This window comes from Oncorhynchus mykiss, chromosome 6 (genome assembly GCF_057628025.1).
Source record: "Oncorhynchus mykiss isolate SJ-2025 chromosome 6, ASM5762802v1, whole genome shotgun sequence".
Classification (NCBI taxonomy): domain Eukaryota; kingdom Metazoa; phylum Chordata; class Actinopteri; order Salmoniformes; family Salmonidae; genus Oncorhynchus; species Oncorhynchus mykiss.
In genome coordinates, this window is record NC_143027.1 from 76,181,637 (window position 1) to 76,325,815 (window position 144,179).

At 41.6% G+C, this 144,179-nt stretch overlaps 1 protein-coding gene across 1 annotated transcript; it reads right to left on the minus strand.

Moving 5' to 3' along the window:
- Window positions 1-53,950: 53,950 nt before the first annotated feature.
- LOC110526602 (TOX high mobility group box family member 3-like) lies at window positions 53,951-118,467 on the minus strand. Its single transcript, XM_021607704.3, has 7 exons — window positions 117,641-118,467; window positions 80,421-80,474; window positions 68,282-68,524; window positions 59,881-60,141; window positions 59,191-59,421; window positions 58,465-58,545; window positions 53,951-56,407 (listed from the first exon to the last, which is right to left on the minus strand). The coding sequence occupies exons 1-7, from the start codon at window positions 117,740-117,742 to the stop codon at window positions 55,556-55,558; spliced, it is 1,824 nt and encodes a 607-aa protein (XP_021463379.1). The 5' UTR covers window positions 117,743-118,467; the 3' UTR covers window positions 53,951-55,555.
- Window positions 118,468-144,179: the final 25,712 nt, after the last annotated feature.

The window sequence follows — 144,179 nt, forward strand, 5'->3', positions numbered from 1 at the left end:
GCTTAGGCATGGAAGCCCGACGATCCGGCTGAGGCAAGATGCCTGTCGATTCCGCTGCAGAGAGGGAGCCCAAAGATCCGGTGGAGTGTGACAGAAACCCGCCGAGCCAACCGAGGCGAGGAAACCTCTCAAGCCAGCCAGGTCGTGGAAACCTGACGTGCTGGCTTAGGCACCCCCAGTTCCATCGGCGGCAGAATCCACCCCGACGTCACCAACAACAACAACAAAAAACTCCTGGACCGGCTGGGCGAACAAGACAAAATACAAAAATGAACGTAAAGCTACATGCAGTGCAGAAAGCAACTACACACAAACAAGATCCCACAAACTAAAGGTGGAAAAAAGGCTGCCTAAGTATGATCCCCAATCAGAGACAATGATAGACAGCTGCCTCTGATTGGGAACCATACCCGGCCAACAAAGAAATAGAAAAACTATAATGCCCACCCAAATCACACCCGACCTAACCAAATAGAGAAATAAAAAGGCTCTCTAAAGTCAGGGCGTGACAAGTAGAATATTGTGGACAAATCTGATTATCCATCAGAGAAAAGGGAAACATTCTTGGACAAGGTTCCAGAAGGCAACTACAAATGTGGCCAATGTGCCCAATGCAGTTTCACGTACAAATGTGACTCATTTACCCATCCCGCGCAGGACAAAGATTTAAGATCAAATGCCTGATTACCTCCATGACACCAATGTTGATTACATGGTGAAATGTTTCTGTGGTCTGTCTTACGTAGGGAAAACCTGTAGAATCCTTAAGACCTAGATCAGTGAGCACCTCTGCAATATACGGGCAGGTGAGACATTTTGTACAAGCTGGACATCCTATTAGTTCTCTGAGATCCATTGGAATAGAAATGGTCAAGATGGGACATTGAGAGGAAACTTCTTCAAAGGGAATCTTTCTGGATCCACCGGCTCAACACTTGGGCTCCCGAGTGGTGCAGTGGTGTAAGGCACTCAGTGTTAGAGGCATCATTACAGACAGTGGATCAATTCCAGACTGTATGACAACCAGCAGTGATTGGGAGTCCTGTAGGGTTTTGCTGGGGTAGGCTGTCATTGTAAATAAGAACTTGTTCTTAACTGATTTTCCTAGATTAAAAAAAGGTTAAATAAAACACACTGTCTTCGCTTGGCCTTAACGAGGAGTTCGACATAGAACTGTTTTTATACTTCCAAAATGTACAAATTTTGTTTTTTTATCCTAATTTAAAAGTGTGTATATACAGTACCAGTCCAAAGTTTGGACACACCTACTCATTCAAGGGTTTTTCGCTATTACTACTATTTTCTACATTGTAGAAAAACTATGAAATAACACATATAGAATCATGTAGTGATCAAAAAAGTGTTAAATCAAAATATATTTTATGTTTGAGCTTCTTAAAATAGCCACCCTTTGACTTGATGACAGCTTTGCACACTCTTGGCATTCTCTCAACCAGCTACATGAGATAGTCACCTGGAATGCTTATCAATGCACTTGTTAAAAGTTAATTTGTGGAATTTCTTTCCTTCTTAATGAGTTTGAGCCAATCAGTTGTGTTGTGACAAGGTAGGGAGGGTATACATAAGATAACCCTATTTGGTAAAAGACCAAGTCCATATTATGGCAAGAACAGCTCAATTCATTATACCTTTATTTCAACAAGGAACACTGACTGAGACCAAGGTCTCTTTTACAAATCAGCAACTAGAAAAGACAATCCATCATTACTTTAAGACACGAAGGTCAGACAATGTGGAAAATGTCAAGAACTTCGAAAACCATCAAGCGCTATGATGAAACTGGCTCTCTTGAGGACCGCCACAGGAAAGGAAGACCCAGCGTTTCCTCTGCTGCAGAGGATAAGTTAATTAGAGTTACCAGCCTCAGAAATTGCAGTCCAAATAAATGCTTCACAGAGTTCAAGTGACAGACACATCTCAACATCAACTGTTCAGAGGAGACTGTGTGAATCAGGCCTTCGTGGCCGAATTGCTGCAAAGAAACCACTACTAAAGGACACTAATAAGAAGAAGAGACTTGCTTGGTTCAAGAAACATGAACAACAGACATTAGACCGGTGGAAATCAGTCCTTTGGTCTGATGAGTCCAAATTTGAGATTTTTGGTTCCAACCGCCATGTCTTTGTGAGACTCAAGAGTAGGTTTACATATGATCTCCACATGCGTGATTCCCACCGTGAAGCATGGAGGAGGAAGTGTGATGGGGTGGGTGTGATTTGCTGGTGACACGGTCAGTGATTTATTTAGAATTCAAGGTACACTTAACCAGCATGGCTACCACAGCATTCTGCAGTGAAATGCCATACCATCTGGTTTGTGCTCAGTAGGGCTATCATTTGTTTTTCAACAGGACAATGACGTAACACACATCCAGGCTATGTAAGGGGCTATTTGACCAAGAAGGAGAGTGATGGAGTACTGCATCAGATGACCTGGCCTCCACAATCACCCGACCTCAACCCAATTGAGATGTTTTGGGATGAGTTGGACTGGAGAAGGAAGGAAAAACAGCCAACAAGTGCTCAGCATATGTGGGAACTCTATCAAGACTTTTGGAAAAGCATTCCGATGAAGCTGGTTGAGAGAGTGCAAAGAGTGTGCGAAGCTGTCATCATGGCAAAGGGTGGCTACTTTGAAGAATCTAAAACATCAAATATATTTGTATTTGTTTAACACTTCTTTGTTTACTACATGATTCCATGTGTGTTACTCATAGTTTTGATGTCTTCACTATTATTCTACAGTGTAGAAAATAGTCTAAATAAATAAAATCCCTTGAATGAGTAGGTGTGTCAAAAAGATTGACTGGTACTGTATATTACTGTAAATATTTATCACTTTCCTTGTGTATGGTCATATATTTTTTATATATACATTGATTGTTGATATTGTGAACCTATGTTATAACTTTTTACCTCCTGTTTCAGGAAGTGATGTCAGTGAAAACTGCCCCTACATATTGGACCTTCCAGCCTCACCTGGGATATGGATGCCTAACGTTGTTAACATAAAATCACCTGGGAGCATGAGCAGCAGTGTACAGTGCTTTCCTTTTTTTCCATTAATTCACCTAGAACTCCAGCACCTGCAAGAAGTACCAAGATGTGCGTACTGTATGTTCTTCAGCTTTTGTACATGTTTAGTTAATGAAATTGGAAGTTGTCAATTGTGATCATGGTCACAGTTCATTCCCAATTGTAGATCAGCTGTTGTTACATTGTATTAGATTGAAGGTAACAGTCAGTCAGATTAGGCTGCAGGTTATTAAAACAAAAACACTGGCTGTTGTTGACAAGAATAGACCTATTCAGGTCATACCCATAATTGAATATTTGATTCAGTGATTGAAACTACGACCCCATCCTCAGTAGCTTATTCCAGCAGGCTATTGGGCAATGGAAGCGCTTCTTACCTCGAAATCACCTCGCTGTTCATGTTGAATAAATGAGTCTATCAATTTGAACTAAGCAAGTTGTTAAATTGTTCATCTTACATCTTGCCTAGACTACTGTAGGCTATCTGACATTAGATGTAGGCCTATCAGGGGCAATAGGATACCTGCATCTAGCTAACCAAACCATGGTAAAGTTGAATTACAATCATAAACCCAGATTGTAGTCAGTAGGCCTAGCCTATGGCTATTGAAATGACAAGTCAATCTCGCAAATAGGCCATTTACAACAGCTTGTAGTCTTAACATCTGGCACATAATAACAGCACAATCGCCAGAAAATAGCCTAACATTGGTTTTTTGAAGTTTAATAAGGGTGAATTATCTTTTCTCTTGCGACATATTCAAATTCCTTTATTAGTCACATTATCTCGCAATAATTGTTCATTTGAAATTTTGTTTCTTAGGTCGTTAGAAGTTACATTGAGATTCCTTTTTAATTTGCTCGTTAACATTATGGAAAACGGGTTTATTGGATAAATGTGGCAACTGCTGTGGAAAAAAATTGGGGCTAATTTTCAGGCCTTGAGGGCTGGTTTTGAGTAGTCATTGGGCTGTACATTTTAGCTAGACGTGGCAACCATGGCAAGATAGAGATGAGAGAGAGAGGGGGAGAAAATGAGGGGGGAAGAGAGAGAGGGAGGAGTAAGAGAGGTAGCGGGAGGGAGAGAGAGAGAGCAAGTAAAATACAAGTGGTCCTGTATGGCTCAGTTGGTAGAGCACAGTGTTTGCACCGCTAGAGTTGTGGGTTTGATTCCAGGGGCCACACAAATGCATACATGACTGTAAGTCGCTTTGGATGAAAGTGATGGTTAAATGGAATACAATAATAGGAATCTACTGAGGCAATGAATTTATTGGCTAAGTGACCTTTCCCTCCACAGAGACTAGCTGCTATGCAGTATTATATAACATCTTTGACATGGCATGAATTATTGAATTTTACAGATCACGTTTTCTTTTATAGTTGGAAACCAATGGATGCATTGAATTACTGAAATGGTTTGGACAAAACTGCACTGATCACTGAAACTGGCCTGGTAAATTGATTCTAACCTTATAGTGTACTTTTAAATGTAACAAAAAGTTTTGAATCTAACATCCAGCAGGCACTTGAAACTGAAATTCCACCGAAGGTTCATCAACTTGATGTTTACGGTTCACTTCCACAAGAGGTCTTGAAGTCCAGGAACAGATATATTATTTATTACCCTGAAACATTCTTCAAAGCATTTTGAAATGCCAAGCTACTTTATTCAATGTGACAGCAACACACACTAGGCTACAGATGTATATCTAATAGAAAGGAAGGGAGACATGATTTCAAGGAGCATTTCCAACCTTCTCTTGTTGCTCTCAAGCAAAAACAGTATCCATATATTTACTTTACAATTATGTGTATGATACAAAAGATATTACCAACACACATTTTCTCTTGATCTTTTCCTCACTCAATTATGTTGAGGTTATACCAAGGACAAAAACTTAAATTGACCGTCTTACGTCAAACGTACAGTATGCATGCCGTTATGATGTAGGGCTGTGCAGTATACTGTATTTTACTATATACCCGGAATTGATGCGCGGTTTGGTTTGTTAAATGTGATAAGCAACACTGGCGAGTGTAATGTCCATTTTTGTAGTTTACTCTGTCTGCTACTTGCAAGTCGTCTATCTATAATTCCTCCCTGGCTCATTCATTTGTTGTCATGTCAAACAACAATGTATTCAAAATGCTGCCCACTATATTCCAAGTATTGAATTACAATAATCATAAAATGTCCATGATTTCAACAGTTCACCAATAAACTACTGTAGGTAGGGTGATAGGTGATGCAACACACAATGAATGCTATGGGAGAATTAAAAAAAAACTGCAGTAAACAAATCCGTTTTCACTAAATGTCAATAATGTGGTTGTCAAAATACATAATCAATTATTTGAAAACATTAATGTGGCAGTTGTTACCCATGTCTTAAAACCGCAATACTGGACGTTATAATATTTATGCAATTAGAGCACAACTGTAAAGCATGTTCAAAACGGGACAGCCCGTTTTGTGAAACCTGCAAAATCCGTGTTAATATTTGCTCTTTGCGATGGGTATTTCTCAACCTAAAAGAGAAAAAGATGGCACTAGAGTGGATAGTTGCGGTCTTACGGGCTCCTGACCAATTCTGCTATTTTGTGTGGACTTTTTACACTGATCTGAACATTTTTTGTCGATAACATTTCCGCTATCATTTCATATCACCGAAAACAGCTTCTGGACATCAGAACAGCAATCACTAACCTCAATTTGAACAATAATTTCTACTTCAACGAGTCGGCAGCTGTGGATGTATGTACTGCTCACTCCGGATCAAGGCCTACTCCCCAGGATTCGAAAGAAACGGAGCAAGAGAGGCAAATGAGTAGGCTCCCTGATGAGACTACGTTGGCGAGTAAATAAACCGCCTCTACCCTCCGTTCTATTGGCGAACATACAATCACTAGAGAATAAACTGGACAAGCTCTGTTTGAGACTATCCCATCAACGGGACCTGAATAACTGTAATATCCCACGTTTCTCGGTGTCATGGCTGAACATGGACAATATACTGTACATCTAGCTGGTTTTTCTATGCATTGTCAAAACTGAACGGCAACTTTGGGTAAGGTCAAGGGGGAGGTGTGTGTCTTTTTTTTAACAACAGCTTGTGCGCGATCTCTAACATTAAGGAAGTCTCTAGGTTTTGCTCACCCGAGTTAGAATGCGTCATGAAAAGCTCCAAACCATACTATTTACACCAATAGTTTTCATCTATATTTTTTGTAGCTGTCTATTTACCACCACAAACCGAGCTGGCACTAAGACCACACTCAACGAGGTGTATAGGGCCATATGCAAAGTCACCGGTTTCATTAATAAGTACATCGGCGACATTGTCCCCACAGTGACCGTACATACATATCCCAACCAGAAGCCATGGATTACAAGCAACATCGGCACTGAGCTAAAGGTTAGAGCTGCTGCTTCAAGGAGCGGGACACTAATCCAGACGCTTATAAGAAATTTCTACTATGCCGGCTCTGACGCTTGTCCAATGTGGCAGGGCTTGCAAACTTTCACAGATTATAAAGGGAAACCCAGCTGCAAGCTGCCCAGTGACGCGAGCCTACCAGATGAGCTAAATTCCTTCTATGCTTGCTTCAAGGCAAGTAACACTGAACCATGCATGAAAGCACAAGCTGTTCCGGACGACTGTGTAATCTCGATATCCGTAGCCGATGTGAGTAAAACCTTTCACCAGGTTAACATTCACAAGACGGATTACCATACTCAGAGCCTGCGCTGACCAGCTGGCATTTTAAACCTCTCCCTGACCCAGTCTAATATCTACATGTGTCAAGCAGAACGCCATAGTCCCGGTGCCCAAGAACGCCAAGGTGACCTGTCTAAATGACTATCGTCCTGTAGCACTCGCATCTGTAGCCATGAAATGCTTAAAAAGGCTCGTCATGGCTCACATTAACACCATCATCCCAGCCACCCAGTCCCACTCCAATTCGAATACCGCCCCAACAGATCCAAAGATGACGCAATATCTATTGCACTCCACACTGCCTGCTCCCACTTGGACAAAAGGAACACCTACGTGAAAATGCTGTTCATTGACTATAGCTCAACATTCAACACCATAGTGCCCTCCAAGCTCATCACTAAGCTCAAGACCCTGGGACTGAACACTTCCCTCTGAAACTGGATCCTGGACTTCCTGACGGAAAGTTTTGGCCCATTCATCCATGCAGATCTCCTCTAGAGCCGTGATGTTTTGGGGCTGTTGCTGGGCAAAACACAAACGTTCAACTCCCTCCAAAGATGTTCTATGGGGTTGAGATCTGGAGACTGGCTAGGCCACTCCAGGACCTTGAAATGCTTCTTATTAAGAAGCCACTCCTTCCTTGGCCGGTCAGTGTGTTTGGGATCATTGTCATGCTGAAAGACCCAGCCACGTTTCATCTTCAATGCCCTTGCTGATGGAAGGAGATTTTCACTCAAAAGCTCACGATACATGGCCCAATTCATTATTTCCTTTACACGGATCAGTCGTCCTGGTGCCTTTGCAGAAAAACAGCCCCAAAGCATGAGGTTTCCACCCACATGCTTCACAGTAGGTATGGTGTTCTTTGGATGCAACTCAGCATTCTTTGGTCCTCCAAACACGACGAGTTGAGTTTTTACCAAAAAGTTATATTTTGGTTTCATCTGACCATATGACATTCTCCCAATCTTCTTCTGGATCATCCAAATGCTCTTTAGCAAACTACAGACGGGCCTGGACATGTACTGGCTTAGGCAGGGGGACACGTCTGGCACTGCAGGATTTGAGTCCCTGGTGGCGTAGTGTGTTACTGATGGTAGGCATTGTTACTTTGGTCCCAGCTCTCTGCAGGTCATTCACTAGGTCCCCCCATGTGGTTCTGGGATTTTTGCTCACCGTTCTTGTGATCATTTTGACCTTGCGTGGAGCCCCAGATCGAGGGAGATTATCAGTGGTCTTTTATGTCTTCCATTTCCTAATAATTGCTCCCACAGTTGATTTCTTCAAACCAAGCTGCTTACCTATTGCAGATTCAGTCTTCCCAGCCTGGTGCAGGTCTACAATTTTGTTTGCCTTAGTGGAGTTTGGAGTGTGACTGTTTGAGGTTGTGGATAAGTGTCTTTTATACTGATAACAACTTCAAACGGGTGCCATTAATACAGGTAACGAGTGGAGGATAGAGGAGCCTCAAAGAAGAAGTTACAGGTCTGTGAGAGTCAGAAATCTTGCTTGTTTGTAGGTGAACAAATACTTATTTTCCACCATAATTTGCAAATAAATTCATTAAAAATCCTACAATTTGATTTTCTGGATTTTTTTCATCTCATTTTGCCTGTCATAGTTGAAGTGTACCTATGATAAAAATTACAGGCCTCTCTCATCTTTTTAAGTGGGAGAACTTGCACAATTGGTGGCTGACAATACTTTTTTGCCCCACTGTATATACCATGAAATATGTGCTGCTTCCATGCTATGTTGTCATCTTAGGTCTCTCTTTATGTAGTGTCTCTTGTAGTGATGTGTGTTTTGTCCTATATTTTTATTGAATTTATTTTCAATCCCAGTCCCCATCCCCGCAGGAGGCCTTTTGCCTTTTGGTATGCCGTCATTGTAAATAAGAATGTGTTCTTTACTGACTTGCCTAGTTAAATAAAAGTTACATTAAAAAAATGATAATATACATATCTACCTCAATTACCTTGTATTCCTCCACATCGACTCAGTACTGGTAGCCTGTGTATATAGCCATGTTATCGTTACACATTGTGCCTGTTATTTCTCTTTTTATTTCTCTTTGCCTTTGCTCTCTGCATTATTGGGAAGGGACCCGTAAGTAAGCATTTTAATGTTTTAAATTATTATTTTTTAAATTTTACCCCTTTTTCTCCCCAATTTCGTGGTATCCAATTGTTGTAGTAGCTACTATCTTGTCTCATTGCTACAATTCCCGTACGGGCTCGGGAGAGACGAAGGTTGAATGTCATGCGTCCTCCGATACACAACCCAACCAGCCATACTGCTTCTTAACACAGCGCTCATCCAACCCGGAAGCCAGCCGCACCAATGTGTCGGAGGCTACACCGTGCACCTGGCAACCTTGGCTAGCGCGCACTGCGCCGGGCCCGCCACAGGAGTCACTGGTGCGCGATGAGACAAGGAGATCCCTACCGACCAATCCCTCCCTAACCCGGACGACGCTAGACCAATTGTGCGTCGCCCCACAGACCTCCCGGTCGCGGCCGGTTACGACAGAGCCTGGGCGCGAACCCAGGGACTCTGATGGCACAGCTGGCGCTGCAGTACAGCGCCCTTAATCACTGCTCCACCCGGGAGGCCCTAGCATTTTAATGTTAGTCTACAGAGCAAGTGACAAGTAAAATGTTATGTGGCATTGTATTACCAAGAACTTTGGAAAAGTCCTGAGCTTGTTTCACGATCACTGGACGTCTTTTGACTAAAATATAAGGTAAAACATTTATCCTTTACTTCTGTCATTCAGATGCTTTCAGAGACACGAAAAAACAACAGGTTACAAAGTAGAGCTTCATAACTACGTTCTGATGTACTGGTCCAAATCGACTGGTCCAAATTCACGTTTCGCCACTCCCATTTTCATGACGAGAACTAGCTTGCTACTGTACCTGTGTGGTAGTGCCTGATGCCGTTGGCTGAGGCAACGAGCCGGGCGAATGGCAGCTGTGCGCGGCATTGGCTGTATTGTGCCAGCTTTTATTCTTTCAAGCAAAAACTGCCAGAATTTAGTGGCTGTAGCCATACAATCGATTAAAACTAGGGATGCACCGCTATGACATTTTTGGCCGATAATAATAATAATTTTTGCTTTAACTGCTTGAAAAAATGACTGTCTCTAGGCTGTCAAAAACTGCTATAAATGGCACAACTTAAAATGTGCTCAACTAACTTAACTAGTAAAATGAGAGCAAATTTACAACACATCTCATCTTTCATTTAGGAATGTTTTTTTTTATTTTTTTAAACACAACTGCTTTGTTATAAATTAAATTAAAATCTTAACCTAAACCAGCCATGAATGAACAACAGAAAAGCCATTGGGCTTAGTAAACATTTTTCCAGTGCCTCGAGATTGCTGGGTAACAATATGACTGCCCATTTACAATTTTAACACCTGGGGGAGGTTTTTCATCACAAAGAGGACCTGCTCGGCTTTGTCACAAGAGAGTGTTTCTTATTTCGTCTACAATGTGTGAAGATGCACTGAAAAGGCGCTCACTGTCCACACTAGTACAGGGAGCACCAAGATACTTGCGCGCAGCTTTAGCTAGGATGGGGAAACGGTGCTTGTTACTTCTCCAGTATCCAAGTGCATCTTCATTCCTGGGAATAGTAGGTTCTGTCAGGTATCCTAGTATCTGCAAAAAATGGGAAAGGGGTAGGGGGGGGGGGGGGGGTAGAACATTTAATACAACATATTATTCTTGCATTCCAAAGGATCATTAGGCATAGATCAACATTGGCAAATGTTGGCCGATTTAGTAATAGAAAATGAAAATACAATGAGTCTCTCTCTCTCTCTCACACACACACACACACACACACCAAAAAGTAATTTTGTTTGGCATTTACCAGTAAAACAATCATAACCAATTTCTTTCACTTACTTGCTGTGCTGTTTCATTGTTCATTTGTTCAGTCATTTCAATCTCAACTAGGATTTCATCATACCTGTCAAGCAGTAAAGTTTCAGCCCTGTCTGTCCATGGCCTCTTCTTTCGTGGGTCCTCTTCTTCGGATTTTCACTTTCACTGCGTGGGTTTCCATCATGTCCAGCTGTGTCTAACATTCCATGCAAACCCTGTTTCTTGTCTGCATTGAAGTAGAGGTCCTTGTACCTAACCATCGAGCATGGTGACGACACAGTAAAGAGTAGAGATCGACCTATTAATCGGCATGGGCGATTAATTAGGGACAATTTCAAGTTTTCATAACAATCGGTAGTCTGCATTTTTGGAAACCGATTATATTGCAATCCACGAGGAGACTGCGTGGCAGGCTGACCACCTGTTATGCGAGTGCAGCAAGGAGTCAAGGTAAGTTGCTAGGTAGCATTAAACTTATCTTATAAAAAACAATCAATCTTAACAATCACTAGTTAACTACAAGTTTGATGATATTACTAGTTCAACTAGCTTGTCCTGCGCTGCATATAATCAATGCAGTGCCTGTTAATTTATCATCAAATCACAGCCTACGTCGCCAAACGGGTGATGATTTAACAAAGGTGCTATCATGAAAAAAGCACAATGTACAATGTACAAAGCACCAATGTATCTAACCATGATCTAACCTTTCTTAAAATCAATATACAAGTATATATTTTTAAACCTGCATATTTAGTTTAAATAAATTAATGTTAGCAGGCAATATTAACTAGGGGAATTGTGTCATTTCTCTTGCGTTCAGCGTAAGCAGAGTCAGGGTATATGCAGCAGTTTGGGCCGCCTGGCTCGTTGCGAACTGTGTGAAGACAATTGCTTCTTAACAAAGACCGTAATTAATTTGCCAGAATTTTACATAAGTATGACATATCATTGAAGGTTGTGCAATGTATCAGCAATATTTAGACTTAGGGATGCCACCCGTTCGATAAAATACAGAACCGTTCCATATTTCACTGAAAGAATAAACTTTTTGTTTTCGAAATGATAATTTGGCCATATTAACGACCGAAGGCTCGTATTTCTGTGTTTTTATTATATTATAAAGTCTATGATTTGATATTCGATAGAGCAGTGTGACTGAGCAGTGGTAGTCAACAGCAGGCTCGTAAGCATTCATTCAAACAGCACTTTCCTGCATTTGCCAGCAGCTCTTCGCAATGCTTGAAGGTCAGCGCTGTTTATGACTTCAAGCCTATCAACTCCTGAGATTAGGCTGGCAATACTATAGTGCCTATAAGAATATCCAATAGTCAAAGGTATATGAAATACAAATGGTATAGAGAGAAATAGTCCTATAAATTCCTATAATAACTACAACCTAAAACCCCTTAACTGGGATTATTGAAGAATCCTGTTTAAAGGAACCACCAGCTTCATATGTTCTCATGTTCTGAGCAAGGAACTTAAATGTAGATTTTTTACACGGCACATATTGCACTTTTACTTTCTTCTCCAACACTGTGTTTTTGCATTATTTAAACTAAATTGAACGTTTCAATATTTATTTGAGACGAAATGTATTTTATTTATGTATTATATTAAGTTAAAATAAAAGTGTTAATTCAGTATTGTTGTAATTGTCATTATTACAAATATATATATATATATATATAAATCGTCCGATAGATTGGTATCGGCTTTTTTGGTCCTCCAATAACCGGTATCGGCATCGGCATTGAAAAATCATAATCGGTCGACCTCTAGTAAAGAGGCTCAGAGAGAATGCCACCGTATCGCTTGTACACAGCGTCTAGTAGAGTACTTTTGCAAGTTTTAACCCCACTGTTAGGTGCCTCATAAGAAGAGGTAGGTGCAGGAGTCAGGAGCATGAGAGCAAGAAATTCCAGTTTGCACAGTCGTTTATTATAAGTCCCAACCCACCAACAACAGGCGGGGAAAATCACGAAACACACGGAGGAGAAACCTCTACGCCTAACACAGTACCAACGGTACAACGACGTGGAGGGAAAAAACCCTGTGGCGCAAACACGCACCCCTAACAGAGCTAACACAGCAAAATAATCCCGCACAAAGACTAGCAGGCAGCGGAGGTTAATAAACCCACCGAAATTAACTAATCAGACACAGGTGATAACAACAGACAGACACAAGCGAAAAATGGATCGGTGGCAACTAGTAGGCCGGCGAGCACCGCCCGAACAGGGAGAGGAGCCACCTTTGGAGGAAGTGACAGTCCCCCCTCCTGACGTGCGGCTCCCGCAGCACGCCGACGCCGGCCTCGAGGCAACGAGGCGCAGGGCGATCCAGATGGAGGCGGTGAAACTCACTCAGCAGAGATGGATCCAAGACGTCCTCCACCGGCACCCAGCATCTCTCCTCCGGACCGTACCCCTCCCAATCCACGAGGTTCTGCAGGCCCCTTACCCGATGCCTGGAATCCAGTATGGATCGCACTGCGTACGCCGGAGCTCCCTCAATGTCCAGGGGGGACGGAGGGACCTCCCGTACCTTAGCTTCTTGAAGCGGACCAGCTTCCACCGGCCTGAGGAGAGACACATGAAACGAGGGGTTAATACGGTGATAAGGGGGAGCTGTAACCTATAACACACCTCGTTTATTCTCCTCAGGACTTTAAATGGCCCCACAAACTGCAGACCCAGCTTCCGGTGCGAACATCGGGGCCTCACTGCGGTGGAGGTCAGCGCTCGCTTTCTGCCACCCTTCGGCCCATTTCAGGTGCCCGTGGATGACCTCCCATTCCTCCACCGCAGGAGCCTCGGATGCCACAGTACCAGGACCGGCTAATATCCCAAAACGCACTGAAAGGGCGAAAGGTTAGTTGAAGAGTGGCGGAGTGAGTTCTGAGCCATCTCTGCCCATGGAACGTACCTCGCCCACTCCCCTGGCCGGTCCTGGCAATACGACCGCAGAAACCTACCCACATCCTAGTCTACTCTCTCCACCTGCCCATCACTCTCAGGGTGAAAACCAGAGGTCAGGCTGACCGAGACCCCCAGACGCTCCATGAATGCCCTCCAAAACCAGGACGTGAACTGGGGACCCCAGTCAGAAACGATGTCCTCAGGCACTCCGTAGTGCCGGAAGACATGTGTAAACAGGGCCTCCGCAGTCTGTAAGGCCGTAGGGAGACCGGGTAAAGGGGGGAGACGACAGGACTTAGAAAACTGATCCACCATGACCAGGATTGTGGTCTTGCCCTGAGACGGAGGAAGATCGGTCAGGAAGTCCACCGACAGGTGTGACCAAGGCCGCAGTGGAACGGGGAGAGGTTGTGACTTCCCTCTTGGCAGGTGCCTAGGAGCCTTGCACTGAGCGCACACCGAACAGGAAGAGACATAAATCCTCACGTCCTTAGCTAAAGTGGCCCACCAGTACTTCCCCCTAAGGCATCGCACCGTCCTATCGATACCCGGATGACCAGAGGACGGTAACGTGTGAGCCCACTGAATCAACCTGTTGTGAACACCAAGTGGGACGTACTTCCGTCCAGCTGGACACTGAGGTGGAGTAGGCTCTGACCGAGATGCCCGCTCGATGACTGCGTCCACCTCCCATACCAACGGTGCCACCAGACAAGAGGACGGAAGTATGGGGGTGGGATTGATTGACCGCTCCTCTGTATCATAAAGACGGGACAGTGCGCCTGCCTTAGCGTTCTGGGATCCTGGTCTATACGATATCGTAAATCTGAATCTGGTGAAAAACATGGCCCACCTTGCCTGGCGAGGGTTCAGACTCCTCGCCGCCCGGATGTACTCCAGATTGTGGTGGTCAGTCCAGATGAGGAAAGGCTGTTGAGCCCACTCAAGCCAATGTCTCCACACCTTCAGAACTTTTACGACAGCCAGCAGCCCGAGCGCTGTGAAAGCCCGGCTCCAATCCCAGCCTCGGATGCGTCCACCTCCACTATGAATGCCAAAGAGGGATCCGGATGCGCCAATACGGGAACCTCGGTAAACAGAGTCCTCAAGCGACAAAACGCTCTGTCCGCCTCAACCGACCACCGCAGACGCACCGGTCCCCCCTTCAGCAGTGAAGTAATGGGAGCAGCCACCTGCCCAAAATCCCGGATAAACCTCCGGTAGTAGTTGGCAAACCCTAAAAACCACTGCATCTCTCCCAGTCTACTGTTCCCACATGCTTCAAGAGGGCCACCATTGTTCCTGTTCCCAAGAAAGCTACGGTTACTGAGCTAAATGACTACCGCCCCATAGCACTCACTTCCGTCATCATGAAGTGCTTTGAGAGACTAGTCAAGGACCATATCACCTCCACCCTACCTGACACCCTAGACACCCTCAACACTGGGGCCCCACAAGGGTAAGTTCTGAGCCCTCTCCTGTACTCCCACGACTGTGTTGCCATGCACGCCTCCAACTCAATCATCAGGTTTGCGGACGACACTACAGTGGTAGGCTTGATTACCAATAACGATGAGACGGCCTACAGGGAGGAGGTGAGGTGAGTGTGGTGTCAGGAAAATAACCTCACACTCAACGTCAACAAAACAGATGATTGTGGACTTCAGGAAACAGCAGAGGGAGCACCCCCCTATCCACGTCGACGGGACAGTAGTGGAGAGGGTAGTAAGTTTTAAGTTCCTCGGCGTACACATCACGGACAAACTGAATTGGTCCACCCACACAGACAGCATTGTGAAGAAGGCGAAGCAGCGCCTCTTCAACCTCAGGAGGCTGAAGAAATTCGGCTCGTCACCAAAAGCACTCACAAACTTCTACAGATGCACAAATGAGAGCATCCTGTCAAGCTGTATCACCGCCTGGTACGGCAACTGCTCCGCCCACAATCGTAAGGCTCTCCAGAGGGTAGTGAGGTCTGCACAACGCATCACCGGGGGAAAACACCTACACCACCCGATGTCACAGGAAGGCCAAAAAGATCATCAAGGACAACAACCACCCAAGCCACTGCCTGTTCACCCCGCTATCATCCAGAAGGCGAGGTCAGTACAGGTGCATCAAAGCAGCGACCGAGAGACTGAAAAACAGCTTCTATCTCAAGGCCATCCGACTGTTAAACAGCCACCACTAACATTGAGTGGCTGCTGCCAACATACTGACTCAACTCCAGCTCACTTTAATAATGGAAATTTATGTAAAAAAGTATCACTAGCCACTTAATATAATGTTTACATACCCTACATTACTCATCTCATATGTATATACTCTACTGCATCTTGCCTATGCCGTTCTGTACCATCACTCATTCATATATGTTTATGTACATATTCTTTATCCCTTTACATAAGGTAGTAGTTGTGGAATTGTTAGGTTAGATTACTCGTTGGTTATTACTGCATTGTCGGAACTAGAAGCACAAGCATTTTGCTACACTCGCATTAACATCTGCTAACCATGTGTTTGTGACAAATACAATTTGATTTGATTTGCCGTAGTGGGAGTCGGCCAATTATGCACGGCTGCAATGCGGTCACACTCCATCACCAACCCTGATGTGGAAATGCGATACGGCCTGTTGGGAGAACACGCATTTCTCAGCCTTGACGTATAGGTCATGCTCCAACAGTCGCCCAAGTACTCTGCGCACCAGAGACAAATGCGCGGCGCGTGTGGGAATATATCAGAATGTCATCGATATAAGCCACCACACCCTGCCCGTGCAGGTCCCTGAGAACCTCGTCTACAAAGGATTGGAAGACGGCTGGGGCATTCTTCAACCCATGTGGCATGACGAGGTACTCATAATGGCCGGATGTGGTACTAAAAGCTGTCTTCCACTCATCTCCCTCCCAGATACGCACCAAGTTATACGCGCTCCTGACGCACTCTGCACTTCCATGGAGGAGCATGTGAAACACCTCACCACCATTCTCCACCGTCTGGGGACCGCTATGGATCAAGTGAAAAAAAAAAAAACATACAGTCAAATACTGTCATATCGTAAAAAATGTGAATGTCTTAAATGTCCTAAAATGAGCAGTTTTGTCACACAACACAAAGCTACAGATGTCTTAAGTTTTGAGGGACAGTGCAATTGGCATGCTGACTGCAGGAATATACACCAGAGCTGTTTCCAGATAAATGAACCTTAAGTTCATTTCTCTACCATAAGCCGTCTCCAACGTTGTTGAGAATTTGGCGGTACGTCCAACTGACCTCACAAGCACAGACCACGTGTAGCATCGTGCGAGCGAGCGAGCGGTTTGCTGATGTCAACACTGTGAATAGAGTGCCCCATGGTGGATATAGGATTATGGTATGGGCAGGTTGAAGCTACGGACGACGAACACAATTGCGTTTTATCGATGGCAATTTGAATGCGCAGAGATACCGTGACGAGATCCTGAGGCCCATTGTCATGCCATCCATCTGCCACCAACACCTCATGTTTCAGCATGACAATGCACAGCCCCATGTCGCAACAATCTGTACACAATTCCTTGAAGTTGAAAATGTTGCAGTTCATCCATGGCCTGCCTACTCACCAGACATGTCAACGATTGAGCAAGTTTGGGATGCTCTGGATTGACAGCATGTTCCAGTTCCCGCCGATATCCAGCAACGTCACACAGTCATTGAAGAGGAGTATGACAACATTCCACAGGCCACAATCAACAGCTTGATCAACTCTATGCGAAGGAGATGTGTAATTCAAAGCCGTTTGCAAACATTGCAAACAGCAAGTTGATGCTTAGCAAAAACAATTTCAAACCTCTTTGTGTTCTTGTTCCAAACACACACTATACTATCTTTAAAGGAGAGTTTACGCCGAATACAAAATAACATGGTTTTCCACCTACCTTGGCTGGAGTCTGATTAAAAAGAAGGCAGTTTGGGGATATTTAGCTTCTTTTCGACACTTAATAGCCATATTTCGTTACTTTTAGAACACTCAGTAACATTTAACATTAAACTGTTCTTGTACCTGTGTAATAAAACTGTAATTAACTTTGGAGCAACATTTTATTAGCATGTTGTTACATAATACTTTGGTAATTAGATTTTAATTCCATAGCAATGAGCTGTAACTACTGTACACGAGGAATAGTGACTGTTCCATATTCCACTTATGTAATAACTCCATTATTATGCAATTATAAAGCAATTTCCAAAGTCCTATGTAACAACAATGTTGCTATTGTAATAGTCACAAAGTTACTACACATGTATAGGAACTTGATGTCAAGTGTTACCTTATGTCTCAGTTATTATGAAAATATGTGTTAGTCATTCTTAAGGCGCAAAAGTGGTCTACTCTAATGTTGTGATGATTCAATGTCCTTCATGTATTTAATGTAATTCTAGCGATAGGCTATAATAATATCCATATCTAAGAGCCCTCCAAACCATGTGCTAATGATCATACAGTATATTTACATGAATTCAACTAACTATTGTAGTTTTTGGTTTTTCATTAAATATTTGGCAGCCATCAAATAAATATTTATTTTGTTTTCAAACACCTTACATATATTAAAATACCTTCAAATATTATTTGGTTTACTGAGACGTATTAAAAATAGTTTAAACTATTATTTGGGTTTCTGAGACCTGTATTGTTTATCAAAGACGATACTGTAGTTGGCTTTTAGTTGAAACTCTACATAGTCTAATATAGTTTATCTCAAGTATTTGAAAACATTTATATACAACTATTTTCTGCCCAGGTCTGCTGTCCATTAGCCTACTGACACCCCGGTGGACATATGCTGTAGCCGTGAAGTAGCCTAGTGCTAAGCTGCATACACCACTTTTTAAATCAGCATAGGAAATTACCCATTACCTGCTCAAGTGACAATTTGAATAAAATTCACATTTTGAAATTGAGTGTGCTACTGCATTTTAAACTTAAATCACGCAAAAGCTTTGCACAGCAGATGGTAATTGCTGTCTAATCAATCTTGATTTGTGTGTGAATACAAAGACACAAAAAGGATCTGCTCATTCAACAAGTGACATAATCAAAACGTTGCTTGACTCAACTTACTACAAGCCACACTAATTTGTGCACTATGTTACCATAACTAGGCCAGCAGCAGGATCTTAATTCATTCATAAGATGATATCCAAAACCAATACGGCCTAGGAAATGAAAATCAAGGGATCCAAAGAGGAGGGACAAAGACCCAAGTTCATCAGGGCTTAAATAGTCAGTTAATTTCAACACTGCAACTGTTATGGTGGACGCTTTGTTATAACCTATGGAGCACCCACAATGGCCAACCACAATGGCCAACTCTGACCTTCCCCAAACCAATGACCCTTAAACGCACCCACTGACCTCCCAAAGGAAAGAAATGTGTCAGATAGTCCTAATGTTACTAGGAAAAGGAAGACAGATGTTATGGAGCACAGCTCCTACTCATAGTGTAGCTGCAGGTCTGAGATGGTCCACTCCAAATCCTACTGTAGGTGTAGGTCCCCTCTCCTGCAATGGTGTGTGACTGCCTGTGGCACTAAGCTACAGTCTCCCGTAGGCCGGCAGGAAAGCAAGACGAAATGTTCAATGAGAATCATGTGGTAATCCAGCAATCAGGCCTAAAAGCTACCATCTTCATACTTTTGATTATAAATTGTAAAAAAAAATACTAATGATCTAGGGTTAGATTACTTCAGCACTAAATACCAAAACATGGCAATTATGCATTCCATCAAGTCAAAATATTAAACAGAATAAATGTATTATATTAAAAACATAAAAGATTTCAACCTCTAAAATAACATTTTACACATCCACAGATATTTATTTCTCAAAGACTCATTTTAATGTCTTTGACCATCTTGTTTTCCCTTTCTCCTCATTGCCTTAATACATATAGCTTTTGCTCATTTGCATTGAACATTGTTAATTGTTCACTTCCAGCATTTTAATAAATGTCTTCAATTCCTGCACTAATATGTTATAATTTACACACTGTGTCACGTTTATTTTGTCTTAGTATGCCTGTATACATAAAATATGTATAGTAGTATGCCTGTATTATAAACTCAGGTAAAAAATAAACATTCTCTCACTGTCAACTGTGTTCATTTCCAGCAAACTTAACATGTGTAAATATTTGTATGAACATAACAAGATTCAACAACTGAGACATAAACTGAACAAGTTCCACAGACATGTGACTAGCAGAAATGGAATAATGTGTCCCTGAAAAAAAGGGGGGGGGTCAAATGTAACAGCCAGTATCTGGTGTGGCCACCAGCTGCATTAAGTACTGCAGTGCGTCTGCTCCTCATGGACTGCACCAGATTTGCCAGTTCTTGCTGTGAGATGTTGCCCCACTCTTCCACCAAGGCACCTGCAAGTTCCCGGACATTTCTGGGGGGAATGGCCCAATCCAACAGGTCCCAGACGTGCACAATGGGATTGAGACCTGGGCTCTTCGCTGGCCATTGCAGAACACTGCCATTGTCATGTTGGAAGGTCATGTCAGGATGAGCCTGCAGGAAGGGCACCACATGAGGGAGGAGGATGCCTACCCTGTAACGCACAGCACAGAGATTTCCTGCAATGAAAACAAGCTCAGTCCGATGATTCTGTGACACACCGCCCCAGACCATGACGGACCCTCCACCTCCAAATCAATATCAATCCTGCTCCATTACACCGAGTACAGGCCTCGGTGTAATGATCATTCCTTCGACGATAAACGCGAATCCAACCATCACCCCTGGTGAGACAAAACCGCGACTCGTCAGTGAAGAGCATTTTTTGCCAGTCCTGTCTGGTCCAGCGAAGGTGGGTTTGTCGCCGGTAATGTCTGGTGAGGATCTGCCTTACAACAGGCCTACAAGCCCTCAGTCTAGCCTCTCTCAGCCTATTGCGGACAGTCTGAGCACTGCTGGACGGATTGTGCGTTCCTGGTGTAACTCGGGCAGTTGTTGTTGCCATCCTGTACCTGTCCCACAGGTGTGATGTTCGGATGTACTGATCCTGTGCAGGTGTTGTTACACGTGGTCTGCCACTGCGAGGATGATCAGCTCTCCATCCTGTCTCCCTGTAGGCGTCTCACAGTATGGACATTGCAATTTATTGCCCTGGCCACATCTGCAGTCCTCATGCCTCCCTGCAGCATGCCTAAGGCACGTACGTTCACACAGACGAGCAGGGACCCTGGGCATCTATCTTTTAGTGTTTTTCAGAGTTAGTAGAAAGGCCTCTTTAGTGTCCTAAGTTTTCATAACTGTGACCTTAATTGCCTACCGCCTGTAAGCTGTTAGTGTTTTAACGACCATTCCACAGGCGCATGTTCATTAACTGTTTATGGTTCATTATACCCTTTACAATGAAGATCTGTGAAGTTATTTGGATTGTTACGAATTTTATTTGAAAGACAGGGTCCTGAAAAAGGGACGTTACTTTTTTTGCTGAGTTTAGAATAATTATTCTCCTCTGACTGTGTATTTTCGGCAGTTCTTGCTTTTGCCACTGGAAGGTGATCGGCCGATTTCTGTGTCTGAACTCCCAAAGTTGTTGACTGTCTTGTGCTTGCCAGTTAGCTAGTAGTTTTCAGCTGTTAGCAGCCAATGGCAAGCAGTTTCTTACTGGTCTTACAAGTCAATACTGAATTATTTTAAGGTGCAATACGCAGAAATGCTTTGCCATTTCCAGGTTGCTAAAATTCTGAAAGTGATCCTAATTTAATTTTATGTAAGAAAACAAGCTATGTATAGTGTAGAGAATCATAGTACCATCTAAACCCCTGGGAAATATATTTCAATAACCAAAAAGATTGTATTTTCAGCCGTTTGAAGCTGGTGAACATAACCGAAATTTAAAGACACAAAAAATAAACTTTAGAACGGGAAGCAAAGAAATACCGCGCATAGAACAGATCTACCACTTCTTAGACTTGCTTTCAATGAGAATGATAGGTCTATAACTCACATTTCTATGTGAATTTGGTCGGGTCGACAAAAAAAGTTACATATCGCAGCTTTAATGTAACAAATCAATAATTAAACCTTGTAAACAATTCATGGTGATTCATGGTAACCTCGTAAACAATTAATTTAGACCTAGCGTTTATTTGAAACAGTCGTTTATGCTGAAATGTGTGACATTGCCCGGCTAATATAAGTGACAGGCTTGATTTGAGACATGGCGTTTAATTGAAGTTTTACAGAATATAGACTGACTTATACACGTTATATATAAATGCTTTAGCATTTGTGGTGCAAATCCCATTCAAGTCATGAGACCGAAATGAAAATTTTCGCCCATCATGTCCAAATCATCCGAAAATATAAAAATGTATTATTAAAGTTGCAATATGTACCTTTCTGGGAGACCAAAAAGTTAGTTACAGCTCTGTCAATCTCATTGACAGCAATTCTAAGAAGCGGTAGCTCTATTCTATGTGCGCTATTTCTATGCTTCCCGTTTTCAAGTTTCGTATTTGCGTCTTTTCCTTTTGTAAACCAGCTTCAAACAGTTGAAAATACTGTATTATTTAGTTACCCAAAATAAAAATGTGATTCACATAAAAAAAAAAAAAAAACATGTAACGCTTTTACATCATAGAGCAGTGCGCTGGTTATAAAGTGGCAAAGTATTGACACATTTGTTTTAATTGAGTGACGAGCTTAAAGTTTTCTTTACTGACCTTAATTTTCACTTGTCTGACCGCTTGCATTATGACGAGTTTCTCACACGACTGGCCTATCTGGGTGATGTTTTTTTCCTCGCCTGAATGATCTGAATCCAGGATTACAGGGACTCTCCGCAACTATATTCATTGTGCGGGACAACATGGAGGCTATGATTAAGAAGTTAGAGCTCTTCTCTGTCTGCATTAATAAAGACAACACACAGGTCTTTCCATCATTGTATGATTTTTTTGTGTGCAAATGAACTCAAGCTTACGGACAATGTCAAATGTGATATAGCGAAGCCCCTGAGTGAGTTTGGAGCGCAATTACGCAGGTACTTTCCCGAACCGGATGACACAAACAACTGGATTCGTTATCCCTGGATTGGGCTACACTCAGAGTATCTTGCCTTGGAAAATCGCACCGTTAAGACACTGATGCCCTTTGCAACCACGTACTTATGTGAGAGTGGATTCTCGGCCCTCACTAGCATAAAAACTAAATACAGGCACAGACTGTGTGGAAAATGATTTAATACTGAGACTGTCTCCAATACAACCCAACATTGCAGAGTTATGTGCATCCTTCCAAGCACACCCTTCTCATTAACCTGTGGTGAGTTATTCACCATTTTCAGTAAACAAATAAGGTTTTATATGTAAGATGGTTAAATAAAGAGTGATATTATTGATTATTATTTTATAATTATTTGTGCCCTGGTCCTATAAGAGCTCTTTGTCCCTTCCCACGAGCCGGGTTGTGACAAAAGTCACGCGCATTCTTATGCTTAATAAACGTATAGTGTGTGTGTGGCAGGCTTACAATGATGGCAAAAAACAACATTTGAGAGTGCGCTGACCCTGGTGTTAAGAGGGTGTACGCAACTGGAGGTTGAATGTTTGAAAAGGTACGGGTACTATAAAACGTTTGGGAACCACTGTTCTACGCTATACTAGCTTATTTTGTCAGAAACTGAAATTAGGCATTCTACTCAAATTTTAGCAACCAGGAAATGGGAGAGCGATTTCTGCAGAGTGCATCTTTAATGTAACAAATCAAATGTTAAACATTGTAAACAATTGATGGTAATTCATGGTAACCTCATAAACAATTCATTTAGACAAGGCATTTATTTGAAACAGGCATTTATTTGCTGAAATGTGTGACATTGCGGGGAATTAGAAGGGACAGGCGACTATTTGAGACTTGCCGTTTATTTGAAGTGTTACGGTATATAGACTTATAGACAGACTTACACCAGACATCTCAGAAACACGTGTCCTGACCTTTCCACAAAGCTCCTCCATTTATTTTTAATACAGTTTGTCTTGTGATGTGGCCTGTTCTCATAGCCACAGAAAAGGTCATAGCCAGCGCTCATGTTTGACGCACGCCCGCTGAATTAGCTGCATCACCTTTAATCTTTTCAGAATGCAGGTCTCGCCACTCTGACTCTTGGTCTCAAAGTTTTGTTTGAATGCATTTGATGCATTTTTGGGGTACTGTCTGACACTAACTAAAACACGAGGCCTCTAGGTTTATTGTACTGGTTAATAAAAATGTATTGTTGTTTTATCTAAATAATTCACAGGATGACAGCATTCAATTTCATCTGATACAGGGTAGTGAATAATCCAGTGGCGGTCAGTGCTATTTAAGATTAAGGAAAACACATTTTTCTATGATCATCATGGCCTTATTTTTATTACAGCATATTGAATGACTGTCATTCATATTCCATTCACCCAGGTCGTAACATTTCTAGGTTTAGGCTACTACATGATACTCTAATTTGCCCTTTACCCGTCATGAGGTCCCTACCACATAGCCTACAAATGAAAGTATATAACATAGGTGCACAGGTCGAGAGACAAATTGGAGTGACTGGTTACAGACAGTGACACATTCTTTACCACCTTGCACACTCTTGCCTGCATCTAGCGGATCTAGGCTGAATAATTAGCCCAAACAGTTGCAAAACAAGAGTTTCTATTGAACAAATTCAAAATCCACGTTTTGTTTTAAGAAATGTTTTGCAACAGAATCGTCAGAATGAATACACCCCTGATCACCTGTGCAGACACAATTCACTTTCATAGCAGCCATACAACATCATCATCACATCTATGCGCTCTCCTCCTCTCACATTTTCCAGCTGTCTGTGACCAAGCGAAAAAACCTCTCCAAGCCAAACCTTCATATCATAACCGCTACACAAAGCCTACATCATTGTCACCATATTGGCTAACACCATAGTCAACATAGCTACTAGAACTAATGTGTTAATAAACCGACAATCCAATCCATGTGTACAATCAGCAAGCAGTTTAGCAGTTATACCAGTGGGCCCCGGTAAATATAAATGAATACAACCGAAAGTTTACCTTGACTTGGAAGAGTTAGGAGTGTTAGATTGCCTTAGCCTGCAAGCTAACATAAACAGCTTTCCTCTCTGTTTGAGTCAGGTTGTTGAGTAGGCTAAATTAACTGCATTAGCTAGCTAAGTAAGTGAAAGTGAATGTGGAAAAATACAATTATTGTCTTTCTCTTTGAGTCAACTACTCATTACATTTTATGCACTGCAGTCCTAGCTAAATTAATTAGGCCCTCATCTATGGCTTTCACATGACTGAGCAGGGACGCAGCCATGGTGGGCCCGGGAGGCCATAGGCCCACCCACTAGGGGAGCCATGCCCAGGCAATCAGAATGAGTTTTCACCACAAAAGGGCTTTATTACAGATGGAAATACTTCTCAGTTTCATCAGCTGTCCGGGTGGATGGTCTCAGACTATCCCGCAGGTGTAGAAGCCGGATGTGGAGGTCCTTGGCTGGCGTGATTACACGGGGTTGGTGGTTGTGAGGCCGGTTGGACACACTGCCAAATTCTCTAAAACGATGTTGGAGGCAGCTTATGTTAGAGAAATTAACATTAAATTCTCTGGCAACATCTCTGGTGGGTATTCCTGCAGTCACCATGCCAATTGCACACTGCTTCACAACTTGAGACATCTGTGGCATTGTGTCGTGTGACAACAGTATTACATATCAAGATTCATTTTCAATTTGTCAAATACTTTTATGGTGCGTATTGCTTTTTTGTTTTTACATTTACATTGTGTGACAAAACATGGGACCAACAGTATAGATTCAGTATAAATTCATTCTCTGATCCTTTGATTGGATGGAAAACATGTCAGTTCATGCTGCAAGAACTCTGATAATTTGGAGGATGTCCTCCAGATGTCATTATAATTACTGTGTAAGTCTATGGAAGGGGGCTAGAACTATGATCCTCCTAGATTTTGTTTGGAAGTCAATGTACCAAGAGGGGGATGGAAAATAGCTGTCCTCCGGCTATACTTTGGTGATCCCCTACAGGGTGCTGTTGAAGATACTTTTTTGGTGACGTGAATATATTTAGTATAGTTCTATCTAAGAAGTTTAATGTTTCACTATTTTAATTTTTATGAAAATCACTGAGTAGGATGGTCCTCCACACTTTTTTTTGTTTGTTTACCCACCCTTTGCTGAAAAATGTACCGACTTGCTTTATTTACCACTACATCACTGACTATGGCAAAGCTTTACAGCTCTTACCACTCCTATCATCCCAAATACAGTAAATCATTTAATTACCCATATGCAAAGATGAGGGGGGATGGGGAATAGCAGTGCTTGTACTATTTCATTAATTAACTGTGGCAGTGCATTCTCATTTGTATTGTTAAAATGGAGTGCAATTCTGATATTAAGGACATAGTGAAAAAAAGACCCCTTATGTATGAGAACAGCTTTTGAGGGGGAGGCTTGGTTGGGGTAGGGGTCTGTCAACTTGACAGTGATAGATGATACTGCCACAGATGATAAACATAGGTCTACTGCACTAATTCTACCACCTCCCTCCCAGCCCCCACCATCACATCAAAGCCCAAGACAAATTGACTGCACCCACTGATTAAACTGGTTCCAGTCAGTAGCATGCCTAGGCTGCCTATGTTTGCATGAATCCTGGCTGTCACCCAAATCACCAAGCCTCCACTTCTCCACCCACACTGCCCAGATTCTCCAATTAGGCTACATTGGTATTGAGGGAGTGGAAGCAAGGAACATGGACATGTTCAGATGAACCCTGACCACAGTGCAGTATGGGAAGAATTGGCCATGGACTATAGCCATATTGATTCCTGAACTTAGATAGTGGCTTAAGCAACTGACCCATTGGTAGCAGTGTGAGGGCAAAATGTGCAATTAGCCTACTCATCCATATCAAAATATTGCAAGCATGCCAACTCTAATTCGTATGGTTATAGTTATTGGGCCTATTGGTAACTTGTAGGCTACACCAAAATGAACCTATTTGCGTCATATATTTGAGACTTTCCCAACATTTCTCCATAGTACATTTTCCTTGCACGAAATGGGCGTATAGGCTACTAATGTGTGAAATAGTTATAGATACTGGACTTTACTCAACATAAAATGCTCCCATTCTAGGTTCAAAACTTTAATTATGGTGTCCAAAGCCACCTACCTGGTGCACTGACGGGAATTGTATGTCTGTCTCCTGTTTATTCCCGCATCCGAAAATCACACCGGTATTGTTGACTTCAAAGGAAAATGGTGAGAGGCTCACATTGACCCGCGAAATGATTTCACTTACAAATGCGCACGGAAAAATATGCCACTGGTTAAAGCTACAACGTTTATGTCGAAAACAGGTCTGTAGTACTGGGGAAGCGCGAGGTCCTCACTTTTTTCCATTTCAAAATGCAGCGTACCTGCCTTGATGATCTTAAAAGTCCACAGACCCAACATTTGTTGTGATAATTGGGTTGTTTGCTCTATAACCTGTCAGTTCATATGCCTTGTGAACAGTGGCTGTTCTAGCTTGTATGGTTCCCTGGGCGAACCACCTCTTCAGTCCCATATGGTGACATGACATCATTGACACGACGTGCAAATGAGCGATAGAAAACCGATCGCGCAAATGTCACCATTCTAAATATTTTTGCAAATGTATTAAAAATTAAAACAGAAATATCTTATTTACAATAGTATTCAGACACTTTGCTCTGAGACTCGAAAGGGAGCTCAGGTGCATCCTGTTTCAGTTGATCATCCTTGAGATGTTTATACAACTTGATTGGAGTCCACCTGTAGTAAATTCAAATTGATTGGACATGATTTGTAAAGGCACACACCTGTCTATGTAATGTCCCACAGTTGACTGTGCATGTCAGAGCAAAAACCAAGCCATAAGGTTGAAGGAATTCCGTAGAGCTCGGAGACAGGATTGTGTCGAGGCACAGATCTGGGGAAGGGTACCAAAAACTATCTGCAGCATTGAAGGTCCCCAAGAACATAGTGGCCTCAATCATTGTTAAATGGAAGAAGTTTGGAACCACCAAGTCTATTCCTAGAGCTGGCCACCTGGCCAAACTGAGGAATCGGGGGAGAAGGGCCTTGGTCAGCGAGGTGACCAAGAACCTGATTTTCGCTCTGACAGATCTCCAGAGTTCCTCTGTGGAGATTGGAGAACCTTCCAGAAGAACAACCATCTCTGCAGCACTCCTCCAATCAGGCCTTCTTGGTAGAAGGGCCAGTTGGAAGCCACTCCTCAGTAAAAAGCACATGACAGCCCGGTTGGAGTTTGAAAAAAAAGGCACCTAAAGACTTTCGGACTATGAGAAACAAGAATCTCTGGTCTGATGAAACCAAGATTGAACTCTTTGGCCTGAATGCCCAGCGTCACATCTGGAGGAAACTTGGCACCATACCTACGGTAAAGCATGGTGGTGGCAGTATCATGCTGTGGGGATGTTTTTCAGCTGCAGGGACTGGGAGACTAGTCAGGATTGAGGCAAAGATGAACGGAGCAAAGTACAGAGAGATCCTTGATGAAAACCTGCTTCAGAGCCCTCAGGACCTCAGGACGATGGTTCACCTTCCAACAGGACAATGACAGCCGCAGGAGTGACTTCGGGACTAGTCTCAATGTGGCCCAGCCATTGCCCGGACTTGAACCCGGTCGAACATCTCTGGAGAGACCTGAAAATAGCTGTGCAGCGACGCTCCCCATCCAACCTGACAGAGCTTGATAGGATATGCAAAGAATAATGAGAGAAACTCCCCAAATACAGGTGTGCCAAGCTTGTAGTGTTGTACCCAAGAAGACCCGAGCCTGTAATTGCTGCCAAAGGTGCTTCAACAAAGTACTGAGTAAAGGATCTGAATACTTAAGTAAATGTGATATTTCCGTTTTTATATAAATTAGCAAAGATTTCTAAAAACACGTTTTCACTTTGTCATTATAGGGTATTGTGTGTGTAGATTAATGAGGGGGAAAATATTTATTCACTTTTAGAATAAGGCTGTAACGTAACAGAATGTGGAAAAAGTTAAGGGGTCTGAATTCTTTCCGAATACACTGTACATTTAAAAGTGCCCATCCAAGAAGGCTCAAGGTCATTGGCCACAGATAAAATGTCCAATCACGTTATATCTACTGTAGATTTGACTGATCATGTCAACATCATACTTTAAAAATCTTAGCTAGCAGTCATCATTATGAATCAAGTCTACAATCTACTGCAAATAATTTTCAATCCTTGTCATATGAAGAGATATTATGAAGAGAAATTATAGATCAAATTTATCAGTGCTCGTCGGTCATTGGACATAAACATTACACAACAAGTTGGAAATTGCAAATTCAGCAATGAGTGGTTTGGAAGGAATCAGTGGCTAACTGCAAGCATAGCAAAGCAATCACTATCCTTCTATTCAGTGGAGTGGGTGTGGGGTCCATGTCTGGGTTTAAGGGTCTCTTTTCTAAGCTTAAAAGGATAAACATTCAACAAGATGGGCAAGAAAAGGTTGAACACATTGGCCATGCTGTCAATCCAGCATGACTTCTTCTGTGTTCAAAACAACTGGAAACTCTGAACTGAGAAATGTCAGACTTCAGTGAGTTCAAGACAACTGGGAACTCTGAAAAAAATGAGCTCCGACTGGGAAAATAAGTTTTGAACGGTCATCCAACTCCGAATTCCAAGTCGGGATCTCTGGCCTCTTTCTAGAGTTCCAACCTGAAGATCACTGACTCCATGATTCAACCTTTTTTTCCCTTCCTGTTCAAGTGAGCAGAGCACAACAAAGTGAGTCCAAAGAAGTATTGAATGCTGCTGCATAAATGATGTAATATGTCAGGGAGATATGTGTACTGTAGCTAAGAAAGTAATACTAAGTGTATGTTCTGTAGTAAGCTGTTAGTAGCCCATGTGCCTCACCCTAATAATTTGGTCCCTTTCCCCCTCCTAACTTAGCCCACTGTTCTGACTTGGTGGTGCACATGTAGCCTATAGCCTGTTTTAGAGAAATGTCATCATCAAATTTTGTCTGCTTTCATTGTCAGATTATATGCCACCATTATTTATCCTACGGTTTTGACTTGATGTACAGGGAGAATACTGTAAGAATGGACCATGTTCTGAATTCTGTCGCTGTACATTTCAAAAGTGCTGAACAAATAGTTATATTGACTACATCCGTCCAAGCTCGCTCATTAATGTCTTAATCGAAATTACGCATTGCCACTTATCTGCTCTTTGTCCTCTTATGCCATAGTTTGTACATTTCAATTGTCAGTGGAAACCACATTTGTTGAAGCAAGTCAGCCATATCAGCTATGTTTTTTTAAAAGGCAGTAAATAAGTCTGAATTAACTGTTTTGTTGCCAGACAAGGCTCTGCTGATAGCCAGGTGTAGCAGTGGTAAGGATTCACTCCATGGTGTGGAAAAGATATCTCTGCTTTTGGGACAGCTTTATGTAGGCCCTAACAGTTTATGGGCACCATTTGTCACTGTTATAGTGCAATTCATGTATTGTTCAGTGTTGTGTTGTGGCTTTGCTGGCATGCATCTAAAAAATGTTTTGGCATTTACCCCACCAAGATTTACATGTTCAAATATGGCCACTGGTTTATTGAGATGCCTGAATGCACCACCCCAAAAGCTAGATTTTTTTCACTCATGAAACAGTAATTCAAGAAGATCAAAATGTGTAGGCTATTCCCATGAAACTGATTGAGATCAATCAAATAATTGGCATGCTGTTGCAATTTCACCAGTAAAATGTGAATAATAATAATTTACAATTGACAATGATGATGGCCTATTTTGAAATCAGGTATGCCTAACTTGGTGTAATCCTTATAGCCTACATGTTTTTTTTCTTTGTAAAAGCACATAGATGTGTATGAAACAGTAAGCAAAAAAAGTTGAATTTGGTCAAATGCGAAAATGTGCCTCACAGCCTTTTGAATTTTGTGTACCGTCAGTAGTCTAGTCAAGGAAGCATTATGCTTAATATATTGGCACACTCCACTTACCAAGACCATTGCCAAATAAGGCGTCCTGTCACCTGCTTCTATAGTAAGCCTTGAGGTGGCACCACTGTCGTGTCTTTGGCTATGCCGGATTAAGTGATATGACATGCTATTCTATAAAATAATTTCTCCGTAATTAATATTACCTGATTGAGCTAATCATGTAAATGTAATTAACTAGAGAGTCGGGGCACCACGAAATAATAATTATAGCTGTTATCTTCCGAATAAACTCTTAAAGACCTAGTAATATTTTACATCAATAGCAGTCAATATTAATTGTCACCTTAATTCAGTCTCATCTGAAAGTTGTAAATTCTTGGTTATCTGCACGAACCCTGGCTAACAAGTTGAATCAGCAATAAAAAATTGGGTTTCATTATTTATTTACTAAATACCTCACTAATCACACAGAATTACATATACACATCATTAATCATAACTTGATCACAAATTACGTCATAAAGGAAAACGTCCCTGGCAGGCGGAACATATATGACAGCTGGTTACACAAAAGAAAAGGTATGGGTTTGAGTGAAAGAGTGGGAAGACTGGGGGACACAGGGAGAAGCTGTGCTATCGTAAATAGAGTATCTTATGCATTCTAAATTACCGCCCATTTGGAAAAGGAAAATGCAATAAATATTTACTCTGAGCTGCGCTTCGGTGGGTTGGTGGTAGATGGAAGGCCGTGTTGCCCAACCGAGTCCTTTGTCCTTTGAAGAATGTCAACTGGATACGTTGTAGTAACGTCGTTGTGTGATAGACGGGATACTCTGTCTGTTCCTTCCTAACCCTTGTTTGCTGCGGCTGTTGCTAACTCAACGGCTAGGAGGTATCACTTCTGTAGTGAATAAGAGTTCAAAGTTCATACCATTCGCAACCAAAGCTCACGCTGATGTTGGCTTCGTTCTGTAGTTATTATCTGAACCATTCTGACATCGGACCGTCGTCCTCACATCCTCGGAACAGGAGGTTATATTGTCGTCAAGGCTTTATATAGGAAGGGAGAGAAGGGTGTGTTTGAAAAGTTTTATAGCCCATGTCCCTTCACAGGGGCGAGCCACTGATTGAGCAGAGCCCTAACCTTATGGAAACCCAAATCTCACATTTTAGAAGATAAAATCACATTTCATCCCATCACGAATAATTTCATATTCAAACATATAAATTGAACAACAATTCCATGTGAATCCGATAACTCTGATGTGTAGACTTTCCACTGTAGAGTTTATGTCATCTTATCATTGATGAGAATGTCTCAGATGACATCATATTCATTAATTAAGTACCACCACACATGATCAATTGGTCGGATTACCAGAATATAGTTCATTTCCCCCCACCTTCTGATGTTTCCAGAATCTCTATGTTAACCAAGGGTTTTGCAAATGTAACATCAGTAGGGTAAAGAGAGGAAAAAGGGTGGAAGAGGTATTTATGACTGTCATAAACCTACTCCCAGGCCAACGTCATGACACCACCCAGCACATCTCTTGAGATGAAATGCCTCTACATCACGATTTCAATAGTAGTTGAACCTCTATTTGCAAAAAGAGATTTAATACTAAAAGACCAAAATATATGACTTTTGCAATGAGCTGTCAAAATGAAGACCAGAATTGACAAGTTTCACTATAAGACATCCTAAAACCTCTTCTGGTTATCAAATAAATACAAATTTAATGAAAGTTTCTCTTTAATTAAGAGCGATTTGAGGCTACCTGGGTTTGTATTGGACCCTAAAAATGTTCATGTTGTTCATTGAATTCCAAATATTTTATTATTTTTGTTTAATTTTAACCTACCTGCTTGGTTTATGTCAGCCTAGAAGTCATACTAGGCCAAAATCTAATAATCAAATCTAAGTTTATTGGTCATTCAAGGTACACAGTTTAATATGTTATAGTGGGTGCAGTTAAATTCATATATTACTATCTCCTAACAATGCAGTAAAATGCCAAAGTACACAAATAATAATAATAATAACGCAAAATAATAATAATTTTGAAATGTTGGAACGAATCCAATTAACAACCCAAATAGCACTATAACAGTAATCCAAATGCAATCTATACCTTCTGTATATACACTGGATGAGTTTAGACATGATATACTAAGAATGATATGCACAGCATTAGCATACAGAACCTTCAGAAAATATTTACACCCCTTGACTTTTCCACATTTTGCTGTGTTTGTCACGGTTTTCTAGGTGTGAAGGAGAGTCGGACCAAAATGCGGCGTGTCTATTGCAATCCATGTTTAATGAAGAAACACACTAAACACAAACACTACCAAAACAATAAACTTAACGAAAACCGAAACAGCCTATACTTGTGTAACCTAACACAGAACAATGACATCAGGACACTAAGGACAATCACCCACAACAAACTCAAAGAATATGGCTGCCTAAATATGGTTCCCAATCAGAGACAACGATAAACACCTGCCTCTGATTGAGAACCACTTCAGACAGCCATAGACTTAGCTAGAACACCCCACTAGCTACAATCCCCATACATACCACCTACAAAAACCCATGCCACACCCTGGCCTGACCAAATAAATAAAGATAAACACAAAATACTTCGACCAGGGTGTGACAGTGTTACAAAGTAAAATTGAAATGGATTGAATTGTAATTTTTTGTCAATGATCTACATAAAATACTTCAATGTCAAAGTGGAAGAAAAAATCTAACATTTGTAAAAAAAAAAAATTAAAAAAATGTAGTGCCTTATTTGTAAACAGGATGAATGTTTTCTGCATAGGCGTCCTTTTCACAACTACAATGTTGTGGATCCATCCTCAGTTTTCTCCTATCACGGCCGTATAAACTTTAACTGTTTTAAAGTCCCCATTGGCCTCATAGTGAAATCCTAACTGAGTTAGGAAGACACGTGTCTTTGTAGTGACTGAGTGTATTGATACACCATCCAAAGTGTAATTAATAACTTCACCAAGCTCAAAGGAATATCCAATGTCTGCTTTTTGTTTTATTTTTACCCATCTACCAATAGGTGCCCTTCTTTGTGAAGTACTGTAAAACCTCCCTGGTCTTTGTGGTTGAATCTGTGTTTGAAAGTCACTGCTCGACTGAGGGACTTTACAGACAATTGTATGTGTGGGAAACAGAGATGAGGTAGTCATTCAAAAATCACGTTAAACACTATTATTGTCCATGCAACTTATGTGACTTGTTAAGCACATTTGTATCGGTGAACTTATGCTTGCCATAGCAAAGGGGTTGAATACTTATTGACTGAAGACATTTCAGCTTTCATTTTTTATTAATTTGTAAGAATCTCCAAAAACAAAATTAATCTTATGGGATCTTGGGATCTTGCCAGTGACAACAAATCTCAATTTCATCCATTTTAAATTCAGGCTGTAAAAAGTCAAGGGGTGTTAAGAATCCAGTACATAAATACATATGCAATGTATATAAACAGTGTAACTACTGTAAAATGCAATGTACAGTAGAATAAATATTTCAACGTGCTATGTCGAGAATACAGTATTTAAATACACAGTACAAAACCCCATGGCAAAATGGATAGAATTGCAGGAATGTAGCTTCCTGACCAGAGTCCGGAATATAAATATGTGAACAGTACCAATCAAAAGTTTGGACACACCTACTCATTCAAGGGTTTTTCTTTATTTGTACTATTGTCTACATTGTAGAATATTAGTGACGACAACAAAACTATGAAATAACACATATGGAATCATGTAGTAACCAAAGTGTTAAAAAAATCTAATATCTAATATTTTATATTTGAAATTCTTCAAAGTAGCCACCCTTTGCCTTGATGACATCTTTGCACACACTTGGTCCAAACTTTTGACTTGTACTGTATGTATATGTACACTATGTGAATGGTGTGTGCATAGACGGTATGGACAGTATGTCAACAGAAAAGTAGTTACAGTTGAAGTCGGAAGTTTACATGCACCATAGCCAAATATATTTAAACTCAGTTTTCACAAAATTCTCTGTCTTAGGTCAATTAGGATCACCACTTTATTTTAAGAATGTGAAATGTCAGAATAATATTAGAGAGAATGATTTATTTCAGCTTTTATTTCTTTCATTACATTCCCAGTGGGTCAGATGTTTACATACACTCAAATAGTATTTGGTAGCATTGCCTTTAAGTTGTTTATCTTGGGTCAAACGTTTCGGGTAGCCTTCCACAAGCTTCCCACAATAAGTTGGGTGAATTTTGGCCCATTCCTCCTGACAGAGCTGGTGTAACTGAGTCAGGTTTGTAGGCCTCCTTGCTCGCACACACTTTTTCAGTTCTGTCCACAAATGTTCTATAGGATTGAGGTCAGGGCTTTGTGATGGTCACTCCAATACCTTGACTTTGTTGTCCTTAAGCCATTTTGGCACAACTTTGGAAGTATGCTTGGGGTCATAGTCCATTTGGAAGACCCATTTTTGACTGATGTCTTGAGATGTTGCTTCAATATATCCACATAATTTTCCGTCCTCATGATGCCATCTATTTTGTAAAGTGCACCAGTCCCTCCTGCAGCAAAGCACCCCCACAACATGATCAGACCAGAGTACATTTCTCCAAAAAGTACGATATTTGTCCCCGTTTGCAGTTGCAAAGCGTAGTCTGGCTTTTTTTATGGCGGTTTTTGAGCAGTGGTTTTTTCTTTGCTGAGCAACCTTTCAGGTTATGTCGATATAGGACTCGTTTTACTGTGGATATAGATACTTTTGTACCAGTTTCCTCCAGCATCTTCACAAGGTCCTTTGCTGTTGTTCTGGGATAGATTTGCCCTTTTCGCACCAAAGTACGTTCACGTCTAGGAGACAGAACACGTCTCCTTCCTGAGCGGTATGACGGCTGCGTGGTACCATGGTGTTTATACTTGCGTGTTATTGTATGTACAAATGAATGTGGTGTCGTGGAAATTTCCTGTATTTACTAAATCATTGGAGCAAACCACACACAAGTCAGAGTTATCACAAAGTCCATCTTTAATTATATGAGCTCCATCACAACCCTGTGACTCTCAGATCAATTCAGTGTCTATAAATAAATTCTCTGAGTCCCTTACACATTGCAACTGAGATCCTTTATAGCAAAGACACACATAGCCAGACAGCATCGGCATAATTTATTGTTCAGCTTTGTCTCCTAAACTATGTTATTTTCTCAAACTCAGAACCTAAACAAATCCTCCATATCAACAGGCATATATCAAATCCATCCTATCTTGACAAGATCACAGAGACACATTGACTGGCACACAGACATTGTGGAGCCAAGAGATACACGCTTGACCTCTCCCCTCTCTCCGGCCCAAGCAACTTAGTCTTGACAGAGAACAGATACTGCAACCTCGCCACAGTATTATACAAAAATAAACATTCTGATGATAAATAACTTACAAACGTGATGAATATAAAACATCTTACCTATGTTACCAAATTATTCTGATTATTCCCCAACAGTGGTACCTTCAGGCGTTTGGAAATTGCTCCCAAGGATGAACCAGAGTTGTGGAGGTCAATTTTTTTTTGCTGAGGTGCTGATTTCTTTTGATTTTCCCCTGATGTCAAGCAAACAGGCACTGAGTTTGAAGGTAGGCCTTTAAAGGTAGCCCCTTTTTCCCAAAGTTACCGTGTGAATGAATAAATTCCCTGTTAACAGTAATTTTTTCTGTCTCTGTCATCCTTACCCACACCTACAGTCACATACCTCTTTCACTCCACTGGGAGTTGAGTGTAGCAGCCTGTTGCGCTCCCTCCCCCAAGAGGCGTGTGCAACAATTTTTGGGGAAAAGGGGCTGGAAGGAACCAAAGCAAAGAAATTAAAAATTAAAGAGCTACCTTACCTACCCACAATTTCCCTAACTAGCACCACCTGGCGCACTAACCGAAATACAGGGGATGGTCCATCCAGGTCTTACCTAGTGTGCATAGACACACTTGGTAAGTAGTAAGTCGTAAAGTAGTGCATACTATGGGTATATGTATGCCCGCAGGCCTCTTGCCTAAGCACTCCCAAGGTGCCTTCCCCTTCCCCCCTGGGAACAAAAACAGAATAAATACAACCGTAGTAAAAATTTCAATAATAAAAAACAGTCCTTTTGACATACACGCATGCAGGATCGGCTACAAAATACTTTACAAAACCTGCCTCTGCGCAACAACCAACACAGGACATAACAATAAGCTCACCCTGAGCAACAAACAATACTGGGGCATACCCAGAAGCTCTTTGGACTTCAGGAAGCCATTTCCTGAAATACACACAAAAACACATACAAACCCACAACACAGAAACTGGGGAACGTAACAAGACCTACACAGTAATTATGGCAACTTCCAGAGGACATCCTCCAACCTATCAGAGCTCTTGCAGCATGAACTAACATTTTGTCCACCCAATCAAAGGATCAGAGAATGAATATAGTACTGAAAGCAGAAGCTACAGCTAGCTAGCACTGCAGTGCATACAATGAAGTGAGTAGTTGAGTCAAAGAGAGAAAGATAACAGTTGAACAGTTTTCAAATTAATTTCTTTAAAAATGAAGGAGAAGCGAGAGAGAGAGATTTCAGTGTGTTTTTTTCACATTCACTTAGCTATATGCAGTTAGTTAGTTTAGCATACTCAAACACCCAGCTCAAACAGAGATGTTTATGCTATATTAGCTAGCTGGCTATGGCTATCCAACTCTGGAACTCTTCCAAGTCAAGGTAAGCTTTTGGTTTATTAATGTATTGCCACTGTGGCCCTGCGGTGTAACTGCTAAACTGCTTCCTGACTGTACTGCATGATTGTAGTGTGTTTACTAACGCGTTAGTTCTAGTAGCTATGTTGACTATGACGTTAGCTAATATGGTGAAACTATTTAGGCTGTGTGTAATGGTTAGAGGTTATGATATGAAGGTTTGGCTTGGAAATGTTTTTTGCCTGGTTACAGACAGCTGATGTGTTGTGCACTGAAGTCCACAAGCAAAGGGAAAAGGTGAGGAGGAGAATGTGTAGAGGAATGTGCTAAGGAAGTGTAAATGAGAGGTAAAGGGGGGGTAATGAGTTAGGTGATGGAGTCCAGATGTGCTTAATGATGAAGCACAGGTGAGCGTAATGATGAAAGCCAGGTGCGCTTAATAATGGTTCCCAGGACCGGTGGTTAGTAAACCTGCGATGTCGAATGCCGGAGGGGAGGAGCGGGAGTAGACATGACAAAAAGTGAAGTGTGTTTGCGTGTGATCAGGGGTGAATTCATTCCACTGATTCTGTAAAAAAAAATATTCAACAGAAGCAAACTGAATGAAATGGGGGTAAACATACCTGAATTTTTCCAAAATAACTCTTGTTTGCAACTGTTGGACTAATGATTTCACACTAGATCAGCTAGATACAGGCAAGAGTGTGCAAGGCGGTATTGAATGTGTCACTGTCTGTCACATTGATTTAAAAACTTCTTAGGGCTGCAATCCCGTTAATTAACGGGATTGATATGACAACAGCCAGTGAAAGTGCAGAGCGCCAAATTCAAACAACAGAAATCTCATAATTAAAATTCCTCAAACATACATGTATCTTATACCATTTTAAAGGTAATCTTGTTGTTAATCCCACCAAAGTGTCCGATTTCAAATAGGCTTCACAGCAGCACAAACGAGTATGTTAGGTCACCACCAAGTCACAGAAAAATTCTGCAATTTTTCCAGCCAAAGAGAGGAATCACAAAAAGCAAAAATAGAGATAAAATTAATCACTAACCTTTGATGATCTTCATCAGATGACACTCATAGGACTTCATGTTACACAATATGTTTTGTTCGATAAAGTGCATATTTATGTAAAAAAGAAACTCAGTATTCATTGGTACTCAGTTGTTCACTAGTTCCAAAAACATCCGGTGATATTGCAGAGAGCCACATCATTTTACAGAAATACTCATTATAAATGTCAATGAAAATACAATTGTTAGACATGGAAATATAGATACACTTCTCCTTAATGCAACCGCTGTGTCAGATTTTTTTTTTATTTACGGAAAAAGCAAACCATGCAATAATCTGAGTACAGCTTTCAGACAACAAAGCAGCCAAAAAGATATCCCCCATATTGGGTAGTCAACAGAAGTCAGAAATAGCATTATAAATATTCATTTACCTTTGATGATCTTCATCAGAATGCCCTCCCAGGAATCCCAGTTCCACATGAAATGTTTGATTCAGTTCGATAACGTCCATCATTTATATCCAAAGAGCAATTTTGGTTGGCACGTTTGGTAAACAAATCCAAAGTCATGAAGCGCATTACCTAGTTGCAGACGAAATGTCAAAAAGTTCAGTTTCTGTCCGTAGAAACATGTCAAACGATGTATGGAATAAATCTCTAGGATGTTTTTAACATAAAACATCAATAATGTTCCAACCGGAGAATTCCATTGTCTTCAGAAGTGCGATGGAACAGAGCTCCCTCTCATGTGAACGCGCAGTCAGAGAATGGTCAACTCATGGCAGACCTGACTCATTCCCTTCTCATTCGGTCCCACTTCACAGTAGAATCCTCAAACAAGTTTCTAAAGACGGTTGACATCTAGTGGAAGCCTTAGGAAGTGCAACATAACCAATATCCCACTGTGTATTCAATAGGGGCTGGGTTGAAAATCGACCAACCTCAGATTTCCCACTTCCTGTTTGGATTTCGTCTCAGGTTTTTGCCTGCCATTTCTGTTATTAGTTCTGTAATACTCACAGACATCATTCAAACAGTTTGAGAAACTTCAGAGTGTTTTCCATCCAATACTAATATGCATATATTAGCAACTGGGACTGAGGAGCAGGCCGTTTACTCTGGGCACCTTTCATCCAAGCTACTCAATACTGCCCCTGCAGCCATAAGAAGTTAATCACATTTTTCTCTCAACCTTTGCACCTACGTTTTAACCGTTCATTCCATAGGCAAGGTTGTAGCAACCTCCTGCTGGGTATAGGGAAAATTTGAGTATCATGTAGAGCCTAAACCTATCGATGTTACATTGAGCTGGGTGAATGGAATATGAATGACAGTAATTGTTTTTGTTTTTTTCACCTTTATTTAAACAGGTAGGCCAGTTGAGAACAAGTTCTCATTTACAACTGCGACCTGGCCAAGATAAAGCATAGCAGTGTGAACAGACAACACCGAATTACACATGGAGTAAACAATTAACAAGTCAATAACACAATAGAAAAGTATATATACAGTGTGTGCAAATGAAGTAAGATTAGGGAGGTAAGGGTATAAATAGGCCATAGTGGCAAAATAATTATAATTTAGCAATTAAACACTGGAGTTATAGATGTGCAGAAGATGAATGTGCAAGTAGAGATACTGGGGTGCAAAGGAGCAACAACAACTAAAAATATTGGGATGAGGTAGTTGGGTGGGCTATTTACAGATGGGCTATATACAGGTGCAATGATCTGTAAGCTGCTCTGACAGCTGATGCTTAAAGTTAGTGAGGGAGATGAGTCTCCAGCTTCAGTGATTTTTTGCAATTTGTTCCAGTCATTGGCAGCAGAGAACTGGAAGGAAAGGCGGGCAAAGGAGGAATTTGGGGGTAATCAGTGAAATATACTGTACCTGCTGGAGCGCGCGCTACTGATGCTTGCTGCTTTGTTGACCATTGAGCTGAGATAAGGCAGGGCTTTACCTAGCAAAGACTTATAGATGACCTGGAGCCAGTGGGTTTGGCAACGAATATGAAGCGAGGGCCAGATAACGAGAGCATGCAGGTCGCAGTGGTGGGTAATATATTGGGCTTTGGTGACAAAACAGATGGCACTGTGATAGACTGCATCCAATTTGCTGAGTAGAGTGTTGGAGGCTATTTTGTAAATGACATCGCCGAAGTCAAGGATAGGTAGGATAGTCAGTTTTACGAGGCTATGTTTGTTAGCATGAGTGAAGGATGCTTTGTTGCGAAATAGGAAGCCGATTCTATATTTCATTTTGGATAGGAAATGCTTAATGTGAGTCTGAAAGGAGAGTTTAGATAATACAATATGTTGTAATAGAAAGAAGGCCATGCTCTTGCATTTTTTTATTGTCTTCCCTCATCTTAAATATCACCGACCGTCACTGCATTGTAGAATGACTGTACATAGGGCAGAAGTCTCTACAGTGAAATGTAGGTTACTGGGCAGAGCCTGGCTAGTGATGACTGTGTAACAGTCAGATGGCCTGGAGATAGAAGCTGTTTATTCTCTCGGTCCCAACTTTGATGCACTTGTACTGTCTCTACCTTCTAGATGGTAGTGGGGTGAACAGGCCATGGCTGTGTGCCCCTGGTGATGCGTTGGGCTGACCGCACAACCCTCTGGAGAGCCCTGCGGTTGTGGGCGGTGCATTTGCCGTACCACGCGGTGATATAGCCCGACAAAATGCTCTCGATGGTGCATCTTTAGAAGTTCTTGAGAGGACAAGACAAATTACTTCAGCCTCCTAAGGTTGAAGAGGCGCTGTTACGCCTTCACCACAGTGTCGGTGTGAATGGAGCGTTTCAGGTCCTCAGTGATGTGCACACCAAGGAACTTGAAGCTTTTGACCCTCTCCACTGTGGCCCTGTCAATGTGGATGGGGCGTGCTCTCTCTGCTGTCTCCTGTTGTCCACAATCAGCTCCCTCGTTTTGTCGACATTGAGGGAGAAGTTATTTTCCTGACAACACTCTGCCAGGGCTTTCACCTCCTCCTTGAAGGCTGTCTCGTTGTAGTTGATAATCAGGCCTACTAGGAGTTCAGGCTGACATTCACAGAGCATGGACTTAGAGTAAACTGGGTAGGCCTACTGTAGTATTGGATCTGTGTGTGTAGAGTGGGAAGAAGAGTGCAAACCTCTGGCACTGCACTGAAGACCCTGGCTTCTTTCCCTTGTTCCCTGCCCCTGCACTGGCCCCTTCCCTCCCTCTCTCTCTTTTGTACAGTGCAAACAAAGAGAGGACACAAACAATGGATCACTCTGAGAACTGAATTGCTTTGCGGGTCAAGCACTAAACCCCCCTTTTGACAGAAACACAACCCATACTTGTTCTGCTGAAGAGAGGCTGACCCTCCCGGCAAATAAATAATGAACGCTGCCTGTGCTTTAAACTGATAAAACTGCAGGCACTGGAATCAGTACAGCAGCCAAATCACCTCTAATAGGTTAATGGTAACAGACTGTCCCCTCTCTCCTCCTTCTCCCCTCTCACTCCAGGCATACAGACATAGTGTCATTTAACTTAGCTACAGTAGATATAGAAATGTATAAGGAGAAAGTTGATCTAATTATGTAAGATTCTTAATTTAAATTTAATTTCTTCCCACATACTCCTTTTCCTGAAACAGAATTTCCAAGATCAATCTATTGAACAACATACATCTATTGGACTATTGGAAGAGATAGTATAAATAACAAACTGACAGTCAGATGCAAAAACAGCACCTGCATGCATTTGTTAGTCAAATTGCATTTGTTAGTCAAATTGCATTATCCACAATGTCTGTTTGTAAATGTAAGTTCCACCAATAGACACCTCTCCTACAGCCTCAGATGGAAAAGGAAATAGTACCATTAATTCGGTTGGCAGATAGCCTAGTAGTTAGAGCGTTGGACTAGTAACTGAAACATTGCAAGATTGAGTCCCTGAGCTGACAAGGTACAAATCTGTCATTCTGCCAGTTAACCCACTGTTCCTAGTCTGTCATTGAAAATAATAATTTGTTCTTAACTGACTTGCCTAGTAAAATAAAATAAAACATATTTTTTGTTTGTTGTTGCTGTCAACATGAATCAAACTTTCAGTATCCCAACACACACACACCATTTAGGCAGCTAGCCTAGCAGTTAAGAGCGTTGGGCCAGTAACCAAAAGGTCACTGGTTTGAATCCCTGACCCAGCCGTTCTGCCCTTTAGCAAGGCAGTTAATCCCCAACAACAACTGCTCCCCGGGCACTGATGACATGGATGTTGATTAAGGCAGCCCCCAGCACCTCTCTGATTCAGAAGGGTTGGGTAAATGCGGAAGACACATTGTGGTTGAATGCATTCAGTTGTGCAACTGACTAGGTATCCTTTTCCCTTTTCTGTGTACTGGTGGTAGTATACTGTTAGTGTCCACAGGGTTGGGCACAATTCAGTATTGAATTGAAAATGCCTCAAAAATGCCTCAAATTCCAATTAATTACTTGCAAATCCCTCTTCTATTTTACCTTTATTTAACCAGGCAAGTCAGTTAAGAACAAATTCTTATTTTCAATGACGGCCTAGGAACAGTGGGTTAACTGCCTGTTCAGGGGCAGAAAGATTTGTACCTTGTCAGCTCGGGGTGTATGCTTCATGGTTAACGTGACGTGGTGTGATCATAACAACATACAGGTACTCAAGTCTTTCTGTTCACCTGATTTAGAATTCCTCACAATCAAATGTCGACCGCATTATCTAACAAGGGAATTATCTTCGATTATAATCACAGCCGTATCTATTCCCCCCCCAAGCAGACACATCGATGGCTCTGAACGAACTTTATTTGACTCTTTGCAAACTGGAATCCATTTATCCGGAGGCTGCATTCATTGTAGCTGGGGATTTTAACAAGGCTAATCTGAAAGCAAGACTCCCTAAATTTTATCAGCATATCGATTGCGCAACCAGGGCTGGAAAAACCTTGGATCACTGCTATTCTAACTTCCGCGACGCATATAAGGCCCTGCCCCGCCCTCCTTTCGGAAAAGCTGATCACGACTCCATTTTGTTGATCCCTGCCTACAGACAGAAACTAAAACAAGAAGCTCCCGCGCTGAGGTCTGTTCAACGCTGGTCCGACCAATCTGATTCCACACTCCAAGACTGCTTCCATCATGTGGACTGGGATATGTTTCGTATTGCGCCAGACAACAACATTGACGAATACGCTGATTCGGTGAGCGAGTTCATTAGAATGTGCGTTGAAGATGTCGTTCCCATAGCATTCCCAAACCAGAAACCGTGGATTGATGGCAGCATTCGCGTGAAACTGAAAGCCCGAACCACTGCTTTTAATCAGGGCAAGGTGACCGGAAACATGACCGAATACAAACAGTGTAACTATTCCCTCCGCAAGGCAATCAAACAAGCTAAGCGTCAGTATAGAGACAAAGTAGAATCTCAATTCAACAGTTCAGACACGAGGTATGTGGCAGGGTCTACAGTCAATCACGGATTACAAAAAGAAAACCAGCCCCGTCATGGACCAGGATGTCTTGCTCCCAGGCAGACTAAATCACTTTTTTGCCCGCTTTGAGGACAGTACAGTGCCACTGACACGGCCCGCAACTACAACATGCGGACTCTCCTTCACTGCAGCCGACGTGAGGAAAACATTTAAACGTGTCAACCCTCGCAAGGCTGCAGGCCCAGACGGCATCCCCAGCCGCGCCCTCAGAGCATGCGCAGACCAGCTGGCTGGTGTGTTTACGGACATATTCAATCAATCCCTATCCCAGTCTGTTGTTCCCACATGCTTCAAGAGGGCCACCATTGTTCCTGTTCCCAAGAAAGCTAAGGTAACAGAGCTAAACGACTACGCCCCGTAGCACTCACTTCCGTCATCATGAAGTGCTTTGAGAGACTAGTCAAGGACCATATCACCTCCACCCTACCTGACACCCTAGACCCACTCCAATTTGCTTACCGCCCAAATAGGTCCACAGACGATGCAATCTCAACCACACTGCACACTGCCCTAACCCATCTGGACAAGAGGAATACCTATGTGAGAATGCTGTTCATCGACTACAGCTCGGCATTACAGCTCGGAATGCTGTTCATCGACTACAGCTCGGCATTTAACACCATAGTGCCCTCCAAGCTCGTCATCAAGCTCGAGACCCTGGGTCTCGACCCCGCCCTGTGCAATTGGGTACTGGACTTCCTGACGGGCCGCCCCCAGGTGGTGAGGGTAGGCAACAACATTTCCTCCCCGCTGATCCTCAACACTGGGGCCCCACAAGGGTGCGTTCTGAGCCCTCTCCTGTACTCCCTGTTCACCCACGACTGCGTGGCCATGCATGCCTCCAACTCAATCATCAAGTTTGCGGACGACACAACAGTGGTAGGCTTGATTACCAACAACGACGAGACGGCCTACAGGGAGGAGGTGAGGGCCTTCGGAGTGTGGTGTCAGGAAAATAACCTCACACTCAACGTCAACAAAACTAAGGAGATGATTGTGGACTTCAGGAAACAGCAGAGGGAACACCCCCCTATCCACATCGATGGAACAGTAGTGGAGAGGGTAGTAAGTTTTAAGTTCCTCGGCGTACACATCACAGACAAACTGAATTGGTCCACCCAAACAGACAGCATTGTGAAGAAGGCGCAGCAGTGCCTCTTCCACCTCAGGAGGCTGAAGAAATTTGGCTTGTCACCAAAAGCACTCACAAACTTCTACAGATGCACAATCGAGAGCATCCTGTCGGGCTGTATCACCGCCTGGTACGGTAACTGCTCCGCCCACAACCGTAAGGCTCTCCAGAGGGTAGTGAGGTCTGCACAACGCATCACCGGGGGCAAACTACCTGCCCTCCAGGACACCTACACCACCCGATATCACAGGAAGGCCATAAAGATCATCAAGGACAACAACCACCCGAGCCACTGCCTGTTCACCCCGCTATCATCCAGAAGGCGAGGTCAGTACAGGTGCATCAAAGCTGGGACCGAGAGACTGAAAAACAGCTTCTATCTCAAGGCCATCAGACTGTTAAACAGCCACCACTAACATTGAGTGGCTGCTGCCAACACACTGACTCAACTCCAGCCACTTTAATAATGGGAATTGATGGGAAATGATGTAAAATATATCACTAGCCACTTTAAACAATGCTACTTAATATAATGTTTACATACCCTACATTATTCATCTCATATGTCTACGTATATACTGTACTCTTTATCATCTACTGCATTGTTATGTAATGCATGTATCACTAGCCACTTTAACTATGCCACTTTGTTTACATACTCATCTCATATGTATATACTGCACTTAATACCATCTACTGTATCTTGCCTATGCCGCTCTGTACCATCACTCATTCATATATCTTTATGTACATATTCTTTATCCCCTTACACTTGTGTCTATAAGTTAGTAGTTTTGGAATTGTTAGCTAGATTACTTGTTGGTTATTACTGCATTGTCGGAACTAGAAGCACAAGCATTTTGCTACACTCGAATTAGCATCTGCTAACCATGTGTATGTGACAAATAAGATTTGATTTGAACTTGCAACCTTCCGGTTACTAGTCCACCGCTCTAACCACTAGGCTACCCTGCCGCCCCATTCTATTTTAGGTGTAGCCTATACAAATATACATTGGGTACATAAAACATCAAACATGTCGTTATATACATGCATATAAAATATTGTTTGAACTAAGAAAAAACTCTTAAAATGTATGATCAAGGAAAACAAAACCTGTATATGAAGTTATTTTTAATTTCATAAAACACTTCCTCCATTTTGTTCAATATGGGAGAAAATACAACATTTCCCAGAATGCATTAGTTTAACCCTGAAGTTGACCCCGAGGCCTTCAAAAAGAAGCCAAACAAATTAAATGGTTGGTGGAAATATAATTGGCTATTCTAAGCACTAAAGTTAAAAGAGTACATGAACATTGTTTCTAGACAAAAGTTATGTATTCATTGGTATCTGGATGTGTGACCTGTCCTGTCACTCACATTTTTATTCTACATCCTGTGGGGTGTGGCCAATTTAATTTTCAACTCATAAGTTGAATAGGAGTCCATTTAAAAATTCTGAATTGAGCCAACCCTGACAGGTTGTGTCCGAAATGGAACACTATTCCCTATATACTGCACTACTTTTGACAAGAGCCACAATGGGGATCTGGTCAAAAGCAGTGCACAAGTGAATAGGGTGCCATTTCTGACGTAGTCACAGTCTGCATGGACAGCTGAAGTGTGAAGGCATGCAAGCTGTTCAGTCTTTCACATCTCCTTTCTGCTCCTCCCCCAGGTCAACCAGCCATACATTAGAGCAGGAAAAGTCTCATAGGGTCCAGGACCTGGTGCCAATCACTCTACAATATAGAGCAATGAGCATCACACTGATGGGGACAAATAGAGCCCCTTAATAAGGAAGGAAGCAATGTGATACACTGATTTAGGTTGTGACCCAGCCCTCTCTGATTGTATTTATATTAGTTTACCTAATCTGTTTGTTTAGCTTAAGTATAAAGATATGTTGATATGGTCTGGTGACAAGGTATGTTACCTATTATACATTTCTATATTTACTGAAAATAACAGTTTTCCTTCAGTGGATCATTCGATTTTCCTTCTATTTGTTGATTTTGGATGTGAATGAATCTGTTGATATAGTATTATAATTAGTTCTCAGGTTTGTCAACTATTACACATTTCTAGTATATTCACTAGAATAATTCTCTATCATGTGATTCCCCCTCTGGCCCTCTGCTTGTTAAATTCAGTCTCATTTAACACCTGTGTTTTACATGCTCTCCTACTAGCCCCTCCGTGCTACAGCAGGCACCAGGACAGTGATAATATACCATGATATTTCCCCCCTGATGGTGACTGTGTGAACTGTGAAACCATCCTCATCCACAGTATCCGTCTTTATTATCACCTGACCCACTGATGCTTTAACCCTTTACATTCACTGTTCCTGAATAGACCCTTCTTACTCTGATGATTTGATGGAGCCAACAAAAATGTTCCATCTATCCCCTCTCTCACTCTCTACCTCTTTCCACTGAGTAATCTTCAGCGCGGTCGAACTTGTGTCTAACCTTTTCTTACCCCCTTTGTTTGGCTTTTGTTTAGCAACAGCTGGTATCATGTTTTTTTTTTGGTCAGCTGTGATTGCTCCAGGCAAAACAGCAGCAGATGGTGTTTTTCTGTGCATGAATGGACGTTAGAGGAGTTTGGACTGAATAGGCCAAGTTTTGAATGGTGTCTACAGAGCACCTGCCTCTTGTAGCATCAGAGACATCCTAGTGGCTTGATCTATCTTAGTCTCCCTGTTTCCCTGTTAGTCCAAAGTGGATAAGAAAAAGATACAAGGGGGACCTTGTTGGGCTCTGTCCATACTTATTGATTTTCCTCCAGAGCAGAGGAACACATAATGGTGGTGTATAGTCAGTCTGACTTAATTGGATATGACACAGCACGCACATGTAAGCTATCAGTTTGGTCTGGTTTTGTTGCCATAGAAACATGTGAGCTCTGTAATAGCTTATAAACAGGCTAAGTAAGTTTCAATAAAAGGCAATGTCAGACTATGGGCAACTCTGCAGAACACCTCTGGGATATGATGTTCTGTCACAGTATACTGTAGCCAGAGTTCTCAAATCACTGACATAAATGACTAGTCACTCATAGCCATAAAAAAAGTAATACTGCAAAATACATTAGAACTACATTAGAACTTCAGAAGGCTTGCCTGACAACTCATCCTGAATTTATCGTTTGCTCCATACATCAGTCTCAACCTACCATCATAGAAATTGTTTGTGCTGACGTAAAATTTATGTGATTCATGATTTGTGTAGACCGGCTCTGGTCCAACCCATCGGTTTCTGGGACCAATTAGATCAGTTTGAGGAGTCATCGGGTAGGAAACAAATCCAGAGGGTGTGGCGTTTGGCCGGGGTAATGTGGATGGGTAGCCAGTCAAGCCCAGGAGAAAAAAAAACTGGTTGAATCAGCATTGTTTCAAAGTAATTTCAACAACAAAAAATAAATGTGATGACGTTGACTCAACGTGGAAAACTGATTGGATTTGCAAAAACTCAATAATGTAAGGGATTTTTTATTTTATTTTTTTAATCCAACTTTTCACCTAAATCCAATGACAATTGTGATATTTTTGGTTGATTTCAGGTTGAATTCACGTTAGTTGGCAACTCAACCAAATTTCTATCAAAACTAGACTGACGTCTGTGCCCAGTGGGTGGTCTCAATGTATATCCAGTTCACAGCATGGTTGGACTATAGGCAGGCTAAATGGCATTTTTGTCCGACAGATATTTGACTTTTGATGTTTGTTCGATGATCTTTGCAGAAGTTGACAGTAACGATTGTGGAGTGTTCCCTTGTCCTGTACTTGAGGAATGTGTTCTTGTTCTTGTTTTGACACACTCAAACTGGTGTGCCTGGTACCTACTACCATACCGCGTTCAAAGGCACTTAAATATTTTGTCTTGTTCATTCACCCTCTGAATGGCACACATACACAATCCATGTCTCAATTGTCTCAAGGCTTAAAAATCCTTCATTAACTTGTATCCTCCTCATCTACACTGATTTGAAGTGGATTTAACAAGTCACATCAATAAAGGATCATAGCTTTCAACTGGATTCACCTGGTCAGTCTAAGTCATGGAAAGAGCAGGTACAGTTGAAGTCGGAAGTTTACATACCAAATATATTAAACTCAGTTTTTCACAATTTGTACAGATGAACGTGGTACCTTCAGGCGTTTGGAAATTGCTCCAAAGGATGAACCAGACTTGTGGAGGTCTACATTTTTTTCTGAGGTATTGGCTGATTTATTTAGATTTTCCCCTGATGTCAAGCAAAGAGATACTGAGTTTGAAGGTAGGCCTTGAAATACATCCACAGGTACACCTCCAACTGACTCAAATGATGTCAATTAGCCTATCAGAAGCTTCTAAAGTCATGACATAATTTTCTGGAATTTTCCAGGCTGTTTAAAGGCACAGTCAACTTAGTGTATGTAAACTTCTGACCCACTGGAATTGTGATACAGTGAATTATAAGTTAAATAATCTGTCTGTAAACAATTATGGAAAAATTACATGCACAAAGTAGATGTCCTACCTAACCAACTTGCCAAAACTATAGTTTGTTAATTAACAGGAAATGTGTGGAGTGGTTGAAAAACGAGTTTTAAGGACTACCTAAGTGTATGTAAACGTCCGACTCCAACTGTATTCCTAATGTTTTGTATACTCAATGTATACTGTCAGAGTGGTTTTCCAGTTTGTATTTGGTTCTATTTCAGGAGGTAGCCTCTATGATGGGTTAGTAAGGATGTGTGTAAGCCTACATTATTGTCTGATTACAAACAATTAAAACACATCTGGAGCTGGGTACCCCTCTAAATATTGTATTTTATATTTGTGTGGTAAACTAACGCCAATAGCAGGCCTGTGATATAGTGTGAGATAGCATGAATCTCAGACCAACCAAGGTCAGTAGAGTGGCCAGTTCAGCCTTACATTCACTGAATTCAACAAAAGAGGGGATAAGCCTAAAGACTGAATCACTGTCAACAATGATAGAGAATGTGTGTGTGCAAGTGGGTGTCCTGTGTGTGTCCTGTGTGTTTGTGTGTTAGGTTTCAATGTGCTGGTTATTCTACCAATACGGCAAACTAATGCTGTGGTTTCTTTTGCTTTACAAAAAACAGAGCAAAGGACCCTAACCCAAGGCATTATACTATTTTTAGTCAGTCTAAATTCATTATAGCGATAATAAAATGCAAATGCCACACACTAACATCATGGATACATATCAGTGAAAGTTTTACAGGGGTTGTATGGTGTTATCTCAAGCTTCCCACAGACACTAAATTAGTCTTATCATCCGGAGAGGTTGCTTATCATCTCAACTATGTCCATCCATGGTCTGCTGGGTCAAAAGTTCCCTAAACAAAGGTTACCATTGGTCAGGGGAGTCAAGAATTAATCTTCCCAAAACCTGAAGAGCCAGCCAGCCCACCTAAAGAAAGTTCATAATTTAACCATGGGGTCAATAGTTCTCTAAACAAAGATCACCACTGAACTTTAAACATGTGAGCTTAACGGTTCCCATAAACAAAGCTTTGCCATTGGACTTGAAGGGTCAACTGTCATCTCTCCAGGACCAGGTGTTAGGAGCTAAAGGCAGAATCTGAAATGGCAGCCTATACCCCGAGTCGATATTCCCCTCGACCTCACCCACAAATTGGGGAAAACAAACATTCTTTCCCATTGACCCCCATTGTAAAAGAGCCAACTTCGGCGTAGATTTTTTGTTATACAGAAATAACAACACTTTCCAATAAGCTGCTGTGCTGGTCAATGTAACCAGGTAAAAAATCCCACGTAGGGAAATAGACCCTGCGAGAAGAGCGCTGTGTCTTTAGGTTTTCAATGTGGAAGAATGGGAAATTGTGGGGACCCGGTGTCCAAGCAGGGAAAACATTTAAACACAGGTAAGACATTTATCTCGTTTAGTATAGTCCGTTTGTAACTCCACTCACTACTTGTAGCTTTATAGTCTGTTTGTTTGTGTTGTTGCGTGGCTACGGTTAGCGCCATCAAAAAATGGGGCATGAGGGAGGCCCTGCAATACTACATTTTTCTAAGTAGTGAGAACGCTTGGGAGCAGGCAATGTTGAAAAGTAATCTTGAGACGTATTTTTCTTAAATGTAGTTTTGTAACTGACTAAAACAAGCAGACAAAAAGAAAATTAAGTTTGAAAAAGGTCACGTGTTTGCTGTAAGCCAATTAGGTAACCATGGGTTGTTTTCTCCACATGCGGGCGGGGCCGCAACGTTCTATTTAATACCGACTAGGACTATATGGTGCACTATTTTTGACCAGGGTTTGCATAGGGCTCTGGTCAAAAGTAGTGCACTACAGATGTAGGATCTTCATTTGAGAGTTTGCTACAGCAGGAAAATAATCCTGCAGCATTGTGAATTATTATGTGGATTATAATTAACTGACATTTTATCGGAGGTTAATACATTTTTTGTAAAGGAAAATCAAATTTAAAATCAAGGTGAATTTACAAACTTCAGAAGCCTTTTTAAACCTCAAATACACTACAAGTTTTACATTTCCTCTATTGCAGGAAAGTTCTCCTGCAAAAGGGTGATCAAATTAAGATCCTGCATCTGTATGAAAGGAATAGGGTGCAATTTCAGACACACCCAAAGGCTGCGTGCTTTTTATATTAGACATAGTTTTGATGGGCAAAGTGTCAGGTCAGTAACTCTGCACAACAGAGTTGGAGTCCAAGTCCAGACACAGATATTGGCTGTAGCTTGGGTGTGGGGTATGGTCCAAGCCTACGTGGGTCTGGGTGTTTGGGGGACTAGGAGTTAGTAGCAGCAGGGCTATTGTTGTGGCTACATTGTATCTGTGCATTGAACAGGAAAACACAGGACCCAAATAAATCATTAAAATATAGGGATCATATAGGTTCCACGTCTGGCTCCTCAGGCTTCCTCTAACACAACGCCAAGCATATGAGGCATAAGACCCGAATACGGATGAAGGCAACTGGCTCAGGTTATGCATGAAGCATATAGCCCAGGGTTGGGCAACTTTGATGGTGGTAGGGGCCAAACAAATCTAAACGCATCATGAGGGGCAGCAGTTGCGAGCAAAACATTTTAGCAGCCCCTCCTCTTGAGAATTAAAGTACATTTCTGCACATTTTGACATAGGGCGGAGTGAATTGGCAATGGGTCGGAGAGGAAAATGTGATGTTTTACAGCTAATTTACAAAAATTCTACACATTTTGCCATAGGTGGAAAGAAATGTTTGCAGTTTTTGATATGATATCTGAGTAAGACTGACTAACAAAATTAATGGGGGCCCCCCAGCCGGTAATTTAACCATGATTTATTACGTTTAGATCACTGGCCGCTAGACTAACTTACCAATCGAAAACAAATTAGCTGACATGGGCTAATTGAGTGACTATCAGTGACTGACATAACAAGAGAAAAACTGCTGATGCACAGCCACATTTCGAAATTGCACCTTGTGTATTCTACGATTCTAACTTGTAAACAGTAAGTTGAGACCACGACTGAGTTTTTTTTGTGGAAATATATCAGAGGGCCTTCAAATGTTGCCCATCCCTGATATAGCCTATCATATGACTTATTATGTTAGGTTTGTTATCAAAACTGGCAAATTGTGAGGAGGAATCATTTATTATACATTTTGCACTAGCCTATTTCTGCAAATGTAGATAAATACACTGGTTGTGATGTAGTGTAAATGCCTGCAGAAAACCTCAATGGAAGTCCACTGAAAGCAAGTGAAATATATTCAGCTAGGTCTTCAATCTAATCCAGTCAGTCTCCCAAAGAAGACTTACTCAACAGTAATCATTTAAAATGTATGTTGAGGATGTAGGCTACTAACAATGTTTTGAAAATAAATCTGTAACCTTTTTATTGAACAGTCCCAAAACTCCCATCCCTGGCTGTGAGATATTTGTCCACACAGTGACCGTGCTGTGGGGTTATGGAATAACAAGGAGCTCCATGCATTATTAATGAAAGCTCTGCCGCGAATCTGTTCAGAATAATATTAGCCATTTCCCTCCGCCTCATTACTGTGTTTTTAAGCATGTGTTTGGTCGCCATGGACACCCCACTCAACATTTTCTCTCATTCCTTCCCCCCCACCTCCCTCCTATTGAGATTCAGGTCATGGACGGCACTTGCTGTTTTTCATTTTCATTTCATCATAAGCGCTTTTAGGCTGTTGCCAGAGCTTATTTGCAGTTTTCCTGCGGACCTCTTCACTACTGCCTTCTGACAGGACAGATGCTGCAATTAATCACGCCGGACGGAGAAATGGACTCCGTTGCTCCACACAGCGATGAAGAGCCAATCACTACACACTAAGCAACAGCAGCCAGCCCTCAAAATCCAAATTACAAATGCCTTTTCAAACGAACTAATTGAATACAAAGCCACAATTTTAAAATGATATAAATCGGCGGTATAAAATATGCATGAGTTTTATTTCACAATTTTTTTACAGGTTTGGTTAAAAATAAATGTCTCTCCCCCTACATAGTCTAATGGCTTTGCTGCTCATTGTGGATATATGATGATTATTGTTTGTCAGTCTTCCCTCCCCCACTCACTCTCCATGTTGATGTAAGCTCAGAGCCCCCTGATGATAGGCTATCTTAGAAATGAAGTAGTTAATATGTGGTGGTACGAAACGGTTAGTTCCTGGTGAAGAAAGAGTCAAAATCCAAAACATTTGTCAGTGAGAATGAGGACTGTTATTGAGACAAGCACCAGTTACATGCTGACTCTTTCCAGTCTCAACACTGTTTGTTTGACACAGTTACAATGGTTGGTACTCCATGTTGAAATCATGTTGAAATCACACATTTTTCAATATCTAACAATAAGGAGACGTCATACAAAATTATGGCTAGTAATCGTATAATTGATGGAATGTCTCTGGTTGTGTTTTCATTTAAGCTCAAATGTTAAATTAATTGTCCTATTAACAGCTGAAAAACAAGTAGAATATTCATACTGAAATGTATTTATTCTATGCACAGTTTTCAAAAATCAGTTGGATTTTTATCTGTAAGCAAAATACAAACAAATTAATTGCTGCTATTTTAACTCATAAAAAAGTATAAAAGAGCAGAAATGCACTACGTGATATAGCAATCCACAGGTCATTTTACCAATGTTTTAATTACAGCCTCACATATTAAAACTTTACAACAGGTGATATGAAAAATGTACAACTTTTCTCTTTTCATCATGGATATATCACTTCATCTGACAAGAAAATACCCTCATTGCCTTTTCAATTGGCTCTGACAGTGCAACAAAGTGTCTCTGCTACTTCTTCTTACTTTTGATAAGTTTTGTAGTATCAAGGAGTACGTAGTGTAAAAATACATCAATCAATCATGAAACCATCAACCTTGATCGTGGAATTTTTCATTTACCATAAAATATCCCCTTTATCACACCAAATAAAAACATAATTTAATTGTTAAACATCTGAGGTAAAAACAAATACATAAAAGGAGGATTTTTTGGAGTGCCAGTTTTACACACACTTTTTGAGCAAATGGGTATTTTAGTGAAAAGAGGAGGTCCCCAACTCTACAAAACACTTACAGCAGGTTACATTTACAGTTTGATGACATATGATGACATAAATGATCTTATGGCAGTTTATGTCTCTCAGTCTGTCCATTCTTCCATTCCTCCATCCAGCAACCCCCACAATCCCCCATCCCCAAGACATTTTTCAGTTCCCTTTTTCCTTAAGATATTGTCTCTTGCCTTCATGCCATAGGATGAATGCGCTCAAATATCACATTGGCCTGAAATGCATGATGGATTAATGGAGAATTTCCCTTAGGCAATTTGTTAAACAGTTACATCTGCAGGAATGTAGGGCAAGAGAAAAATGGAAAAAATTTAGAAAGTCTCATAATATAATGGCCAGTGTGGAAACAAGTTTAATGTGTGGATTACTGGTCTCCAGTATGGTACCTGTAACTCATTCAGTTCAGGTGTTCTTCTCTGGGAGAGGTTAGAGCTGCAAAAATGCCTGTTGAAATCCATTCAATGTGTCCAGTAGTTGAGCTGAACGGACAACTTTGACCCCATAAATAAAGCTCTATCGTTAAATAAAAACAGGGCATCCCTTCCCCTGTGTGAGTCAGGTATACCAGTCTTTTCACAAATGTGCCCAAAGTCAGTTTTGAATTGACTATTGAGCGGAGAAGGACAAGAAAACAAACAATAAACAATCAATGGGCATTTGCCTACCGACTTTTCCTCATAGCGCAGCCTATTTTATAGACAAAATCCAGCTAAGTTATCTGCCCCTTTACACGTCTACGTAGGTATTCATATCCGTCTATAACAATGGACAAGTTCTTTGTAAAACATTCTAATTCTTACACACTTCTTAAGTGCAACTTAGAAAAGCAATGTGGAAATTATGCTTTTATTTCTATTCCTCTTCTTTGAGATAAGATAGATATCTTCCATTCATTTGGCTCAGTAGATGGAGACCTGGGACAGAACCTGGGCGTGGGCCTGGATCTGGGATGGGTGTGGCTGCTGTGAGGCGGGTTGGGGACTGCCCATGGAGGCGGAGCCCCCCACTGATTGAGGCGTGCTGGGTGAGTGCTGTGGTGGGGAACACTGGGACTGGTGCTGTTGCTGCTGTTGTTGGAGATGCTGCTGCATCTGCTGCTGGTGGAGCTGCTGCATCTGCATCTGGTGGAGTTGCAGTTGCTGTTGTTGCATGTCATGCCTCTGCTGCTGCTGCTGTTGTTGTTGTTGTTGTTGCTGCTGCTGTTGCTGCATGTTGTGTTGCTGCAACTGCTGTTGGAGGTGGTGCTGGAAATGCTGATGCTGCATCTGCTGCTGGATCTGCTGGTGGTGCATCTGCTGCTGCTGCATCTGGTGGTGCTGCAGGTGTTGCTGCATCTGCTGCTGCTGTGTCTGCTGCTGCTGCAGCTGCTGCATGTGCCCCCCCACGCCACCCTGCATGGGAGGGCTCATCTGGGACACGGCCGTGGGCTGGGCCCCGGCCACCATGGCCCCTCCTCCACCACCTCCACCCATCTGGTTCAGCAGCTGGGATGGCACACCGTTGGTCATGTTCTGGTGCTGCACCGTCACCGAGGTCACGATCTGGTTGCCCCCCATCCTCATCTGCAGCGGCTTGGGGGCGATGGCCCGTGGCATGCCGTTCTGGAGAGCCTGAGCCATGGAGGACATAGAGGACATGGACGGGTGCTGGGAGAGTGGCGAAGGCAGCATCAGACCTGGGGACAGGCTGGTGGAGGCCAGGGTCTGCTGGACTGAACGGATGGTCTGAGCCTCTGCTGATTCCTGGGCAGCCTGGAAGCGAAACAACAGCATGTTAGATACAGACTAGGAATGGACACTAGACTTACTCACTAAACAAATATGTTTATTTCGACAATAGCCTGAGGTAACAACGTAAAGCTATAAAGCCTCTTACTTTTCTAAGATTGTAATCTTGAAAAGATTCAGGATGTTGATGCAGTTCGTGCAGGAAGATTTGAATATCTACAGTTGAAGTCGGAAGTTTACATACACCATAGCCAAATACATTTAAACTCAGTTTTTCACAATTCAATCCTAGTAAAAATTCCCTGTCTTAGGTCAATTGGGATCACCACTTTATTTTAAGAATGTCCAATGTCAGAATAATAGTAGAGAGAATTATTTATTTCAGCTTTTATTTCTTTCATCACAATCCCAGTGGGTAAGAAATTTACATACACTCAATTAGTATTTGGTAGCATTGCCTTTAAGTTGTTTAACTTGGGTCAAACGTTTCGGGTAGCCTTCCACAAGCTTCCCACAATAAGTTAGGTGAATTTTGACCCATTCCTCCTGACAGAGCTGGTTTAACTGAGTCAGGTGAATTTTGACCCATTCCTCCTGACAGAGCTGGTTTAACTGAGTCAGGTTTGTAGTCCTCCTTGCTCGTACATGCTTTTTCAGTTATGCCCACACATTTTCTATAGAATTGAGGTTAGGGCTTTTTTGCCACTACTTTGGAAGTATGCTTGGGGTCATTGTCCATTTGGAAGACCCGTTTGCGACCAAGCTTTAACCTCCTGACTGATGTCTGGAGATAATTTTCATTCCTCATGATGCCATCTATTTTGTGAAGTGCACCAGTCCCTCCTGCAGCAAAGTACCCCCACAACATGATGCTGCCACCCCGTGCTTCACGGTTGGGATGGTGTTCTTCGCCTTGCAAGCCTCCCCCTTTTTCCTCCAAACATAACGATGGTCATTGTGGTCAAACAGTTCTATTTTTTGTTTCATCAGACCAGAGGACATTTCTCCAAAAAATACGACCTTTGTCCCCCATGTGCAGTTGCAAACCGTAGTCTTGCCATCTATTTTGTGAAGTGCACCAGTCCCTCCTGCAGCAAAGTACCCCCACAACATGATGCTGCCACCCCGTGCTTCACGGTTGGGATGGTGTTCTTCGCCTTGCAAGCCTCCCCCTTTTTCCTCCAAACATAACGATGGTCATTGTGGTCAAACAGTTCTATTTTTTGTTTCATCAGACCAGAGGACATTTCTCCAAAAAATACGACCTTTGTCCCCATGTGCAGTTGCAAACCGTAGTCTTTCTTTTTAATGGCGTTTTTTTTAACAGTGGCTTCTTCTTTTCTGAGCGGCCTTTCTGGTTATGGCGATATAGGACTCGGTTTACTGTGGACCTAGATACTTTTGTACCTGTTTCCTCCAGCATCTTCACAAGGTCCTTTGATGTTGTTCTGGGATTGATTTGCACTTTTCGCACCAAAGTACGTTTATCTCTAGGAGACAGAACGCGTCTCCTTCCTGAGCGGTATGATGGCTGCGTGGTCCCATGGTGTTCATACTTGCGTACTATTGTTTGTACAGATGAATGTGGTACCTTCAGGCATTTGGAAATTGCTGAGTTCTGACCCACTGGAATTGTAATACAGTGAATTATAAGTGAAATAATCTGTCTGTAAACAATTGTTGGAAAAATGACTTGTGTCATGCACAAAGTAGATGTCCTAACCGACTTGCCAAAACTATAGTTTGTTAACAAGAAATTTGTGGAGTGGTGGAAAAATGAGTTTTAATGACTCCTAAGTGTATGTAAACTTCCGACTTCAACTGTAAGTTTACTACTTATCACAATGAAATTCAAATCAAATCAATGTATATTTGTCACATGCACAGGATACTGCATGTATAAATGGTACAGTGAAATGCTACCTTGCAAGTGCTACTCAAGAATGCCGTACAAATATCAATAATAATCAAGTCAAATCAAAAATATAACAGTCAGAAAGTCAGAAATAAAAGTAGGGGTATTGGGCTTCTTTCCAGCAGTTCACACTTCTGTTGGCTGAAAAGTGAAAGCAGTGTCTCACCTTTGAAACCAGGCTGGCGCGGTAGGCAGCGAGGGCTTTTAAATATTCCTTTTTAGCAGCCTCTGTTTTGCTTTTATAGCCCTGTTATGACAAGACGGACAGGTGTGAACGACAGGTGACAAACAAAGGATCACTCTGTAAAGAGATACAACATCTAGATGCAGGCATAGGAAGCACAATATAACTGACTAAACAGCCTTCTTCTTTTGATGTCTATATTCATCGATTTATTTCTGTAGCTCTCCACATATTGATTGGGAAAAGAGCGGGCGGGAGAAATTATACAATCTGACTTCATGCATCCCCTTAGAGCAATTACTGCTAATTACTGATCATCATGCATTTGCTTCTCAATCAGATATAAAAGTCAAGGGCCCGTATTCACAAAGAATCTCAGAGTAGAAGTGCTCATTCAGGATCTGGTAAGTCTCCCCTGTCCTGTTCATATATAATCGTATTCAGTATGATCTAAAAGGCTAAACTGATTCTATATCAACACTCCTAGTCTGAGATGCTATGGCTGCGTTTACACAGGTATCCCAATTCAGATTAGTTTTTTATTCCACTAATTGGTCTTTTGACCAATCACATCAGATCGTCAAAAGACCAATTAGTGAGAAAAAGATCAGAATTGAGCTGCCTGTGTAAACACAGCCTTTGTGAATGCAGACCCAGTGGAGTAAATGTCATAGTGTAGGATTGTTCTGACAGATAATGATGGATTACCTGCTTCTGTTCCTCTCCCAAGCCATCCCACATGGAGGCCACTATCTTGGAAACCTCTCCGAAGGTGGCGTTGGGGTTTTGACCCTTAATGGCGGCCTGTGTGTCTCTGAAGAACAGGGCGTAGGCTGAAACTGGCTTCTGGGGCTCGTTGGGGTCCTTCTTCTTCTTCTTCTTGGGGGTCTTGGGCTTCTTCCCAGCATCTGGTGCTGGGCGCTTCTCTCCCGCCATTACCTGTTACAAGAAGAGTGATCTGGTTTAGACAGATTAATGCAATTCAATGGTGACATGTTGTAGTGCCAAAATAATTTTATTTTGTTAAACTAGGCAAGTCAGTTAAGAACAAATTCTTATTTACAATGACGGCCTACCCCTGCCAAACCTGGACGACGCTGGGCCAATTGTGCGCCGCCCTATGGGACTCCCAATCACGGCCGGATGTGATGCAGCCTGGATTTAAGCCAGGGACTGCAGTGACGCCGCTTGCACTGAGATGCTGCGCCACTCAGGAGCCCAAATGTGCATGTGACACTTTACTAACACAACCACCCTCAACAAATGTATATGAATATCAAGCAGTCACTGTGCTATTCAATCAGGTCTATTTCACACTAAAGTGAGCACAGTCTTAGTACAGCCTTCTTTAAAATGTGTTTTTATTTAAGGCCCTTTCATAGAGTTTTCCTCACTCACCCTATTGTCCTGGTCTTGGTCGTCCTCGTTGATAGAGCTGGAGGGTGAGGGCGTGGCCGACTTGCTGGTTGGTGGTGAGGGCGAAGTATGGGGGATTTTGGGTCCTGTCATGTTCAGGCCCAGCTGGGCGCTGAGCTGGGACTGGTTGATGGTGGTCAGCTGGTTACGGGACATCATACCATTGGGGTTGTTCATGCTGATGATGGATCTCATGACCATGGCGGGATTAGGGGGGTACTGGCGGAGGTGGCCCTGCATGTTCTGAATCAGAGGAGAAAGAGGGAAACGTCAGTAAATATGACAGCATCTTGTAAGAGACTGTACTGTATCTGTAGCCTTGTACCAGATCTGTTTGTGCTATATAGCCATTTGTTTGGCATCACAACCAAGTAGGACTTGGCAATACAGCACAAACAGATATTGGACCAGAGCATAGCAGTAAAATAATCTGGTCATCACATTCTTCCAGACTGTCACATGGCCACAATGCATCACATAACATAACACATGGCCCTGGGTCTTTAACTTCTCCCATTATCAACTTTGATGAATTATCTTGAAACCTGAGTCGCCAGTTTGATCTGCCATTAATAGATGGCTTCACAGCTCAATTGATACGGTTCACAACACTTTATTGTATGGAAATCTGTGGCACAGCTTTGACTGCTCAGACTCTGGTGTATAATGGACTGAGTTAGTACCCTTGAGATGGTTAGGCTACATAACCTCAAATGCCAGGACAAAAACATTTGTATGCACAATGACTACCTCAAAGAGTTTTTGGATTTAATGCCCATGCAACAAATAAAAATGCTATACATTTCTGTGAAGTCTGACATTTTGAAGGTTATACATTTCCCCTGGCTGGCAGATGGGGGCACAAAACGATACCTCCTCCAGTATGTTTCGAAATTAAATGCTATCTGCTGGCAGGTTTCATAGATCATACTTTAACTGCCAAAGAGTGAAAAAATATTTCTATATAATCAACTCTATAAATCAACTGGCTGAAAGATACGATTGGCATGTCATGGGCATTTTTCTTCCTCTTTTTACCGTTGTGGGTATATCATACCATCTTCACATTTTCTAATATATTTTCCAGATTAAACATTATGGTTTTCAAAAGCTCTTTGTGTCAAGAGAGAGGAATAGGTAGGTGTTTGCATTGATTGCACAGAGGATGGAATTACATGGCCTGCCATTCTCTCAGAGGGGAGAATGATCAGCGGTGCAGCAGAGATGGCAGGGAATAGTGAAAAATAACCGAACACAACAAACATGTGGTTTGTTTGGGAGGTGTGTGTGTTTGTGTGGTGTGTGTGTGTGTGTGTGTGTTCGTGTGTTCTCCCTGAGTAACATCCATCTGGTATTCAGCAGCAGCACAAAATCCATCTCTCCCAACATCAACACATCATATCATATACCCACACACCTTGCTTTATTGAGAGAACCTTACGAACCCTGTCTTCAAAACAATATTCAAACACCTTCTCAGAACAGAAACATACTGAATTTACAATCCATTTGTCTCCCATCTTTCTCATGTGCCATGTCTACTACCTCTCATAAATCAGTCTACAAGGCAGATATGTATTCAATATTTACATAGAAATACTCCACCAGAGACGGAATAGAATACCATTTAATGATGCAAACATGCCAACCATTCAATTCTCTCTTTGAATAAATAGTGAAATAAAACATGCCAACCATTCAATTCTCTATTTGAATAAATAGTGAAATAAAACATGCCAACCACTCAATTCTCTCTTTGAATAAATAGTGAAATAAAACATGCCAACCATTCAATTCTCTCTTTGAATAAATAGTGAAATAAAACATGCCAACCATTCAATTCTCTCTTTGAATAAATAGTGAAATAAAACATGCCAACCATTCAATTCTCTCTTTGAATAAATAGTGAAATAAAACATGCCAACCATTCAATTCTCTCTTTGAATAAATAGTGAAATAAAACATGCCAACCACTCAATTCTCTCTTTGAATAAATAGTGAAATAAAACATGCCAACCATTCAATTCTCTCTTTGAATAAATAGTGAAATAAAACATGCCAACCATTCAATTTGCTCTTTGAATAAATAGTGAAATAAAACATGCCAACCATTCAATTCGCTCTTTGAATAAATAGTGAAATAAAACATGCCAACCATTCAATTTGCTCTTTGAATAAATAGTGAAATAAAACATGCCAACCATTCAATTTGCTCTTTGAATAAATAGTGAAATAAAACATGCCAACCATTCAATTTGCTCTTTGAATAAATAGTGAAATAAAACATGCCAACCATTCAATTCTCTCTTTGAATAAATAGTGAAATAAAACATGCCAACCATTCAATTCGCTCTTTGAATAAATAGTGAAATAAAACATGCCAACCATTCAATTCTCTCTTTGAATAAATAGTGAAATAAAACATGCCAACCATTCAATTCGCTCTTTGAATAAATAGTGAAATAAAACATGCCAACCATTCAATTCGCTCTTTGAATAAATAGTGAAATAAAACATGCCAACCATTCAATTCTCTCTTTGAATAAATAGTGAAATAAACTTGAGCAATGGGATAGCGATGTAATGTTGACTTACATATCTTCAGTTTGAAACCGTTCCACTTGATGTGTAAGTCTCATTGTCACCTCCAGTAGTGACTCTCTGCTCATTGAGAGCATCACAGATGAAACACACTGAGCTCTTTAGCCATGACTATCTTTGTAACAACATTTCAACACTTCAACACAATATCACAATGATGCAATATCACTTAGAGCAATGACACATCCTGCCATTTGTGTCAAATGTTGAGTTTTCTTCATAACAGCGACGGTCATAGCATTCAAAGATCGTTTGCCTTTCAAAATGTATCTTGTGTTTGCTGGCTTTAGTGATAGCTGGCCTTTTTGTAAATGGGTTTGTGGTGAAATAGCTTACACTAGTGTTACAATAATATCACATAACCCAGCTTGCTAAAAAGACTATAGTTGTATAATATTATAAACTGGACTGGTGGCTATAAATACATCTATGGCTCTTTACAACTCACAACTATTTACCTAAAAGAGTTATTAATGTAATCTATATGAAAAAACTATATATTTGCTATGTAACTTCAGTGTTGAAAAATGACCATGTATGTAAAATGTGTGTAACATATATGCTGTATGTAACAGAAAAGCTGTACAAACAAAGTTTGAAGAGGAGTGAGTGATTATAGAGTAGGTGAACATACCCTAGCTTAGGCCTAATGTTAACACATCTATGTTAACCATACTATCAAAACACCCCTGGATAGTACTAGTCCCTGAGAAAGGATATCATCATTTCCAGCTACAGTGGCTGTGATTGTAATGTGTGAATCTGCAACAAGTCTGTTAATTTATGTCCTTCTGTCCTCTCATTTGCATTTTAATTGGAATATTGTCTGCATCCCAAATGGCACCCTATTCTTTATATAGTGTATACTTTTAACCAGGGCACAAAGTGCACTATGAAGGGAATAGGGTGCCTTTGGGACGCAGATATTGTCTGCAGTCACAGCAGACATCTAAGAAGATAGCTTGATAGTCATCATAAATCAGTAAATAAGTCCTTATCTCGAATGCACAGTGGCCAGATGTGACAAGCCAACCCCTTCTCTTCTGTCCCCTATCAGGCTCCATCCAACTAGTGTGTGTGTGTGTGTGTGTGTGTGTGTGTGTGTGTTTGTATACATGGACATGTGTATCAAACACAAGTAAACCCAGAGTCTATGCAATCTACTCTCCAATCAATCAATCAGTCTCTCAACATCTATGCCTTTTAAAAACCTCAAGCTCAAGGAGCCAGCAGCAAAATGATACACAGCAAGTCATGTGTACCTGTCAAGCTGTCACAAGCATATTGGCTTGTTTGATAGAAGGTTGTTGGCTTTGACTACACATCCTATCCTCTCCTCTGCACCAAAGCACCCCAACAACTATGAATAAGATGCAATAAAAAAAAACAACAATAGCCGAGACCCTTCCACAACACACTGGCTAATAAACACAGCAGCTGGACTGAAAATGCAACATTACTCATTCAGAAGTACCAGAGATAAAATCTCAATAGCAGCGATGTCAATGAAAAGAGCCTTGGGTCTGTTCTTGAAGATATTGGAATCAGAATTTGGGGAGGTGGGAAATTTATTACCAGTGGCACTGTGTGAGCCGTAACAGGCTGAAAAAAATGTTAACAAGTTCAATTTCCATTCAATCAACGACAGAGGCTCTTGGAAATGTTCCATTGCAGAAGAGGGGTAAAATCATCTATATGGTAATTATAAGGATGAGTCCCCCAGTAACTTTCGCCAGCATGAAAGGTCAGTCCTATTAAAGATAGTTTATCAGTCCTCTGCACATAGTCCTTTACTGCATGTGCTTTTAAACGGGTCCATCTTATTTTCTTACTCCTCCCTTTTCGGCTCCCTGGCCGCAGAACCTTGGTGCTTAAGCCAAATGAGAAAAATGGAATTTAGAATGCTGGTAAAGGCTATAATAGCATGAAGATAAATTGTTTTTCGACTCCTCTCTCCTGTCTCTGGCTTTAACAAACCTCACATTATACTGCTGCGCATATACACAGTCACAGTCCATCCACTGACTAACCCCTCTCCATCCAACCTCCAAGCCCAAAAACAAATTCTTCCCTTCCACAACCCCATTTTATCTGACCATGAAGGGTTACAAATCCCCTTCTCCCACAATTAATGTCCCCCGTCCCAAAACCCTTCCTTCCCCCATTTCTCCCGGTGCACTGTGGGTATTTAAAAGTTGTTCAACATGATATCATTTCATTTCAAGCGCTGGCTGCCTGAGAAAACTAAATTACAGAATCAATCACACAGAAGGTCAGGTTGAGACTTCATTACAAGTATTGCATGCCTGCATGAATATCTTTCATTTCTGACTGACCCAATATGTCACAACATCTGTCTGGCTGAAAGTAAAAAGAGAAAAGAAACAGGACGAAGAAAAAAATGACAAAAAAATCCACTCTCTGAAATGGATGTACAACTGATGTCAGTGCTACTCAGCTTGCAAGGAAGATAAGAGAGTGTAAAAAAAACAATGTTTCTGCAACACTGGTCATATTTTCCATTTTATTCAAGACACAGTGGTTTGTAACGCGTCAGAATCTAGGGGATTACATTCATAGACTATCTGTACACTATCATGGTGTAATTAACCATACTGTACATACAGTCAGCTACAAATCCCCAGGTCAGACCCAATTGCATGGCATTGCTGGGTGTTGGCTATAGAGGAAAACAACTGTGGATGAATGTACTAGTCTAGCTGGCTAAATTTGTGTGTGTAATAAGTCATTAGGGTGAACGTAGCGCAAATGATGCAGATTAGATTCCTACTGACTAGATTTTGGCAAATAGTCAGTATGTATTCATGTAAATACAATAAACATGCATCTCTGCATCAATTTTGGGCAACAAACCTAGAAAGATACATTTTACTCCATATTCATTTCTACTCAAGTGGGATATTTGGGCTATTTCTAACCCAATTATGAAGATATGACACATAGAAGGGACCTTTTGTAGACAGTCATATCCACCCATGCTTTTACTTTCTTACAAGAGAGGAAACACAGGAAAAGTCTAATTCTGTGCAAAGATACAGTAGAGAAGACAGGGAGATTTGCTGAAATAGCACCCAGAGGTCTTTGCAGTGCGAGAGAGAGAGAGAGAGAGAGAGAGAGAGAGAGAGAGAGAGAGAGAGAGAGAGAGAGAGAGAGAGAGAGAGAGAGAGAGAGAGAGAGAGAGAGAGAGAGAGAGAGAGAGAGAGAGAGAGAGAGAGAGAGAGAGAGAGAGAGAGAGAGAGAGAGAGAGAGAGAGAGAGAGAGAGAGAGAGAGAGAGAGAGAGAGAGAGAGAGAGAGAGAGAGAGAGAGAGAGAGAGAGAGAGAGAGAGAGAGAGAGAGAGAGAAAAAAGCGAGAATGAAGGGAACTCTAAATAAATAGATACCAGTTCCACTTCCAATAGTATTTGGCACTATTGACAGAGACCAAATCACAAATCAGGAGGACACATGCTGCGAGACACAAATGACAGTCAGAAGCTTGTTAGGAGAGCAGATTAAATAAATAATGACTTGCTTTCTGCCAGCCGTTTCTGACTGTCTGCAGCCCACAGAAATGTACTTCTCTTTGTAGAACCATTGCATTTGTGGCCAATTTGCTAGACATACATGGAGCATTAGGGGAATGGAATTAATGGAACACTTGGCAGAGCAACTACATGGAGGAGGATTTGAAAATGGTACAGGTACATTGTACACCCATTGGTTTGTTTTTTCTGTCATGGTGGTGTAGCGAGAGGTTATCACAGTTACGAATTACCCACTGCCACAGAGCTAAGATAACAGAGAAAACTATTTGGGAAATATGAAAACTGTGGCTGGTTGGGAAACGTACTTACTATGGTTTATTTATATGTCCTTGCAAACGTTTCAAATAAGAGATACACAACAGTGTAGTGTACATAATGTTGTCCCCCAATGTCATTCCACTGACAAAATGAACCTAAAATGTAATAACACTTTCATAAACACTGTATAGTTAATTAAAATAGTTACTTCCCTCAACCCTTTTCAAATCTCAAACCAAGGACAATGGCATAGATCAATGTAATTTCCCTGCATTGTTTCTGTGTTCAGGACTTTTGGGGATCAATCCCATATCCAGAACATAATGGAGTTCACGGTCGGTAAGCCTTTCTGCCTTTCTGTCTGTGGTACAATGTTTGCAGAGTGATAAAGGAGCAGAGCAGTGTGCAACAGTCTCCCAGTGACAATGCCACGAGGCAAAGGAGCAGAAACCTCACATTCTTTTCCTGTAGTTTTAATAGAGTCTCCTTACAATCAGAGACATGAGCCATGCAAATGGTGTTAAAGAGGAATAATGTTGGAGAATCAAATCTAATCCTCCACCAAGTCGTGAGAACAGTCAGGACTATAATTGTGTCAAGGTTCCGTTTCTTCTCCAGATGTAAAAAAGCTTAACTGACCATGAAATGAAAATTCTTTAGGCAAAAGCCTTCCGGGGCTCGCTTATGCAGCACAGATATTTTAAAAGCTGCAATTATTTTACATGCCAGCAGCATGGAAGGGAGGAAAAAAGGCAATAAAATATTCTAGTGCCTGCCCATATCGGAATGTAAATACATATTCTGTAAAATCATATGCGATTCACCATATGTGTCTGGTTTAAAAGTGGGTGGTCTGAAATACATTTTTACATGCATAATATGGCTAAAACTATCATGATATTTTTGTTCAATGTGATGATTTTTTTGCAGTTCAACACCAAAAAACACAACATCAATATCATCATCTCTCAGCAAGTGACATTTCCACGTTTCCTCCTCAATGCATTTCATCCTCAATGGCATTTAAGAATGCTTTTTCTATCAGTTAAAAAAAAAATCTATAACATAGAACTCTATCAACATAAAGAACGTGATTACTGGGTTCCGGAACCATTCCACATTCTCTTATCCACACCAATGGACAGGAAGGCTAAGCTGGAGATCCATTCATTGACTCCCTTTCTAAGTACTCACACCGAAAGGTTCATTCTAGTAGCATCGTGTTATTTAACCAAATACAAAACCTGGGATTCTGAACTCAAACAAAGCTCTGTCTGTCAGTTGACTGAGTGCATTCAGGCTCTGAACATAACAACATGTAGATAAAGGCATGGAAACACATCATGTGACAGTGGATGGGACAGGACAGAACAGGGTTTCTGGAACCAACATACGGACCCATGAAACAGTGGCACTTTTTGGGGACTCACTTTCACCACTCCCTGTGGGGAAAAAATACATTGTGCCATCATGCCCATGATCCATTCATATCTTTTCCTATTACAAATAGGGTTCTTTTGGTAGGCTTTGTTTTTCCTTTATAAACCCAAACAGAATTCAGTATTTACATACTGCGACCATTGTCTAGCTAGCATTGTGATACTATTCCATCCTCCAGCTTTATAAACGGGCCAGATGCTGTGCCAGATGCAGTAACAACTGGAGGTGTGCACTGAGTGCAGTGAAGGTTACTCTATGGCCTAATAAAGGGTAAGGGTATTCTCCAGGTACTCAGATCATACTGTAATGGTCACATGGGCTCTCCTGACCTTTTTAATTTATATGTTTATATGACAGCACCTTGACCCTGTACCCAAGTGTTGGTGCCTGGTACTCTATTTTCTCTGTGCATGAACAAATCCATCAGATTGATACCTTATACCCGCCCTAGCCCTATAATTATTGAAGAGCCTATGCATGTGGCTGTAGTATCTATTAAACCCCTCAACCCTAAGTGTTGGTCCAGTTTAGTACTCACCAATGGCAGGCCGTTGATGCTGGAGAGCCCCTCCTGGTCCATGAGGTTGCGTGAGATGGTGATGGAGGGCAGCTCCAGGCTCTGAGGGGGGAACTGGGGGGTGAAGGGTCCCCTGTGCTGGAGCGGGTGCCCCGGGAAGGGGGAGTCCACATCCGATAGGCCCAGGCCAGACTCTGTCTCTGGAGGAGGGGTGATGGGAGGGATCTCAAACTCCTCATCTCCCAGGCTGGGGGTGTGGAATGTCTAGAGAGCAGATAGGGAGAGGGAAGAACATGGTCATATCATTGGATTCATGTTTACGAATAAATACAGATCATGTGTACTGTATAGGAAACTAGTAGTGAAAGTTGGCTGAGCGAGAAAAAGGAAGGAAAAGCACACGGTCACTTCAATGTATTCATTTATGATCAGTGTATGTGTACTGTCGCTACAAGCCTGACATTTAGCTAAAACTATCTGCAGATGTAGGATCTTAATTTGAGCCAGTTTGTTACAGCAGGAAAATAATCCTGCAGCAACAGGAAATGTGAATTATTATGTGGATTCTAATTCATGGAAATAATAGAAAAATATGCACATCCAATTCATCAGGTGCAGGCCAGAAGAACGTATCAAAGAAAGAATACGTGTCCACAACTCTGGAATGATCCCAATGATCATGTTACAGAGAACTTTCCTGCAATGCAGGAAATGTTAAATGTTTAGTGTATTTGAGGTGTAAAACTTATTCTGAAGTTTGGAATTTCCACTTCAAAATTTCAGAGTAGATTTTTCCTTACGAAAAATGTGTCAACCCCTACAAAAATGTCCATGAATTATAATCAAAGGAAAAAAGGAATATCTGCAACTCTCCTATGCTCCCATGGGGATTTAATCAGACGCACAAAACAGACAAGGTTTCGATCTTCTTATCTCTCATACCTGCATGAAGCCTTCCTTTCAGGGATTTATTGTTTAAAGGAGGAGAAGTTAGGTGGAGTGGTACTGACACTTGTCTGTAACCATACAGAGATGTAACATTTCTTAAAACCCATTAAAGTTCACTCTGAGCAAAGTAAGGAGGGAAGAGAGAAAAAAAGCAACTACAAAAAAGTGAAGAAATCATGAGAGAGGAGAGGATACATGATAAAAGCCCCTTAATCTCAGGGATGGAAGATCTTGGGTCTGAAGTGCAAAGAAAATACACGTCACAGAAACATGGGTTTAAAGAAAATGTTCTGAGAAATATTACGCTTGGCCAGAAGGGTTTCTCATTGTTCCCCTTGGTTGAACCCTTAAATCTGCTCATCAAACAGTCTAATCCCTCTGCCTGCGGAATTCAAGCTTTTGGTCACACTTAATTAGCTTATTTGGATTCTTGGAGATGGTACCGACTGCTCTGCTCACCTACTACGGTCTTGTCTTCATTGGTACATTCCTTAAGCCACTCTGTAAAAGGCCAACGTATTCACATAGCGACCCACAATGACCACATGCATATAGGACGCGCCACAATTGGATACAGCCACTACTAGCATGGCAGTCAAGATACTCTTTCCTCAATATCAAAGGTCTTAAATCGAGTTGAAAAACATATTTCTGTTAGCTTTAGGTCAGTGTGTTGATATCAGTGTTAATACACTTTTTACCAGGGCAAGCTTAGAGGGGAGGCAGAACAGAAGTCCATCAGCCTCTCTCTCTCTCTCTCTCTTTCTCTCTCTCTTTTTCTAGAACAGGCAATGAAAAAACCCAAGGCAGTGGCAGCAGAGGGAATATGCCTGCCTAGTCCTTGATTAGAGAGTAGTAATATTTATGTTGCTTGCTTTAGCACACAGACACTTGAAACTAATTCAATGCCTACTCAGGGCAGCTGTCTCTGATGAATTCCAGAGGCAGAGACAGCTAATAGAGTTGAATTTTCCTGTTCCCCTAGTTTCAGACCACTTTTAAACTTTCTGATGCTTGTTTCACAGCAGTTCAATCAGTTATCCTTTCTGAAGGAGCCACTGCATGTTCAGCACAGCTCTGGACTCAGGCTTAAGGCTTCCTCATGCTTCGGTTTGGAGGGCGCCTAGCCGGACTCGGCTAGGCGCACCAAACTAGTGTGCTCGCATACTTTCGACCTTCGCTTGAAAAGACCTTCACTTGAAAAAAATACCAATATTACTAGTTGAGACGCCGTAGCCAGTATATAATTCCTCAAAATGAAAGACTAATCTAAGATAACAACAACAAAAAAATTGGTCATTCATTTTGATGTTTTTGCCAAGGAGATCTTCGTCGCACAATTTTACGTCTAACTAGGATGTTGGGTTTAGTATTTCTCAAGTGAAAAAATTTGCATGAAAACGAGTCGTCTATCGTTGAATGACAACAAACATGTCCTTGAACAATCCTTACTGTTGACCAATTACAGACGAAGGGGCACAGATTCAGCTTGCCTTGAGAAAAAATATTGTGTGCATGAACAGACGAAAAAACTCTTGCCGAAGGCCAAAACAAACAAAAATGTCACAAAATGTCATCATAATATATGCATGAACTGTTTCAGTTGGGAAGCAAACGGACACTTTTATACTGTCTTAGAAAAAAGGGTTCCAAAAGGGTTCTTTGGCTGTCCCCATAGGATAACCCTTTTTGGTTCCACATAGAACCCTTTTGGGTTCCATGTAGAACCCTCTGTGGAAAAGGTCCTACATAGAACCCAAAAGAGTTTTACCTGGATTCAAAATGGGTTCTCCTATGGAGACAGCCAAGGAACCATTTTGGAACCCTTTTTTTCAAACGGGGTTCTTCAAAGAGTTCTCCTATAGGAACAGCCAAAGAACCATTTAAGGTTCGAGATGTATATTTTTTCTAAGAGTGTAGAGGAGAGCAGGATAAATTACAGAAAGCTTTAAACAAACCATTTACTGTGCTCTACTCTACTACTGCCATCTTATTTCATGTTAACGTCACTGAAAAAACACTGGAACCTGTTTTGTCTCCATGCCTAACAATGAAAACACAAAGTGTTTAAAACATAAATAGTGTAAAAAGGGAACTGTCATGACTCAACAGTGTAGAGCTACAGCCAGGGCCATATGGCAGTGATCAGGAGAGAACATCATCATCACAGGCTTCATTACCAATCTTAACCAGTCATTAGAGAAGAATGATGTGCAGTAAAAAGGGCCTCTCTGTTTGTTTGGCTGGTTTCACAAGCCTCAGAAGGATACTTTAGGGGAGGAAAAAAGGACATCACCATTACATTCATTTGTATTACTCTCTGACCTTTTCATATGGGTACAACTTGCCAAGATCTGTGTGGAAGAAGCTAAACCAGGACAGTGAACAGAGCTGGATAGGGATGTTGGACCGTAGGCTGATGCATTGTGGCCTGAATTATAGTGGCAAGCAGGATGAGGTTTGAGACAGCCTTCCCTTAGATGAAGGTGAGCAAAGGTGAGTTCCATTTTTATAGTAAAACAGAGCAAATGTGACTGTGACCTTTAAGATAAACAGACCTGCCCCTGGCAGGAATAGAGGAATGCTTTTTTCCTAGTTTCTGCTAAATAGTGTAACGGAGGGAGGGAGCGAGGGAAGGAGGAAGGGAGGGAGAGAGGAAGTGAGATCGCTATCAAAGACTGTGGTTGTGTTCCTCGTCTCCCGTCCTTAATGATGATCCAAATTAACATCTGCACGAGTTGGGAGCTGAGAATTGAGGCATGAAGTTAGCTAAGGCTCATCTGGGGTACGGAGGGAGTGTGCAGCGCAGGCCTCTATTCTTATAGCCTTTAGCCATACCCTTATCCTACTTCTCCTTTGTTCCTCTGGTGATGTAGAGGTTAATCCAGGACCTGCAGTGCCTAGCCCCACTCCTACTCCCCAGGTGCTCTCATTTGCTGACTTCTGTAACCGTAAAAGCCTTGGTCTCATGCATGTTAACATTAGAAGCCTAAGTTTGCTTTATTCACTGCTTTAGCCGTGTCTGAATCATGGCTTAGGAAAACCACCAAAAAACATGACATTTCTATCCCTAACCATTACATTTTCCGACAAGATAGAACTGCCAAAGGGGGTGGTGTTACAATCTACTGCAGAGATAGCCTGCAGAGTTCTGTCTTTACTATCCAGGTCTGTACCCAAACAATTCGAGCTTCTACTTTTAAAAATCCATCTTTCCAGAAACAAGTCTCACACTGTTGCCGCTTGCTATAGACCACCCTCTGCCCGAGCTGTGCCCTGGACACAATATGTGAATTGATTGCCCCCCATCTATCCTCAGAGATCGTGCTGCTAGGTGACCTAAACTGTGACATGCTTAACATCCCGGCCATCCTACAATCTAAGCTTGATGCCCTCAATCTCACACAAATGATCAATGAACCCACCAGGTACAACCCCAAATCTGTAAACACGGGCACCCTCATAGATATCATCCTAACCAACTTGCCCTCCAAATACACCTCTGCTGTTTTCAACCAAGATCTCAGCGATCACTGCCTCATTGCCTGCATCCGTAAGGGGTCTGCGGTCAAACGACCACCCCTCATCACTGTCAAACGCTCCCTAAAACACTTCAGCAAGCAGGTCTTTCTAATCGACCTGGCCCGGGTATCCTGGAAGGATATTGACCTCATCCCGTCAGTAGAGGATGCCTGGTTATTCTTTAAAAGTGTGTTCCTCACAATCTTAAATAAGCATGCCCCATTCAAAAAATGTAGAACCAGGAACAGATATAGCCCTCAAGACCTGACTCTCAAGACCTGACTGCCCTTGACCAGCACAAAAACATCCTGTGATGTTCTGCATTAGCATCGAACAGCCCCCGTGATATGCAACTTTTAAGGGAAGTTAGGAACAAATATACACAGACAGTTAAGAAAGCTAAGGCTAGCTTTTTCAAACAGAAATTTGCATCCTGTAGCTCAAAATGTGCATCCTGTAGCTCAAAAAAGTTCTGGGACACTGTAAAGTCCATGGAGAATAAGAGCACCTCCTCCCAGCTGCCCACTGCACTGAGGCTAGGAAACACTGTTATCACAGATAAATCCACTATAATTGAGGATTTCAATAAGCATTTCTATGGCTGGCCATGCTTTCCACCTGGCTACTCCTACCCCGGTCAACAGCCCTACGCTCCCCACAGCACCTCGCCCAAACCTCCCCCACTTCTCCTTCACCGAAATCCAGATAGCTGATGTTCTGAAAGAGCTGCAAAATCTGGACCGATTGCTGCCCGCACCTGCCCGCCCGTCCAGCATCACTACTCTGGTCTAGAGGTCGACCGATTAATCAGAGTGGCCGATTCATTTGGGCCGATTTCAAGTTTTCATAACAATCGGACATCGGTATTTTTTTATATATTTTTTTATACCTTAATTTAACTAGGCAAGTCAGTTAAGAACACATTCTTATTTTCATTGATGGCCTAGGAACGGTGGGTTAACTGCCTCGTTCAGGGGCAGAACGACAGATTTTCAACTTGTCAGCTCGTGGGAGCCAATCTTGCAAGATTACAGTTAACTAGTCCAAAGCAATAACAACCTGCCTCTCTCTCGTTGCACTCCACAAGGAGACTGCCTGTTACGCGAATGCAGTAAGCCAAGGTAAGTTGCTAGCTAGCATTAAACTTATCTTAGAAAAAACAATCAATCATAATCACTAGTTACCTACACATGGTTGATGATATTACTAGATATTATCTAGTGTGTCCTGCGTTGCATATAATCTGACTGAGCATACAAGCATACAAGTATCTAAGTATCTGACTGAGAGGTGGTAGGCAGAAGCAGGCGCGTAAACATTAATTCAAACAGCACTTTAGTGCGTTTTGCCAGCAGCTCGTCGTTGTGCGTCAAGCATTGCGCTGTTTATGACTTGAAGCCTATCAACTCCCGAGATGAGGCTGGTGTAACCGAACTGAAATGGCTAGCTAGTTAACTTGCGCTAATAGCGTTTCAAACGTCACTCACTCTGAGCCTTCTAATAGTTGTTCCCATTGCTCTGCATGGGTAACACTGCTTCGATGGTGGCTGTTGTCGTTGTGTTGCTGGTTCGAGCCCAGGGAGGAGCGAGGAGAGGAACGGAAGCTATACTGTTACACTTTCAATACTAAAGTGCCTATAAGAACATCCAATAGTCAAAGGTTAATGAAATACAAATGGTATAGAGGGAAATAGTACTATAATTCCTATAATAACTACAACCTAAAACTTCTTACCTGGGAATATTGAAGAGTCATGTTAAAAGGAACCACCGAGCTTTCATATGTTCTCATGTTCTGAGCAAGGAACTGAAACGTTAGCTTTCTTACATAGCACATATTGCACTTTTACTTTCTTCTCCAACACTTTGTTTTTGCATTATTTAAACCAAATTGAACATTTCATTATTTACTTGAGGCTAAATTGATTTTATTGATGTATTATATTAAGTTAAAATAAGTGTTCAGTATTGTTGTAATAAGTGTTCAGTATTGTTATTATTGTTATTTATTTATTATTACAAAAAAAATAATAATAATAATAATCGGCCGATTAATCGGTATCGGCTTTTTTGGTCCTCCAATAATCGGCGTTGAAAAATCATAGTCGGTCGACCTCTACTCTGGACGGTTCAGACTTAGAATATGTGGACAACTACAAATACCTAGGTGTCTGCTAGGACTGTAAACTCTCCTTCCAGACTCACATTAAACATCTCCAATCCAAAATGAAATCTAGAATCGGCTTCCTATTCCGCAACAAAGCATCCTTCACTCATGCTGCCAAACATACCCTCGTAAAACTGACTATGCACACACACTTCGGCGATGTCATTTACAAAATAGCCTCCAACACTCTACTCAACAAATTGGATGCAGTCTATCACAGTGCCATCCGTTTTGTCACCAAAGCCCCATATACTACCCACCACTGCGACCTGTACGTTCTCGTTTGCTGGCCCTCGCTTCATACTCATTCGCCAAACCCACTGGCTCCAGGTCAACTACAAGTCTCTGCTAGGTAAAGCCACGCCTTATCTCAGCTCACTGGTCACCATAGCAGCACCCAACCACAGCACGCGCTCCAGCAGGTATATCTCACTGGTCACCCCCAAAGCCAATTCTTCCTTCGCCTGCCTCTCCTTCCAGTTATCTGCTGCCAATGGCTGGAACGAACTGCAAAACTCTCTAAAGCTGGAGACTCTTACCTCCCTCACTAGCTTTAAGCACCAGCTGTCAGAACAGCTCACAGATCACTGCACCTGTACATAGCTCATCTGTAAATAACCCATCCAATCTACCTCGTCCCCATACTGTATTTATTTACTTATCTTCCTCCTTTGCACCCCAGTATCTCTACTTGCACATTCATCTTCTGCACATTCTATCATTCCAGTGTTTAATTGCTAATTGTAATTACTTCGCCACCACGGCCTATTTATTGCCTTACCTCTCTTATCCTACCTCATTTGCACATGCTCTATATAGATTTTTCTACTGTATTATTGATTCTATATTTGTTTATTCCATGTGTAACTCTGTGTTGTTGTATGTGTCGAACTGCTTTGCTTTATCTTGGCCAGGTCGCAGTTGCAAATGAGAACTTGTTCTCAACTAGTCTACCTGGTTAAATAAAGGTGAAATAAATGTTTTTTTAAATTCCTCTGGGGGGGAGAGGTGCCAGACTAGAAGTGCCTGTCTGCCTGGCTGGATGGATGGCTGGTGGAGCCCAGAGAGTAACACACTGTTACAGCATTGCAGCATTACTGCCTGGTGTCACTTCACATAAAGCCTGGCTAATTCTGCACCAGGAGCAGTTTAGAGGGGCTCTGATCTCAGATTAAGAGACGCACAATCCACTTCCTTGACATCAGCAGCCTGGTTATCCATTTAAATTGTTATGAAAGCTCAGCACAGCCAAGTGCCAAGCGAACCAGATGCTGGCTTCATGTTTGTGTGTGTGTGTGTGTGTGTGTGTGTGTGTGTGTGTCCATGTCAGTCACTGTGTGTGTGTGCATGTTGTTTGTGTTATGTGTGCGTGCATGTGTGACGGGTCGTTCCATGGGCAGGCGGAGGGTCCGATGGCATAGGGGGCAGAGCAGGGCTTGTAAGAGGGAGCTGAGGCCAGACCAGATCAATCCAGCATGTGTAGGCAGATGTATAGGGAATCTCCCAGGTGGCCACAGAGCCCCAGTGTTGTATGATGTAATGTGTTAATACACAGGCAGCATTACGTGCATGGTGCAAAGGCCATCAGGTTTATGACAAACACATTGGCTCACTGCTAAAGTGTTGACTATTAGAGCTAACAGGCAAGGATTATGGAAATATTCAGGAAAAGCATGAGACGATTCATGGTTGAGTTTCAGATGCTAATGATCTGATGTGTTTCTGTGAACCATCGAGGACTCCAATCTATCTCATATTCCTTCTATCTAGAACATGTATGGTGTTCTCACTCCCAATATCGAAGACAGCAGCAAGAAAAAGCTTTTGAGGCAATATCTCCAGCCTTTCAATAAACTTCTGTAATCCAATTCACTGATGCAATAACCAAGACTTGTTAAAGGCAGAGCCATGCAATTACTGAATATAATAGGCCCCGGGATCAATAGAGCCAGGATTGAGACTCCAGTTTCCAATATCTAGCGAGGCAGCAGAGCATAAAGCTACTCAAATGATAACATCACAGTGGGCCCGTAATCAACATTTCAAATGTGTAACCATCTCGAATCCATTTCTACATAGATCATTACTCCTGTCTAATTTGATTGGAAGGGAGAAGTGATACCCACCGCTGAGTGGAATTGAATCCCGGTGTACAGTATCATACTCTCAAAGGAGAGCAGTCAATCCTCCCTGTCAGGATGGGTGTTTTAACAGGAGCACACCAAGGTCATCTTATCTCATTCTGTAAGTGCAGAATAATAACACACCAGCCATCTACAGTAAATATCCAATGTTATTTTATCTGTTACATATGACGTTTTGGTTGATTTTGATACACCAGCCATCTACATATCCAATGTTATTGTATCTATTGGATAAGCATATTGGTTTATTTTGATACACTAGTCATCTAAGTATCTAATATTGTTTTATCTATTTGAATAAGCATATTGGCTAATTTAAAGATGTTCTCTGAGTTTTAGTATACCAGTGAGTAAATAGCCAGTAGTGTTTGTGTAGAGATGACTCAGTGTTCTGCATTATACAGTTGCAAGAGAACTGGATGTTTTTTTTTACAATTACCGTTAGCCTCAATTGTCTATGCAGAATGCAGTTGTATATATTTAGCTGCTGTTAAAGTCACTCATTCATTATGGAGCCAGATCCATTTTGGCTGGTGCTGGTACAGCTTTCCCTTCCAGTGCACCCAGAGCCAAGGCCTGTCACATTAACTTGATTAATACAGCGTTACAGTAGAGAGAAATCTCATTTTAGTGTGAAATTACACAATTCAAAGTGGAAAGTCACTTAAATTTCCCCCCAGTTCAGGTTACAAGAAACAATACTTCACACACTCCAATCCTTTTTTTTTCATTAGAAAAAATAAATAATCTGTGCTCTGTCTGTGGTTACACTCAGACATTCTTCTATATCGCTCTCTACACGCACGCACGCACAAGCACACACACAAAATGTGGGCTGAAGTACAATGCCATCTGCGCCGTAACACTGGAAACAGTTGCTCCTTTTGATCAAATGCAAATGAGCTGCTTGGCTGTTCTATCAACTCTCCTGCCTTCCCCCTACCACCAACCCCCACCCAGCCAGTCCAGCCACAGTGGGCTTTCACAGCTTGGGCTGAATGATCTCTGAACATCTTGTGATGGTGTGGCCTCCACTCGCCTCACCACAGAGGGCCTCAGCCATAGAAGTAGAGTAACTAGATTGGGTCAAAAAAAAGCCCCTTTGACCATAGCACATTGAGTTGCATGGGGATGCCGGTTCTAGTAATTATATTTCTTTGGCCTCAGCAGCCCCTGGACATGGAGGATGGATGCACTAAGTTTTAGCAAATTTGTTGGCAAATGAAACATCTCCCTTTAAGACTCTATGAAAGCTTTGTAGTTGAGTCAGTCTGTGCAGTCCCGGCTGTACTGTATCTGCATGACTGAGTAGCATCACCATTGAGCTAATGAGTTAAGAAACAACAGCTTTCTCAACCATGGAGAAAGATGTGATGTGTAACATTACAAAGGCATCTGTTTTCATCTTCTCTATGGCAATACTGTGGTTGCTTGGTACATGGTTGAGAGAGCAGGCTAGATCAGTCTCTCTTTAGACAGCACTCTGGTACACTAAACAGTATGAGATTGCTCTGTTTTGAACTATTGTGGATGGATGATGGCTATTTTTGGTGCACTTCTCCCTAATGACAGGGCAGGAGAGAGGGTGGAGGTCGACTACACTGGTATATTTAGCACACAGTTGAATCCTCAGTCACCAACGCTCAGAGGGACATGAAATGTGAGTTCGGCAGCTCATCAGAAGTAGTCCCAAACCTACTCTATGTGTCCTTACCATAACATACACAGATCATTCAGACACTTCTAAAGTCATGCCAAATGACATTCAAGGCATTGGAACTGCCAGGCAAGACAGAGAGTGGTTTTGTGAGTGATGGCGCGTGTTTCTCCTCAGGCTCCTTGATCATGTCTTGGAACACGAGGGAAAACAGGTGTTTACATCCCTAATTTTCTGACACCTCACCTTGGCTTGGCTTGCTGAGTCCTGTCAAACTAGACACATCACAAGGCTTTCAGAACTTGATTAATCTTACTATCAATCTATGCAGGGTCTTGCTTCAGTATGAAGCTATTAAACAGCAATACAACAAAGCCTTACTCAATGTTAAAAACAAGTGTAGTCTATAATTTACTATAGCTTGTCTGCCGGTCCACTGTCAGACAAATAGTAGTTGTTATCTTTGACATCTGATTCATTGACTTCCCTACATCTTCAATGTTGGCCTTGACATGATCAGTACGTAGAGAAGGGATCAGAACATGGAGAAGGGATCAGAACGTGGAGAAGGGAGCAGAACGTGGAGAAGGGATCAGAACATGGAGAAGGGAGCAGAACGTGGAGAAGGGATCAGAACATGGAGAAGGGATCAGAACGTAGAGAAGGGAGCAGAACATGGAGAATGGATCAGAACGTAGAGAAGGGATCAGAACATGGAGAAGGGATCAGAACGTAGAGAAGGGATCAGAACGTAGAGAAGGGAGCAGAACATGGAGAAGGGAGCAGAACATGGAGAAGGGATCAGTATGTAGAGAAGGGATCAGAACGTAGAGAAGGGATCAGAACGTAGAGAAGGGATCAGAACGTAGAGAAGGGATCAGAACGTAGAGAAGGGATCAGAACATGGAGAAGGGATCAGAACATGGAGAAGGGATCAGAACGTAGAGAAGGGATCAGAATGTAGAGAAGGGATCAGAACATGGAGAAGGGAGCAGAACGTAGAGAAGGGATCAGAACATGGAGAAGAGATCAGAACGTGGAGAAGGGATCAGAACGTGGAGAAGGGATCAGAACATGGAGAAGGGAGCAGAACGTGGATAAGGGATCAGAATGTAGAGAAGGGATCAGAACATGGAGAAGGGAGCAGAACATGGAGAAGGGATCAGAACGTGGAGAAGGGATCAGAACATGGAGAAGGGATCAGAACATGGAGAAGGGAGCAGAACATAGAGAAGGGATCAGAACATGGAGAAGAGATCAGAACATGGAGAAGGGATCAGAACATGGAGAAGGGAGCAGAACGTGGAGAAGGGATCAGAACATGGAGAAGGGATCAGAACATGGAGAAGGGAGCAGAACGTAGAGAAGGGATCAGAACATGGAGAAGGGAGCAGAACGTGGAGAAGGGATCAGAACATGGAGAAGGGATCAGAACGTAGAGAAGGGATCAGAACATGGAGAAGAGATCAGAACATGGAGAAGGGAGCAGAACATGGAGAAGGGATCAGAACATGGAGAAGGGATCAGAACATAGAGAAGGGATCAGAACATGGAGAAGGGAGCAGAACGTGGAGAAGGGATCAGAACATGGAGAAGGGATCAGAACATGGAGAAGGGATCAGAACATGGAGAAGGGATCAGAAAATGGAGAAGGGATCAGAACATGGAGAAGAGATCAGAACGTGAAGGGATAGATGAGAAAAGTGGAGAAGGGATACTTACATCACCACCACCAGCGACATCTGCCATGTTCATGTAGTTGTTGTTGTTGGCAAACTGCAAGAGAGGAGAACAGATCATCATTATACCTCTGGCCTCGTATCAAGATTATGCCAAATCAGTGTCACAGAGATATTTCCTTTCACAGATCCATTCAATTAGTGTCACTTGCGTTTACGTTTTTCACATTTACGTGTTGAGTTTAGTCCTAGTTGTTTCTGCTTGGGTGACATTGCTTTATTGTCACATAGTAGAAATATGTATTTTGAGAGGCTGTAGCCAATTCACTGCAAGGTAATGAAAATCTGGAATCTGGAATAATGAAATTCATGCTTTATGGGATGGTAATTAAGCATGGGTTTGCATCACAAAGCAAAGTATCAAGATGCTCTGGCAGGTTATTAACTTCAAGTAACCCAAGGGAGGAGGATGCTGCCAAGGAACTAAAAAAAAGATGGTGGGAGAGTACCAATAGGACATGGAGCGGTTGTGGTTTTTTGGATTGGTGAAAGGCAAGGATGAATGGAGGGGATAAGTGTAGCTAGATGAGCTATTACAAAATGTGTCCTTTAGTTTAGTTAAAAAATAGCAACAGCGCTGTGTTTTGCGTTCATGACGAGCCCCCTAAACCCACACACATAGCCCTCCTAGCAAAATGGCTGCCACTTCCTTTCTTCGGATACACAAGCGTGCTGACAGGTAGGAACAATGGGACACAGAATGAAGAATTATGCACTAGCAGCTGGGCTCTAGAGCACAATGCACCTCTCTGTGACCAGGCTACAGCAGCAGCATAAACCCCACAAACTCCTGCCTACACCGGGCAGGGAGGAAGAGGGGAAGAGGTTTGTGTCTTCATGAGTCCTCCCTCTGTGAGACACTTTCTCCATTTGCACAAAGCACTGGAATAATCTCATTTTGTGTAATTATTACAAAGTCATTCTAGTGAAATATTATGAAAGTGGAACAACTCAAATATAGAGGGAGAGAAAAAATGGTTTCTTATCTTAAGCGGAAGCCAAACAATAGTGGAAACAAATTAAGATCAGAGCGAGATGAGAAGTGCATTAATTTATTTTCCACTCCTTTGTTTTTTTCTCCCCTCGTTTTCTTGTGAGTGGTTAGTATGCGAATGTAATTACCGAAAGAACTGCGGCTAATCAACTACGAATGGTATCCATTAATTAGCCTATGCCTTGGAGAGAGAGCGTGTAGAATCAGCAGCAATGTTAACAGCGTAATGCACCAATGAGAAGGGAAGCCACAAGCCCCACTAGCAGTTGGCAAAGCAGGTGGTTTGATACATTCAACACAACCCGTTTGTAGACCTCTTTACCTGGAGCTGTCCCACTGAACTGCATCTGAGCACTGGGGTTCACACACACACACACACACACACACACACACACACACACACACACACACACACACACACACACACACACACACACACACACACACACACACACACACCACAGAGAGTTGCAGATAACCTCAACTGTGAAACCTCTGTCAATAAGGAGCGGTCCTCCCTTCCCCCTTCTGTACTTTCAGACCTGACATGGCCAGGGTATTCTATGGTCAGGAATTCTGAGAATCACACACAGACACAGACACACACACACACACACATCTGGCATTCTGAGCAGCACTCGGCTAGTAATTAACCTCAACGCAGTCTGGGCTTATCTGTGAAGTGTTACACTGTCCCCTTCTTCTTTTAGATTACAAATTGAAGCCTCATAGATATCTCTCTCTATTGAAACACAGGCAACATTGTATTGATGTGGGAAGATATAGGAAGGTTTTGTGCAGTGCTACCTCTGTTCCTAACCCCCCTGGGTTTTTTCTGGTAAGTGAGACGTTAGGGGGTGAACAAACAATAGCTCTGGAACCAAGAGAACTCTGAACATTGTGGGAAATGGAGAGGGAACATAAGGATCTAAGGAGGTGAATACATCATTTTGTTGTTATTGTGGGCTTTCTAATGACAAGAACTGATGCGGAGGTAGGCTATGTTTTCCCAGAGCATGCAGGTAGTGTGTTGGTTGTCAGTGTTTAGTTATTCATTAACGTCATCAACATCCAACTGTTTCCCAATGCAATTACTACCTGCAACATACAGATGCAGGATCTTAATTTGATCACTCTTTTTATGCTGAATATTTTTCTGTGCCGCAGAAAATGCAGACGAGCTTCATGATATACACAAATTCACTGAAAACCAGCACTAACACGTGGTTATATTAACAGTATTCCACTTTTCATGTAGCCTCATTTTGACCAGCTAATAGCCTAACTACCGATCAAGCAACATTATGGACTAAACATTAAAATCCTGTTGCACAGGATTATTTTGCGGTGACAATACAGGTCAAATTAAGATCTGTAAACTACCGCCTCTGTGGTGTGTGCTCCCAACACATGGTGAATTTATACCTCAATAACACAAACGCCAGCCTCTAAGGTGAGACAATAGGAAAACAACCAACAACAATTGATGCTGGCCTGAGTTCCAGTAAATTAGCTTCAATGAAAACACTGCAATAAGAAAAGGCCATTAATTAGTATTGTGAAACTCTTTAGGAAGACTGCCCCATTTCCATGAGGTGTGTTTTTATTGTGCTTCCAGTTCCAGGGCACATTGGGTACAAGTCCAACTCTCCTCTGAGAACTAGACTGTATCCCAAATGGCACCCTATGCCCTATGTAGTGCACTACTTTTGGGCCCTGGTCAAGAGCAGTGCACTCACTATAAAATGAATAGGGGGCCATTTGGGACACAGCCTAGTCTCTTACCAACACCATTGGAAATGGTCCCCAGCCACCAGAATCAATCTTGACCATTAAGAGCTCTACCCTACCGTGGCAGTCGCTTGGCCACATCCTCAGTGGACAGCGAGTAGCAACATGAGCGGATCTTGTTATTGTTATATTGTTGCTCCCAATTCATTTGGTGGAAGGCTGGCGTTTAATGTTCATGTTTCACGGCCGGCTCTGATTGAGTCAAATGCCAGATGAAATTAAGTGTGATTGGAAGGACTGTGCAGCTGATGGCAGAGCCTGCACTAAAATGGGTCAGAGCAGACAATAAGCGCTCTGTAATTAAAATGATGAGATGAGCAGGATGGATGAACAAACTCTGCCTGCTTTCAGTCCTCGTTAGGACAAAACCAAACCACGCTATGTTACTCAGGAAGCTTTTTGGCAGCAGTGAAATCTGCCACTGGTGGAACTAAGATTGTCTGGGGTATTATCACCCGAACATGACAGAGTAAATGTTACAGAAATGTTATCATGGGGTGTTCTTACAGGAACCAGGGAACTGGGGGTGAAAAATCTGTAGGAACATAAGAGCACAGCAGCAACAGGCCAGGCAAACCTGTTACAAAGCATTAGACAGCCCTGCACATTCAAGCTCCAAGCTCAGCATGTTTGGAAAAACAAGTGATGTCTCTCTTTCCCTCTCCCAATCTCTCTTTCTCTGTCATTCTCTCTCTATATCTCCTAAAGGCTCTATCTGGCAGAGGGGAACAAGCAGCAGTAGAGTAGAGTAGAGCTTTAAATAGCATTGGGATAGAAGGCTTTTATAAACAGACTGGATCCATGGCCAAAGGAGCTCTGTGTAACACGAGCCTCGAAGGTGTGAGAGAGACAGAAACGGCAGAGCAAACACACTGACTGGCCGGCCATCTACCTAGTGTTTTCACTCCCAGCCACTTCCTCTCTATCTGCACCAGCAGCAAATTTCTTTCTTCAATAAATGTTTCAGAGAAGAGAGAATTAAAGAGCTTACATGATCCTGATCCTGCCGTGAAAAGACTGAATAGGATGTACTGTCTGAGAAAACACTCATAGAGAGAGACAGAAAAGCATTAAGCTTTCCTCACATTGAATCAGATGAAGAGATTAATTTAATTTCTCTCTGTGTTTTGAGAAGGGAAAGAATACCCAATCCTTTGCAATTGGCAGTCTTCTCTCACATTATAGTGCTATGATGAGCTCTTGTGAGAGCTGGAAGAGGAGGAGGGGAAATTGTGGCTGTTTACATCTTCATTTGCTGAGATGCATTTGTTTTCTCCAAGTACTGTAAATACCATAGTAGTTCATTGGATTGTTTTTATTTGGAAAGTCTTTCCACTACAGGTCGACCGATTAATCGGAATGGCCGATTAATTAGGGCCGATTTCAAGTTTTCATAACAACCGGAAATCTGTATTTTTGGATGCCGATTTGGCCCATTTTTTTTTTACGCCTTTATGTAACTAGGCAAGTCAGTTAAGAACACATTCTTATTTCCAATGACGGCCTAGGAACAGTGGGTTAACTGCCAGAATGACAGATTTTTACCTTGTCAGCTCGGGGATTCAATCTTGCAATCTTACAGTTAACGAGTCCAACGCTCTAACCACCTGCCTCACGAGGAGCCTGCCTGTTACACGAATGCAGTAAGAAGCCAAGGTAAGTTGCTAGCTAGCACTAAACTTATCTTATAAAAAACTATCAATCAATCATAATCACTAGTTAACTACACATGGTTGATGATATTACTAGTTTATCTAGCGTGTCCTGCGTTGCATATAATCGATGCGGTGCGCATTCGCGAAAAAGGACTGTTGTTGCTCCAACGTGTACCTAACCATAAACATCAATGCCTTTCTTAAAATCAATACACAGAAGTATATATTTTTAATCCTGCATATTTAGCTAAAATAAATCCAGGTTAGCAGGCAATATTAACCAGGTGAAATTGTGTCACTTCTCTTGCGTTCATTGCACGCAGAGTCAGGGTATATGCAACAGTTTGGGCCGCCTGTCTGGTTGCGAACTAATTTGCCAGAATTTTACGTAATTATAACATAACATTGAAGGTTGTGCAATGTAACAGGAATATTTACACCCGTTAGATAAAATACGGAATAGTTCAGTATTTCACTGAAAGAATAAACGTTTTATTTTATGATTTTTAAGTAATTAATTAGCATTTTATTGCATGACATAAGTATTTGATCACCTACCAACCAGTAAGAATTCCGGCTCTCACAGTCCTGTTAGTTTTTCTTTAAGAAGCCCCCCTGTTCTCCACTCATTACCTGTATTAACTGCACCTGTTTGAACTCGTTACCTGTATAAAAGACACCTGTCCACACACTCAATCAAACCTCTCCACAATGGCCAAGACTAGAGAGCTGTGTAAGGACATCAGGGATAAAATTGTAGACCTGCACAAGGCTGGGATGGGCTACAGGACAATAGGCAAGCAGCTTGGTGAGAAGGCAACAACTGTTGCCGCAATTATTATAAAATGGAAGAAGTTCAAGATGACGGTCAATCACACTCAGTCTGGGGCTCCAAGCAAGATCTCACCTCATGGGGCATCAATGATCATGAGGAAGGTGAAGAATAAGCCCAGAACTACACGGCAGGACCGGGTCAATGACCTGAAGAGAGCTGGGACCACAGTCTCAAAGAAAACCATTAGTAACTCACTCCGCCGTCATGGATTAAAATTCTGCAGCGCACGCAAGGTCCCCCTGCTAAAGCCAGCGCATGTCCAGGCCCGTCTGAAGTTTGCCAATGACCATCTGGATGATCCAGAGGAGGAATGGGAGAAGGTCATGTGGTCTGATGAGACAAAAATATAGCTTTTTGGTCTAAACTCCACTCGCCGTGTTTGGAGGAAGAAGAAGGATAAGTACAACCCCAAGAACACCATCCCAACCATGAAGCATGGAGGTGGAAACATCATTCTTTGGGGATGCTTTTCTGCAAAGGGGGCAGGACGACTGCACCGTATTGAAGGGTGGATGGATGGGGCCATGTATCGCGAGATCTTGGCCAACAACCTCCTTCCCTCAGTAAGAGCATTGAAGATGGGTCATGGCTGAGTCTTCCAGCATGACAACGACCCGAAACACACAGCCAGGGCAACTAAGGAGTGGCTCCGTAAGAAGCATCTCAAGTTCCTGGAGTGGCCTAGCCAGTCTCCAGACCTGAACCCAATAGAAAATCTTTGGAGGGAGCTGAAAGTCCATAATGCCCAGCGACAGCCCCGAAACCTGAAGGATCTGGAGAAGGTCTGTATGGAGGAGGGGGCCAAAATCCCTGCTGCAGTGTGTGCAAACCTGGTCAAGAACTACAGGAAACGTATGATCTCTGTAATTGCAAACAAAAGTTTCTGTACCAAATATTAAGTTCCGCTTTTCTGATGTATCAAATACTTATGTCATGCAATAAAATGCTAATTAATTACTTAAAAATCATACAATGTGATTTTCTGGATTTTTGTTTTAGATTCTGTCTCTCACAGTTGAAGTGTACCTATGATAAAAAATGACAAACCTCTACATGCTTTGCAAGTGGGAAAACCTGCAAAATCGGCAGTGTATCAAATACTTGTTCTCCCCACTGTAACTGTTTGGTATAGTCAGCGCTGGTTTGGTCAACATACAGTCCAGATTCACAAGAGCATGAACAGAGAGAAAAGACATCGAAAACCAAATTTTGTAAGAATAAATCAAGTATTTTTTCCGCTCAAGTCTTGGACTGTAAAATTCCATACTAAATTTAATACATAGGGTCTAGAATCTTCCTTTTCCATCTGCACTTTAGACTATTCAATTCCAAAGTTGACTCTCATGAATAAATCAAAATGAAATGACCTCACAATAAGTGATTGGCTATGTAAAAAAAACAATGTCTACTCTGTGATGGACGAGACACAGAATGAGCAGAATATAGGCTACTTAGATTATACAATACAATCCAAAGCCATCAGTATCAGTACCTGCTTGACAGCAGGTAAGCACCTTGACTGTGTTCCTCCTCCCTCCTCCTCACAGAAACACCAAAAACTAATTCAATCTAGAACAGACATTTGCCAGAAACATATCAGCTGCTGACAAGCAATTTTACAGTTCAACTATGAGCTCAGTAATCACAGCATAGCCTCTGTTCTCCGGGACACGATGCTTATGCTAATGTATTCTCCAGTCCAGTCATCTCTCTGTAAGAAGGATAAAACACCAGTCAACTTGCAACTACACTACGCCTCCAGTTCAGTCCAGAGTGTAACCATAAGTAATTTGCTCTGTTGTTTTTATTTATTTTAATATTTCCATTACGATGCCAGCCACTGTAGCTTTGGCCCTTTCATTTAGCAGAAGGGGAGGAGACCAAGACTAGCGATACAAACGGAACACTTTCCTTTCCGCACAACCTCCACCAGGCCAGTTGCAGCTTGGGTAAACACTAATCTCTGATTCCCTGGGTCCTCCTCACCAAATACATGCTCATTTACCACCCAATTCAGGGTAAACAGTCTGCAGCTGGACCCTCCTGTGATTATAGGGGCTATTCACCACCAGCATGCCCCCATACATGCAGTGCCAAGCTGACACATATAGATATATATATATATATATACCTCACTATGTGTTCGGCAGTCAATTTGTAAAGCGACTCCAGTGCACAGCGTGTCCACACAGTCAGCTCACAAGCTGTGTTCTGATCTGCAGGAGGAATCGATCCGTAATTCAGTTTAAAGCTAAAAATCATTACTCCCACAGCACAGCAGACTGTTCCCTCCCATAAGAACTAACTGACTGCTGGTCCAGGACTACACAAGAAGTAACATTAAAGTGAATTTCTTTCTCTCTGTCTGTCTGTCTCCCATCTTTCCTTCTCTCTCTCATTCTCTCTACCTCTCTCTCTCTGTCCCTTACACTCTCCCCCCCTCTCCCCCTTACTCTCTCTCTCTGTCCCTTACACACTCTCTCTGTCCCTTACACACTCTCTCTGTCCCTTACACACTAGGCTTGGGCGGTATCCAGATTTCCATACCGACCATGTGCCATCCCGGAACATTCTGTAATACCAGCAGTGAACACAATCCCACTGAGTCTCTATAACCCGGGGGGCGGCAGGTAGCCTATTGGTTAGAGCATTGGGTCAGTAACCGGAAGGTTGTTAGATCGAATCCTCAAGCTGACAAGGTAAAAATCTGCCATTCTGCCTCTAAACAAGGCAGTTAACCCACTCTTCCTAGGCTTTCATTGTATATAAGAATTTGTTCTTAACTGACTTGCCTGGTAAAATAAAAAAATCCAAAGGATAGCAATGCTAACAAGTACATGTACAGTTGAAGTCGGAAGTTTACATACACCTTAGACAAATACATTTAAAAACTCAATTTTTCACAATTACTGACATTTAATCCTAGTAAAAATTAGCTGTCTTAGGTCAGTTAGGATCACCACTTTGTTTTAAGAATTTCAAATGTCAGAAAAATAGTAGAGATAATTATTTATTTCAGCTTTTATTTCTTTCATGTTCAGAGTGGGTCAGAATATTACATACACTCAATTAGTATTTGGCTCCAAAAGCCTTCCACAAGCTTCCCACAATAAGTTGGGAGAATTTTGGTCTTCCTCCTGGCAGAGCTGGTGTAACTGAGTTAGGTTTGTAGGCCTCCTAACTCGCACAAGCTTTTTCAGTTCTGCCTACACATTTTCTATAGGATTGAGGTCAAGGCTTTGTGATGGCCACTCCAATACCTTGACTGTGTTGTCCTTAAGCCATTTTGCCACTACTTTGTTAGTGTGCTTGGGGTCATTGTCCATTTGGAAGACCCATTTGCGACCAAGCTTCAACTTCCTGACTGATGTCTTGAGATGCTGCTTCTATATATCCACATAATTTTCCGCCCTCATGATGCTATCTATTTTGTGAAGTGCACCAGTCCCTCCTGCAGCAAACACCTCCACAATATGATGCTGCCACCCCTGTGCTTCATGGTTGGGATGGTGTTCTTCGGCTTGCAAGCCTCTCCCTTTTTCCTCCAAACATAACAGGTGTCATTAGGGCCAAACAGTTCTATTTTTGTTTCATCAGATCAGAGGACATTTCTCCAAAAAGTATGATCTTTGTCCCCATGTGCAGTTGCAAACCATAGTCTGGCTTTTTAATGGTGGTTTTGGAGCAGTGGCTTCTTCCTTGCTGAGCGGCCTTTCAGGTTATGTCAATATATGACTTGTTTTACTGTGGATACAGATACTGTCCTTTGATGTTGTTCTGGGGTTGATTTGCGCACAAAAGTACATTCATCTCTAGGAGACAGAACACATCTCCTTCCTGAGCGGTATGACGGCTGCGTGGTCCCATAGTGGTTATACTTGCATACTATTGTTTGTACAGATGAACGTGGTACCTTCGGGCGTTTGGAAATTGCTCCAAAGGACGAACCAGACTTGTGGAGGTCTACAATTTTTTTTCTGAGGTCTTGGCTGATTTATTTTGATTTTCCCATGATGTCAAGCAAAGAGGCACTGAGTTTGAAGGTAGGCCTTGAAATACATCCACAGGTACACCTCTAATTCACTCAAAGTATGTCAATTAGCCTAGCAGAAGCTTCTAGAGTCATGACATCATTTTCTGGAATTTTCCAAGCTGTTTAAAGGCACAGTCAACTTAGTGTATGTAAACATCTGACCCACTGGAATTGTGATACAGTGAATTATAAGTGAAATAATCTGTCTGTAAACAATTGTTGGAAAAATTACTTGTGTCATGCACAAAGTAGATGTCCTAACCGGCTTGCCAAAACTATAGTTTGTTAACAAGAAATTAACAAGAAAAACGAGTTTTAATGACTCCAACATAAGTGTATGTAAACTTCCGACTTCAACTGTAACATCGCATAGAGAATGCTAAAAAGATTATTGCGAACATTTTATACAATCTCTGACCTAAATTATTTGCAGGACAGACATCCCAGTTCATAAAGTTATACAAATAAATGCTACTCACAGTTTGTTGCACGCACAAAACAAATAGACAACATGGCTCCTGGAGGGTTTTTCTGCTGTTACCAATCTTAGCTTGATTTTGGAAGAAGATAACCACTTAGCTAGATAGTTACTAAACTAGCTACTAAATTAGCAAATCAAAAGCACAACTGCATAGCATTTAAAACATTTTAGACAGTTAACTTAATAGTTATAAGATATCTAGCTGGCAAACATATAGTTGTGAATTCCATGCTGTAACTCTGGCGCATGATGCACAACAGTGAGTGACTCACAAGGCTCCAGTCTCTCATGTTGTGTGCTTGTAAACAATCACCACATGACTGAGGACTATAATGAAAAATTACGTGACAGGTGAAATGAAGAACACGATCTTCTTAATCTTCTAACGTATTGCACAAGTTGACCGTAGGTATTTACTTAAAAAGTAGCTACAAATATTTAAATGTATTAAAACCTTAAAGAAGGTTTCAATGGTATTCACGGTATTGAAAAGATATTTTCAAATACTCAGGTATACGGTATATACGGTATACCATTCAAGCCTATCTCTCACCCCTCACTAGATTAAAATGGAGCAGTAGAACAGGTCTGAGAGAGAAAGATTTGGTGTTATCAGAAGTCTGGAAAAAACAGATGACAGTTTTATTCAGTCTGTGTCCTGATTGTCTCTCTCTTTCACAGCCTGTCCACTCTCTTCTGCTTGGCCCTGCATTGTTTGCGTCTCAAATGCGTCTCAACACTATTCCATAGGTCTCTGGTCAAAAGTAGTACACTATATAGGAAATAGGTTGCTATTTGAGACATGCCCATTGTGTCGTCAGTCTGCCCTGTTTGCTTTAATAAATCTGGACCAGACCTGATGGAATTGTTTAACCCCATGCTGGGAAATAAACATGGCTATAAAAGACCACCTGTTCACTGTTCACTTATACTCTACCAGTGTTTGATGTCCTGCATCCCAAATATTACCCTATTACTTATATAGCAGTACTTTTGACCAGAGCCCTATGGGAGCACTATGGGCCCTGGTCAAATGTAGTGCACTATGGGCCCTGGTCAAATGTAGTGCACTATGTAGGGAATAGGGTCCCATTTGGGAAGCAACCTCGGTGGAGTTGAGTGTATTAATAATTTTGTGTACGCTCACTTTAACGTATATGAAAGATACAGTCCCAAGGGTGCTCTCTCTGAAATGTGAGCGCACCTAATATAGATGTGTCTATTTGGGACGGGAGTTAAACCTAAGTAGAGCCTCCCAGGTACTATGTTGCAGTACATGGCATAACTAAGAACATTACTGCTTCCTTGTTGCTGGCTTAAGAAACATGGGCTACACTTGGAAACAAACTGAAGTGGTCAATTAAGAAAATAAAGGAAATGAGATTTAATGATATTATAGTGTACTTCGCTGTCAAGTTTCTTCTCTGGGCCAGCTTGTTTTGGTAGTGTTGAGAGACAGACTGTAAGTAAAAGTCTGAGGTTAGTGACGCAGACATCTTTTGTCATGTTCTCTGCAGAGCAAACATAACAAACACTGGGCCGAGGAGAGTTGTGCTTTGGTTCCGTATGACGGACAGTGCTAAAGGTAGCTACATTTTTCTTGTTATTACTCTTGTGTCACATATTCAAAAATGTCCCCTACGACTCACACCATCTGTTTCAGGAATATGGAATATGTGGATAAATAGGCTGTATCAATCAACCACATATTCGGAATTATGATGACACAAAGCTACTTCCATACAGTCAAAACAATTCACAAAGTATGTCAGAAATTCACTGGATCTGTGACAGATGCACACCAAAGCCTCATCACTGTAGTTGATACTAGGGCTGTTGCGGTGACCATATTACCATCACACCGGCAGTCACGAGTCATGAAGGCAGTCAAATTCCACGTGACCGTTAGTCATGTTAATTAGGCTTCTCCAAGCTCTGATGCTGCTGATGGTCATTAGTAGCATACCAAACATGCTAACTGATCGCCGCACTCAGCGAGGGCACATTACGTGCATTACGGCCGCACAAAGGCGATGCCGCCGTTAAATTCTAAGCATTATCAAGTGCTTGTCAAGTTGTGAATGAGAGACTGATGAAGTGTGTTCAGGCTGCGCAAAAAAACTAAGCAGAGCTCATGCCTTTCAAGCAACTTTTTTCAAAACATCATTAAAGTCGCATCATGCAGCCTTACAATGTATAAAAAAATCTAAACATATAGCCCAACGTTTGTAGAACAACTAAAGTTACATTAATACCTTTAAATGAAGCTTAAAGGAATAACTATTTCTTTGCTAACCGCTCAATACAGAATAGCCACATGAGCGTACTCCGTCAAATCATTTGGAGAATTATTCAGCTTTGTTCAATTGTATTCTTCATCCTATAAAATAATGGCACGGAATTCTAAGCAAATCTTATCTGTTAAATGAACTAGTGTAGCCTACAGCCATTTGGCATAGCCAGATAAGGACAAATTCAGAGTATGCTATTATGTCCTTCTGAAATAAACTACATTTTCTAAATATCATGTTTCTTTAGACCTGTCTAAAGTAAATAATGGATTTATTGTGAAGGTGTAGGCTGTATTACATGGATTTATTAAACTTTTTCAAATGTATAAATCAAATCAAATCAAATTTTATTTGTCACATACACATGGTTAGCAGATGTTAATGCGAGTGTAGCGAAATGCTTGTATATGTTCCAAAGGTCAGCATTAGTGGCTTGTAGGCGATGTGTGGAAGCCAGGAGATGCTCAATGTGTTTATGTTAATTAACGGTCAATTACCGTGAGACCGACAGTTATTTGATTGACAATCACCGGCTGACAAACTTTCGTGACCGCCACATCCCTAGTTGATACCAACACAATAATGACCAAATGCATCTGTTCTAGCACTAGGCCTACAGGGACTTGTGTCCTTAGCCTGGGTCCAATCCAGCTAGTCTACATACTATGTAGATGAACCACCCTCTCCTCTTCTCCCTTTACCACTGAGTCTGGTCTGGTCCACACTCCCGAGAGCAAATCCTAAAAGAAAGCAGTAGCTGAATGAGGGGTTTCATCTTTGATCTAGAGGGGTGCAAAGCCATTGGCCCGCCGCCACAAAGGGGCTTAGGGCTGAGGAGAAGAGTATAAGGCCTCAGAAACATGGGGAAGCTTTCCCACAATGCCTGCTGTTAGCAGCACAGACACAGACACACAAGTTGTTAAAGGCCCAGTGCAGTCAAAAATGTGATTTCCCTGTGTTTTATATATACACTGCTCAAAAAAATAAAGGGAACACTAAAATAACACATCCTAGATCTGAATGAATGAAATATTCTTATTAAATACCTTTTTCTTTCCATAGTTGAATGTGTTGACAATAAAATCACACAAAAATTATCAATGGAAATCAAATTTATCAACCCATCGAGGTCTTAATTTGGAGTCACACTCAAAATCAAAGTGGAAAACCATACTACAGGCTGATCCAACTTTGATGTAATGTCCTTAAAACAAGTCAAAATGAGGCTCAGTAGTGTGTGTGGCCTCCACGTGCCTGTATGACCTCCCTACAACGCCTGGGCATGCTCCTGATGAGGTGGCGGATGGTCTCCTGAGGGATCTCCTCCCAGACCTGGAATAAAGCATCCGCCAACTCCGCCAACAGTCTGTGGTGCACGTTGGTGGATGGAGCGAGACATAATGTCCCAGATGTGCTCAATTGGATTCAGGTCTGGGGAACGGGCGGGCCAGTCCATAGCATCAATGCCTTCCACTTGCAGGAACTGCTGACACACTCCAGCCACATGAGGTCTAGCATTGTCTTGCAGTAGGAGGAACCCAGGGCCAACCACACCAGCATATGGTCTCACAAGGGGTCTGAGGATCTCATCTCGGTACCTAATGGCAGTCAGGCTACCTCTGGCGAGCACATGGAGGGCTGTGCGGCCCCCCAAAGAAATGCCACCCCACACCATGACTGACCCACCGCCAAACCGGTCATGCTGGAGGATGTTGCAGGCAGCAGAACGTTCTCCAAGGCGTCTCCAGACTGTCACATCTGTCACATGTGCTCAGTGTGAACCTGCTTTCATCTGTGAAGAGCACAGGGCGCCAGTGGCGAATTTGCCAATTTTGGTGTTCTCTGGCAAATGAAAAACGTCCTGCACGGTGTTGGGCTGTAAGCACAACCCCCACCTGTGGACGTCGGGCCCTCATACCACCCTCATGGCGTCTGTTTCTGACCGTTTGAACAGACACATGCACATTTGTGGCCTGCTGGAGGTCATTTTGCAGGGCTCTGGCAGTGCTCCTCCTTGCACAAAGGCAGAGGTAGCGGTCCTGCTGCTGGGTTGTTGCCCTCCTACGGCCTCCTCCACGTCTCCTGATGTACTGGCCTGTCTCCTGGTAGCGCCTCCATGCACTGGACACTACGCTGACATACACAGCAAACCTTCTTGCCACATCTCTCATTGATGTGCCATCCTGGATGAGCTGCACTACCTGAGCCACTTGTGTGGGTTGTAGACTCCGTCTCATGCTACCACTAGAGTGAAAGCACCGCCAGCATTCAAAAGTGACCAAAACATCAGCCAGGAAGCATAGGAACTTAGAAGTGGTCTGTGGTCCCCACCTGCAGAACCACTCCTTTATTGGGGGTGTCTTGCTAAATGCCTGTAATTTCCACCTGTTGTCTATTCCATTTGCACAACAGCATGTGAAATGTATTGTCAATCAGTGTTGCTTCCTAAGTGGACAGTTTGATTTCACAGAAGTGTGATTGACTTGGAGTTACATTGTGTTGTTTAAGTGTTCCCTTTATTGTTTTGAGCAGTGTACATACAATATTTCCACACTATGAGGTTGGAATAATACTGTAAAATTGTGACAATGATGACAATGCCCTTTTAGTGTAAGAGCTGTTTGAAAAGACCGCTTGAAATTTCAGCTATTATTTTGCTGGTTTTGGCCTGCCTAGTGACATCACCAGGATGTACATTACTTAATAGACCAATAAGAAAGAGAGTTCCAAACCTCTCTGCCAATAACAGCAAGTTTTCAGTTTGATATTGAGATAATAAAAAAAATGGCCGCATTGGACCTTTAAGGAAATGACATGAGAGTAGTTCAAATCAGCTTGGTGGTGGTGGTGTCTTGCAGTCGCCTCTAAACCTTGAATGTCTAGATGCTGTTTACTTTGGGACAGCTTTGAAGTAACTCCAGCTCCAAGATGCTATCATTTAAACCACGCTTACTTTTACTGCACTCTTAGCTCTCTGGTCTACGGCTATTTTGGGTTTAGGTGTCATTATCTGAGATAATGCATTGTTTAATCGCCATACAGGAAAGCTTTTCACCACAGTAGATGGGTTTGTTTCAGTGGTATTAGTGCTGATGGTGGTGTTGCTGTACTAGATATGACAGGTGGGTATGGGCTCAGTGACCTGGATCCATCCCTATTGAGAGCTGCGGAGAATGGAGTCCTCTCCTATTGCGTTGGCAGAACAGACACATTTCTCTATTCCCTGGACACTATTACTGGTTAACACACTCATTAGAATGGTTTTTGCCTCTGTACACACTGCAAAACGCAGGTACCAGTCACTGTTTCAGGGACTCACTGGAAACTAATCCTCTAATTCTTTGAGAGTAATTGCATGAAAATTCTATTTAACTCAGGAGGTTGAAACAACGTTTATAAACCAGGCTACCGTTATAATTTAACTCAGGCAGAAAAGCTTCCTGGATTAAAAGTGACAGTATGAAAGTATTCTACCATCCAATGCTTATGTAAATAGATCTGATGTACCAACAAATTATTCATCCAGCAAATTCATTGTGTACAATAAGTAGGATCTGTAGTATTACCTGTTAAGCTTTCATGCTTCTCTTCTTACTCGCAAAAACAAAACTCTTTAGGCTAGAAATGGATTAGGTAAATAACTGTGTATTTCTCCATGCATGTATTGTAAAGATACAGCTGTAAGCTGGCGTGGGTGTACTGGATCTATCTACCCTGTGCTGTGCTGTGCTGTGCTGTGCTGTGCTGTGCTGTGCTGTGCTGCATGCATCCTTCCTTTCCATGTATTTTTCTCGATAAGACTACATACAGTAAGTAGAAACCGACCAGTTGTTCAATCTCTATAAATCTGAGAAACACAAACTGCTGAGCGGTGACTCATATATCAGTCTATTATACACTACAGGGCTGACTGTATTAAACAAATGGATCTGCCTGCAGCTGGAGGAGAGAGCCAGTATAGGGGAGCAGAGGTTATTGTCTAATTTCAATCTTGGCTGCCTTCCCAGAGCTCTACCACATTCCAATTTGTGGCTGTGTTGCTTGGCACTACTGACAGAACAGAGAGAGGTCCTGCTGCAAATACTGTTTGTGTTCGGCTACAGAAATGTGTCTGGAAAACTGACAATCAACAGGTCGGCACAGATTAATGCAATGACTGGAGCAAATTAGCTGAAATTATGGAAATGCTATGGATAAGGATGTTTTCTTTCGGGTTGTCGAGCGACATATACCTGGCATTTTTGCCAGTCATTGTTAGTTGTTACAGTATCTTTCTCCTACACAATCGTTGGGGGTTGGTGTGTAAGATCACATACATACCCATTATAGCAATGTTAATACACTGCCTAGCATGTTATGAATTGTTTTATTCCACAATGAAAGGACAGCTGCAAAAGACAACGCTGGACAAAAACAGCTGTTTAGACCTGCATATTAGCTATTTCAAGTATGTATTTTCCAGCATACTACCCTCCATTCAGCAATTTGACTGACAATTCTTGGCAACAGGGCCTCCAAAAAACAAAAAAAATAAGCGTCTGTTGAGTTTCAGATATTGTTTTCGTTATGTGACAGGAGCCATCAAGACTAAATGCTCTGTTCATGCTTTTCACTCTATTTACAACTGAAGTGCCATTTTAACATTTCACTTTTCAAAGGAAGTGTAAGATTATGATACCTACTGTTGAATAATTACAAAGACTTAATCTTCGCTATTTATTTCATATCACAGCAGCCAGTGACATTTAGAGAGCTTAAGAAGAAAGACGCATCTGTTTAGACACAATGTAAAATGATTCCGTTCCTCCATGTTAGAAAGAACAGTGAGATCAAAGTGTACCTGAACATGACAGTCCACAGAGTTAATGGAACCCCACTATGTTCTAGAGGATTTCTCTTTTACAGGGAAGGAAAAAGAGAAGCTGAGCTTAGCTAGCAAAGCATTGAAAAAGGTGAAGGAGAAAATATACCTCTCTCTCTGTCTGTCTCTCCGTCTCTCTCGCTCTCAATTCAATTCAAAGGGGCTTTATTGGCATGAGAAACACATGTTTACATTGTCAAAGCAAGTGAAATAAACGATAAACAAAGGTGAGAAGACACAAAACATTAACAAAAAACGATTAGAATTTAACAGTAAATATTGAACTCAAAAAGGTTTCAAAAAGATAAATACATTTTAAGTGTTTATCAGCTATTTACAGTGTTTTAGTAATGTGCAAATAGTTCTAGTACGAATAGTAGGGGAAGATAAATAGATAAACATTGGTGGTATTTGCAATGTTGTTTGTGCTCTACTAGATGCCCTTTTCTCATGGCAACGGGCCACGAATCTTGCTGCCATGATTGCACAGATATGGGAGTTTATCAATGTTTGATTTGTTTTCAAATGATTTGTGTGTCTGTGTGATTTTCTCTCTCTCTCAAAAATATCCTTGGTGAGGCTGACACGTAAAAAGCATGTGACCTATCAAATACAGCCATGACACTTAAAAGTGTGGATTTCCCTCAGGATAATATGAGGCTAAGCGTTTGCCTTTACGACTAATGTATGAGCCAATGGTATAACTCATAAAGTCAGTCATGTGCGCATACAGTACATTACAACCATAAACCAGCATCTGGGTCTGGAATGGAAAGTAGGAGAGACATGGTAATGTCATTAGTCTATCCAACCCCTTTCAACTGAGTATACTAGATGAAGTGAAATACATTACATTAAGATCATGGTTCAATTAATTGTGTTAGTGTGTTCTAAAACATGAGGATCTACTTATTGCAACGTAGAGGTGCTTTAATGGACAGTTTAATGCTGGGTATTAATTAGGTTGACTACAGAGATTAAGTAGTGTACAGTTTGTTTTAAACAACTACTCTAAGATAGGAAGTATCTGTTTTTCCACGCTTAAAAATAACACTGCACATTTGATTTTGTACACTACTCCACCTCTGAGGCAGCAAGGTCTGCTAAGTGTCTATAGAAAAATAAGTAATTGACTTCCTCCTTTGACCACAACTCCCTCAGAGCAGTTTTATCCCATTTCTAACAGTCCAGGAAGATGAGAAAGGGGTCAGACAGTGACATATGCTGTATTTGAGCCTTGACCTCCTTGTTAGGGGCAAATGGGAACTGCGCTGTGAGTTTCTGCACCAAAATAAATGAGACAGTTCAGTTAAGGTCGGGGTCCACCATACGTTCTACAACGAGCTCAAGCACTTTCCTCACTGTGTGTATGTGTGTACCAACATGCCTCTCCATTCGTCTTCATTAAGCTTGTGTTTGAACTGTTTCTCCACATCTCTGTAAGTATAGAGTCTACTGGGAGCAGCTGCAGCTCCTTCATACTGTAGCAGCCCACATCTCATCTACTCTACACTGTCCTTCTAACTATCCTTCACAGACGTCCTTCTTTAAAGACACAGAGAGTGAGAGGCTTTTAAACAGTTGTGCTGGACAGGTGGAGAGAAAACACCACTTTCTTTTGGAGAGAGAGAGAGAGAGAGAGAGAGAGAGAGGAAGGATACAAGCTATCACCCTGCCTGTCATCAGCCAATTTACCTGGAGAGAGAGGGGCAGATTCAATGGACACAGAGATAATTCATCTCTTCATTCATGTAAACTGAAGAGATCGACCAAATCAGCTCTACAACAGTATTGACTGTTAGCTCCTTGTATTTCACAGTTTTTATTAAATCGGGAGCATTACTGCTATCATGCTGGCCCCAAAATCCAAATAAAGGCCTGGATTGGAAAACGAGGCTACCATCACACTGGGAAGCAATAATAATCCCGATCTCTTTATTCAAATCTGCCATGTGTGGATATTCAGTGTGACTGAATAGCCATGGGAATGTTGCTCCAGCATATCTCTCCTGTCTGTCTGTAATTGAGCAGATTGATACTCTGGAAAAGGCTTTCTTATTATAACTCGGCTACACAAGGCTTTCTACGTAATGTATTACTCATTTGTAAAGGTCTTTTTAAACAGGCAGCCACAAATTGTGATATATTATAATTCAGTTAATCTTTCTCACTAGCATCATCTGAATCCATATCCTTAATCCATATCATTTTTATATGATGATTTGTTACCCTCAGATTTGTTGTGGGCTCTCTCTCGCCCACAGACCATCAGACATCAGTGCTGGTTAGGCTGGTCAGTGCAGAGTTGTCAGATCCAGGAATTCAAAGATCAGGAAGAACAATAGCCAGAGGCCTGCCTGACTGGGTTCTAAAAGCCTCTATGTCAGCACACAGTAGCTACAGTATGTTGTTTTGACAGCCCGTGTACCAAACTCTGGACGTATTTTATCTTACAAGCTTTACATAGAGTGCTGCATATTCTTTCAGTTATGTTGTTATCACTTTCTACAGAGAAACATAATGTTTTTATAATTAAAAGAGAAAGATGATACTGATCATATATTATCATGAGTGTTTCCTCACATAAGTGCTGTATGTGGGGTGAGTTAAGTGAATAGAATTATGTGGTCAAATACGACGAGATGCAAAAAAGGACAACAATTTAAATTACTAAAACGTGAAGCCATCACACTGAAGTCGAATAAAGAGTATATATTCATTGTAATCCCATATGGTTAATTATGAAAGGCATATGCTCAACCTCAATTTGGGAAACTCTGCCAGAAACAGTAATAGTAGCCGTTATGTTAACTATAGTCTATATCCCTACTGTGCGTATATGATGTAGTGCAGTGAATATCTTTTCTCTCAAATAATATTTTATTCACTTTTAGGAAAAGGGATATGTTGCTTTTATGTTCCCTAAACACCCAATGCTCTGAGGCATAATTTGTCATTGTTATTCAGAACTCGCTCACCTCCACTTAAAACATGATCCTTCTGGAGTCTAATGAAGCACCAAGGTAGGTCCCGGGGGGTTCCGCCTTGCCAGAGAAAACCTCTGATTTATGTACTACTTTGTTTTTCCTGCTTAAGGCTTGCCTGTTGTGTTGTGAGAGAGATGACCCCATCACCTGCCTGGTGATGAATATGCGGATGGAGCATTTACTCTTATTAATTAATTAGCTTCTGTTAAAAATATATTCTCTCTGAAAATGTCAATACCCACAATACACCACAACAGCCAGTCTCTCTCTCTGTCCTATTGTTTCCCAGTCCCCGCCTTCTCACAATTAAACCAAAAACAATCTGCCTGTATTTGCTATGACTCTCCATTGCTGGATAAACTTTGATACCCAGATTAAATAAAATGACACTTTTGGACGGCACTAAGCAGCCATCGTGCGGAACTGATTGGCTTTTGAAAACACTAATTAGTACTCAACCTTGTGGCTGTCCAACTGTAGCCTGCTAATGTGAGCGCGCACACTTGTGATTTAGCCTCAATATCATGGCTCTATCAGGCCTCTGTTTAGCCTGGAGAGATATTAGCACAGCCCACTCTCATGTTGGAGTGTCACGGACCTCTTCATCTGTTTTGAGTAAACAAAATAAAACTGCTACCGGAAAGTATGAGGGCTTGTTTGTAGTTAGACATGCTGGAGAAAAACATAGAAAGGGAATTTGTGCTTTGATCCGCTAACGTGATCTGAAACCCCCTGCACATTAGGCTAGTTCATAAAATGAAAGAGATCCTGGAATTGAATAAATAGGCCTGGTATGTGGTGGACACTGGTGGAAAATGTGTTAACGTTATGAAAACATTACACATCCTGCATGGTGGATTAAAAAAATATATTTTTGTTAAACCTTTAACTAGGCAAGTCAGTTAAGAACAAATTCTTATTGACAATTACGGCCTACAGCGGGTTAACTGCCTTGTTCAGGGGCAGAATAAACAGACGTTTCCCTTGTCAGCACAGGGATTCGATCCAGCAACCTTTTGGTTACTGGCAAAACACTCTAACCACTAGTCTACCTGCAGCCACTGGATTCTGTATAAGTAATCATTAGTCCATCTTTTGAATGTACTATCCACAGGCAAAAATATATACAAATTGGATTATTTTTTTTTTTAATATGCTTGAATTCTTTGAGCATGTCCAATCTGTAAATAATTAGAAAGATGCTTTATTTCTTAGACGGAGTCCACTAGGTTGGGCGATATACCGTTTACACCATATACTGGGGTATTTTGAAATACAGACGGTATTATTTTCTAAAACACAAAAACAAATTATATATAAGCTAGCAAACCAAATGCATAGCTGGAGCCCTAAGATTTCATATAGTTACACTTAACTTATAGTTATAATCAGTGGTGTAGCACACACCTCCACAGCCCCCACGAGGCAGGGGAGCCCACAACCCTATTATATATACACACTATCGTTGAAAGTTTGGGGTCACTTAGAAATGCCCTTGTTTTTTAAAGAAAAGCACATTTTTTCCTGTTGCGACTCTAGGGGCAGTATTTTCATTTTTGGGAAAAAAACGTTCCCGTTTAAAACGGGATATTTTGTCAGGACAAGATGCTAGAATATACATATAATCGACAGCTTTGGATAGAAAACACTCTAACGTTTCCAAAACTGTAAAGATATTGTCTGTGAGTATAACAGAACTGATGTTGCAGGCGAAAGCCTGAGAAAAATCCAATCTGGAAGTGGCCCAGGTTTTGAAAGCGCTGCGTTCCAATGAGTCCCTATTGAGCAGTGAATGTGCCATCAACGAGCTTACGCTTTCTACGTATTCCCCAAGGTGTCTACAGCATTGTGACGTAGTTTTACGCATTTATGTTGAAGAATAGCCGTAGGCGGCTACATTGCGTAAGTGGTCACATGGTGGCTTCGAGAGAGATTCTCACGTAAAATACAGAGGTAGCCATTACTCCAATCGGTCCTACTGAAAAACTAATTGTCCCGACAGATATATTATCGAATAGATATTAGAAAAACACCTTGAGGATTGATTATAAACAAAGTTTGCCATGTTTCTGTCGATATTATGGAGCTAATTTGGAATATTTTTCGCCGTTTTCGTGACTGCAATTTCCGGGCGATTTCTCAGCCATACGTGAAGAACAAACGGAGCTATTTCGGCTACAAAAAATAATATTTTGGGAAAAAATGAACTTTGGCTATATACCTGGGAGTCTCGTGAGTGAAAACATCCGAAGTTCATCAAAGGTAAACAATTTAATTTGATTGCTTTTCTGATTTGTGACAAGGTTGCCTGTTGCTAGCAAGGCATAATACTATGCTAGGCTATCGATAAACTTACACAAATGCTTGTCTAGCTTTGGCTGTAAAGCATATTTTGAAAATCTGAGATGACAGGGTGATTAACAAAAGGCTAAGCTGTGTCTCAATATATTTCATTTGAGATTTTCATGAATAGTAATATTTTCTAGGGATATTTATGTCCGTTGCGTTATGCTAATTAGTGTCAGGCGATGATTACGCTCCCGGATCCGGGATGGGGAGTCACAAGAAGTTTAAAATAACATCAAATTGATCGGAAATACACTGTAGACATTGTTAATGTTGTAAATTACTATTGTAGCTGGAAACGGCTGATTTTTTTATGGAATATCTATATTGGCGTACAGAGGCCCATTATCAGCAACCATCATTCCTGTGTTCCAATGGCACGTTGTATCATTTTAAAAGGCTAATTGATCATTATAAAACCCTTTTGCTATTATGTTAGCACAGCTGAAAACTGTTGTTCTGATTAAAGAAGCAATAAAATTGGCCTTCCTTAGGCTAGTTGAGTATCTGGAGCATCAGTATTTGTGGCTTCGATTACAGGCTCAAAATGTCAAGAAACAAATAACTTTCTGAAACTCGTCAGTCTATTCTTGTTCTGAAAAATAACCAGAAAAGAAAGAGGAGTGGGAGGCCCGGGTGCACAACTGAGCAAGAGGACAAGTACACCTCACAAGTCCTCAACTGGCAACTTCATTAAATAATACCCGCAAAACACCAGTCTCAACGTCAACAGTTGAGAGGTGACTCCAGGATGCTGGCCTTCTAGGCATAGTTCCTCTGTCCAGTGTCTGTGTTCTTTTGCCCATCTTAATATTTTATTTTTATTGGCCAGTCTGAGATAAGGCTTTTTCTTTGCAACTCTGCCTAGAAAGCCAGCATCCCGGAGTCGCCTCTTCACTGTTGATGTTGAAATTAGTGTTGTTTATTCTAAAATTGATTAAATTGTTTTTTCCCTCATCAATCTACACACAATAGCCCATAATGATAAAGCAAAAACAGGTTTTTAGACATTTTTTAAATATCATATTTACATAAGTATTCAGACCTTTACTCAGTATTTTGTTGAAGCACATTCGGCAGTGATTACAGCCTTGAGTCTTCTTGGGTATGACGCTACAAGCTTGGCACACAACTGTTTTTGGAGGAGTCTTGGTGTTTCCAAACTTCTCCCATTTAAGAAGGATGGAAGCCACTGTGTTATTGGGAGCTTCAATACTGCAGAAATGTTTTGGTACCCTTCCCCAGATCTGTGCCTCGACACAATCCTGTCTCGGACCTGATGGCTTAGTTTTTGCTCTAACATGCACTATCAACTGTGGGACCTTATATAGACAGGTGTGTGCCTTTCCAAATCATGCCCAATCAATTAAATTTACCACAAGTGGACTCCAATCAAGTTGAAGAAACATCTCAAGGATGGTCAATGGAAACAGGATGAACCTGAGCTCAATTTTGAGTCTCATAGCAAAGGGTCTGAATACTTATGTAAATAAGGTTTTTCTGTTTTATATATTTATATATTTGCAAAACAAAGTTTAAACATTTGTTATTGTTTTCACTTTGTTATTATGGGTTATTGTGTGTAGATTGCTGAGGATTTTATTTTATTTAATCCATTTTAGAATAAGGCTGTAACGTAATAAAATGTGGGAAAATCTGAATACATTCCGAAGGCACTGTATATATACAAAAGCATGTGGACACCTCTTCAAACTAGTGGATTAGGCTATTTCAGCCACATGTATAAAATCAGGCACACATCCTTGTAATCTCCATTGACAACCATTGGCAGTAGAATGGGATTACTAAAGAGCTCAGTGATTTTCAATGTGGCACTAAAATAGGATGCCACCTTTTCAACAAGTCATGTCGTCAAATTTCTGCCCTGCTAGAGCTTCCCCGGTCAACTGTAAGTGTGTCACGTCCTGACCTTAGTTCCTTTTTTATGTCTCTGTTTTAGGTTGGTTAGGGCGTGAGTTAGGGTGGGCATTCCATGTTTTGTTCTATGTTTTGTATTTTGTATGGTTCCCAATCAGAGGCAGCTGTCAATCGTTGTCTCTGATTGAGAACAATACTTAGGTAGCCTGTGTTCCCACTATGATTTGTGGGTAGTTGTTTTCTGTTTAGTGTATATGACCTTACAGAACTGTTTCGTTTCTTCCATTCGCTTTAATTTGTTTTTTGTGTGTTCAGTCGAATAAATTAACATGGACACTTACCACGCTGCATATTGGTCCGATCCTTCCTACTCCTCCTCAGACGACAAAGAGATTCGTTACAAAGTTCTGTTATTGTTAAGTGGAAACGTGGGGGCACCCCTGCCTCGTGGTGGCTGTGGGGGTGCATGCTACACCACTGTTTATAAGTTTATTATAACTATAAGAAATCTAAGATGTGTCAAATAAATGATATCCAGCTCACGGCTCCAGCTATGCATTTGGTTCGCTGGCTAAGTCACTAGATGTCAAGATCAAGCTTCTTGGTTACAGCAGAGACATTCAATTCCCCCCTGGATGAAGATCCCTGTTGCCTAAATTGTTTTGTGTGTCAAAAATAAAATAAATGTTTTTGGGAGGTTACAGAAATGGTATGAAGGTATGAAAACCTGAATACTCCCCAATCCTAGAGTCCATATTTGGTAACTAGCAAACTACCAGTCCAACAGAGAACAATATGAGTAATAACTTACAGTAATTGCAGTAATAATGGCAAGCACAATTACACAGAGGAATGTGCTTCCAGTTTATGTCTGATAAGAGCCAAAGCAGCGGACAATCACTGAGGTAATTACAGAAAGATACACGTAACTCACGCTCCTCTGTCTAACTTTAGCATATCGCCTCATCCACAGTTTATTACAATACTCACTACTCACAGATGTTGGTATACATGCATGAAGCTTCACTTGGAACATGCTTCAGTAAACAATGCCGTTTTTCTGTGATTTCACACATCTGGGCTGAGAAAATGTATTTTCTTTTGAAGCAATAGTTAATCGCTATATAGGCTATAAGTTCTGCTTAAATATCTTATTTGCATCTGGAGGATAGTTTGTGGAGGAGAAGTAGGTGTAATCCATGATGTCTTACAGTTACTATTTTGGTCAGCAACAGGTTAATGTTGTCATTAGCCAACAGGAAAGACTACAGGCCAATCAAAATATGACATCACCTGACATCCTCAATGTTTTGTGGCAACAGGATCCCTAGATAGTAGAACGCTTTATTAGTCAGTGATCAAAGCTAATGGTGCTAGGCCGCTAGCACCATGGCCTGTTGAGTAGCAAATGGTCTGCATAAAGCAGTAGGAACATGTTCCAAGCTACTATCCAAAGCATACAGATATGCTGCTGTTTTGACAGCATAATAAGTTGAGACTTTAGTAACACCAGGCCACTGCTTTCAGCATACACAAAGGATCTGACATTGGACAGTGACCAATCTCTGGCTCTCTCCAGGGGAATCAATGGCACTCTAATAGACTTCACTGAAAACAAACCACGACAACAAAGAAATACTTGATTCCTTTAAATGACTGTTGTCATTCAAGCTAGCCACACCCATGTAAAAGGAAGTGTGGTGTATCAAGGGTAAACCCCTAAGTATTGGTATACGTCAGAAGAACAACTTATGATACTACCTAAAAGAGCTAATTTTAGAATAGCCCGTAATCTCAATGTCACTAGAACAATCCCAATCCCAAAGCCAAAACTCTGTAAAGTCTAGTCTGCTCTCCTAGAAGATGCATATCAGAAGCTAATGGAGACGGCTGGAAACTACAGGGGGGCTGAAGGTTCACCACGATTAGCTTGTGTAACTGCTGAAGGTCAACGCAGCTCTGCTGAGCAGCCACAAGCCTTCATAAAACCATGCAGCGTATCATTATTTTCACAGTGTTTCATTATGGATTGTTAACCTTGGCTAACTCCCCAACTAACGCTTTAATCAACTGCCTGTAATGTCTCTGATACAATGTAATCATTCTGCTTCTCCTTCTCATTTATCAGCGGGTAGGAAGGAAAATCGTACCTGTGCCTCATTAGAGAAATTTAAAAAAAGAAAGCAAGCTCCTTTTCCAGGATCTGCATGTGTCTGGAAAGACACACGTTTGTAAGAGCTTCCGATGAGGAGAGAGGAAGATTCAGGGTTATTGCCCATTGTCAGAGAAACTAGATCGTTTGCCTAGAAAGGAATGGAGTATGAAAGACTTGTCAATAGCATGTAGCCTCAGGAGGAAACTAAAGGACTCCTCAATGCCGAGGCCTCTTTCTCCTTGGCCTGGTTCCTACCACTGGCATCCCACACCATAGCCACCTGTGAGGAAGTGTTCACCGGGTCACAGTGCAGTGGCAGTGCAATAAGTCCCCCTGCAATGCACTGCCACAAAGAGATGACCTCCAACAAAAAGCCTAAAATATCATCTCCTTTCCCAAGTGAACTAGGGGAGTCTTCATAAGACAAATACATGGTAGAACCCTCTCATCAAGTCATCAGTTTGCAAGCAATTGGAGGTTGCAACCAGTGACCTCTAAACCCCACAAGAATGGTTGCCAAGAGACAAAAGAGATCTAAACCAACTAGCAGATGACTTTTCAGAATCTTCTCCCCCCACATCAATACAGCTTTCAGAGATCCAGATGGAGGCCAGCAGCAAAGTGTCCCCTTATTGGGCCTTTATTGGTGCATCCTAAATGCAACATTGAATTACGGCAGGGGAAAGGGGAGGCACGCTTTTTGTTTAACACACAGTACTTCTGAGGCCAATAAAAATCAGCAATGAAGCAATCACTGTACAATTTTTGGAAACCATCTACAAAGAGAGCACTTTCCAGTTTTCATATGAATATGAAATAAATATTAGAGCCGAGCCAGAGCATGAGATAAACCATATGTTGCTTGGTGGATAAAACAAATCTATCCATAGGCTAGTGCTTTCTACAAAACGCTACATGTCTTTATCTTTTCTCCAATGTATAAAAGTGAACTCCAACTAAATAGTGATTTACAGTAAATGTGTGGTACATTGAGAACAGATAGAGAAATGCTACTACGGGGGGAGTATGTTACATCTCAAAAGGCTTCAGAGCCAATATGTGAGAGGGATTTGTGTGGTTGCAAGACGTGATATTTTATTGAGAGTAATGGAGCACCCCATAGGCTGACAACAACTTTATGATTATTGAATATGTTAGAGAGAGTTTGATGTTTTAGAAAAAAAAAAAATTTCACTCTCGCTTTTTCTCTTTCCCTGTTTTGATATTGGGGCTCACTCACCATGTGTCTTATTTCATATGTTGGCATAATGATGAATAGTTTTGGGTTGTACAGTCAAGCATTTTTATTCAGAAAAACATTCTAGGCATCACTGTGAACTGACTGCTTTGGAAACTACAGGCAGGAGTTGTAACTAGAATTGTGTACCTGTACACAAAGAAATGAATACAAAGTATCCATATATGAGATGAACTCTTTCTGACAGATAGGATAAATTATGGATAGGCACTACTATCCAGTGAAAGAACAATGGACACAATCAACAATTTAAACCCATAAATAAACAACAAGAAACAGAGACATTCTCCCAAGAACAGCTCTTTCAAAACTCTCAGAGCTAGGCCTACACAGAGCAGAGAGACAGACAAGGCCATGTCAGCACAGTGCCTATGTACTGTAGATCTCTGCTACCATTTAATTCTAACATAAATGATGACAAATTAAATTTCCAGGAAAAACAAAGGACTTTTCTGCAATAGAATATTCTTATCATTCTAATGCATGTCTATAAAAGATCCAATTAAAATCTGGCAGAGTGTGATGGTGCTTTTCCAATTTATATTAGCTTTTGAGGAGACTTAAAGTTTATTTATTAGGTGAAGATGACTTTAAATACTACACATTAACGCTGCAGCAAAATTGGATTAGCAGAGTGAGATTTTAACATTTACCCTGTTACCACATATATAACGTTGGGGGAGGGGCGATCTACGATCAATGACTATGACCTTCTGAGGCCAACATGGCTCCCCTATTTCCATAACACTGACTCCAGCTGTTGGCTTGGGGACCTCTGCACTGGCTGGGAAAATGTAAGAAAACAGTTTGGAAACGGAGATAAAAATAGCCGTTAAAGTCAGTGTGTTCTAAACGTGACACAGATTATTTGTTTACTACTGTATTACAGTAACCAAGGCATAGGTCCAAGTTACATTAAATCACCTATTGAAAAACAGTACGTTGTTACTGTGGTTCATTTCAGTCTCCCATTTAAACATTCAAATAGCTGTTGTATTACTCCATTTTCTGTGTGCTTTTGAGCAGGTCTGATGGATATTTGCCCACCTGCTGACATTGTCTTCTCCCTAAAGGACGACCTGGTGGTGACACACACTGAGCATTTTGGGAATGTTGCATGGTCATGGTGGTGCTACGGGCAGCTGAACAAAGGATAGCTGGACTAATCACCACAGTTTGACTGCGTCTGATATTGCACCCTATTCCCTATATAGTGCACTTATTTTTACCAGGGCCCTATTCAAAAGTAGTGCAAAGGGAATTAGGTGGCATTTTGGATGCACATAAATCTCCTTTGCCTTGTACGTAATATCTCTCTCTCAGTCCCTACAGCACATAGCTCACTAATGAGGTGACATTTCACACTTACAGTCACGACAATGCACTGCTCTGCAAATTAATTTAATAATAACAGTCAGCAATACCTTGATGAGACGGAAAATATGTCCATTCTAAACAGTAAAGGATGGTCTGAAAAATAGCAGAGGCAAAAATTCTAACAATTGAACTTTTAAGTCTCGTTTTCTTTACAGGACCTCCTATTCACATGTTGAGTGAAGGGGATCATGCATATTTGATTGTATAAAACGTCACATTTCTAATCTATCTACTAATTCAATCTGTGTTGGATTAAAGGTTAAATCCAGGTGAGATCAGTTAAATGTTTTGATACAGTCCTCCGTCAGCCCATTACGAGGCATTAGAAATTAGTTATGTGAAAAATGTGACGGGCTGTCTCACTGCAACAGCGCTTTAAAAATAAATGTAAGTGTCTTAACTGCAAGGCTAATCATTTATAGGACACAATTTATTGAATCACCCAGACAGAACTGATTGACTGGTCCTACTACTTAATTCACAGTAAAAGTAGTTTCTGTGGCACATAGAGAATACATGATTCTCTTTAAAGATGGAATCCTTAATGGTGAAACTGCCACGTCAATTTGGGATATTATAACACCAAAGAAGTTACAGCAAACAACGAACACAGTTGTTTTACCTCTAACATCACTGCATGCTTCGATAGAAGAGCAGAATATGTACTGCACAGGAGGTTGGTGACACCTTAATTGGGGAGGATGGGCTCGTGGTAATGGCTGGAGCGGAATCACTGGAATGGTATCAAATACATCAAACACATGGTTTCCACATGGTTATGAGCCGTCCTCCCCTCAGCAGTCTCCACTGATGTAGTGCAATTTGTTGTACCACCCTGCTCATTTCCATTTGGATGCTGCTCACCTCCGTTTAGTCGACAAAACAAAAACAATAACAATGGCGCTGGGGTGAACAGATTATATCTTTAATAAGTCAGTGAGGTTGATGCTGTCAGAGATGTAGCGAGACAAAGACAGATTGAAATGGTTTATCCTGGTGAGAAAAGTAGGTCTCATGGTGAGTTAGTAGACCCTGGTGTGATATGAAGAGACATGTTAGGCTTGCCTAACGACTCACCCTGAATTTAATTCCTCTGCTCTATCAATCGCTTCATACATTCAGTCTGAAACTGTTGTTTGTGTAACTTCAAAATGAGGGGCATTGTACAGAACTAATTCATCAGCGATTGGATCTTCTCTAACAAGTCGAACCAATCAGAGTACCAAAGTTAATGAAATCATTGTGTAGGCCGGCTCTGGACCAATCCATCGGTTTCTGAGACCAATCAGAATGGACAGAATGTGTTCACATTCTAGAAATTGTTAGTGAGAGAGGCAAATCCAGACTCAACATGAGTGCTGTGGAGCTGTAACATGACACGGCTTTGGATTGTCCAGAGAGAAAACAGAACCTTCTGAGACAGTCTCTCTGTTCCATACTAGCATACTACTTAAAAGGAAGCAATGTATCGGGCATATATTCTATGTAGTAGGCTAGTGTGGACATTCCAAAATCAAATCACATTGTATCTGTCACATGCTTGGTAAACAACAGGTGAAATGCTTACTTATGGGCACTTCCCAACAATGCAGAGAGAAAGAAAAAAGAGATCATAGAAAAATAGATACACAATGAGTAACTTGGCTATATATAGGAAGTACCAGTACTGAGTCGATGTGCAGGGGTACGAGGTAATAACATGGCTATATACAGGAAGTACCAGTACTGAGTCGATGTGCAGGGGTACGAGGTAATTGAGGTAGATACAGTGCCTTGCGAAAGTATTCGGCCCCCTTGAACTTTGCGACCTTTTGCCACATTTCAGGCTTCAAACATAAAGATATAAAACTGTATTTTTTTGTGAAGAATCAACAACAAGTGGGACACAATCATGAAGTGGAACGACATTTATTGGATATTTCAAACTTTTTTAACAAATCAAAAACTGAAAAATTGGGCGTGCAAAATTATTCAGCCCCCTTAAGTTAATACTTTGTAGCGCCACCTTTTGCTGCGATTACAGCTGTAAGTCGCTTGGGGTATGTCTCTATCAGTTTTGCACATCGAGAGACTGACATTTTTTCCCATTCCTCCTTGCAAAACAGCTCGAGCTCAGTGAGGTTGGATGGAGAGCATTTGTGAACAGCAGTTTTCAGTTCTTTCCACAGATTCTCGATTGGATTCAGGTCTGGACTTTGACTTGGCCATTCTAACACCTGGATATGTTTATTTTTGAACCATTCCATTGTAGATTTTGCTTTATGTTTTGGATCATTGTCTTGTTGGAAGACAAATCTCCGTCCCAGTCTCAGGTCTTTTGCAGACTCCATCAGGTTTTCTTCCAGAATGGTCCTGTATTTGGCTCCATCCATCTTCCCATCAATTTTAACCATCTTCCCTGTCCCTGCTGAAGAAAAGCAGGCCCAAACCATGATGCTGCCACCACCATGTTTGACAGTGGGGATGGTGTGTTCAGGGTGATGAGCTGTGTTGCTTTTACGCCAAACATAACGTTTTGCATTGTTGCCAAAAAGTTCAATTTTGGTTTCATCTGACCAGAGCACCTTCTTCCACATGTTTGGTGTGTCTCCCAGGTGGCTTGTGGCAAACTTTAAACGACACTTTTTATGGATATCTTTAAGAAATGGCTTTCTTCTTGCCACTCTTCCATAAAGGCCAGATTTGTGCAATATACGACTGATTGTTGTCCTATGGACAGAGTCTCCCACCTCAGCTGTAGATCTCTGCAGTTCATCCAGAGTGATCATGGGCCTCTTGGCTGCATCTCTGATCAGTCTTCTCCTTGTATGAGCTGAAAGTTTAGAGGGACGGCCAGGTCTTGGTAGATTTGCAGTGGTCTGATACTCCTTCCATTTCAATATTATCGCTTGCACAGTGCTCCTTGGGATGTTTAAAGCTTGGGAAATCTTTTTGTATCCAAATCCGCCTTTAAACTTCTTCACAACAGTATCTCGGACCTGCCTGGTGTGTTCCTTGTTCTTCATGATGCTCTCTGCGCTTTTGACGGACCTCTGAGACTATCACAGTGCAGGTGCATTTATACGGAGACTTGATTACACACAGGTGGATTGTATTTATCATCATTAGTTATTTGGGTCAACATTGGATCATTCAGAGATCCTCACTGAACTTCTGGAGAGAGTTTGCTGCACTGAAAGTAAAGGGGCTGAATAATTTTGCACGCCCAATTTTTCAATTTTTGATTTGTTAAAAAAGTTTGAAATATCCAATAAATGTCGTTCCACTTCATGATTGTGTCCCACTTTTTGTTGATTCTTCACAAAAAATACAGTTTTATATCTTTATGTTTGAAGCCTGAAATGTGGCAAAAGGTCGCAAAGTTCAAGGGTGCCGAATACTTTCGCAAGGCACTGTATGTACATATCAGTAGCTATAAAGTGACTAGGCAACAGGTTAGATAATAAACAATAGCAGCAGTGTATGTGATGAGTCAGAAGAGTTGGTGCACAAAGGGTCAATGCAAATAGTCCGGGTAGATATTGGTTAACTAACTATTTAGCAGTCTTATGGCTTGGGGGTAGAAGCTGTTCAGGGTCCTTCTGGTTCCAGACTTGGTGCATCGGTACCGCTTGCCGTGCATGCCCATTACATCATTTCATTCTAAGTAGTATGCTAGTGTGGATATTAAAATGTAGCAAAACTGTGTAAACTCTATCTACATGCAGCCTGCTGGCTGATGATGGTGATGTGAGAAGAGGAGATGGAATGGATTCATGAGCACTGGGTGGTGGTTGGATTAAAGATGGTCTTCATGAGAGCTGATCAGGGTAATGGACTGTGTGAGCATGAGATTTACATATTCAACACCAACCACAGCCTCTCTTTCCAAATCCACCTTGTAAAGACAGTCAATCGGTCCCAATGTTGCACACAGGTTCAGTGGACATATAGACGAGGACTCTTAAGTGTTGATTTACGTCACTGTAAAATTCAAAAGTACATACCGCAGAGAGATTCAAACACAAACAGGATGACTCCCTAGTTGTGTGTGTGTGTGTGTGTGTGTGTGTGTGTGTGTGTGTGTGTGTGTGTGTGTGTGTGCGTGCACATTGCAAGGAATGATGCGTGTAATAGCTTAGATCATCTACGGCACAGCCATAGAAAGCAGAGAGTATGATCAACTAATGTTCCACCACAAGTCCACCTCTAAAATACAGTATATGACTCACAGTCCGGACACAGCTTCCATAGCAACAACTATTAGGGTCTTCCATGCAGGAAGCTGAGCTGAGCTGAGCTGATAGAAGTTCAGAGTTAGGACAAAAACGTAAACACTACATAGTTAATCACATACACACATCAGTTGAATTAATATAGATAGGACCAGATGAATTGGGGAAATTGTCTGAATCTGCAGAGTAACTCACTTTCGGATGGAGCATCCATTAGCTCAGGGGTTCCAAGTACTGTGCTTCAAGTGAGTGAGCTAAAAATGAACTTTCCCAATCTCAAATGGAAAACCGGGTCTTTAATAAATCTGTTGAACTAGGCGTCCGACAAACTGCAATTAAAATGCCCAGGAAATACATCAGCTTTTCACTTCCTAAACATTTAAACATTTAAACATATAACTTCAGTTACATCCATCAACTTTAGAAAACGGCAAAGTAAGCAGCTTCTCGGGGTACCAGCGATTTAGAGTCCTAGTAGTGTTTGGATATGTTTACAATGTGTTTGTGGTGAAATGGCACCAGCTGTGTACACTGACAAGATGCACATGGCCCACTGTGTTTGAAGAGCGTCTTAACCCCTTCACTACCACTCCACAGACGGGACAACAAAGACCACGGGAGGCTAGGCCAATCTGGCTGTAGGGGACAATGGGGAGATATTGCCCCAAGGGTTTTCTGGTGTGAAGGGACTGTAATTTAGCATCTCTAATTTATGTCCTTTCTGCTTTGTTTCCTATAGATATGCAAGGGACAATAGGATCCAACCCATCCTCAATCAGGCTTTTGTTTCACCTACATGACTCATGTAAAGGCTCAGTAAAGTCCTAGAGTATGCCGACTGCAGCTGCAGCCTTCCAGCCTCATGTGTTATGCTGTGAATAACTTCCCATTTGTTGTTCTTACAGTGTATGTAGTCTATTACGTATGACAGACGAGTGGTTGATACAACTCAAAGTTGAAATATAATCCATTGATAAGCGTTTCCTTGGATAAGAGGAAACATATCCATTTGGTACAGTCACAGAGGCTATTTGTCATCAGAGCCAATCAGCTGTTACTATCAACCCTGCTCAGTGAAACACACTTCCTGTTTACAGCAGTTGTCACTGAAAGGATTCTTGGAAGACAATCAATCACTCTTCCGTAATGACACCTTTTAAACCACAGAAAAGTATGGCTACTGAACAGCGGAATAATTCAGTCAATCACAGTTAACACAATGCTAATGCATATTACATCATCTTTGGATCTGAACATAGCCATCCACAATTTATAATCACTTACTGGCAGTATTAGTAATAGTTTCACAAACTAAAGCTCTGTAGTAGTAGCAGTGCTGCAGGTGCAACCCATTCCTCAGTTACACCTGGTAACAACCAACTAATTACCTCTACCAGTGCAGCTAATGAAATGTATATTAAATATACAACATTATTAAACTTCAGGGGAGTATAGCACAGGACTATAAATGTGCTAGTAACAGGGGAGGTGGGGGGCATGCTCATGAACAAAGGCATTTCAGTCAATCAAATGGTCAAATCCTTTAGACATGCTAAATGTAAACCAGTACAGTTGAGAAAATACCAAAAAAAATCACAGCCTTTAGTAGTGTCCAATCTGAAGAGCTTGCACAGTTATGTAGACCACAAAATGTCCCACATTTTAAACCAAGGGGGGGGGCATATAAAATATTCAACTTTTGCGACAGAAAAGGAGAGAAAACACACCCTGATGACCAGAAATAATCTAGGCGTGTATTCATAAGGTTTCACAAGTGAAGCCGGGCTTCTTGTAAATTTCACTGACTAAGACCACATGTGCTCAGTATAAACCAAAGAGCCAGTAAAAACCAAGTCATTATCCCAGATAAATTGAATGTAATGTAAGACTGCACACAATTTCTGAAGTACCAACTATCAACCAATCAGCGGCTAAAAAGAGTCCCTGTGGGTATATACCCCTAAACATAGTTGCCTTGTGTCCCAGCTTAAATCAAAGCACTTTACCAAAGGCACCCTGCTGAGACGGCCCTGTCATACACCTGAACACAATCCACACCATTAAATATTAAAAAGGTATAGAATAATATGTATTCTATATGAAGTGTGCTTTAAATCAGCTCTTAATGACATTTATCATCAAGGGTCTGAGGTTCAATTCTACTAGATTACTAGCAGTTTATGTTCCCTTGTAAAGTACATGATATTAACATATTCCCTTCATCTCATTGCCAAATCACGGTTGGATTCATTAGTCATGAATCATGATGACTGTAATACCTAATTAAGTTTGTGCCACTCGTTTGGATTTTTCTGTAGATTTAAAAAACTATCTGTGATGTTTTAAAGTGCCTCTGGGCCCCATTGTGATTAAATCTGAATTATTTCCTCAGACAACATTTTGAGGGTGTTACTGTTTATACATTACATTGAGTACCCATTGACATTGACCAAAGCACTGTCACAGCTTCTCGGAGTGGTAACTGGACATGAAAGCTATAATAAATAACTCTGTTATCAACCCAAGTTAATTTGAGTCTATACAACTTGAAAACATGACACATCATCTGGATGACTAATGTTTCCTCTCGATGAGTTTGGTGGAATCAATTTGGGGATGATGTGTCTTGCATTATGCAAACACATGCAAATCTCCCTTCCACTCAGTATGCAGAGGCTTCTGAATTGGCATGTGATATGTGGTTTGTGATGAGACATGTTGCAGAGGGAGTGCTTCATTTCCTCTCTCTCTCAGACTACAATTGCATTTTGGCCTATCCCTGACAGAAATACTATTTCCTTTCTCAAACTTTGGCCCGGGGAGTTTTCAAGCAAACACAAAACCACGCTTTATCTATTATAGGACAGTCAAACAAATGTGGTTGCACTTGGGAACTTTAACAAGCCTGGGCTATTTGGCTAAGCAGACGCAAATACTGCTCTGGTCTCAGAATGTTCTCAGAACACGATTATAGTATGTTTTCTAATGGTTCTTAGAGGATGTTCTGGGGGAAAGTCTGGAAACTCATTTGATATGGACTGTCTCTCTCTCTTTTGGTAGCTACCATGCTTCCACATCCTGAAGATGTTGTCAAATAGAGCCATTATCCTTTTCAAAACAAATACTCCTTTGTGCTTGTGATACAAAAACACAAAATATCTGCTGCTGATTGTGTACCAAACCACCTGTCAGTCTGGGACTGTTTGTGTAAGGATATCTCACATAGGATAACCCTACTAGGGACAGTATGACATTTTTTCAAAACACTGCAACACATCAGTAAACAGGGACATATTATATGTGAGCAAAAGAAGGGATCATGATCTGAAACAACTGCAGTTGAATCAGACATCAGACATCAGATATCAGATATCGACATAAACAACCGGCTCACTTCAAGGATAATTAATGCCTTTCCCAATTCATGAAATATGACCAGCTCTATAGGTAGTGACATCACTTTATCATGTGCCTTCAGTGAATCTAAAACATATGAACTGCATGTTGATTGATGATGATGGAATTATAAATTATAAACAATGCCCATTAAATGATTAAGGATCAAGTCACTTTTTAAAGGCTCTGTCACACATGTAATCAAGTTGATCACTCATCGTAAAGTAGCAGTGTCACTGCCACCTGGCATGAATAGCTTACTCTGCAAGAGATAGGATACCAAAACTTCGTCCAACAGGGAGATAGATGTGCTATATGAGAAAGCATTTCAACGCGTAAACATTATGACATGCAGAACTCCAGCACCAAATGAAGATGGTAACTTGCCTAATTGATAAAAGTGTGTAATGCACTGGTAAAACGACCTCTTGTCTTATTGTGTTATTCTGTCTATTTTATAAAAGCTTTGTAATGCCAATGCAGAATAGGATTAGATGATGGAGTAGCCTAATTCATTATCAAAGAAAACATTCCCAATCGTGTACAACACCATTTGTCATTATATTAGTCTGTCCGGAGGAATGGGGTTTGAATACAGTGTGCAGAAACATGATAGAGGTATGCAAAACAATGTAGAACGCAATTGCTCACCTTATTATAGTTGTAGTAGCCCAAACAGTGGGAAAAATCCAGGTTTGGTGGGTCTCCTGGAATAGGATTTCCTCCGGCAGTCGGATAAAACCGTACATCCATGATGTACCAGGCAACAGCGCAGCTGTACTGTGAACAGAGCTCAATTTGTTTCTACCTTTTTACAATCCACGCGCACAGAGTGAGAGAAAGGCGGCGAGGCGGGCAAGCTTTATCGGGACCGTAAATCAAAGAATAGAAAGCGGGATAAGAAGGGGTAAGGGGTAAAATACGACGTTTTGTTATTCCTCTTCTACTTGTTAAAGAAGCTTTTCATAGTTTTGAAACCCAAATAACGGTTGAGCTATGTCCAAGCTCGTCCTCAAGGTTTATGATATCTGCGCCAAGCAGTGATGTTTGCCCATGCATTTAGAGGCAGCTGCTGTACACAAAGAAGCCACGCGACCGGCAGGGACAAACTGCACAATCGTCTTTCCTCTATTCAGCTTGCGAAACAAAATTGAAAACGGAACTAACGTTATAATATGTGTATAATAAGACGTCCGGCTCGCAGGAGAGTGACTATCCACGTAAAAAGCGCTCGTTTCCCCCAAAAAAGTTGTTTTTCCTCAAGTTTGCACAGTAGTTGGCGAAGGTGCATAAAGCAATGAGGATATTGTATTCCCTGGAATTCTGCTACAGTGTTCCACGAGTGGAGAGTGGGGTTTGGGACAAAATCTGATACATTTGTGCGGTCAACCAATAATGTGGAATTAGTAGATTTGCTATACAACACTAGAGAGATGCTTGGTTCAGTCTTTGGCTCTGTTGATGAACAATGTGTGAACAACTTGGGCTACTCCCCGAACACAGCACGCCACTCCCATTTAGCCAGCATCTGCTTCAATGAAAACACTAGATAGTTAAATTTTACACGGCTTTCAGTCTCTGGGGATAATTTGATTGACAGATTTTATATAAAAAATACTTAATCAGCAATATACACGGTTTTACAGCAGTTGCTCGAATTGAGAATTGTTTATGTTTGTAATATACTGGTCATATTTTTTTATGTATTTTGTTTAACCAGGCAAGTCAGGTTAGAACACATTCTTATTTACAATTACAACCTACCCCTAAACAGAACGACAGATTTTTACCTTGTCAGCTCGGGGATTCAATCCAGCAACCTTTCTGGCACAACGCTCTAACCACTGGGCTACCTGCTGGTTACTGGCCCAACGCTCTAACCACTGGGCTACCTGCTGGTTACTGGCCCAACGCTCTAACCACTGGGCTACCTGCTGGTTACTGGCCCAACGCTCTAACCACTGGGCTACCTGCTGGTTACTGGCCCAACGCTCTAACCACTGGGCTACCTGCCGCCCCAAAACTCTTATTAACCTTATAAACCGTATTACTATAATTGTTTCTATGTGCTTAACTAAATCAAACATTGTTCTTAATGAAAATCAAACAAACATTGGTTTTGAAAGCCAATCCAATCTTAGGGATCGCTATAGCCTCAAGCAGCTTGTTGGCCCCCTCCCTAATATGACCACATGGGACAGTAGAATGAATACAAACAGTCTATTTACAATAATCATCATGTCTCAATGATGTGTAGCCCTACTTGTTTATTTTCTCCTCTGAAAAGATTGAACTAACAGTCAGTCTCCCATTACAGGGATTGGAGGAGATGTACTTTATCTGTGCTCGGCCTCTTATGGATATAATGATAACCTGATTTCTTGTCAGGCCGAGTCAAACATATACAGCCACATGTAGAGACATGGCCTATTAGATACTTCAACCACCTGCCTGCACATCTTTCTCTTCAGGATAGTAGGCCTGCTGCATACCGACTGACCAGTGGAGAGATGAAAATGAGACCCCGGACCTTTCTGTCCCTCACTCACACACTCACTCACTCACTCACCGACTCACTCACTCACCGACTCACACACACACACACACACACACACACACACACACACACACACACACACACACACACACACACACACACATAAACATCTAAGGACAAAGTATTCATCTTGTATGTAAACACATACCTACACATATACCTAAACATGGAGTGCTGCCATACGTGTTAGAGAATTGGAGATCTTAAGTTATTGAACATCTCAGATCTAAGGTTCCTTTGTGGTCCCAAGTGGGTGAAGGTTTGGTGTATGTTTTGATTTTATAAGATATTCTGAATGTGGGAGGTGTTCAGCATGTGTTATTGAAGACTGAATCAAAGAAATACTGTACATCACTGTATGCCCATGCTAGAAGATAATCCTTGTTTTGTGCACTGTCCAACGATACAACGCTTGCTTTGAGATGGTTAACAAAATGTAAAAAAAAATCCATGTAGCTTCGCAAAGAAAATATACTTTGCAATTATGGATACATTGACCCAAAGTGGATGTTTTTATGTTATGTTCCTGGATGATTCAACTGCAAACATGCCTAAAAAAGCATTATGCATGCACACATACAGATACACCCACATATATACACTCAATCACATTTTTTTCACCATCACACACACGCACACACACATTAAAACCCACACAATCCCACACATAATTTATCAGATAAGAGTGCCACCGCCCGCCCGCCACACTACATTTCTAATTCAATAGCTCATGGTTATTAGATATGTTTTGGTTTTGAATAAAGCACGGCTGTGCTCTGGCTCTGGCAGGTCTTTGGGTTGGTGTTGTTATTTATTTCTGTGTTTAATGTTGTTCGCCCATGCAGCTGCAGAGCTGAATTCATTTCCGTATTGTTGGTTGGGTGTCAGTGTCCCAGCCTGATGAATTATGCCTTGCTACCATGGATATGTCCCAAATGGCACCCTATTCCCTTTTTAGTGCACTACATTTGACCAGGGATGGGAATAGTGTGCCAATTGGGATGCAATCATGTGTCATTTCTCCCTCTCTCAGCTCTCTCAGGGAACATTGGAACCATTTGGTAACCTGAAAACAAATTATCTTCCGCTGGCTCTCATTCAAATTCAATTAATTCAGTGCTGAGTAATTATGTGGAGGTACAAAAGAGTAATAAATGCAAAAATAATTAATTAACCTAATAATCTTTATTTATGATCCTCCTCATATTAAGTATGGGATTCCATTGTGCGGCAACCTGAACAAATAACTGCTGTTGGATATTTGTAACTGAATTCTCGTTCTTGTTTTTCATCCTGTGTTACATTAGTGAAATCAAATGCTCATTATTTCCCATCTCAAATTAAAAACAGCTCAGGTACATGTCATACCCAGATCTGTTCTGATTACCATCTCATTCACCCATTAAGCACATATTGTGCATGATGGATACAGCTGCATCAGCATACGTGTTAGAATGTCAATCTATTCGAGGAAAGTGGAGAACTTACGTGAGTTACTGACATGCGTTGGACATAAGATATGCAACCCTAACACCTGACCAAATGTGATGTGCGGAACATTTATTATCAAGCTACGCCTGCTAAGACGAGAATAGATGATTTTATCAAAACATATAACATAATACTGTTACATGTACAGCAAAACAAAATGTAACTTTCATCGCAGAAGCTTTTATCCTTACTGAAGGGCACCATGTACGCAAGGACAATGTACAAATGTATTATCTCCAACTATTCTACTAAATCCACAACCTACTGTAACACTATTTCCAAGGCTACAACCTCACCTTGACATGGGAAGCATGGAAGCTTCCTGTGCTTTGTGTTTGTTCTGTCGGGCCATTGGTTAATTAACCCTCTATCTATCCAGCCAATGGTTGTTTTGTGCATGTGCACCATAGCGTTCATCCATTTGATTTATCTTTGTATACTGAACAAAAATATAAACGCAACATGTAAAGTGTTGGTCCCATGTTTCCTGAGCTGAAATAAAAAATCCCAGAAATTTGCTGTACGCACAAAAATATTATTTCTCTAAAATGTTGTGCACAAATTTGTTTACATCCCTTTTAGTGAGCATTTCTCCTTTGCCAAGCTAATCCATCCACCTGAAAGGTGTGGCATATCAAGAAGCTTATTAAACAGCATGATCATTACATAGGTGCCCCTTGTGCTGGGGACAATAAAAGGCCACTCTAAAATGTGCAGTTTTGTCACACAAAATGCCACAGATTTCTCAAGTTTTGATGGAGCGTGCAATTGGCATGCTGACTGCAGGAATGAACACCAGAGCTGTTATCAGAGAATTTAATATTCATTTCTCTACCGTAAGCCGCCTCCAACGTTGTTATAGAGAATTTGGCAGTATGTCCAACTGGCCTCACAACCGCAGACCACTTGTATGGCGTTGTGTGGGCAAGCGGTTTGCTGATGTCAACGTTGTGAACAGAGTGCCCCGTGGTGGCGGTGGGGTTATGGTATGGGCAGGCATAAGCTATGGACAATGAACACAATTGCATTTAATCGATTAAAGATGAAGGCGTAATTTATTTAATTTCCTCATAATTTGGACTCTACAAGGTGTCAAAAGTGTTCCACAGGGATGCTGGCCCATGTTGACTCCAATGCTTCCCACAGTTGTTTCAAATTGGCTGGATGTCCTTTGGGTGGTGGGCCAACAGCGTTGCAGTTCTTGATACAAACTCGCACCTACTACCATACCCTTTTCAAAGGCACTTAAATCCTTTGTCACCCTCTGAATGGCACCCATACACAATCCATGTTTACATTTTCTTAAGACTTAAAAAATATTATTTAACCTGTCTCCTTCCCTTCATCGACACTGATTGAAGTGGATTTAACAAGTGACATCAAGAAGAGATCATAGCTTTCACCCTGGATTCACCTGGTTAGTCTAGGACATGGAAAGAGCAAATTGTTTTGAAGGTTTGTATACTCAGTGCACATTCAGTTAAACTATTGGATCTTAATGTACAGTTGAAGTCAGAAGTTTACATACACCTTAGCCCAATATATTTAAACTCAGTTTTCACAATCCCTGACATTTAATCCTAGTAAAAAATCCCTGTTTTAGGTCAGTTAGGATCACCACTTTATTTTTAAAATGCTAAATGTCAGAATAATAGTGGAGAGAATGATTTCTTTCAGCTTTCATTTCTTTCATCACATTCCCAGTGGATCAGAAGTTTAGATACACTCAATTAGTATTTGGTAGCTTTGCCTTTAAATAGCTTAACTTGGGTCAAACATTTCAGGTAGCCTTCCACAAGCTTCCCACAATAATGGATGAATTTTGGCCCGTTCTTCCTGACAGAGCTGGTGTAACTGAGTCAGGTTTGTGGGCCTCCTGCTCGCACACGCTTTTTCAGTTCTGTCCACAAATGTTCTATAGGATTGAGATCAGGGCTTTGTGATGGCCACTCCAATACCTTGACTTTGTTGTCCTTAAGCCATTTTGCCACTACTTTGAAAGTATGCTTGGGTCGTTGTTCACTTGGAAGACCCATTTGTGACCAAGCTTCAACATCATGACTGATGTCTTGAGATGTTGCTTCAATATATCCACATAATTTTCCGCCCTCATGATGCCATCTATTTTGTGAAGTGCACCAGTCAATCTTGCATCAAAGCATCGCCACAACATGATGCTGTCACCCCTGTGATTCACGGTTGGTATGGTGTTCTTCAGAATACAAGCCTCTCCCTTTATCCTCCAAACATAACGGCGGTCATTATGGCCAAAAAGTTATATTTTTGTTTCATCAGGCCAGAGGACATTCCTCCAAAAAGTACGATCTTTGTCCCCATGTGCAGTTGCAAACCGTAGTCTGGCTTTTTTGTGGCGGTTTTGGAGCAGTGGCTTCTTCCTTGCTGAGCGACCTTTCAGATTATGTCGATATAGTACTCGAGTCTCCTTCCTGAGCGGTATGACGGCTGCGTGGTCCCATAGTGTTTATACTTGTACAGATAAACGTGGTACCTTCAGGTGTTTGGAAATAGCTCCCAAGGATGAATCAGACCTGTGGAGGTCTTGGCTGATTTATTTTGATTTTCCCATGATTTCAAGCAAAGAGGCACTGAGTTTGAACGTAGGCCTTGAAATACATCCTCAGGTACACCTCAAATTCACTCAAATTACAGTGGGGCAAAAAAGTATTTAGTCAGCCACCAATTGTGCAAATTCTCCCACTTAAAAAGATGAGGGAGGCCTGTAATTTTCATCATAGGTACACTTCAACTATGACAGACAAAATAAGAAGAAAAAAATCCAGAAAATCACATTGTATGATTTTTAATGAATTTATTTGCAAATTATGGTTCTTTTTAAGTGGGAGAACGTGCACAATTGGTGGCTGACTAAATACTTTTTTGCCCCACTATATGTCAATTAGCCTATCAGAAGCTTCTAAAGTCATGACATCATTTCCTGGAATTTTCAAAGCTGTTTAAAGGCACAGTCCACTTAGTGTTTATTTTATTTTATTTCACCTTTATTTAACCAGGTAGGCTAGTTGAGAACAATTTCTCATTTGCAACTGCGACCTGGCCAAGATAAAGCATAGCAGTGTGAACTGAGTTACACATGGAGTAAACAATTAACAAGTCAATAACACAGTAGAAAAAAAGAGAGTCTATATACATTGTGTGCAAAAGGCATGAGGAGGTAGGTGAATAATCACAATTTTGCAGATTAACACTGGAGTGATAAATGATCAGATGGTCATGTACAGGTGTGCAATATTGGTGTGCAAAAGAGCAGAAAAGTAAATAAATATAAACAGTATGGGGATGAGGTAGGTAAAATTGGGTGGGCAATTCACCGATAGACTAAGTACAGCTGCAGCGATCGGTTAGCTGCTCAGATAGCAGATGTTTGAAGTTGGTGAGGGAGATAAAAGTCTCCAACTTCAGCGATTTTTGCAATTCGTTCCAGTCACAGGCAGCAGAGAACTGGAACGAAAGGCGGCCAAATGAGGTGTTGGCTTTAGGGATGATCAGTGAGATACACCTGCTGGAGCGCGTGCTACGGGTGGGTGTTGCCATCGTGACCAGTGAACTGACATGGACTTGTAGATGACCTGGAGCCAGTGGGTCTGGCGACGAATATGTAGCGAGGGCCATCCGACTAGAGTGGTGGGTGGTTTAAGGTGCTTTAGTAACAAAACGGATGGCACTGTTATAAACGGCATCCAGTTTGCTGAGTAGAGTATTGGAAGCTATTTTGTAGATGACATCGCCGAAGTTGAGGATCGGTAGGATAGTCAGTTTTACTAGGGTAAGTTTGGCGGCGTGAGTGAAGGAGGCTTTGTTGCGGAATAGAAAGCCGACTCTAGATTTGATTTTAGATTGGAGATGTTTGATATGAGTCTGGATGGATAGTTTACAGTCTAGCCAGAAACCTAGGTACTTATAGATGTCCACATATTCTAGGTCGGAACCATCCAGGGTGGTGATGCTAGTCGGGCGTGCGGGTGCAGGCAGCGAACGGTTGAAAAGCATGAATTTGGTTTTACTAGCGTTTAAGAGCAGTTGGAGGCCACGGAAGGAGTGTTGTATGGCATTGAAGCTCGTTTGGAGGTTAGATAGCACAGTGTCCAAGGACGGGCCGGAAGTATACAGAATGGGGTCGTCTGCATAGAGGTGGATCAGGGAATCGCCCGCAGCAAGAGCAACATCATTGATATATACAAAGAAAAGAGTCGGCCCGAGAATTGAACCCCGTGGCACCCCCATAGAGACTGCCAGAGGACCGGACAGCATGCCCTCCGATTTGACACACTGAACTCTGTCTGCAAAGTAGTTGGTGAACCAGGCAAGGCAGTCATTAGAAAAACCGAGGCTACTGAGTCTGCCGATAAGAATATGGTGATTGACAGAGTCGAAAGCCTTGGCAAGGTCGATGAAGACGGCTGCACAGTACTGTCTTTTATCAATGGCGGTTATGATATCGTTTAGTACCTTGAGCGTGGCTGAGGTGCACCGGTGACCGGCTCGGAAACCAGATTGCACAGCGGAGAAGGTACGGTGGGATTCGAGATGGTCAGTGATCTGTTTGTTGACTTGGCTTTCGAAGACCTTAGATAGGCAGGGCAGGATGAATATAGGTATGTAACAGTTTGGGTCCAGGGTGTCTCCCCCTTTGAAGAGGGGGATGACTGCGGCAGCTTTCCAATCCTTGGGGATCTCAGATGATATGAAAGAGAGGAAGAACAGGCTGGTAATAGGGGTTGCGACAATGGCGGTGGATAGTTTCAGAAATAGAGGTTCCAGATTGTCAAGCCCAGCTGATTTGTACGGGTCCAGGTTTTGCAGCTCTTTCAGAACATCTGCTATCTGGATTTGGGTAAAGGAGAACCTGGAGAGACTTGGGCGGAGCTGTTGGCTGAGGTTGTAGTAGCCAGGAGGAAGGCATGGCCTCCCGTTGAGAAATGCTTGTTGAAGTTTTCGATAACCATGGATTTATCGGTGGTGTTACGTAGCCTCACTGCAGTGGGCAGCTGGGAGGAGGTGCTCTTGTTCTCCATGGACTTTACAGTGTCCCAGAACTTTTTGGAGTTAGAGCTACAGGATGCAAATTTCTGCCTGAAGAAGCTGGCCTTTGCTGACGGCGTGTATTGGTTCCTGACTTCCCTGAACAGTTGCATATCACGGGGACTATTCGATGCTATTGCAGTCCGCCTCAGGATGTTTTTGTGCTGGTCGAGGGCAGTCAGGTCTGGAGTGAACCAAGGGCTATATCTGTTCTTAGTTCTGCATTTTTTGAACGGAGCATGCTTATCTAAAATGGTGAGGAAGTTACTTTTAAAGAATGACCAGGCATCCTCAACTGACGGGATGAGGTCAATATCCTTCCAGGATACCCGGGCCAGGTCGATTAGAAAAGCCTGCTCACAGAAGTGTTTTAGGGAGCGTTTGACAGTGATGAGGGGTGGTCGTTTGACTGCGGATCCGTAGCGGATACAGGCAATGAGGCAGTGATCACTGAGATCCTGGTTGAAGACAGCGGAGGTGTATTTGGAGGGCCAGTCTATGAGGGTGCCCTTGTTTACAGATTTAGGGTTGTACCTGGTGGGTTCCTTGATGATTTGTGTGAGATTGAGGGCATCTAGCTTAGATTGTAGGACTGCTGGGGTGTTAAGCATATCCCAGTTTATGTTCACCTAACAGAACAAACTCTGAAGCTAGATGGGGGGCGACCAATTCACAAATGGTGTCCAGGGCACAGCTGGGAGCTGAGGGGGATCGGTAGCAGGCGGCAACAGTGAGAGACTTATTTCTGGAGAGAGTAATTTTTTTAATTAGTAGTTCGAACTGTTTGGGTATGGACCTGGAAAGTATGACATTACTTTGCAGGCTATCTATGCAGTAGACTGCAACTCCTCCCCCTTTGGCAGTTCTATCTTGACGGAAAATGTTATAGTTGGGTATGGAAATCTCCGAATTTTTGGTGGCCTTCCTGAGCCAGGATTCAGACACAGCAAGGACATCAGGGTTGGCAGAGTGTGCTAAAGCAGTGAGTAAAAGAAACTTAGGGAAGAGGCTTCTGATGTTGACATGCATGAAACCAAGGCATTTTTGATCACAGAAGTCAACAAATGAGGGTGCCTGGGGACATGCAGGGCCTGGGTTTACCTCCACATCATCCGCGGAACAGAGGAGGAGTAGTATGAGGGTGCGGCTAAAGGCTATCAAAACTGGTCGCCTAGAGCGTTGGGGACAAAGAATAAAAGGAGCAGATTTCTGGGCATGGTAGAATATATTCAGGGCATAATGCGCAGACAGGGGTATGGTGGGGTGCGGGTACAGCGGAGGTACAGTGCCTTGCGAAAGTATTCGGCCCCCTTGAACTTTGCGACCTTTTGCCACATTTCAGGCTTCAAACATAAAGATATAAAACTGTATTTTTTTGTGAAGAATCAACAACAAGTGGGACACAATCATGAAGTGGAACGACATTTATTGGATATTTCAAACTTTTTTAACAAATCAAAAACTGAAAAATTGGGCGTGCAAAATTATTCAGCCCCCTTAAGTTAATACTTTGTAGCGCCACCTTTTGCTGCGATTACAGCTGTAAGTCGCTTGGGGTATGTCTCTATCAGTTTTGCACATCGAGAGACTGACATTTTTTTCCCATTCCTCCTTGCAAAACAGCTCGAGCTCAGTGAGGTTGGATGGAGAGCATTTGTGAACAGCAGTTTTCAGTTCTTTCCACAGATTCTCGATTGGATTCAGGTCTGGACTTTGACTTGGCCATTCTAACACCTGGATATGTTTATTTTTGAACCATTCCATTGTAGATTTTGCTTTATGTTTTGGATCATTGTCCGTCCCAGTCGCAGGTCTTTTGCAGACTACATCAGGTTTTCTTCCAGAATGGTCCTGTATTTGGCTCCATCCATCTTCCCATCAATTTTAACCATCTTCCCTGTCCCTGCTGAAGAAAAGCAGGCCCAAACCATGATGCTGCCACCACCATGTTTGACAGTGGAGATGGTGTGTTCAGGGTGATGAGCTGTGTTGCTTTTACGCCAAACATAATGTTTTGCATTGTTGCCAAAAAGTTCAATTTTGGTTTCATCTGACCAGAGCACCTTCTTCCACATGTTTGGTGTGTCTCCCAGGTGGCTTGTGGCAAACTTTAAATGACACTTTTTATGGATATCTTTAAGAAATGGCTTTCTTCTTGCCACTCTTCAATAAAGGCCAGATTTGTGCAATATACGACTGATTGTTGTCCTATGGACAGAGTCTCCCACCTCAGCTGTAGATCTCTGCAGTTCATCCAGAGTGATCATGGGCCTCTTGGCTGCATCTCTGATCAGTCTTCTCCTTGTATGAGCTGAAAGTTTAGAGGGACGGCCAGGTCTTGGTAGATTTGCAGTGGTCTGATACTCCTTCCATTTCAATATTATCGCTTGCACAGTGCTCCTTGGGATGTTTAAAGCTTGGGAAATCTTTTTGTATCCAAATCCGGCTTTAAACTTCTTCACAACAGTATCTCGGCCCTGCCTGGTGTGTTCCTTGTTCTTCATGATGCTCTCTGCGCTTTTAACGGACCTCTGAGACTATCACAGTGCAGGTGCATTTATACGGAGACTTGATTACACACAGGCGGATTGTATTTATCATCATTAGTCATTTAGGTCAACATTGGATCAATCAGAGATCCTCACTGAACTTCTGGAGAGAGTTTGCTGCACTGAAAGTAAAGGGGCTGAATAATTTTGCACGCCCAATTTTTCTGTTTTTGATTTGTTAAAAAAGTTTGAAATATCCAATAAATGTCGTTCCACTTCATGATTGTGTCCCACTTGTTGTTGATTCTTCACAAAAAAAATACAGTTTTATATCTTTATGTTTGAAGCCTGAAATGTAGCAAAAGGTCGCAAAGTTCAAGGGGGCCGAATACTTTCGCAAGGCACTGGGTGATGATCAGAGAGGTTGTACCTCTGGACATGCTGGTTGTAATGGGTGAGGTCACCGCATGTGTGGGAGGTGGGACAAAGGAGGTATCAGCGGTATGAAGAGTGGAACTAGGGGCTCCATTGTAAACTAAAACGATGATAACTAACCTGAACAACAGTACACAAGGCATATTGACATTTGAGAGAGACATACAGCGAGGCATACAGTAATCGCAGGTGTTGATTGGGAGAGCTAGCTAAAAGAGTAGGTGAGACAACAACAGCTAATCAGCTAGCACAACAACAGCAGGTAAAATGGCGTTAACTAGGCAGAGAGGGTCGGATTAACTACACACAGAGCCTGAGTGCGGCTGGGCCAGACATATAAAAACATAAGCAAACAGAATGGAGTACCGTGATTAATGGACAGTCCAGCAGTCATCAGCTATGTAGCCAAGTGATCACAGTGTCCAGCAGGCATCAGCTATGTAGCCAAGTGATCACAGTGTCCAGGGGGCAGCGGTAGATGGGACAGGGAAGCTAGACTGGTGAGTATTATCCAGGCTAAACAAGCTAGCAGTTAGTAGACTGGGGCAGGCTAGCAGTTAGCAGGCCGAATTAGCAAGCAAGCAGATAGCAAGGGCTAGAAAGTTAGCCTTTGGGGGACGTTGCGATGGGGTTAAGTCTGTTTATGCCTCTTCATGCGGTGACATTGATAGACCGGTCGTGGGTCCGGATATTGTAGCCCAGGAGTATGCTTCAGGGGTAGCACAGGAGCTCTGGCCTGGCTAGCTTCAAGCTAAGTGGATGGAAACGCTAGCCAGGAGTAGTCATCCGGGGTTGCGGTTAGCTAGTTAGCTAGTTGTGAAGATCCAGATGAAAATGTTCCGTTTGCGGGTGGAATCCGGGGATAAAAATAATAGGTCCGTTATGCTCTGGTTAGAGTCGCGTTGTTCGAACTGGCGAGAGCTTTCCGAGCTAAAGGTTAGCTGATGACCGCTAGCAATGGTTTGCTGACTGATAGCTGGTAGTTAGCTGGCTAGCTTCAGTTGAGGGGTTCCGGATCCGAAGTAAATATGAATACTTTAGAAAAAAAAGCAGATCCGCGCTACATTGGGTGAGGCGGGTTGCAGGAGAGTATTTAGATGTTGAGGTTTAGCAAAATGTTTTAAAAGATATGCGAAGAAAAATATGTAAAAAAACAATATATACAAGGGACACGACACGACAAGACGTCTGACTGCTACGCCATCTTGGATAGTCTGATGTAAGTAAACTTCTGACCCACTGGAATTGTGATACAGTGAATTATAAGTGAAATAATCTGTCTGTAAACAATTGTTGGAAAAATGACTTGTGTCATGCACAAAGTAGATGTCCTAACCGACTTGCCAAAACTATAGTTTGTTAACAAGAAATTTGTGGAGTGGTTGAAAAACGAGTTTTAATGACTCCAACCTAAGTGTATGTAAACTTCAGACTTCAACTGTACATGCTGTGTAACATAGAATGGACATGCTTGGCTAAGAAGCACCACATCAGGACAATTTGTTAATTTACAGAAAGAGAACACTAAATGTTCAGGAGAGTCTGTCATGGGAGAGGACAATGGCTGCCCATGAGCTAGCAGTGCTTCTGTAAGACATGCATAAGGTGACTGTACACACTGTAAAGGGGTTGCCGTGAATTTTACTGTAAGTTACAGGCAGCTAGGGAGGGAGGAGGTGAGGGCCCTTGGAGTGTGGTGTCAGGAAAATAACCTCACACTCAACCTCAACAAAACAAAGGAGATGATTGGACTTCGGGAAATAGCAGAGGGAGCACCCCCCTATCCACATCGATGGGACAGTAGTGGAGAGGGTAGTAAGTTTTAAGTTCCTCGGCGTACACATCATGGACAAACTGAATTGGTCCACCCACACAGACAGCGTCGTGAAGAAGGCGCAGCAGTGCCTCTTCAACCTCAGGAGGCTGAAGAAATTCTGCTTGTCACCAAAAGCACTCACAAACTTCTACAGATGCACAATCGAGAGCATCCTGTCGGGCTGTATCACCGCCTGGCACGGCAACTGCTCCGCCCACAACCGCAAGGCTCTCCAGAGGGTAGTGAGGTCTGCACAATGCATCACTGGGGGCAAACTACCTGAACTCCAGGACACCTACACCACCCGATGTCACAGGAAGGCCATAAAGATAATCAAGGACAATAACCACCCAAGCCACTGCCTGTTCACCCCGCTATCACCCAGAAGGCGAGGTCAGTACAGGTGCATCAAAGCAGGGACCGAGAGACTGAAAAACAGCTTCTATCTCAAGGCCATCAGACTGTTAAACAGCCACCACTAACATTGAGTGGCATCTATACACCAATACACTGACTCAACTCCAGCCACTTTAATAATGGGAATTGATGGAAATTGATCTAAAATATATCACTAGCCACTTTAAACAATGCTACTTAATATAATGTTTACATACCCTACATTACTCATCTCATATGTATATGTATATACTGTACTCTATATCATCTACTGCATCTTTATGTAATACATGTATCACTAGCCACTTTAAACTAGGCCACTTTGTTTACATACCCTACATTACTCATCTCATATGTATATACTGTTCTCGATACCATCTACTGCATCTTGCCTATGCCGTACTGTACCATCACTCATTCATATATCTTTATGTACATATTCTTTATCCCTTTACACTTGTGTGTATAACATAGTCGTTTTGGAATTGTTAGGTTAGATTACTCGTTGGTTATTACTGCATTGTCAGAACTAGAAGCACAAGCATTTCGCTACACTCGCATTAACATCTGCTAACCATGTGTATGTGACAAATACCTTTGATTTGATTTTGATTTGAAGTTAGTTTGTGTATTTTATATTGTAGGACACCTACTGTAATCTCAGTAATATCACAACAAGTAGTGTCTAGTAATACTGTAGAAGGGACTTCATTTTACTGTAATTGTAATTAATGAATGGATGAATAAATTAAATTCATTGAGAGGAGATTTCTATTTCAGTATTTTACTTTAATTATATGGGAATGCAGCAGGTTGGCTGCTAGGTAATGTTTTAACACAGCATATCAATGGATATTTGGTGTTTTATATCACTTGCACTTCTAGAGGCCTGAACAAAAGCTTCCACTTGGCAGCAACTACAATGCAAAAAAAAACAAGGACATGGCAAATTGTTCAACCATTAAAAGTTGAAGACTTGCTGCCACTCCAATCTGTCCCCTATACAATTTAAATTGATGGGGCACTACTACCACATATGATTTAAATTGGTACAGCACTCTCACTCACGGGTGCAACAAATTTAGCCAAAAAACATGTTAATAACCCAGAAACAACAATAACATGCACCCACTACTGGTCAAAGGTTTTTGCTGCTCCAATAATACAGTATGGTACTGTATTCTGTGGGACTGAATTACTGTACCATTTTAAATACAGCAATTCTTTACAGAATGCTGCAGTTCACCGTTTCACTGTATTTTACTGTTAATTATACCCAAGATTAACATATAAATGACAGTTTTCTATTAGTGCACTGTTGGTGATCACTCAGTCAGTTCACACACATATACACCTCCCTGACACACACTCCTAGGAGATAAATAGTGGCCTGCAGCTAGCCACTGAGGAGTGAACATGAAGTGGATAATGCAGACCCAAACCCCACAGAGAGAAAGAGACAGCCTCCTGAGCTGTGGACAGTCATTAAGCATCTTTCTAATCCCTACCTCCTTTTGAATACCTCCACCACAGAAGAAGATACTGTGCCATGATTTACAGTCATTTGACCAATCAGATCATATCCTTTGCCCATAATTGGGAAAACGATCAGAATTGCTCTGCCTTTGTAAATGCAGCTACAGTGTTCTAAAAAAAGGAATGTGTGTTTAAAAAAAAAAATAATTGTCATGATGCAGTCTGACATGAGCTTATTGCCTTTCATACGGCTATAATATTTCCAGTCCAACCTGAATGTCTCCTGAGCTGATTGTCTGTTTTAAATGCAACCGGAGGACTTGGTTCTGACTGGTACATGACGTCCCATATGGCACCCCATCCTCTATATACCGCACTACTTTTGACCATAGCCCTATTGGCCCTGGTCAAAAATAGTGCACAATATAGGGAATAGGGTACCATTTAGCCTGAGTATATCTAGCATCCAGCATTGTTCATCTTGCAGGAGATAGATTTAGATGTGCTGTGCTGTTTTTGCGTTTCATGCCATGCTCTTGGGGACCATTGCCTCTATTACACTACTCAGTAATGATGAGAAGATTGAAGATTAAAGCAAAACTGAACCATCCTCTTCCTCTAAGGTGATAGGCCTATGCGGTGATGTCACAGGGCATGTTTGTGTAACATTTCTTGCAATGCTGAATCATATCCGCGGAACCTACATTTGCATTTGAACATATGTAATACCATTAACGCCTCAAAGGACAGTTTCTAGGAACTATTTGTTACTGAAACAGTTATTTTCATTGACTGTTGTTGAAATGTTCAAACATGAAGATGAAATGGGAGATGAATCTGTCTCTAGAATGTGTAGCTTTTCAATAATGATGTCTACCAGAAACCTATTAAATTTGCATTGAATGATGTTCTATACTAAGGTACTGAAACTCCATTCCACTCAGCCCCACCCCATCCCAAAATGCAGTGCATACTAGCACCCTAATTAATATGCATGACTTGAGTTCCCTCCTAAGTGGCCAGCATTGTATTTATTTTCAGAGACAGTTTAATCATTCAAAGTAAGCCATCCCCTATTCGAGTCACACATACAGTACATTAAGAAGATTGCAATTGCAACCTCTACAAATTGATTCCCCCTGCCTTTTTAAACAATTACAAAAATATTGTTTATAAGTAACATGTTACACAGTAACCACTGTTACTGTTAATCTTATGTTATTATACAGTTATTACTGTATACAGGACCTAAATAACACTAGCTACCCCTCTCATAACCCCCAAGTAGACCAATGAAAAGTAATCTAGAGAACTCTGACAAATCTACAGGATACTTCATTATATTATTCTCAATTAAAACCTGTCCTCAGCAGCATTAGTAATCTTAGCGCTCGTCATTCATACTAATTAGTAGAGCAGCCTCCAGTGACTCATGCTGGAAGAGGATATTTCAATATCCCATTAAATGATGCAGAGATATGATGCTGATTGACATTCTGTAAAAACTCGGGGAAGTAATTACATTATATAATTCAGTGTTTTTATAATAATTTCATATTTCACAAGGCTTTCAGCAATTTGTGTGTAAAACATATAATTGTGAGATCCCTCCACAAGGGCTTCATATTAATGTCAGTGTGATACTAAAGGAAAATAATCCTATTATCTGACACTTTTACATGGTATTTTTGTATAAGGGTAACGCCTGCACTTCTTTGTATACAATCTGTCCTACCCACAATATTGACAGAGACAAGAAACCAAAGATTGTCTTGAGGTAAAATAAGAAATAGCTATCTCCCAAAGAGCTTATTTTCCAAATTCTACAGCATAATGAGATTTCTACCCACATCCTCTTTTGATGGATAGTTTGGGGTTGCCATTTTGGTAAATTAAATCAATTATTCTGCCACAATTTGCTTTGTCACGTCTTTGTGTAGTCTGTTCCCCATCAGTGCCCTGAATGAAAATGTATTCTCTTCATCTCATCGTTAACTAAGCAAATTAGCATGTTTACAGGCTTTCTGTCACCCTCCTGCATAAATACCCATCTACATTGATCCTATTGTTGTCTGAAATTCAAGTATGTGTGTCAACGCATTCTTTCTGCCATAATGGTAAGCAATGAATTCTGCTAGTGACTTTCATGGCAACATGTTCCTGTTCAGTTTGTACAACAGTGCTAAAAGAATGACAAGGCCCTACTAGGGCTGTTATGGTGACCATATTACCGCCATACCGGCGGTCACGAGTCATGACCTCAGTCAAATTCCACGTGACCATTTAGTCGTGGCAACTAGGCTTCTCCAAGCTCTGAAGCTGCTGATGGTCATTAGTAGCCTATCAAACTTGCTAACTGCCTGGTACTTAGCACTCAATTGTCCCTCTATTTTATTTTTTATTTCACCTTTATTTAACCAGGTAGGCTAGTTGAGAACAAGTTCTGCGACCTGGCCAAGATAAAGCAAAGCAGTGTGACACAAACAACAACACAGAGTTACAACATGGAATAAACTAGCGTACAGTCAATAACACAATAGAAAAAAGTTGATATGTTGTATGCAAATGGCGTGAGGAGGTAAGGCAATCAATAAGCCATAGTAGCTAGTGATTACAATTTAGCAAATTAACACTGGACTGATAGCCTAGCCGTTAAGTTAGCAACCGCAGCTGTAAATGCAGGTTAGGAAGGAACAGACAGAGTATTCTGTCTACCACACAACGACGTTACTACGACGTATCCAATTGACAACTTGAGACATTCTTCAAAGGACTCGGTTGGGCAACACGGCCTTCCATCTACCACCAACCTACCGAAGCGCAGCTCAGAGTAAATATTTATTGCATTTTCCTTTTCCAAATGGGCGGTAATTTAGAATGCATAAGATACTGTATTTACGATAGCACAGCTTCTTCCCTTTGTTCCTCAGTCTTCCCGCTCTTTCACTCAAACCCTGCCCCTTTTCCTTTGTGTAACAAGCTGTCATATCTGTTCCGCCCGCCAGGGACGTTTTCCTTTATGACGTAATTTGTAATCAATTATGATTAATTGTGTGTATGTGTAAGTCTGTGTGATTAGTTAGGTATTTAGTAAATAAATAATTCAACCCAATTTTGTATTGCTGATTCAACTTGTTAGCCAAGAGTATACTCTGTAATCTAAGAATTTACCATTGTTCGATGATCCGGAAACGATTTGAACATTTATGGAACTAGGCCGCACGTCTGGGTTAAGTCAACATAATTGGAGCCCCCTGATAGGAATCTAAAATAGAATGAGGCTTTCATTTTGATTCAGCCTGTATAAAATTGAAAAACAGATTACATAATATTTTTGGAGTGGTAGACAAGCATTATTGTATGTGTGAGTGCTGAAGATTCCCCCGCCTCTGTGTTGTTCGCTGACGTAGTCAGTGGGTAACGTAAGCGAATACATTTCTGAATGAGGGCCGAGAAAGCGAATTATAGAAATCTGAGAAATAGAGCTTTTGGCCAAATGCAGGACTATTTCTGCCTGGCGGGTTTCAGACGCGGGTAGGCTAGGCTCGGTCATTATTAATTTCTATAGGAGATATACGCTTGACCAGCGATATGTATCTCTGTCTCTCTCACGAGTAGACCAAGGTGCATTTCCTTGACCAGCGATATATATATCTCTGTCTCTCTCACGAGTAGACCAAGGTGCATTTCCTTGACCAGCGATATATATCTCTGTCTCTCTCGCGAGTTGACCAAGGTGCATTTCCTTGACCAGCGATATATATCTCTGTCTCTCTCGCGAGTTGACCAAGGTGCATTTCCTTGACCAGCGATATATATCTCTGTCTCTCTCACGAGTAGACCAAGGTGCATTTCCTTGACCAGCGATATATATCTCTGTCTCTCTCGCGAGTTGACCAAGATGCATTTCCTTGACCAGCGATATATATCTCTGTCTCTCTCGCGAGTTGACCAAGGTGCATTTCCTTGTTTGCCGTGAGTTCCAGTTAAAACATAGTCAAAAAACGCCGGAAAGGGTTTGAACATAATACGTTATAAGTAAAACCTTTCTGTTGCCAAGGGAATCCTATGTGCTGCATTTTCAGGCACAAGGAAGGGTTTAGCTTGCATGCTGAAGCTAACAAGGGAAAATAGCAATTTTTTCCCCTTATGCCACGTTGAAATTGCTCTGCCTTGTGGAACGGAAGTCCCGGCCCATGTAGTTCCGTTTGATTTCAGTGTGTGGAATCATTGACCACTGACATGTGCCCAGTATATTCGTTCATGAAGAATTACTCAGCTCACACTCAAGTCATTACTTATGATATCAAGATGGATATCAATGTCTTATCCAATTGAACTAATAAGTGTAAATCTGGCTTTTTGCATTCTGAAATAGATATTTTAAATAATATCCAAATTGATGAGTTTTCTAAATAAGGTTAAAGTTTAATTCCCAAATAGCCTATACAGGTCTATTCAGTAAAATTTGGTTTTTGAAAAACCATTCAGTAATCCAGTACTGACAGAAGTCCCGCCCCAGCGGGAATCCCATGTGGTTTCGGCCTTAGGGAGAAGTGCCACAGTGTTGAATGTTTCCAACATTTGATCTACTGTTTACACTTATGATATCCAGTCAATGGAGATTGTATGGAATATCATCTCATTCAATTTAATAAGTTAAATTGTTGAACATAACTTAATGTTCTTCCAATCAAATGAGACACTTTTAAACTTCTCATATTAACCTAGATGAAGGAACTTCTCAGGTTAATTAGAGTTTAATACCCAGATAGCCTACCCAGGTAGAATTAATCATTGGCATTGATGAATTAATTCAATTTGCTTTTGCAAATTCATTCACGTCCAACTTCCACATTACTGGTACAGTACTGATAGTTCATCAGCTTCCAATGAATTCCAAACCCAAACATTGAAAGAAAATGTTTCTAATAATGTGCAAGCTATCAAAGGAGGTGGTCACCACTCCTCCGCTAATTAGTGAACCTCCACCCATAAAAGGATTGATCTCTGACTTCAGCAGCGATACCAACCCTAATTATGCCATTAGCCGAAAATGCGAACAGTCTCCAAAATCAACCATAGGCTTTGTGACAGTTCTCCCCACTTTTGCACTGATGTATCGGCATAAAAATGTGGCATCGGTCCAATACCACAGTGCACAGCTGAAGCACGTGCCAGACATGGCTAACATGAGGGGACAGGTGGAGAGAACTGAGCAACTATTGACAAAAGCAGGAAATGAAAACATCTGCTAGTCAAGGAACTGCGTTTGAAATCTGAACAATTAAAAGTAATTTCAAATGCTTATGACGATGAACGAGCACAAACTCTTCAACAAAATCATTGTTTCCAGGAACAACTCGATTTAGCCAAAACTAAATACGAGGTAGTCCACTCCAAACTAGATAAATCTGTTGAGTTATCTACAAACAAGAGCGCGCAATTTGATAACATGCAGGCAGTTTTGTTGAACGTTACTCAGAGTAACACGGTTCTACTCAAAATTCTGCAGACCAAAGACAATCAATTGATGAACACAATGACTAAGTTGGATGACAAATCAGCAGAACTCATTGAAGTCGCTGACCAAATGAATGATGAGAGAACTCGGGTGATGAAGATGGAAATCCTGATTTCTAAGCAAGCGGAAGAAATCTCATCACTGAATCTCTCACTCCATACTCAAGACCTCTATCTGCAAACCATGACAGATAAGTTTGAGACCGAAAGGAGCAAGTGCGACACTCACGTGTCCAAAATCAGTACTCTAAGCGCTCAAGTGGACTCTGCAATGCAGCAGAATACCACCCTTAGGTACCATCTGGAGGAAATCCAGAATGGTCACACTCCTCAGAGAGACTACCCTTCCAAGCAACCGGAGCCATGTACTCAAAGGAATGAAGACGATAGGTTTCAGACATTGCCTCCATTAAGTGTCCCTTAGTCTTCTCCTCTCGGCCATTCGACCCTGAGTAATATGGCTCCTCTTGGCCAAAGCTTGGCTTCTCCTCTTGGCCTTTCGGCCCCACTTTCCACAAAGGATGAAGCCAACCCTCTCCGCCCGCTTGACGCAGAATACCTTGACAAACTCGTCAAGAATTTCCCCACCTTTGACCCCGTTCCAGGTCAGCCAAACGATACTGAAACGTTCCTAGCTGACATGGAGGACGCGTTGGATGGCTACCCGAACGCTACGGTTTCTGACAGGGTTTACCTGTTGAAGCGAACATCGAATAGACACGTGACGAGGTTCATTCGTCTACAACAGCAACACGTGCTAAATGACTACGCTAACCTTGCCACAGCTTTGAAATTAGAATTCAGTTGTTCTGCGACTCGCAAACACGATAGCTCACTGACTAACACGGTCAAACAAGCTCGGAATGAACACCCACAAGCTTACTATCATAGGCTTCGTTCAGCTTACTTTGGCCTACTCACTGAAACAGGCATGGAAGATCTGTTACCATTTAAACAAATGTTCCTGTCGAACATGTATCCCACCTTCATTACCTAAATGGGCCCTGCAGACCACATTGGCTTGCCTATCTTACAACTCAGAGAGCTTGCAAGCACAGCTTTTGAGGCATCAAAAGTTCGCAACGCTAAGAGCCCTGACCACTCGGTTTTGAAGTTTGACCAGGAGCACTCACTCCAGTTAGAGGGTGCATGATCAGGCATTGGAGCGTTAAGAGATGACGCAAACAACAGTTTCTACCACGAAACCATGATTCCAATAACATCCACGGTCGAAATTAGTGTAAAGTACGTCGCCATCAAAACGACTACCACTACAATCGACCTGTTCACTACGTTCCTGCACCCAACCCACACAAAGTGTCAGAGCACAAGGTTAACAAAGGGTTGAAGGATGATCAAAACGTAGACCAATGTCCTCCAGCAGATCCACTACGTGAAGAACTAAAGCGAGAAACATTTGAGAAAAGGGTAAAAGATAAGCCACAAGGACTAGACGGGGAAACCAGGTCCGCAGGAATTAACACCCATAGCAAGGACGTTAAAATTCAAATCTCTCCCGCTCTCATTCAAGACCCTATCCAGGGCCCGCTTGATCAAGAAACAAGCCCACGGGCTTTGTTTATAGACTCTGATACAAAGGTTGCGAAGAAAGTAATACGCTTCGTTAAAGCCAAGCCCACTCAAAATCGGAAAAGTCGGTCTGCTTCCACCTTGAACAGAATTGATACATCACGTCGTTGCGAACGACCACTCCACTTTGTGGGGAATATGTCCACTAAACACGAATCGAAACGCCCATACCTGGAAACAGTCCTGGAGGACTGCTTAATTTGTCATGCGCTAATTGATTCGGGTGCGACAATATCACTCATCTCTCAAACATTGATGATCTAAAAAGGGCTTTGAAGCCAACTAAACATTGGTTAAAAGTGGAACGATGCGACACTACACTTCAAGGGGTCACTCAGACTTCCTCGCCTCTCACATTGAGAGTCATGCTGAAACTACACTTCCAGGATGTATCGCTCGTTCACCCTGTGTATGTTACCAGCCTCGAAACTGTACCCCTGCTACTTGGAGCAGACTTGATGGATCGGTTACTCCCATTGATGGATTGGAAAACCAACCAGGTATGGTCACATGCTACAGTGCCTTCTCCACTGACCACACTGTCTTCCTCTTACTCTAGCTGCAACGCAGTCATTCACAAGGGGTATCTGTCAAATGCACCCCTTGGGAAAAAGACGTTTAAAAACCTCTTGGTGCAGAATCCGATCCAAGGAGATATTGCAATATCTCGACACATTCCATCAGCCAATCTGATTGACAATTCTTGTCATGATTTCGAGCCAGCTGTCTCTGTGAATGAGCAACTTCCCTCCTCCTTGCATTCGTGCAATATGGTAGTTGAGATGAACTTCTCTTGCCCTTCGGACACTTCCACAAGCACTGCGGCCGTCTCAGCAAGAAAAACATTGATGCGCAGAGTATACTCTGCTTCCAATGATACACCTTTCGCTTTGTGGGGGACGGTCAACCCTGACAATGACACTAATGGCGTCAGTCCAGCAACTGACCCGATGACTCCCACTGGTGAAACACTTTGCGATATCACAGACCGATATCCTCGTCTCAGTTTGTAGGTACTGAAGAGGTGGTGACTGACAGACCTCGACAGCCACTGAGGGTGTTGAAGCACAAACACCAGGATATTTGGTTGAAAGGTTACAGCCACTCCCATAATAACACGGCCACTGACAACTCAGAATAAAAATAAAGAAAAATCCTAGTGTGTCCAAACTTTTGACTGGTACAGTATGTGTATATTTTGTGTATAACGTGTATATTTGTGTTGTATTGCGCAGGGCACATAAAAAAAAACCTAGGTCTCAATATGTCTTCCCTGGTAAAATAAAGGTAAAATAAAAATAGTCAGTGTTGGCATCACTTTAACATAGAAAAAAGTGCTATCTAGAACCTAAAAGGGTTCTTCGGCGGTCCCCATAGGAGAACCCTTTTTGGTTCCAGGTAGAACCCTTTTGACAGAGGGTTCTACATGGAACCCAAGAGTTCTACCTTGAACCAAAAAAGGTTATCCTATGGGGACAGCCTAATAACCTTTTTTGTGGAGTGTGGAGTTGCCAGGGTCCCTGGCTGCTAAACCCTCTCATCTCCATAGCACACATGAAAGGTGCTGCACATTTTTTTTAATCTAAGGCCAGAGTTCCAGAGTCAGAGTCTATTTAGAAAATTATTTTCTCCTCTTATGTGTCCACTAATGGCAGTGATAATGCTGACAACTGGCATCAAAGACAGGCTATTCTGTTTGATTCAGTGTGACCACTCTCTAATGGCTGTCACTGGTCTTATTCTGATGTTTATATCATAGGTTTGTAGCTAGGAATCTCATCAATATTTATGCAACACTGCAGTTGAACACTACTCACCCCTCACTATTGCACAGCTTGAGGGCTGTTTGCTGTTAGCTGTTCTGCCTTGTACGTTGAATATTACATATTGCCCGTTGGATAGAAAAGCTCACAGGAGTCTAGCGGCTGTAGGCTGGCTTAATCTGAAGCTCATTTAAAACAATACATGAAGACTTTATCTTACCCATAGGTGTCCAGTAGAGATAGCTGTTGAATGGTGTATTTATTTTGTGCTTCTACCGTGGCCTTGAATATTACTGTAGTGTTGGTCCCTGAGCATTGAGGAAATGCAATCTGATCACATGGAAATGATATGTGATATGGTATGGACTCTGGTCTGGGAAAGGGACCCTTTAATTGTACTGTTTCAATAGATAGAAGAGCAATAGAATAGCACTGCCTACTTGGTTGTATAAATGTCTCATCTTGATATGTTTTCCTGTTGGCGTTGAACCAGATTTTTTACAACATAATACATTAAACTACAAAACAATTATGAATCCACTTTTCTGGCCATTATCTAAATGAGATCAGGGCTTGTCTTTACGAAAGCCATTCAAACACATTAAACAGTAGCCTGAGAATGGAGTTGGCCTCTTGGCCCGTTGTCTTTTGAATTAAATGTCAACACAAGTGTAAAACAAAATGTGACTTCATATTCTGTTTTATGTAAATGTGTCATTTGCTGAAATCGATGAGTCTGCCAGAAAAGAAAGCCCCAGACTTGTCCCTGTTTGAGTGACACATATTTGATTTGTAGCAAGTAGTTAAATTCAATCCTAATTCGGCGTGCTATCATTTAACTCAACATTCTGTCATTCCTACTGATATAATGGAATAGAATCCTGTCCTCTGGACTCATGCCATTCTATTTGACTAATGTTATTCTATCTGACTGTCATTCTATTCAAATTATGTACAGATGTAGGATCCTAATTTGAGCCAGTTTGCAACAGAAACAAAATAATCCTGGAGCAACAGGAAATATTAGTTATTATGTGGATTATAATTAATGGACATTTTTTGTAGGGGTTGATACATTTCTCGTAAGGGAAAATCAAGTTTGAAATGGCAGGAAAGTTGTTCTGCAACGGGGTGATCAAATTAAAATCCTACATCTGTAATTCTATTTCTATGTGTATCGCTCCTAAACACAAGCAACATGCTGAGGTAAATAGTAGCTCCACTGTTGAGGGCACAAACAGATTAGGTTGTATCTTGTATGGTAATATAACTAACAAGTCAGAACAAATTGGTAGTGTTTTTCTATGACAAGCAATCTAATCTGATTCCCAATACAGATATTTGATTTCCACAGCAGTAATTACCGTGTGGCGTTAGGGTTGCCATGACATCAGTGGAGTGTCATATTAAGCTCTGTGAGAACTGGCTCGGTCAGGAGAAAGGGAGGGCAGCCATGTTTAGACAGGGGAACAACAGAGGGAGAGTCCCAAATTGCACCATATTCTCTATTTAGTGCACTACTTCTGACCAGAACCCTTAGGGCTCTCATCAAAAGTAGTGCATTATTTAGGGGATAGGGTGCTATTTGGGATGCAACCAGAGGGGTGGATGGATCTGGATCTTAGCCAGGATCCTACTGCTACTGTCTCTGTCTGTCTCTAACAACTGTCATTTCCATTAGCACAGAAAGATCAGGCTCAGTCAGATACATTCAGAGTCACCCCGCCCATTGTGTGTTAGTGTGTTATTTGGACAAGTACAGGATTTGATGTTTATGGTTTATTATATTTTCAGTAGTCAGCTATAGGCTTCTGACTAGTCATTTGAATAGTGTACATATCATGGAGATCTATGTCATGTGACCTTTGTTATTCTAATGACGACTAACAGAGATGAGAGCATATTCAGACTACAACTTGGACACTATCCAAAATGTGCTCTTAAGTGATGGAATGAGGGTTTTGGAATAATAATAGCTTTTAGATCATTCTCTGTTTAGAACATAATGTATGATAAATCCCATATACAGAATGCTGTCAACTACCCACAGATAAAGGGCTTGCACTTATCCAGAACTAACAACTTCTCTTGTTTGTCTTAGTTCATGTATCTGATTATTGTAGATAAAGACAACCATTCAAGCATGGTTTAAGCATACATGTTTGTTTACTGTATATAAACCCAATTCTCGTACAACGATGTCTTGCGTGTGTATCAATAGTATTCAATCTGCAAACTCGTGTCCAACAACTATATATATTTTTTTTATCTGTGATTCAATTTCTTGTAGAAAGAAAGACTCCATGTTACCCAAAGCAACAGAGAGAAAGATTCATTATAGAATAGAGGTGGAAGACAGAAAGGAGAAGAAGACGATAGAGGGAAAGATGTCTGCAGACAGTCAATTTACTCCCAAACACTGTTTGGGTTATTGAGAATGATAACAATGTAGTGAGGAGGCCTTTGTATCGTCACACACAGACATGTGTTTCTCTGAGGCAGACATAATTGGCATTCTTTCCTTCCCGGTTCTATCTGGGCAACATCAATCTGTATTGCAGGGCTGTCAGAACTGTCTGAGTCACAGAATAAA

Bases quoted from the DNA above. Each gene is read 5' to 3' on its own strand.
- LOC110526602 (XM_021607704.3), bottom strand. From the start codon at position 117,742: ATGGATGTACGGTTTTATCCGACTGCCGGAGGAAATCCTATTCCAGGA. The intron at 68,525-80,420 runs GTAAGTATCCCT...TCTGCTCTCTAG, and splicing joins ATGTCGCTGGTGGTGGTGAT to ACATTCCACACCCCCAGCCT. The intron at 58,546-59,190 runs GTAATCCATCAT...TTGTCATAACAG, and splicing joins TGGGAGAGGAACAGAAGCAG to GGCTATAAAAGCAAAACAGA.